General features: G+C 32.8%; 10 protein-coding genes across 14 annotated transcripts in view; 6 read left to right on the top strand and 4 right to left on the bottom strand.

The window, feature by feature from the left end:
• The first annotated feature begins 6,396 nt into the window (after positions 1 to 6,396).
• Positions 6,397 to 16,096, top strand: LOC117908995 (probable serine/threonine-protein kinase At1g54610). The gene is made up of 8 exons (XM_034822882.1): positions 6,397 to 7,334; positions 9,792 to 10,076; positions 10,370 to 10,687; positions 12,296 to 12,523; positions 12,639 to 12,739; positions 13,397 to 13,508; positions 14,690 to 15,169; positions 15,533 to 16,096. The coding sequence occupies exons 1-8, from the start codon at positions 6,924 to 6,926 to the stop codon at positions 15,737 to 15,739; spliced, it is 2,142 nt and encodes a 713-aa protein (XP_034678773.1). The 5' UTR covers positions 6,397 to 6,923; the 3' UTR covers positions 15,740 to 16,096.
• A 2,087-nt stretch (positions 16,097 to 18,183) lies between these two features.
• LOC117909553 (protein SPA1-RELATED 3) lies at positions 18,184 to 30,395 on the top strand. Of its 2 annotated transcripts, XM_034823592.1 has the most exons (8): positions 18,189 to 18,510; positions 19,042 to 20,090; positions 20,250 to 20,407; positions 26,241 to 27,207; positions 27,290 to 27,436; positions 27,568 to 27,879; positions 28,668 to 28,727; positions 29,901 to 30,395. In XM_034823592.1, exons 2-8 carry the CDS (start codon positions 19,161 to 19,163, stop codon positions 30,081 to 30,083), a joined length of 2,757 nt encoding a protein of 918 aa, XP_034679483.1. In that variant the 5' UTR covers positions 18,189 to 18,510; positions 19,042 to 19,160; the 3' UTR covers positions 30,084 to 30,395. The 2 variants fall into 2 exon arrangements, with proteins under 2 accessions (XP_034679484.1, XP_034679483.1); XM_034823593.1 differs by lacking the exons at positions 28,668 to 28,727; positions 29,901 to 30,395 and having other exon boundaries at positions 18,184 to 18,510; positions 27,290 to 27,482; positions 27,568 to 27,760.
• A 99-nt stretch (positions 30,396 to 30,494) lies between these two features.
• On the bottom strand, positions 30,495 to 34,469 carry LOC117909554 (beta-glucuronosyltransferase GlcAT14B). Of its 3 annotated transcripts, none has more exons than XM_034823595.1 (5): positions 34,299 to 34,469; positions 32,613 to 33,376; positions 32,446 to 32,521; positions 32,220 to 32,335; positions 30,495 to 31,345 (listed from the first exon to the last, which is right to left on the bottom strand). In XM_034823595.1, the coding sequence occupies exons 2-5, from the start codon at positions 33,187 to 33,189 to the stop codon at positions 30,846 to 30,848; spliced, it is 1,269 nt and encodes a 422-aa protein (XP_034679486.1). In that variant the 5' UTR covers positions 33,190 to 33,376; positions 34,299 to 34,469; the 3' UTR covers positions 30,495 to 30,845. The 3 variants fall into 3 exon arrangements, with proteins under 3 accessions (XP_034679486.1, XP_034679485.1, XP_034679487.1); XM_034823594.1 differs by having other exon boundaries at positions 34,354 to 34,469; XM_034823596.1 differs by lacking the exon at positions 34,299 to 34,469 and adding an exon at positions 34,218 to 34,298.
• Positions 34,470 to 42,610: 8,141 nt separating this feature from the next.
• On the top strand, positions 42,611 to 48,873 carry LOC117908759 (proton pump-interactor 1). Of its 2 annotated transcripts, none has more exons than XM_034822465.1 (8): positions 42,611 to 42,733; positions 43,756 to 44,153; positions 44,531 to 44,725; positions 44,820 to 44,999; positions 45,114 to 45,308; positions 47,393 to 47,491; positions 47,610 to 48,134; positions 48,243 to 48,873. In XM_034822465.1, the coding sequence occupies exons 2-8, from the start codon at positions 43,782 to 43,784 to the stop codon at positions 48,558 to 48,560; spliced, it is 1,884 nt and encodes a 627-aa protein (XP_034678356.1). In that variant the 5' UTR covers positions 42,611 to 42,733; positions 43,756 to 43,781; the 3' UTR covers positions 48,561 to 48,873. The 2 variants fall into 2 exon arrangements, with proteins under 2 accessions (XP_034678356.1, XP_034678357.1); XM_034822466.1 differs by lacking the exon at positions 42,611 to 42,733 and adding an exon at positions 42,777 to 42,873.
• A 388-nt stretch (positions 48,874 to 49,261) lies between these two features.
• On the bottom strand, positions 49,262 to 51,640 carry LOC117909069 (G-type lectin S-receptor-like serine/threonine-protein kinase At2g19130). Its single transcript, XM_034822972.1, has one exon. The coding sequence runs from the start codon at positions 51,638 to 51,640 to the stop codon at positions 49,262 to 49,264; it is 2,379 nt and encodes a 792-aa protein (XP_034678863.1).
• Positions 51,641 to 60,606: 8,966 nt separating this feature from the next.
• On the top strand, positions 60,607 to 66,238 carry LOC117908548 (putative RNA-binding protein YlmH). The gene is made up of 10 exons (XM_034822191.1): positions 60,607 to 60,754; positions 61,929 to 62,038; positions 62,323 to 62,454; positions 62,546 to 62,619; positions 62,718 to 62,823; positions 63,454 to 63,522; positions 64,065 to 64,129; positions 64,230 to 64,328; positions 65,663 to 65,762; positions 65,863 to 66,238. The coding sequence occupies exons 1-10, from the start codon at positions 60,607 to 60,609 to the stop codon at positions 65,923 to 65,925; spliced, it is 966 nt and encodes a 321-aa protein (XP_034678082.1). The 3' UTR covers positions 65,926 to 66,238.
• Positions 66,239 to 76,689: 10,451 nt separating this feature from the next.
• On the top strand, positions 76,690 to 79,004 carry LOC117909603 ((-)-germacrene D synthase-like). The gene is made up of 7 exons (XM_034823671.1): positions 76,690 to 76,824; positions 76,910 to 77,177; positions 77,282 to 77,654; positions 77,749 to 77,967; positions 78,071 to 78,209; positions 78,313 to 78,561; positions 78,641 to 79,004. Exons 1-7 carry the CDS (start codon positions 76,690 to 76,692, stop codon positions 78,932 to 78,934), a joined length of 1,677 nt encoding a protein of 558 aa, XP_034679562.1. The 3' UTR covers positions 78,935 to 79,004.
• A 5,898-nt stretch (positions 79,005 to 84,902) lies between these two features.
• Positions 84,903 to 88,780, top strand: LOC117909516 ((-)-germacrene D synthase-like). Its single transcript, XM_034823559.1, has 7 exons — positions 84,903 to 85,057; positions 85,145 to 85,418; positions 86,534 to 86,906; positions 86,996 to 87,232; positions 87,322 to 87,460; positions 87,880 to 88,128; positions 88,300 to 88,780. Exons 1-7 carry the CDS (start codon positions 84,938 to 84,940, stop codon positions 88,591 to 88,593), a joined length of 1,686 nt encoding a protein of 561 aa, XP_034679450.1. The 5' UTR covers positions 84,903 to 84,937; the 3' UTR covers positions 88,594 to 88,780.
• A 3,000-nt stretch (positions 88,781 to 91,780) lies between these two features.
• LOC117909642 (F-box/LRR-repeat protein At5g38396-like) lies at positions 91,781 to 93,560 on the bottom strand. The gene is made up of 4 exons (XM_034823733.1): positions 93,472 to 93,560; positions 92,411 to 93,373; positions 92,183 to 92,329; positions 91,781 to 92,084 (listed from the first exon to the last, which is right to left on the bottom strand). Exons 1-4 carry the CDS (start codon positions 93,526 to 93,528, stop codon positions 91,788 to 91,790), a joined length of 1,464 nt encoding a protein of 487 aa, XP_034679624.1. The 5' UTR covers positions 93,529 to 93,560; the 3' UTR covers positions 91,781 to 91,787.
• Positions 93,561 to 104,128: 10,568 nt separating this feature from the next.
• Positions 104,129 to 105,103, bottom strand: part of LOC117909669 — a 977-nt gene continuing 2 nt past the window's right edge. Inside the window, exons 1-2 of the mRNA XM_034823766.1 lie at positions 104,736 to 105,103; positions 104,129 to 104,634 (exon numbers count right to left, since the gene is read on the bottom strand). The exon at positions 104,736 to 105,103 is cut by the window's right edge and continues 2 nt beyond it. Of these exons, the coding sequence (XP_034679657.1) occupies positions 104,530 to 104,634; positions 104,736 to 105,092 (462 nt within the window). The 5' untranslated portion in view covers positions 105,093 to 105,103 and the 3' untranslated portion in view covers positions 104,129 to 104,529. The remainder of the gene's footprint in view (positions 104,635 to 104,735) is intronic.

Raw genomic sequence — 105,103 nt, 5'->3', positions numbered from 1 at the left:
TAAGTCCTTAGTCCTTACCAACTGAAATGCATGATAGAAGTACATGAAGGCGAATGATTCCATAATGTAGCATGGCCCCATCTATTTACCTTTTTATTGAACACAAAACAAGTGAAAACAAAAAGAAAGAAGCCATTCCTCATCTCTCCAGGGTCTAGGGAGCAAATAGGTACAGGCAGGGCCTCATATATCACTCAAACCTAATATTACCTTGTAGGTGATTCAGAAGTATTCCAAGATGAAGATTGGAGGTCATGCTTTTAGCTTGATTTGTAAATCAAAATCATGATATCTTGTTTTACTATCTGATTCTGTTGTTTCTTTAACTTATTCTCGACAACGTCCCAAGTGAATGTCAAAGATTTTTTTAGGCCAGAGTCATCTGAAGGATGGAAAGGGAGGATGAACAGTACATCTATTCTGGTTATTATTTTAATATATTTGGGTTTTTTCCCCCACTTTAATCTTCAATGCTTCATCCTTTCTGGCTTCCACAACTGTTGCAATGCTTCTCCTCCTCCTCCTCCACTTAAGTTACTGATCAAGACTTCATCCTTCTCTGGTTATAGCCTAGGATGACATGCTTTTCCTTTCTAGTAGAGGAAACCTGCTTGGAAGTTTCATTTGGTGTTCCCTTCACCCTTGGATTCCTGGGTTCCTTCTTCCTGAGTCATTTTAGAAGGTTTTGATTGGGCTTTGAGCCAAGAATACATTTTTTCGGCCTTGGGCACACATCCTTTTTCTTATACCTGATTTGGTTTAAGTGGAATTCGAAAACGTGCCCAAGTTCATTAGGCATGAAAGAGATATATGCCCCCATCTATATGCTCAAGTCCCTGTTGGCTTCAGATGGCCCCGTTGGTCTGGCATTGTTCCTATCCTTTCCGAGAGAGCGATTATTCAAGTTATTTACTTTTACTTGTCATCTAAAAATTATTCGATGTTCAATATTTGATTTTATTTTTAAAAACTATTTTTCAAAAAACAACGATGTTATAAAATTTTAAAATCAGTTTTTTTTTATTTTTAAAACATAAAACTATTTTTAAATCCTACGATCAAATAAACTCTTAATGTTAAAAAAATATCACGCTTTCTTTTGCTTGTATGATTAACCAAAATTTTCACAAATTTTTTACAACATGTTATAACTATATTAAAATAATAACCAGAATATATGATAATTATTAAAAAAAACTTTTATTACATTTCACGCCCAACCAGTGCTCCTACAACTTGAGGTTGTAAGCTATTACAAGTGTATAACTTTGCATTGTTCAAAATTGGGTCTCAATTAAAGTTGTGTAAAAGAAAAATTATTAGAAAATCTTTTACTACGTTTCTCGACTCAAAGGTGCTCCTACAACAACGGTATCAAATATCATACATTTACAAAATACTCTTAAATATATATCATATTTTCTTGTTTTTTTAACAAAATAACAAGTTTTTGATAATAAATGATGAATCTCATTGAATTGGTTTGTGTCATTCCATGAAGTGAATGCAAAATCATTCTATATAGTAGACATGGATGAAGATAAAGATGTGGTCATAGTCGAGGAAAAAAAATTTCAATACTATGGTGCTTACCATAATTATATCTCAAATTTTTCAAAAAATTAATATTACATCGCACCACCAAAAGTGGGTAAACCTATTGAAGATCACAAGAATAATTATTATAGGTGTGCATAAAAGGATATTGATTGTATACCTATCTTTTATCCGGACATTTGGTCAACCTTTATCAACTTTGAATAGAAGTAAAAACAAAAGAGATAGAAAAGAATTTTAACACGGATTGTATATTCTTGCCATGATGATTTCTTTGGAGGTCTTAGTAAAAAAATCTTACTTTTTAATCAATGGTGAAAATACTAACATTGACTCATGTTACTTTATATATTGTTATTAGATTCACTACGTCATTATTTACCTTTTGTCTTATAAACTTCTTCACTCAAATTTTAGTATATCAAAAATCCCTAAGTTATTAAGTTTCAAGGTATAAAAAAAAAAAACCGATGTGTATTGCAAACTATACAACCACGTACATAATTATTTGAGGTAAAAGATACTTCTTTAATTTTGACATTAGCAAAAGCTATTGTAAGTACTATATTAGATATTATAAACTTGATTTAAGGTTCTGAAAATAGAAATGGTTATCACATTGAAACTATGAATATATATATATATATATATATATATATATATATATATATATATATATATATATATATATATAAAAGCTTTTAACTTTCTCTCTTATGGATTGTATCATACAACCATAATGTCTATTGAATTATATGTTTAAGTGAATATGGAGTTTACATTTCCAAAGATATTTATGTTTTGATATGATCAATTAAGTCTACCGAGTTTTCAATGATGCATTAATTAATAAAACAATCATAAGAGCATCACTATTGAATATATATTACTTCATAAATATTCATGTATTGTTTGCTAACAAGATAGATTGATGGTTGGACCATCATCCACCAAAGTACATGTTTAATCATTAGACTTTTTAGAAAAAAAAAATACATGAATATGTAGGATTTGCCTACGCATCATCATCATGCATATCATTTCGTTATTTTATAATATTAATAGATGATTCTGTCAATGGTAAAAATAAATAATAAATCTGTCTAAGTTGATTTTAATTTATTTTTAATACATTTTTACACTTGTTTTGGAATTTTGATGACTAATTTATTGTTAGATGCATATTAAATGCAAGCTGATAACTTGTACATTTATCTAACATGCATTCAATTAAAGAAAGTTTTAGGATATTGACTCGATACATAACAAGATGTAAAGTAGATTGTTGAATAGTAAAATTTAAGCAATTAAATGAGGTTACAAATACAGAGAATTAAGGTACAAAAGAATGAAACCTTTGTACAAAATAACGAAATCGAGTTTGAATACAAAACAATGAAATCTACATTATATATGTGACAATTTCTAATTGATGTTACCCTAATTCATCCCTTGTTTATATGTATTGATACATATTGTAATGAGTTATTTAACCTTGCATCTAGTTAAGGAAAATTTTAGGATATTGAATCAATACTTAACAAGATGTAAAGTAGACGGTTGAAATTGTACAATGGAATTTAAGCAATTGAATGAAGTTACATATGCATAGAATCAAGGTACAAAAGAATGAGACTCATAGACAAAATAATGAAACCGAGTTTGAATATAAAACATTTAGATTTGTATCATAAACGTAACAATTTCTAATTGATGTCGTGATTCTGATTCATCCATTTTTATATGTATTGATTCGATATTGTAATGAGAACCTTTATTTAATAGTTTATTCGTTGTTAAATATATATAAAATTCATATATATATATATATAACCTAAACTCACTTAGCTCAATATTAGGAACCTTACCAACATTAGGTTTGTTGATAAAACAAAAAATACGAATTATTTGCTCATGTTTATCACATTTTTCACCACCTATTTTTTTTTCTTTCTAAAATTACATTTATTTTATTTCCATCACCTTCAACTCCTTTCAAGTGTAAACAGCCACATATCATTTCAATAATCCACGACAGAGATATTTTTTCTCTACATTATCAAATATATTATATGGTAAAGTTTAGGAAAAACATGTCTTTAATAATGTGAGTCAATCATAAAAAAAAGGCTAATATTATTTTGGAAATATCAATAAAGATTCTCCCAATGCTCAAAAACCTCAAGAAAAGCAAGTAATAATTGAAGAAAAAACCAAGTGGAAAAGGCCAAAACAATGGAGCAACAAGAGGAAGAAGAAGAGCACAACACAAAAAGGAGATTAAGCGGGGGCCGGCGGCATTGGCTGCTGTCCTCCTCTCTTCCCAATGTGTGATTATTATTAAAAAAAAGGAAAGGGAGAAGGTGGTAAAGTAGAAAGTGGAAGGGAAATGGCAGTGCTTGGGTGGATGGAAACATGGAGGGTGTAGGTGGGAGCAAACAAAAAGTATGGCTGAGTCAATGGACCCCATTCACTTGTTTTATTGTCTCAGTGAGACAGGGCATGCCATAAATTTCATACATCTATCATTATATGCATATCTCTCCATAATTAATTGGATATGGGACACCTTTTTCCTGCGCATTTTCCAAGTTTTATCTCTCTCTCTCTCCCTCTCCCTTCCCTCCCCCATCCCCCCCTCTCTCCCTCTCCCTCTCTCTCTCTCTCTCTCTCTCTCTCTCTCTCTCTCTCTCTCTATGGTGATTTTGGTCATCTTCATTGTTTAAAAGTTGGGCATTATACTTTGCTTTTGGGGTTTGGAATGGGACACTTTTTCCCGATCTAATAAGTATAAAGGTAGAAAAAACTAATTATATCATGATACACGTACAATTTATACCTCATCGTTTAATTTTATACCTTAATCTTATTATTTTTATTTCGAATATTTGTTACTTTTATTTTATTTTTTTAATTATATATTCTTTTTATTTCTATTTTTCTTTTATGTATATTATGAGTTTCGCTACAATATTAATTCAATATATTTAAATATAAAAAACATGAAACTAATTATAGCACCCTGTATATATAATTTATACTTTATATTTAAGTCTGTCATATTATTCTACACGTTGGTTAAATTTATTTATATTTGTCACGTTTATTTATACATTATTCAATGTCTTGTACTTTTTTATCATTAATTATGAAGGTCATAAATGAAATTACCTAATAAATTTAACAAAAAATAAATATAAATAAATATTCTTTGCTAGACAAAATGGGGAAGAATCTTACTATATTTTAGTTGGGTTAATTTTAATCAATTCTCCTCAACTAATTATTATTAGTTTCAAAATTTATGATTGGTGGAATGACCCTGACGCAAGTTAAAGATGGAAGATGTGCCGCATCTGATCATCTACCCTGACCAAGTTTGACTACCTATGTCCCCACACAGTGAATCTTGGCCGTCCATTAAGTAGAATCTTATCCGCTTATTTTTCGTCTCGATCTCAATTCAACCCAAATAATTTTTGTGGGTCCCATCACGTACTGATATCTGACACAAATCCATCAATCTAACGGCCGTGATTCTTTTTTCGGCGTCAGGTGAATCGCAACCGCAAGATTAGAGCATCTGCACCGAATCTGGATTAGGGCCCACCACATGGGATGATATTTTCCGTGTGAGTGAACAGTACCGTAATTCTCTCACCTAACCATATTAATGAACTGGACTCATAAAAGCCAAGGAAAACACAACGACCTCCTTTACCAAAAACCACCCAACTTTTTACTCAAGCCTCACACCCCTCTGCAAGCGCGTGAACCACGCGCAGCCTACAGGGAGTTTATAGGTTTTTTTTTTAATTTTTTTTTTAAATAATTCAACAAAAAGACATGCCATGTGGGGAGTTTGAATTGAAGCATGGTATCACTTAATGCAGGCATCCAAATTTTCATGGACAAATGTATTTTAAATTATATTTTTTCATTAAAAAAAAACTATTCAAGGGTATTTATTGATGCAAAAGTGAATTAATATAAGCTAATAACAAGATTATTTAAACATAAAATAATGTTACTTCCGAGTAAAAAATCGAGTTTCATCCGTTAAATTTTATTAAAAGTCATATATTTTAATCATTAAACATCGAGATCAATAACTAATCAGACTAAAAAAATATATATTTTAAGGAAATTAAATTTGTTCTTATTAGAATAAAACAAGCCCTCTCATCCAACAAAAATTTTTCCCTGTTAATGTAGGGTGAGTACTCTAACATTATTCATTTGAAAGAATAAATATCTTATCAAATTAAATTTTTACTTTGAATTGGGACATAGGACCCATATTGGTAGGTGCATGTCCTTTTATTTGTCAGAGTTCATTATTGACTCAATCCCTTGGTCACATATTATTATCATCATTATTAATATTGTTATTATTATTATATAGTTCTAAAAATAAAAAATATTTAAAAAAAGTAAAAAAATTAAGTATCCATGAAAGTATTTAATTATTATATAAAATATTCAAAATAAGTTAACTGAATTTAAAATATTATATAAAATAATTTATTAGATTTAAATTTATTTTATTTTTCTTTATTCATTATTTTCTCTCCGATTTCCTGACTATAACAAACAATAATAATTGGAAATCTGTCACCATAAAAAAAGAAAAAAAAAATGAGAATTTTAAAAATTAAAGAAAGTGTAACAACGCGTTTTCATGTGCGCCTGGTAGTTAAGAGCAGGGGAGAATGTCGCAATTACATTTTTCTCTTGCCTGAAAGCTGCCGCGACAGGCCGTCTTCCCAGTTTCCAACTATACATACGCGCTTGCGAGTAGTTAAATCCACATTTTCTCCCTTCTCCCCTCCAAACGAAAAAAAGCAAAAGGAAAAAAAAAGGGAAAAAAAAAAACCTTAACTTGTCTGCATTACTTGTCTGTCAAATCTCTCTCCCCTCTGCCTAGCCCTAGATCCATGTCTTTCTCTCTCCAAACCCTAACCCCAGGTCACTCTCTAGAGTTTCCAATGTCCTTCCTTCACTACTCTTGATTTGGTTTTGTTTTCTGCTCCAAAACCGTAATCATTCACAGGTTACTACCTCTATGTATTTTTTTCTGTATCATTGTTGCTGATTTTGGGGTTTAGATTCTTGAAAAATTAAGGGGTTTTGGGGTTTCATTAGTTGTGAATCAGCGGATTTCGAGGTGTTGAGCATTTTGGTTACTGAGTTGTGTGTAGTTGGGATGAGATGAGTGTGAGTTTGAATCTTGGGTTTTAGTTGATTAATTTTCTTGGATTGTTTTGGTAATAGAAGGCATGGAAGAGGATGAAAGCGTGAATGTGGAGGATTTGGGGGGTGATTTTTGTTTGTGAAAGAGGGTTTTGTTGAGGTTGATTTGGGGCATGATGGGTTGCATTTGTTGTAAGCCTTCTGCCATTGAGGATAGTAGGGAGAGTCCAAGAGAACGGTTGTCGAGTAAGGCATCATCAAACCTGCGGGTGGCAGGGGCAGCCTCCTCCCGGAGGGAGGAAGCTTATCGTGTAAAAGATAGGTTTGATAGTAATGATGGGAGGACAATGCTGATTGAAAAGCAAGCTAATGGTTCAGTTCGGTTGCATGGTGAGAACGTTGAGAGGAAGAGGGAGAGGGGTGAATATGTTGTTGCCCAACATCCGGGATTGGGGAGTATCCCGAAAGCAATGGAAGGAGAACAGGTTGCTGCCGGTTGGCCTGCTTGGTTATCTGCAGTGGCTGGAGAAGCTATAAGGGGATGGTTACCAAGGCGGGCCGATTCTTTTGAGAAACTAGATAAAGTATGCTTCTTTCTTGATTCAATTGCGAAATTACCTGCATTATGTATCATGAGAATGCTTACTATGAAAATGAAAATGAATTCTTTCAATTTGATCGATCTTTCTGCTTAGGATTATGCCATCACTTAATATAGTGGTCGGGTTTCAATTTCAGTAAATACTGTCCTATCTTAAACTCAACGTGGAAGAACTTATGTAGTTAGTTGAATTGTATCGAACACATGAAAAACATTTTTCTCCATTTTCTGCTAACTGGATAGTTGAAAAATGTGCTTATAGATCTATGGGTATTGTAAATGAGAGTTTTATGGAGGACTAAAACAGTAGGGTACTAAAACTTGGAAATTGAAATTTTCCTTAGTTGACTTACCAGCCATATATACCTCAATGTGATCACAATGCTTTAATTACTGTTAATGGGAAAAATATAATATGCTTAATAGTGCAAGAATCACTCCGATTCTTCTTGTTCCTTCTTTATTTTTTTTGAATTTTCAATATATAAGGTTAGTAAATAAAATGTTGAAATCAGGCAACCTTTAATGTTATGACCATCCAAATTTTTACCTTGTTATATCATAGGAGAGGTTTTTTTTTTGGGTCCAGTTAAATCAGCTGCTTTCCATGGTGGTGAATCCCATGTCACCCGGTGGGTGCCAACTGACGTAGATGATGGGTGATTAAAGTAGAAAGGGACTGTAAGGTTTTGTTAATTCAATAAAAGCTGGACATTCTGATTGAAGTCTACTTTAGAGGCAAGAAGCTCATAGTTCTTGAAGTTCTTTCTTTTTATTTCTACAAAATTTTCTCCATAATGTAAAGTAGAGCAGATTGATAAACTAGGATGTCTCAAGTCTCACCAATCAAAGTTGCCCTTGAGGCCTGGCTCAAGTGGTCAAGGGATAGGAAGGGTTTGTGGGAGGTTCTAGGTTCAAGTCCCAATGGGAACAAAAATTTACCTATAAAAAAAGTCTCACCAATCAAAGTTTGAATTTGTTAATTACAAAATTGCTCAACCTAGGTGAATGGAAAGATGATAAAAACCTCAAAGGGAGAAAATAATGAATTGCCTAACTTACAAGCAAATGAACAATGAATGAGGATAAGAAGCTGACTAAGAGTGCTTCCTTTATACATGTGACACATCTATATGGATTCTCAAATCACTTATCTGCTATGAATCAATCTGTCAAAGTTTGTTCTCATCACCTGTCTGAACAAAGAATTTGAATTTAAAGGGTAGGAAATTTTGCCTCTATTTTAAATCTTTCATCTGACCTAGGTTACAAATCCCAGAGAAAGATTGAATGGAGAATCTTGCACAAAGTGTTGTTTCTAATCCTGCTCACATTTATGGAGTGTAGCTCATTCAAAATGGAAGTTAATTGGAGTTTAAAGCTTCTTCCATCTTGCCACCCAACATAAGCCTCCACCAAAGCATGTCATCCCCTACAAACGTTGAATAGTTCTGGTTATTGAGACTTTAAAGAAGCATTTCTATATTATATTGGATTCTAAGAAGACATAAACTCCTTATCCAAGGAAAAGTATGTTGCCTTTTTAAAATCTCCTATTTACACTCTATGACACTCTCTTATAACTCTGCAAAATTAATCAGTTTAGTGCTTTTGAACTCCACAGCGTCTGCATCTGAAACATCCTCTATGGAACCTCTCTGTCTCATCCCATGGCACCCCTCTGAACTTTTCTCCATGTTCTGTGAGGGTTAGAATTTCTTCCATATTGTCCTTAAGTGGACATATGGTTTTCTAGTGAATGAGGTAGTGTTTGAACAACTCTTCAACCACCTATAAGAAGTGGCATTGGACTTGTTCGAACTTGTGCTCCGTTTACAGCTAAGTGACATAAAAATTTGTTGGAAGATTGCTTAGGTGTAATGCGAATGAGAGTTCAACTATCTCTTCCAAAAGTGTGATGCCCAGTACCTTTCTACCTCTTCTGTAAGGCTTGGTTAGCTGATTTCTTCATCACCTTTAAACTCAGAAGTAGAGCCCCAAAAATAACCAGATGATTAACAATATTAATATGAATCCTGAAATTTTACCACTTTGAGTCAAACCTTTGCCCACATGAATCCTGCAAGTTGCATTCTAATTGACAAAAAAAGATTCATTTACTTGTCCCCAAATTTTTGGGATATGGCTTCCTCAGCCATTCCCTGAGCAATGTCTCTTCAAACCTCGAGCTTTTGAATAAGTTAACGACCATGTCTAGCTTATGGTTGGAACTAGGTTTTGTGTTCATTGCTTCTTTATCCATCTCTTGTTTAGGTGGTATGGACCTCTAAGAATCTGATATATTATTTCACAGGATTAGACAAGGATTAGGTTGGTTGATATGATCATTCTTGTCTTGTTCCCCAGTGTTTCTCTTTATGTGGACGCTAATTATTGGTTGAATTTGGATTCCTTTTTATTGACATCTTCTTTTCTGCAGATTGGCCAGGGAACTTACAGTAATGTTTACAGGGCTCGTGATCTGGACCAACGGAAAATTGTTGCTTTGAAGAAAGTTAGGTTTGATAACCTGGAGCCAGAGAGTGTCCGCTTTATGGCAAGGGAAATTCATGTTCTGCGCAGGCTTGATCATCCAAATATAATAAAACTGGAAGGTCTAGTCACATCAAGGATGTCTTGCAGCTTGTATCTTGTTTTTGAGTACATGGAACATGATCTAGCAGGTCTCGCCTCACACCCTGGTCTCAAGTTTACAGAACCACAGGTATTTGTGCAAGCTTTGTCTCATTAAATAGTTGTAATTTACATTATGATTTATACTTCAAAGTTTCATTTATATAAGGCTACAACTGGAAATTCAATTTGATGTTTCTACAAGTTTGGTTTCTTAGTGTTAGCATCACTGCCATCACATGATTTTACATTAGCAAAATTTGAAAATAGCACTTATTTGTAAAGTGTTGTTCTTGATAAATCCAGTAATATTTTATATTAAGCTTAATCTATGTTTGTTTACTTTGATATGCAAGCTCTGAGGTTTTATTTATATATTGGCAGGTTAAATGTTATATGCAGCAACTTTTACGTGGACTTGATCATTGTCACAGCCGTGGTGTTTTGCATCGTGATATAAAGGGTTCCAACCTTCTAATTGACAACAGTGGCATCTTGAAGATAGCAGACTTTGGTTTGGCAAGTTTTTTTGATCCCCATCAAATCCAGCCACTGACAAGCCGTGTGGTAACACTTTGGTACCGGCCACCTGAGCTCTTACTTGGAGCCACTTACTATGGGACTGCTGTGGATTTATGGAGCACTGGTTGTATACTGGCTGAACTATATGCTGGCAAGCCTATAATGCCAGGAAGAACAGAGGTATCGTTTATGCTTATCTATTTTCCACAAGATGTGCAGATTACTGCCTGTTATTCATGGAATCATGATTGTGCAATCTACAGATTTTTTCTCTTTGGAAAAAATACCTAGCATTTGTTGTTATTAGAGTTCTGTTTTGAACATAATATTGGATGTAAAATACTAACAGTAATTGAGTCTGATTTTACCTGCTTGCTTTCAGGCATATGAAAAAAAAAAAAAAAAAACAAAAAATGGTGACATTCATCTCAGGATCATGACTAAAATGTTGGAAAAGAGGTTTACTCTTAATGGCTGTTTGATGGCAAACTAGTGCTGAACACTGAAACTTTCCATTTTAATTTGTGTTAGATAACATGTTATAATAATCACTAATTTTTTTTAGTCTCACTGAAAATGAGGCTCAACAATCCAGCTGAAGTTTGCTAACTTATGGCCGAACCCTGAATTTGCTACCTATGTGATTTTAAACGATAAAGTCCAAGCCCCAAACTTGCCCTCATTTACCCTGCTGGGTGATGAATTTCCCTTGCAACACCTTGAAGTTTCTAGTGCTACAAAATCTGCATAGAAGATTTTTTATATCACATTTATAAACTGTGAAACAGTGCCTCAATCATTATGAAAATTTCCGTTATAAATTTCAGATTGAAAGTGTGATTCTCATGTTGGAAAGGTTTCCAAAATGCAAAAATTGTGGCAGATTATGGTGCAAATTGGAGATAGTTTCCAAAGACTTGGCTTATCTTTGGGTTCATCACTTTACATTGAAGTTGCTTTGGAATTATTTCACATTGGACACTAGGAACGGATTTCAGTGTTTGGAGTTTACAATTTATTAGCATGAACATGCGGTTTTGTCAATTAATCCATGTTCTTGCTATAAAAAGGAAAAAGTTAAAAAAAAAAAAAGAAGAGAGAATTAGAGTCTATTATTTTGTACAAAACAATACCACTTGGCTTTCAATTAAAGTCAGAATTATTGATGGCAGTTAGAATTTATATCATTGTAAAATTAAGGAGGGGTTTGAAGTAGTTCTTGAAAAAAAACGGTTTAGATCTGGAATCAAATAATCCAGTTGAGTTTCACTTTGCAATTATAGGTTGTGAATGGTACATTGTAGGATTTTAACAACTAAGGTTGTGATGGTGTGTAGGTGGGAAGTGGGCTTAGAGGTAGTGCAATGTTGGTGGTGCTGGTAGTATGATGGTTGGTGGTGGTTGCCTGGTGGTGAAGGAAGTTCATGTTATGGGTTGACATGGTGGCAATACAGTGGCTGGTGGTTGATAATGGTAAGGATGCTTCTGTTAGTGGGGGTGCTATTATTGGTGGAGTTGGCAGCTGTGGACTCTATAGGATGTGGGCTGATTTAAATTATAGTCTAGCTCATTATAACTAACGAATTGAAGGGAAAAATTTTCATTCTTATATTCTATTGTGAGTCTGTTCATTCTATTTTTGCTTATCTTCATTGAAGAATTTTGAATCTATGCCCCCATTCTTTCTATTTAATTATTCCGTTGGGCCTGCCACTAATCGAGTAACATCTCCATCTACTTCTTCAACTTTAGCATGTCCTCACTAAGTTTGGTTCTTCTCCTTTGTAGGTGGAACAGTTGCATAAAATTTTCAAGCTTTGTGGCTCTCCATCTGAGGATTATTGGAGAAAATCAAAGTTGCCACATGCAACCATATTTAAGCCCCAACAGCCTTATAGGCGCTGTGTTGCAGAAACATTTAAAGACTTTCCTACACCTGCATTAGGGCTTATGGAAACACTTCTTTCCATAGATCCTGCTGATCGTGGATCTGCAGCCTTTGCTCTTAAAAGTGAGGTATGAAATTCTGGAGAAATTGGGTCCTTTGGGAGCCCTTTCCTTCTTTTTTAATTGATCTCTCCTCTCTCACTCTTGTAGTAGTTCTTGACTTGTTTTGATTTATGTTTCCCAGTTCTTTACAGTAAAGCCACTTCCTTGTGATCCTTCAAGCTTGCCTAAGTATCCTCCCAGCAAAGAGTTTGATGCAAAAGTACGAGATGAAGAAGCTAGAAGGTACTCTTATTGTTAGATGGTTTGAGTGCATATTGTGATGTTTAACAATTAAGTATACTTAAGGCACCCTGTTTTTCTACATAATATAATCCTGTTTGAAAGTGGAGCCATACTTTGGCTTCCCAAATGAATAATGCTTAAGTGGCATCTATGTGACATTTATAGAGGCGGCCTGTTTTTACATCTTCATTCTGACAGAATCAGGCTGTGGTAACTGTATTAAAACCACTTTGCCCAGTTATGATGATAATATTTGGCAGATAAGATAATGATGCTGTCATTTTGTGAAGCAGTCACTATAGAACTATGCATTATGTCAGATTGGATGCTCATTCTAGAGATGCGATTTACTTGTTACTACTGATATTTAGGATTTAAAATTTTTAGCTATTATGCCCCTTCAATTGCTGATACTACTTATCATTCCATTTGTTGGATTTTAGTGATTCTATTGGCTTCATTTTATAATGCATTATTAGGAAGATAATATGTTTGTTGCATTTGCTACTTCGACATGTTCTTTTTTATGCTCCAGCCACTGCTAAGGAAATAAATCATACATTTGCCTATCAAAAAAGAGAGAGGAAAAAAGGAAAAAAGAAAAAGAAAGAGTGGTGTATGTACTGATAAACTTGTTCTTGTTATTATCATTTGTAGACAAGGAGCAGCAGGAAAGGGCCAGAGACTTGACCATGAAAGGAAAGGAATAAGAGAGTCTCGAGCGGTTCCAGCACCTGATGCCAATGCTGAATTAGTCCTGTCAATGCAGGTAACTTGGACTGTTTCTAAATATTGGGTCATGTATGTTCTTTTACAAGGTACAAATGCCATTATCCATCCAAATTGTTTTCCCATTAACTCTCTTCCCGTGACATCAAACATTGCAAAAAACTTGGGCTGCATGTGCATAGAGAGGTTTTAATTTAGCATTACAGTTTGTACAAAAATTCTTTCAAAATTCTTTTTCATAATTTATTTCTAGCTAGACTGAAACAGTGGATTGTTTAAAAAAACTTGCTAATTTCATGAATCGATAAACTGAGGGGGTCTTCTAGGTTGCGAGAGGTATCAAGGTTTTTTGTAGAGCCATATTCATGTTGAGGATCAGACAGTTTCTGAGTAGAAATTGAGTTGCAACTTTTTGTTGGCGCCAAGTAGAAAAATTGATCTTGTAATCTGGTGAATATGTTCCTCTGTAAGAATTAGCATGAGCAAGAGAGAAAGATGGTGATGAGAACTACCAATTTCTAGTTGCTATATGACCAATCTTAAGCTAGTGCTACATGTCAATAATCTTTTGTTCTTTTATGCTCTATTTGAATGCGAAGAATATAGAGGGATGGAAAGAGGAAATGGATGCTGTATCTATATAGGGGTTTGCACCTCTGCTTTTATTAGATGTTTATATCGATATATTTATTCTATTTTTTGACTGTCAAAAAGAAAAAGGAAAAAAAAAGGAATGCAGTATCTGAGGTTGGAGTGGTTGTCAGAAAACTCCCAATTTCTTGTTTTTTATTATGATTTCATAATGACCATATAAAGAGCATATGTTACAACTTTTGTTAGTTAAAAAATACAGAGCATTTTGTTATAACTGGCAGGGTGATATTTCACCTAGAAATTTGGTCAAAATATTTGTATTCTTTTAATTAGGGACCATTCCTATTTTTATGGATTAGGTTGCTCTGTAAAGTGAATGAAGTTCTGTTTTCGTACTCAATAATTTTCATGTTTGGTAGATATAGCTATTTAGTAAGGTGAGATCACTGCCCTCATGATATTGTAGTTTCCTTAACATTTACCCAAGTCTTTTTGAGATTTCAACATAAATCAGCCACTCTTTCAATCTCTCATTGCTTTTTGTTTGTTAAATCTTTTTTTTTTTTTTTTTTTTTTCTTTTTGGTTTCTTTTTCACCTTTATGGTGGTGAAAATGGTCATCTTGCAGAAAAGACAAGGTCAGTCCAATTCGAAGAGCCGGAGTGAGAAGTTCAATCCTCATCCAGAAGAAGTTGCTTCTGGTTTTCCAATAGACCCTCCTAGGGCGTCTCAAGCTATAGAAGATGGAAGCATAGATACCCAAGGTCCTCTTCATAAGAGAGCCTCCCATTCAGGCCCACTGTCTCACCGGGCTGTGTGGGCAAAGGCTGGGAAAAACCTGGATGATGCTCCAAAGGTTTCGACTGGAGCCGACTTGTCAACCATGTCGAGTTTAGTAGCAGCCAGGAGGAGCTTGTTGTCTGAAGATCGCAGAGAAAAGTCTGGTTCATCACAACCAGATGTCTCAAAACTAATAGTCAGGTTTCCAGGATCCTTCAAGGAGGCCTCAGAATCCACAATACAGCAGGATCAGAAGCATCAAATGCAGGGTGCCGGCAGATGTACTCAGAAAGAAGATGGAAGAACGACCAGCAAAGATCCAGTTCTTGTAAGTAGTTGGACATATGCTGTCTTTTTAAATAAATTTTCTAATCAAACTTCTTGGGTCTTGGAAACATGCTTATCATTAACTAGCTGCATTCACACATCGTCAAGTAGCAATGTATTTTTACAATGTTTGGGTAAACATATACATTGTTTCTTGGTTTTATATGCTGCTATATTATGGGAAGTGGAAGAATCAACAATTCTGAATCCTGAAACCGAGTCGTGCATTTATTTACTTATTTATTTTTTCTCTTTTTCTTGTTTGCCAACCACTCTCTGCAAGAATAGAAGTGCTTAGTTCATTCTGATTCATGTGTTTTTTAGTGCCTGATACATGGTTCTTGACCTTAACATTTTTCTCCAGCTTGGGTATGGGTCAAAGGGTCACAAGATTCACTACTCTGGCCCACTACTTGTTCCCTCAGGCAAGGTGGATCAGATGCTAAAGGACCACGACCGCCAGATACAAGATGCTGAAAGACGAGCACGTCTAGACAGGGAAAAACTCAGAAAAGTTCAGGTTGAAGGGAACAAAATATCAGCCAATTCTTTATTTGTTTCTGGTCGTTGAGCTGGATTAACCCAGATGAAGATAAGCTTTTGTCAATGAAAGAGACCATTTCAGAAATATATAGCCGGTAAGTTCCCTTGCCAAATATGAGTAACTGGGTGTGTGGATGGCGAATGTTGGGTTGTATAGGGGGTGTTTGGTGAAATGTGGCTGGTGGCCATTCTTAGCTAAGGCCTAAGCAGACTTGGAAACCTCTCTCTGTCTGCAATTTATTACATGTATTCTATTTTCACTCTGCAACTGCAGTCTCTATAATGAGCCATTCTTGTAGAGCTAATCGTTAGCCATAAGCTCTTGAGAATATGTGAAATATGAAATTGATGAAGATAGTATTTTAGTTGCTCTCATCATTCTGAATGCATCAATCTTATTCTGTTTTTGGCACCTCTTACATGACTCCACTACTGAAACTAAGAATTCTTCTCATACCCAGAACCAGGTTTTGAATGGGATTTTATCCACTTCCTTTCGTTCCCCCTTTTGTAGAAAGTGAGAGTCGGCCTTGAAGTTTACCCTCAAATACTCAATTTTGATTCCTTTTGTTCCGGCTTCTGATAGGACAAGCAAAACTATAAATTACACTTGGCCATGCCGAATTCTTATCCGTTTCCAAACAGAGACTTACATTATATATGTGACCATGGTCTCTGACTCCCTGCCAGTCTCAGCTAATCTTTTCAAAGAAACACTTGATTGAGAATGAGTTAAAGCTCTGCCAAACTGACCCTAGCTCTGTTGGTACCCTTGTTTTGGTCGAGTCTTGGAGACATGTTGAAAAATCAAGGCTCTGTTTGGGAAGTGTTCTTGCAATAAAGTTCAATCCCGAAATTTAAAATATCAATCATACTGGGGTGTTATTCAATCGATTATAGTGAGTCTTACGATGACTCAATTCCATTTTCATGAAAAAAAAAAATTCCTTACATTAATTAAGAAAAATGCTTATATTGATAACTAAAATAAGAAATTTTAAAAATATATTTATACAAATTTTTATTAGCTCTTTTAAAAATATGTTGAAGAATAAAAAAATATGTTTGACAATTAAAAATTGTTTTTTTTTTTCACTTATTTTTAGGATGTTGTTTTAACAAATAATTATACAAAATGATTAAAAATAAAATATTAGATATAAAATTTATTTTTAAAATATATTTAAAAATAAATTAAAAACATTGTAAGTTTTCAAAGGAATATTTGTTCTACAAAATCCAGAAAATAGTTTTTAAAAATTATTCTTAAAAACTAGCTTTTATAATTATTTTTTAAAACCGTTATCAAATAGGTAGTAAAGGTTTTCATTTACTTGGAATTGTCTCATCATCATAAAAGACTATATATATATATATATTTGAAAGATATTAAGGAAATGAAGCTAAAAATATTAAAGAAAATGATTTTTTTCATATTTAATTTATAGTATTTTATACGACAAAAAATTAAATGTAATTAAAATTAATTAAAATTTTATGTGTTTTAATTTATTTAATCTTTTTATAAAAGATAAAATAAAAACATAAGTTTAAAAATAAATATAAAGATAATTTATTAACTTCAAATTTATTTATAGATATTTTTTCTTTACAATTTTCAAAAGAAAATTGTTAAGGTTTGTTTGGAAGGCTTTTGGAAGCAATTTTCTACAAATAATCATTGAAAATGTAAGCCATGTTTTCTACAATAAAATTATGTTTACAACTTGGAATATTTGTTTTATGTATTTACATGTATTTCTTAAAAATAAATTTTATTTATACTGTGACTCATAGGATAAGAGAGAGTTTCTAAAACCACGAAAGCTCCTTTAGGTTACGGGTTATACAAAATTTTATAAAATACTTTATTTATTTTAAATAAAAATAAAAATAAATGAAAATGATAAAAGAAAAATAAAAGATATTTGATAAAAATTTAAATTAATGATAATTAAGTGTATATTGGGAATGAAATTATCCCAATTCTTTGATCCAAACATGCATGTTTTCTAATGTTGTAGTTATCCCTACCCTACCAATTATATTATCTTATATAAGTGGCATTACTTTCAGAGAAAGTTATGTATTAAATAATCTGAAATTTATAAACTATATGTATATTGATTACTTTCATAAGTTTGGATGATTGGATGGGGATTAAATTAATCCCTTAATTGATATGGTTTGAATTTCTTGACCACTGTTTTTGACCCAAGTTGAACCTTTCCACTTTAGGAAATGATTGCTCTGCGTTTACAGCTTCGATGATAAATTTGTTTAATTTTATATTATTTCACACGAAAAGAGGCAATTTCCTTTTTGGGTCCACTGGTGTGCGAAATTCCCAGTTTGGTACCGATGTGAGACAAACTAGAGGAGACGGCTGCGCCACGTAGGCTACATGGAAAATAGGGGGAAGATAATGAAATAGGGGTGTGGTGTGTGGGAGGTTTTTGAAAAGAATCAATGGAATAAAGAGTGATTTTTGGTGGACATCGAGGGTTCATGGAAAGATGGAAAATGGGTTGGAGATTTCTGGGTAGAACCGTGGAAGATGAATTTTTTTTTTTTGTTTTTTGTTTTTTCTGATTTTCGGGGTTTGATTAGAAAAAAAAGGGGATGTGGGTTTTTTGTGGGTGAGATTTCTTTGTTTTTTGTCTTGAGAAAATAATGGGGAATATATGAGGCTGTGGAGTAAAGTTGTGGGATAAAATGTTTTTTCGTTTTTGGGTGTTCCCGTGTGCTTCTGTTCACATGTTGGGGGAGTGTGGAAACAGATGCTCTCTCTTGGCTACGGTACTGCTCTCTTCTCTCTTCTCTCTTCTCCTTCTCTATCTGTGTATGGGTATGTTATTTGATGGGTAATTTGATAATTCTGTTTTCAGTTTTCTAGATTATATGATTTTTTTTTTTTGGTGGGTTTTAAGCGGGTCACCGTGCTGGTGGTGATTCCTATTTTTTTTTCTCTTTTATCCCCTACGCACTATTCATAGGTTTATCTTAATTGTCTTTGGTGGGTTTCTGAGGATGATGATGGTGTTTGTGCTTGTGTTTTTTCTGCTAGTAATCTTTCTTTGGGTCTAAAACTGTACAGTTTTTTTACGGGGAAGTTTGATTTTTCATTTCTTTTTCCTCCATGTTTATGGTATATATGATTTTCTTTGATGGGCTTTTTCTTGGTGGCGGTGCTTTTGCTTATAATTTGATGGGTGGTTCAATGTTTTCTTAAGAATTGTTTAGTTTTTCTATCATTGTTGAATGAGCTGCTGTTTGTGGTGGAAATTGCTTGCTCAAAAGTTCATTTATCCATGTCTGTGTGCCCGGCAGGGAATTCTTCGATGGCGAAGCTGGTTTGTGGGTGCCGCTGAAATGTGTTTTTGATACAAAATGGTGATGGTGGAAGTGAGAGAGTGTGGTGGAAGTAGGAGGATTCCTCTATTTTTTAGATGTGTGTGCTCTGGATTGCATTCAGCTATAGGTGGATGACAATGGAGGGTTCTTCTGAGTCGGGTTGGCGTAATTCTGATATTTCTAGGGGATTGAATGTTTCTATAGTTTCGCACAGGAGAAATCCCAGGCAGCGTCATGCGAATAGAATTGGCTTGTCTGGAGGTGCATCACATGATTCTGGATTTATATCTGGGAGGAAGGAGAGAGATCATGTTCTGTCGTCTCATACTAAGAACCATAAAAACCAGGTCGGTATTTCTCAAGTTTGTGATGATGATGTAGCTTTGGACCCTTTTGTTCGGGCAATAGAATGGGGTGATGTTAGCTTGAGGCATTGGTTGGACAAACCAGAACGAAGAGTTGATGCGCTTGAATGTTTGCACATATTTACTCAAATTGCAGAAATTGTTAATGCAGCACATTCACAAGGAGTAGTTGTTAATAATGTGAGGCCTTCCTGTTTTGTCATGTCATCTTTCAACCATGTTTCCTTTATTGAGTCAGTATCCTGCTCAGATTCAGGTTCTGATTCTTTGGAGGATGGGTCGAACAGCCATACCGAGGAGGATAATGGATTATCTTCTTTGCCTGATGACTTGCATCTGCAGAAAAGCCGGTCAGGAAATGAAGATTTTTTACCCACGATAATGCCAACAAATGCTTCTCAGATTGTATCATCAGAAACCAGTTGCATGCAATCAAGTTCAGTTTCTGCAACACATGTGACATTAGTAGTAGAAGATAGAGAAGAATATAAAAGTACAGATAGAAGAAGTGTTGAACAATCAGAAGAAAAGAAGCAAACCTTTCCGATGAAGGAGATATTGCTCATGGAAACCAATTGGTACACGAGTCCAGAAGAGATTTCTGGTGCTCAGACTTCCTGTGCTTCTGATATTTACCAATTGGGCGTCCTCCTTTTTGAGGTCTGGAAATAGTTCAATTCGTGTTTGAATTTTTGGATTTTTTTTTTGTGTTTGTTTTATTTCCTTCTACCAGTGGTTAGAGCTGACTTCAAAGTCTTAGGACTTATGTCTATTTATTTTCTTTCTACAACCTGATGTGAGTGTTGTACTTGTGAGCAGTTATTCTGCACATTTAGCTCAAGAGAAGAAAAGAGCAGAACTATGTCTTGTTTGAGGCATCGAGTTCTTCCTCCTCAGTTGTTGTTGAAGTGGCCAAAGGAAGCTTCATTTTGCCTATGGTTGCTGCACCCTGAGCCAAGTAGTCGGCCAAAGATAAGGTAGTTTCTCCTTGCAGCAGATCTTTCCTGCATTGTTATCCTGGATATGGATCCCATCTTTTCCTATTTCTTGCTTCTCAGTTTTAGTCTTTTTTCTTAACACAGTGGTAAGGTTTGGATATCTAATATAGATTGTAGCACAATGGTATTAAATACAACTCTAAGATAGTTGTATCATCTACTTTCAGAAAGGTTGAAATTAGCTTTCCAGGCTAATCTGTATGTACATCTTTTCTCCCCCCAAAATCTGATGCCACCTCAGAATCTTGAAATTAGATTTTATTTGCTGGGAGCTGAATTTAAGTGACTGGTGTCTTGCTCTTCATGAGAGAAAGTTCATCCAGATCTATATATTTCCTTTTGCCACCATCAAACAAATTGTCACTGGGAACTCTTTCCAAGCTTGAGAATGGATATGGAATTTCCATCTAAACTTGAAGAAGATTGTGAAGAATTCACCTACTGCACAAAGGAATGTGTTAGCCCATATGGTGCAAATTCAATTAATCAAATATGTACTTTAGCAGTGGTCATATCTGTTCATCCTTTTCTAGGTGGTAACTTATAGGCCATAATGCTGTAGTTTATTCCGGAAAATTGTGTTCTTGTCTCCTTCTGGGCTACACTCATTCTGTTAGGAGTATAAAGAGTATCCTAATCAATATGTCAGGATGGTGTTAGTTTATGGGGCATATGTTGGGGTTTATATTGTTGGACAGTCAAAAGCACCTTGGTGCTCTCTATGCCTTAAAAGTAATATCTTTCTTAGAGTAATGGTGATGGGATTACTAACAAGCGATGATATATAATTGACATGAAACATTTCTCTGGACATGGGTGCTAATGCATTGTTTTTTATGGGATATGTGGGTAAGATATGGGTTTCTTGCATTGCAGTTTTTCAGAATTAATAGGCTGAATTTTTAATGTTTGCTTGTTTTAATAATGCTACTATTTCTTTGAATTGGATTAATCTAGTGTGAACAAAACAATACAATGCCACTATGCTTAAAAATAATATTGAGACCAGGGCAAACATGAAGATCCAACCGCTTTATTGATAGGAATGACATAAAATAGCATCAAACTTGAGGGGTTATCAATGTACTGCTTTTGTCTTTTCCAAAAGTGAAGAAGCTTTCTAGAGAGAGCCAAAAGATAGTAAAATTAAAAATTTTCCATTAGATTTGTGGTTTATAATAACCATGGAAATATATCATTGAGGATGCTAGATTAGCTTGTATCTTGCCCAATGTTTTAAAAGGCTAAAGGTGGTCTTGAGGCATTTTGCCCCAGTGAGGTGAGGCATAAGCTTTGAAGCAGAGCAAGGTGTAAGCCTCAATTTAAACAAATATATAAATAATGAAAAAAAGAGAAATCCCAAAAAATGGAAAAATGCTAATAAAATTACATGAAAATTGAATAATTAGAAAATTATACAATTCAGAATAATCAAATTAATTGTTTATCTTTATAGTTTCTAATTTAGTTCATTTTTCTCTCTTTTAAAATCCTACTCTTCCCATTGCCTTATCAAATAATCTACAATCCTATTATCACCATCACTAGTAGAATCCTTCGAGCCTATCCAAAAAATCACTAGTAGAATCCTTCAAGGCTATCCAAAAAATCACTAGTGGAATCCTTCAAGGAATCATGATTATATGCTCTACTATCCTCATTAGAGTTAATGTCCACTCATTCTCCTTCTTCTTCTTCTTCATTCATCAATTGTAGTGATTTTTTCCTTTGGTCAATTTGCCCTTTGTAAAACGTTTAGCCCTAGTCTTGGACCCAAAACAAAATTTATAGATCTACACTAGAACCCCACAAAAACACAACTCGTTAAAACCATTGAATATTGACGTTTAAACCTCTAAGAAAATATATACAAAAAGGCTGCAAAGACCCTAAACCTATTAGAAGCCTTTGTATATTTGAGGCTTAATGTCACAGGATGCTTCAAATAAGCCTCCTCATGGGTTTATATAGAGCCCAGGAAACTTCTGGAGACTCCTGGAACCATCTACACTAAGTCATTGGAGGGAAGAGTGTGGAAGGTTCTAGAGATGCCTAGAGATGTCCATACATCTCTACACTATGGTGGAAGGCATGAGAGGAGTCCAAGGCTTTCTAGAGAATTCTAGAGATCTCTTGTACATAGGGTTGTACATAGAATTGTGTAGGGTATTCTAGAATCTTCTTGATTTGTAAGGAACCCTCCAAGGTTCGAGAGAGTTTCATTGGTGCCTATAAATAGGTGAGGACCTCATTTGGCCAAGGCACCACCCAAATCACTTCCTAACCAAGCGAGTCCTCAAAACAATTGTAAAAGCTTCCTTGAGTAATAAGAACTTTTATTCTTTAAGAGTTGCCTACTGCGCCTTCTACAACTTTCGAGTCGCGAGTGTCTTAGCCTAGCAAGCTAAGCATTGGGAGTAAGGCTGACTTAGCAAGATCAAGCGTTTTGACTTGTCTAAGTGCCGCACAAGCTTAGGAGACGACTAAGTCCGTTACAAGTGGTATCAGAGCGTGACTACGAAGCGGGCATAGTAAAGGAAGCATGTCGGGCTCTAACGTGGAGGAGACTAGCGAGCAAACCCGTGGGAGGGAGACTGAGCCTACTGCACGGGGCAGGGGCAAGAAGGATAAATCTCGTGATGTCGTTGCCAACATGGAGGCAAGGTTAGCTAAGGTGGAGCTAGCCATGACGGACACTCGGGAGGGGTTGGACTTGATCAAGTAAGGCATGGAGAAGGGCTTAGAGGATCTAAGGGAGTAGATCCAAGACCTTCGTGAGAGGGTGCTAGTCTCACAGGTTCAGCCAATGTCGCACGAGGAGTTTGTGTCCTTCCAAGGAAAGGTCTTGAGCATGCTTGCTAGCATGGAGTCAAGGATAGAGGCCTTGGCCACTCGAATGGAGTCCCGAGACCAGAAGGTTAGGCAGGAGTTGGTCATCTACAAGGTTGCTGTGTCGGCATGGGTCATGGCCACACAGAAGGCATCTAGGGTGGAGGTGCCGAAGCCACATGGGTTTAGTGGCAAGCGGGATGCCAAGGAGTTGGATAACTTCTTATGGCATATGGAGCGATACTTCGAGGCTATCGCATTGACTGATGAGGCGACTAAGGTAAGAACTGCAACCCTCTACCTTACTGACACAACTACTCTATGGTGGCGTCGGAGGTTTGCCGATATGGAGAAAAGCATTTGCACCATAGAGACGTGGGAGGACTTCAAGAGGGAGATTAAGAGGCAATTCTACCCCGAGGACGTGGCTTACTTAGCTAGGAAAAACATGAGGTGTCTCAAGCACACAGGCTTGATACGCAACTATGTCAAGGAATTCTCTTCACTCATGCTTGAGATTCCTAGCATGATTGAGGAGGAGTTGCTATTCAACTTCATGGATAACCTGTAAGGGTGGGCCGAGCAGGAAGTAAGGCGTCGAGGCGTTTAAGACTTAGCCACTGCTATGGTAGTAGCAGAGTCTTTAACGGATTACAAGAGGGGAGACTCATCCAAGGTTGAGTCTTTGGAGGATGGCCACGCCACGGGTGGGGGAGACGAGGTCTCAAAGGACCACAATGCTCCTAAAATGGGATCAGGCAAGACGCCTAATGTACGAGAAGGAAGGGGTAAGGCGGAAAGGAAGGAGTTTACGCCTAAAATCAAATGCTTCCTATGTGATGGTCCACATTGGGCACGGAATTGTCCAAAAATGAAGGCGCTCAATGCCATGATCAAGGAGAGGGAACAGGAGGACGACACATATGGGCTTGATGCAGCTACTAGGTGCCCTCCAATTCAACCCAAATCCTAGTACGCCTAAGACCTCCTTACTATCAGGGGTGCAAGTAAAAGAGGCAAAAGGGGAGCGAGCTGAGGTAGCCCACACATACATCAACATGGTCACCAAGGGAAAGGTGAACTTGATGGGTAAGAGGAAGCAGCACTCCAAGCATCGAAAGTGCAGGGATCTGCATCCATCCGAGGCTTCACGAGAAAAGGAGGTGAAAAATATCCTGGTTGAACGGGTCATCAGGAGACAAGGGGTCCCTCCTGTGATTGAGTATCTAGTCCAATGGAAATGACTACCTAGGAGGCAGGTAAGCTGGGAACATGCGAATGCCTTGAGAAGGTTCTGGAAACACATCGAGAAATTTCAGAAAGAGGCAACGACGAGGATGTCGACGGCATAGGTGGGGGAGAGTGTCACAGGATGCTTCAAATGAGCCTCCTCATGGGTTAATATAGAGCCCAGGAAGCTTCTGGAGACTCCTGGAGCCATCTACACTAAGCCATTGGAGGGAAGAGTGTGGAAGGTTCTAGAGATGCCTAAAGATGTCCACACATCTCTACACTATGGTGGAAGGCATGAAAGGAGTCTAAGGCTTTTTAGAGAATTTTAGAGATCTCTTGTACATAGGGTTGTACATAGAATTATGTAGGGTATTCTAGAATCTTCTTGATTTGTAAGGAACCCTCCAAGGTTCCAGAAAGTTCCATTGGTTCCTATAAATAGGTGAGGGCCTCATTTGGTCAAGGCACCACCCAAATCACTTCCTAATCAAGCAAGTGAGTCCTCAAAGCACTTGTAAAAACTTCCTTGAGTAATAAGAGCTTCTATTCTTTAAGAGTTGCTTACTACGCCTTCTACAACTTCCGAGTCGCGAGTGTCTTAGCCTAGCAAGCTAAGCATTGGGAGTAAGGTTGACTTAGCAAGATCAAGCGTCTTGACTTGTCTAAGTGCCGCACAAGCTTAGGAGACGACTAAGTCCGTGACATTAAGCCTCAATAGCTTCAAGGTTATAGCCATAAGGTTATAGCTTCTAGGCTCTAACCCTCAATAGGTGTAAACCTTGATTACACTTTATTGAAGCCATATCATCAATGCTAATTTGTGTGGCCTAGCCTTAAGACAAGCCTCAATGGTCTTTTAAAACGATCTTGTTTTTCCTTGGTATGAATATATTTTACATATTAGATGTTTGAGAAATACAGAAGCCAGCTGTTGGTCTAGGTAGGGGAATGTTTTGTAACCCTTGGATATGGGCCTCTCATGGCCTTGTTTTGATTAATTAATAAAAGCAAAGAAAAAGAAAAAGAAAAGAATGGATAGTGGTTGCTTCAAGGAAAATTCTTTCAATAAGACTAACAGGAACAAACTTTCCTTGAGATAAAATCTCTCTTAATAATAGGACCACCTAAAAACTTACAAGTCAATTCACCAAAACCAAATTACTGCTTTTTCTCCTAAAAATAGCAACTACTGACACTGACACTAAATATCTAAATTTTTTCTTTGTATACAACATTATCTAGAGAGTCATATATCTCCAATAACTCATAATAGGGGAGCAATATTTTTTAAGACTCTGGCCCTCCTTTGATGAGATTAAATTGGTTTATATGAATCTTCCTGTTCAAAATTCAGGCTCATGCATGTTTCCCTATTCAATTTGAAAATTGGCATCAAAATTTGTGGTAATTCAGACTATTCAGTATGGTTTGTCCAAATTAGATTCAGAATATTATCATTCATGGAATGTTCTGACCAGGTCAGATTGGAAGGTGACTTTTAAGAATTCTATGTTCAACCCAAAACCAATAAAAAATAAAGTAGTAATTTATGAGAGATTGTGACTGTACTCTTGTTTCATCTACTCCAGTATTGGGCTGTAGGATATTTGCAGCATTTTGATCTGCTTTCTATTGATCTATTGCCATGGATGGTTAAGCAATTCAGTTTGCACATACAAGAAGCGTTTTTTAACCATTCTATCTTTTGGATTAAGTAAGATAATTTTTGTTTTTATGCCATGTATAACAGTGAATTGTTACAAAGCGAGTTTCTTACCGAACCAAGGGACAAAATGGAAGAACGTGAAGCAGCAATAGAGCTTAGAGAGAGAATAGAGGAGCAGGAATTGTTGCTGGAATTTCTTTTGTTGATGCAACAAAGAAAACAGGGAGCTGTGGATAAGTTGCAAGATACCATTTCTTTTCTATCTTCTGATATTGAAGAAGTCGGAAAACAGCAAGCTATTCTTAGGAAAAGGGGAGGCTCATACCAAGAACTGGTCAAGGATGATCAATCAACATCTGATCTTTCTCCAATGGATGTTGATGAAAATGAGGATTCCACTAGTGTCAGGTCTAGGAAAAGATTCAGACAAGGAGTTCATCACATAAAGGAATTGGATGATACTTTAAACAATGGCCAAAAGTTGGGCATGAATGCTGAAAATCCAGAAATTCTCATTTCCAAAAGTTCTCGATTAATGAAGAACTTTAAGAAACTAGAGTCAGCTTATCTTTTGACAAGACACAAGCCAACAAAGCCATCAGGGAAACCATCCAATAAAATCTCCCCCCCGAGTAGTAATGGTAGAGGATCTATTGTTGTAACTGAAAGAAGTTCAGTTAATAATTTGGCATCAAAAGACCAGTACAATGAGCACGGACAAAGTGGATGGATAAATCCATTTCTTGATGGTTTGTGCAAGTATCTATCTTTCAGTAAGTTAAAAGTTAAAGCAGACTTGAAGCAAGGGGATCTATTAAATTCTTCCAACCTAGTATGCTCTGTCAGTTTTGATCGGGATGGAGAACTTTTTGCTACAGCTGGTGTAAATAAGAAGATTAAAGTATTTGAATGTAATTCAATCCTAAATGAAGATCGTGATATCCACTATCCTGTAGTTGAAATGGCTTGTAGGTCAAAGCTAAGCAGTATATGTTGGAATAGTTATATCAAAAGCCAGATTGCTTCCAGTAACTTTGAAGGTGTAGTACAGGTAGGTCAAGCCTCATCCATCTCATTTTTACCTTTTAGCTGTCTATCATGTTATAGATGTTGCTTAATTGTAAAATGTCCAGGTATGGGATGTTACAAGAAGTCAAGTACTTACAGAAATGAGAGAGCATGAGAGGCGTGTATGGTCCATCGACTACTCATTAGCAGATCCAACAATGTTGGCTAGCGGCAGTGATGATGGTTCAGTTAAGCTATGGAGTATCAATCAGGCAATTCTATTTTTGCACTTGGTGGATGTCAGCTTTGAAACTAAACGTACTGCAGTCATCTAATTACAGTCGTGCATATGGAATTCTGGATGTATAATAAGTTGTTTTTCTTACATGGGTTGCTACTGCAGGGAGTAAGTGTTGGTACCATCAAAACGAAGGCCAATGTATGCTGTGTTCAGTTTACCCCAGACTCTGGCCGTTACCTTGCTTTTGGTTCAGCTGATCATAGAATTTATTACTATGATCTCCGTAACTCAAAAATACCTCTGTGCACATTACTTGGGCACAATAAGACTGTGAGTTACGTCAAGTTTGTAGATTCAACGCATCTTGTTTCTGCATCCACGGATAACACTCTGAAGCTCTGGGATTTGTCAATGTGCACGGCTCGGGTTCTTGAAGGTCCACTTCAATCATTCACTGGCCATCAGAATGTAAAGGTACATTTGCTCTCCATATTGTATCAATCATCTTTTAGCTTATATTGTGGTATTTAGTTTGTAAACCTGCTTGTTCTTCAAGATAATATGATTGCACTGTTAATTTTTATTTTCTTGATAAGATTACACTTTGCTCCATTCTTCCTGTGATTTACATCAATATTTTATGTGTTCATTTGAGTGAGTTAAAAAACATTTTTGGTGACACTGTGATCACAAACTATATTGATAGTGTTGGTAAAAAAATTGGCACATGGTAGGGGAAGCTAATATCAGACCTTCAGTAAGCACTGTCCCCTTTTAAAAGCACGAAAGATTGGATACGAATTGAGAAAGTCATTGCCTTTATTGTAGAACTTTGACGACGATACGCCCATGAGCTATATCTTCAATAAATTCTCTATCTAGAGATTCATCTCTGCATAATTTTTGTGGTAGCTGGAGACCCATCTCTGTATAATTCTGTTAAGAATCCATTTTTGGACTTTACTCAAGAAAATATTAAATAGTTAATGTTTGGAAAAGGAAGAAGATGAAGGAAAGAAGATTCTCAGATATGAAGAATTTCTTCTTTGTTGTGTCAGTTTATTATGGTAAGTTTTCCCTGTATTTGCATATTGTCACTATCAGACAGTCAAATATCATAACACAGTTTTTCATCTTATTTATGTAATTTATCTTCTAGAAATCAGTTCAAACGTGTGATTTTTTCATGTATTAATTCATTGTTGAAATATGCCTTTGGTTTATGTATGTTTTGTTGCTGATGTATGTTCTCCTTGTTGCAGAACTTTGTAGGTTTGTCTGTATCCGATGGTTACATTGCTACGGGCTCAGAAGCAAATGAGGTACTTCATATATCAACCCACCTAGTTTTTATTAGGAAAATGATTTTTGATACTTACTGTTTCTTTGGGTTCCTCACATTATCGTTGGGCCACTTCCTAAAAAAACCGATACCACATTTTTAAGAGTAGTACAAGTCAGCCGTTGCAACTGAAGTTTATTATAGAACTATTGAAGTTACATTGTCACTAAAGAGTGATTCTTTCCTTGAAGTTTCTTTTCCATGTACTTCATATAGGGTTTACCGACAAGTCTTGTGGCAAAATCGTCTTGTTTGGGGTATATGGTAAGTGGAAAAAATGACTAAATTACAATTTTTTGCCCCTACGGCCATTTTGATGGGTGCATACCAATTGGTAGTCTTCTTCCTTCATATGGAAGAACCCGGCTTGTCCATCCCTGCGTAGAGATAGCCATCCGAAAAGCAACTTTGTTTAGTTTCTTATTTATTTTATGTTTGAACTAAAAAATAAGCAAGTAGAGGCACTCAAGAATCAAAAGCCCAAGTAGGGGTTTTGTAAATTGGCGGATTATTTTGTCAATTCAATACCCTTGATTCTGGCTCTACATTCTATCAAAATCTACTTCTCAATCCGAGCACCAACTTGTCCATTGATTGTTTTTCTCTTTTGTTAATTATGTATCAAAGCTCAACTCTCCCAGCTATTTGGATTAGCTGCATCGGTTATCATTTGCCGTAAATTTTTAGACAGTAACTCAGTTTATAACCCTATTTGGGAAATATTCTTGAATGCGAAAAGTAGCTTTTAAGAGTCAAGTTTCCAAACATAAAATTCAACGGTATTATAGTAGTGATTACTTAATACTTTTTACTTATGGTACTCTTAAATGCAGAAATTAAATGTAATTCCAAACAGGACTTCCAAAATTTCTCAGATGTTGGTTCTCATGCATATTCTATCAAAGGATTGGGATTTTTGAATCTGCATTTATGCTTCTCTGTTTCTGATGGAAATAAAATGATGGTGGAAAGATTTAAGAAAGCATTTCAGAACTGTTCACACACAAAAGAGAAAGTCCTACTTGTAAAGAAACATTATGGGTGTGTTAGGTTAAGATTTCTCTTTTCGTTTTCTCTTTTAATACCATGTTAATGGATATTTTCAATAAATTTTCGTTCATTTCTAATGCTTTTCTTGTTCTGTGTTTATCAGGTTGTCATCTACCACAAGGCCTTCCCCATGCCAGCACTGACATTCAAATTCAACAGCATGGACTCTGACTATGAATCAGATGATTCTGCACAATTCATCTCTTCTGTATGTTGGCGCGGCCAATCATCCACCTTAGTTGCTGCAAACTCTGCTGGAAACATCAAGATTTTGGAGATGGTTTAGTTTGGTAGATCCCCACCAAAATTATCAAAGACCCCATCATCAAAAAGAAGGAAAATTTGGTGTTATAAATGGAGAAGAATAGATAGATAGAAAAAAAATTGAAAAAAAAAAAAAAATCAATCACAGCAATTTGTTTTGCTGAGGTTTCTTTTCAAAAGGAAGATATAGTAATTGATTATGACAAACTACATAACAAATTTTGTCATTCGATCATACCAGATGCAAGCAATGTGAAGATTGAGAACAGCCTTCTGATCAAATGCATTGTGTATATAAAAAAAATTTCGAAGAAAAAGAAGTGGAGAATTGCTACTTTTGTATATTTTTCTATAAATGCCAAGCCTACAGCTCGTTCTACATGGGTATTTGACAAAAGTATTCTCTCTTGTAGCCTGATGTAGCAGAATTGCCTTTAAAGAACTGATTGTTGACTAATGAATCTGAATATGATGAACAGAAAGAAAAAACAGAGAATTACCGAGCCTAAATTTTGAAATATGTAGAGAAACAAGAAAAGTTCAGGATATTAGAGCATGGTAAAAACATCGAAGCATATTCGTGTGACGGTTCTATTGAACAAGCCCTTCCAAAAGAATGTTGCACAAGCTCCATCTTTTGATCACACACTTGTGAAGCTATAGTTGCTGCTCTAGCCTTGATGTTCTATCCGTGGATACAGTTTTCTGATGAGATATCATTGGCTGGACTAATCTTCTACTTCCGTTTTCAATTTTATTTTGATCAAGAATGGCACCACCATATCTATTTACACTGATTTTGACCATACCTAGCTGATAGAAGTAATCTAGATACGAGAAGGCGAAGCCTTTGAGCTCCAGGACCTGGTTTTAGCTTGGTAGGATCACCAACCTTGGAACAAGGGGGGTTGCCGGAGCACCAGCCACCAGGGGTGAAGCCGCCTTTCTTCCTGCCTAGTAAATCCTTATCAATCTTATCCAAGGAAGGGTCATCTTGTCTGAATTTCCGGGCGAAGGCTGCACTGCTTCCAATCATCCTACTGGTGTCGTTGATGGTGAGGGTGTGGGGGTGCTGTTTTGGAGGATTGTCCCAAGAAATGAAGTGCAAATCGTGGTTTACAGTGGTCTTGGCATACTCTGGTGCATTGCATATCACAGTCTGAAAGTAGCCTTCTGGGGAGGACACAAAATTTGCATAGTACATGAGAAGGGTTCGAGGGAGGTTATCCCAACCCCATATGCAGTATTCTACAAACGATCGTGAGAGAACCATCCATGCTGAACCTGCAAACAAACAGGACATTGTTTAATGATACACCACCATTTTTATAAATTAAACGAGGCTTCAAATGAATCATAAATGTACAGGTGCAATGTTCTTTCTTTCTTTACTCTACTTGATACTATGATGTATTTGACAATTGAACTAAGCTCTTAAATGGGATGTTTCTGAAACCAACAGCCTTTATGAAACAATTAAACTAAGCTCCTAAATGCAAAGTTTCTGAAACCGACACGCTTATCGCATTGCAAGGAATGCAAAGTTTCTGAAACCAACCCACTTATCAGATTGCAGGGAAGGTATGAAACAATTAAACTAAGATCCTAAATGCAAAGTTTCCGAAACCAAACTGCTTAACAGATTGCAAGGAAAGTATGAAATAATTAAATAAGCTCCTAAATGCAAAGTCTCTGAAACCAAACTGCTTAACAGATTGCAGGGAAAGTATGAAACAATTAAATAAGCTCCTAAATGCAAAGTCTCTGAAACCAAACTGCTTAACAGATTGCAGGGAAGGTATGAAACAATTAAATAAGCTCCTAAATGCAAAGTCTCTGAAACCAACCCATTCATCAGATTGAGAGAAAGGTATGAAACAGTTAAACTAAGCTCCTAATGCGAGGTTTTTGAAACTGACACGTATCAGATTGCGAGGAAGGTATGAAACAATTAAACTAAGCTCCTAAATGCAAAGTTTCTGAAACCACCATGTTTATCAGATTGCAGGGGCAGTATAAAACAATTACACTAAGCTCCTTGGTGCAAAGTTTTGTGGTCAATCTTGTAATATTGTCTGGTAAATAATAAAACACTGGTAAAAACACTTTTAATTACAGCAGGGCTAAGAAAGGTAGAGGTGATTCCAGGAACACTAACCGGTGAATAGTTTAAAAGCCGTTGGCAAAGTTCTCCTAGGTGAGACCCAGAATATCTCCGACTTTGTTGTCATGTGGAGCCCGGGGTCTACAATCAAAGGCATTGCTCTTTGATTCCTGCACAACACAACCAAGTTTGGAATCATTTAATATGTAAATATCACCTATAGATTTTTAATTAAGAAGATTGTTTATGTGAGAGGGAGTGTATGGGGGAGAGAGCTCACTCTTTCCAACCTAGCCGACTGGTGTGCTCGATGAAATTCAGGTTCCGGTCCAAACCCAAAAATGTGTAAAGAAGATCTGCATATGACAAGCAAATGGTCTTTTGTTTCTCCAAAGGAAAATATCACAGTAGTCAAATAGACTGGAAAAGCAGTGAAAAAGGACTAACCATCTTGAGTCACGAGAGGATAATCTGAGGCACTGAGGTTGATAAACCAATCCCAATTCTTACTTCTCTTAAGAAGAATGGCACAGGCATGAAGAGTATTAGCAACCATAGTAGGTCCTCTATAAGTTACCATGTTCGCCTTTGTAATCATGTGAACATTCCCAACCTTAGAAAAAATCGGATCCTTTTCCACTCTAGCAGCTAGATCCAATCGTTCCTCTGCAGGCGATTCAAGGTCCAAATGAACAACATATTGGTTCAATGGATGATAAAGTACTTGAAGAGTTCTCCAAAGCTTCTCCAAATCCCCCCTTGAACCAGAAATTAAATAAGCAAACCGGGGAATGTTGGGAGTGGTAGGTGGTGGAGGGGATTGCCCAACCTTCTGTTCAGCAAACACAGGATTTGTCTGGTTTGTAGAAAGGCCAGGCGAGAAAATCGAGAAGATTGAGTTGATTGGGTGTAGTGAAGAAAGAAGACCCATGTTGAAGGAGGTAGCAAGAAGGAACATGCATATGAGAGAGCTTATAGCCAGAGGAAATACCCATTTCTTCTCCATATTGAAGGACCCCATCATCAAACCTTATCATGGGGTTCTAATTCATAATTTTCCAATGCCTAACCTCCTGAATTGCAGATTCAAAAGATGGGTTTTGAACCATAAAACTGGTATTGGGATCAAAACAGTAAGGAATTTCCCTAAACCCCTGAAAATTGAGCTAGACCTTCCTCACAGGAATTCTTTGGTTTGGATTTTGGATGTCCTGTTGAATCGAAAAACCCGAAAAAATAAATAAATAACTGAATCAAACCCTATTACATCAATATCAGTGATGAGGAATTGAAGCTTTCAGAAACAACCATCTGGGGTATTGAATTAAATAAGCCATAATTAAAAAAAAAAATCATAAACAAAGTATAGAGAGAAACAAGGGAACCAGAGAAATAGAATATAATCAAATATATAAGAAAAGACAGAAATCGATGCATATGAAGAATCGATAACAAAGAACAACAGACAAATAAAATAAACAACCACAGAAAACACAGTATTAAACCACATGGTTCAAAACAACATCATTCATAACTAAGCAAGGCCAAATCCAGGAATAATTTCAATGAACAATCCCCAATTATAAAAATAAAATAAAATAAATAAATAAATAAAAAAAACCCATAATTAATCCACAAATTCCACCTCTAGTAACAGATTCAAAGAAGAAAATTCAAAAGTTTTCTTATGTAGGAAACAAACGATCATACAAAAAGAAACAGGACCCATGTCAAAAAATTGAAATCTCCAAATCCTTTCAGATAAAAAAAAAAAAAAAAAAAAAAAAAGGAACGAAGGAATCATCGTCGCCTCCATGAACAACATCCCATCATAGAACTCGGTAAAAACCCACCCAAAAAAAAAAACCCAGAATTCGAAAAGAAGAACAGCACCTACAAATGAATAGAGAGAAGAACAAAAACCCAAAAATCAAATCACCATAACTTCCATCAACATCATATCACATCACACCTAATTAAAAAAAAAAATAGAACACCCAAAACCCCAGAATTAATTTAAAAAAAAAAGGGGGAGGGACAACATATACATACAAATCCAGAGCAGGGGCGTATGCATCCCACATACATTCATGCACACATTTGTAGATGTAAATAAGGTAAGTGGTTACGTACAAATTAAGGAAATGAAAGAAAACAGCTGTTGGGTAAGAAGAACAAGAAGACGGACCTTCGGATTTGGTGATGCTGCTGCATTTGAACAAGAGAGAGAAAGTGAGGAGAGAGAAGTGGGTTTTTTTTTTTGTTTTTGTTTTTGTTTTTCTGTGAATCTGCGTTTCTGTTATTTGACTCACCAACAAGACGGCAACCCCCCAAAACTACTAGAACAACGGTTTCTATACGCGTGTACTTCGAAAGGTTTTTCTCTTGATCTGGTGTGTCGCGCTCTACGGTTAGCTAAATTTCGGATCATCAAGTTTCTTGACTACTGGGAGTTTAGATGTACTGTGATGAGGTGAGAATGGGCCATTTGCACCTCCGATCTCATCTTTCGTGGGACCTACATGTAGCGCGTGTCTGCTACTTTCCGTTTTGAGAATGGAGATTGGTGCCTTGACCCAAAATAATATCATTTAAAATAAATTTCGTTTGAACCATATACATCCACGTGGATGATTTTTTTTTTTCAAAATAATATTTTAATTTTAAAAAAAAATTGTGGTGACGAAATTATTTTTTGGAAAAAATAATTTTCTTAGGTATTAAAATAGATATTTTAAGTAAATGAAAAAAAAAGTGATAATATTTTCTAAAATATAAAAATAATTTTTAAAAAATAAATGGTTTTTATAAGAGTATAACAACCATAGTGTGTTTCTAGAAGGGTATAATAATATTTCTATAAGTATATTTTAAAATTTTTTTAGATAACTATTTTTCCCTATTTCTTTGTCCGTTTTATCTATCCTTATCTGTTTTGATTTTTATTGCTTTTTCTATAATGGGTAATTTTCACATTTTTCTTAATATTTTTCATTCATTTATTATACATATGTTAATTTATTATATTAAATAAAAGAATTTATAATAAGAAATTATTAAATTTGTTCCTTTATTATGTTTATACCCTCAACAAAATGTCTGGATAATGTGTTGTAAAAACTTAACTTCAATCTATCAACTGACCCGATTTTACTTGGCTTCCCTCGAGAATGAATCGATAGTGTGTTATGAATAAGATTTAAAATATTTGAATCGATATCCAATATACAATTGATCCCAATACTAAATTCAAAAAGATATATCCATTAACCCATATTTTCAAGTATTTCAATCGATATTCCATTGATATTTATGGATATTTTATCTTATTTTTATACTATTAAATAATTTAATTCTAATTATTTTACTTTTACATTTAATTTAATTTATTATCAAAAATATAAAAACATAATTTTTTTAATAGTCATTTTTATATAATCTATATATTTATTAAATATAAATATTAAAAAAATTATACATATATTATTTTTATTTATTTAATATCATTAAATACATTTAAATTAAAATAGATCATAATTTTAATATTAAATATATTTTAAAATTAAATATGTTATCATAATATTATTATAAAATAATATTTAATGTAATTTAATAATAAATGTACACTTATAAACTTTATAGTTTTTTATCGACACAAATAATTTTATTATCAAATAAAATTATTAAAATTATTTATGTTATATTGATTTACTTTATGTTGTTTGGGCCCAAGAGCGTGTTGATCTTGGAAGGGGATTTTTTATAATTGTACGATAGTTTAAAAAAAACAATTTGTATTATATTACGATTTAAAAAAGAATCCCTTTATTTATATCTTGGGTTTCAAAATTTTGTCAGTTGGATGATAAGGCTAACATTAGTCAAGTTACAACTTAGATGAGTTAGTCAAATTGACAATTAACTTGAACGTAATTCGAATTGAGAAATAATCAATTCAAATCCGACCCAACCTCTAATATGAAGTAATTAACCCAAGGCCAATTCAACATTATGTTTCCAAACTTGACTTGAGTTCAAGTTGATAGATTAATCACATAAAACTCAAAATAATAGGGTTAATCGAGTTATATAATTCAAAATTTATGTATAATATTTTCTTAGAACTTTTTTTTTTTTATAAATTTTAACAATGTAAAAATATGTGATACAATTATAGTTTGATATTTTTCTTCAGGGTTAAAAATAAAATAAATATTATTATATAAGATAATATATATATATATATATATATATTATAAAAATATTAAATCCTATTTGCATTACAACTCAAATATTAAAAATATTTATGATATTGAATCAAGTGGATCGTCCAAATTGCATAATTAATTAACTGGTGATATTACCTTTGAGGGTAGGGAAAATGAATTTTAAAAAGTTATATAAAATAGTAATAGATGAAATAATGCTGAAAATATTTTTAGTAATACATTTTAATGTATTTTAAAATAAAAGTGACAACACGTGGAAATTATATTTACAGGGATTGAGAATCTGATTCTAATAAAAACATTTTTAGTTTAATAAATATTTCACTTTCTTGATAACTAAAGTCGTGTTTTCACGCTCTAAAGCAGCGAGTGACTTATGCATATTGTCACACGTATCATTCCAACCCGTATTCCTCACGTTCACCCACGTAAGACTCGATTCTTGACATGACCCAATTGAAATTTGATTTTTTTTTTAATTTTCATTTTAAAAAGGGTACTTTCGTAATTATAATTTAATTTTGAGATATTTTAATTTAAAACTATATTTTTCTTTAAAAAAAATTTAAATATATAAATCTTTTATACCCAAAATAATCTCTTGGGTATAAAATTAAATAACTTTAAAATATATAGATTAGTCACTAATTTTAATTTTATTTAATTTTTATAATAATTCAAATATGAAATTTTTTAAAAATATTTTATTGAAATCAACGTGGTGAAGACTGTGATAATTATGTAATTTGACATGCTTATTATCTTCTTAGTTTTTTTTTTTAAAAAAATGAAAAGGTGACCACTCGATCCCTAATGATTCAGAACCAGAGAGATCCGACGGCCAAACAGCTGAGGCAGAGTCATCGCCGGTCAGTTTCTTGACACGTAGCAACATCAGAGAACAGAAGGCGTCTCTTTTGCGTGTGCTCGAGAAGCACACTAGAATTTCCTCGCCGTGATTCAATATTCCACATAGACATTCTCCTTTTTGGCGGGGGGACCAAAGATTCGATCTGCCGATGACGTGATTCATTGCCCAATTATTACGCAAGCGCCAAATTGGTTTCCAACCGTTGGATCAGATTTAAAGCAAAGTCAACAGATTGAAAAGTACGACCCAAAAATTGTACGTCTGTGTAATGATTGGACCGACTGTATAATGGAGTTCACGTTTAAATTAGTATTAAAATATGAGCATTAACGACCAGAAATGAAGGTGTACAGTTAGGGGTTGACCATGAATATGATTAACAATGGATCACCGTTGAAAATGAGATGAGGTAGCTGTACAGATAGGGTCAGGATAGGGTGGGTGAGGTCGTAGGGCAACTATCCAACAATGGCACATTCGACTATAAATCATGCATTCATTGATTTTTTAGAATTTCAGAAACATATATTTTACCAAACTATTATTCTTCATGGTATAAATTGTATAGTAAATTTTGAATGATTAATCGAATCTTAAATATAAATACTATTAATTCAATTGGACTGCTATTAATCCAAAAAAATGGGATCAAATTCGAACTTAGTTCGAATTGATCAAATTAATTCAATTTTTAATCATAATTGAGATTCATTTAGTTTGAGAATCATGAAAACCAATTTAATCAGTTTGATTTCAATTTTTTAAGTTTAACTAATAAAAACCGAATCAAATCAACATTTTATAACTTTTTCTCTTATGATTTATAATTGTTTCATGTTAAGTAATATTTTTTATAATTATTATTATGTATATTTTGTATAAATTTTATTGAAGTAATTGGTTGTTGTTATGCTATAGTGAAATAAATTCTTAAATGTGTTAATTATATTATGAGTTATAAATTTTAAATGTGTTTTAAAGTTCAAATTCAAGTAGATTTTTAAAACAATTGAATTGAAGACTTCAATTAACTTTCATTGATTAATCATTTTGACCGAATTTTACTAACTAATGAGATTCCGTTTGATAATGATTTATAAATCGTTTTTAATATTTTTAATACTTAAAATATTTTATCATTCAAATGTTAAAGAGATTATAAATGTTTTCTAATTTCAGTATCAAACATACTTTGAATAAGCTTGGTTAGATTCAATATTTTCATCAATAAAAGTTTGATTTTGATTCAACCATGACTAATTTTTCTTTAAAATTTTGAAGGGAAAAAATAAAAAATTTAAAAATAAAAATAGATTTGATTCATAGAAAAATACTAAAAAAAAAAAATACTAAGAAAAATGTTTTTTTTTTTTTTTTTTCATATTTTCAAATTATTTTATTTTTACGAAAAATAAAAATAGATAAAATGAGTTAAAACATGACCACAGACATGATTTATTAAGGCTTACTCTATATTTAGCTTTTAAAAAATTTAAGGAAGGATGGAAGGAAAAGGAAATAGAGAAAAAATTAGAATAAAAAATAAAAAATATATTTAATATTAATAAATATTTTATATATTTTTTCAAACTTAATACGCTAATTTTTCCTTCTGTATCAAAATTAAATAATTTGAAAATATATACATTTTTAGTTAATTTTAGTATTTTCCATAGAAAACAAAACAAAAAATCATTTTTCTTAATATTGTTTTTCTTATCACTTCCTTACAACCAAACATAGTATAAAATTAGGGTATAATTTTTCATGAAATCGAGGGTATTTGTATGGATCGTCTATTTAGTAGGATTCATTTTGTTTGGGTTTGAGCAGTTGGCGGTATGGGTCTATGGGCTTGGTAGTATGGGCTTATGTCCAATGGTATAGATCATGGGCTTGAATTTTTTTAAGGCCTGGCCCATCTCTCTTCATTGACTTTAAGTATTTAAATAGATATTCGAAACAATAATTTTTAATTTTACATACCCATTCATTGATTCTCCGATTTGATCAAACATCTGCATATAAAAATGTCATTTATAAATAATATATTTAATCGCTTTTCCAAAAGTATGTTTCTACACACTCATCTAAAAATAATCATAAAATTGAAACCCTTTAAAAATAATTTAAGTTTCATACGCTCACTCACAAATAAAAGTTAATATTTAGGATAGTCAAATATATTATTTATGTTATTAAAATATAGCACTTTAATGGTCAAAGGTAATATGTTTGGTCAAAAAAGTGTATGAAATGCCAATTATGTTTAGGTACCGACTTAAAATTTGTATTTTATAAACTTAAGTTATTATTCTATCATATATGGAAAGTGGAAACACGCTTTCCCCTTACATTAATTTTAATTCATATTTATTGTGTTATATTAATGTTAATTTATTGAAAATTTTAATTTAATATATATATATCTTAATATTTTATCATTTATATAAAAAAATTCGCTGGGAAAATTTATATTTTGAATTAATTTACACAATTTTTTATTTTTACAAAAAATTTTACTTCTATCCATATTTTTCCAGAACCTATATTTTTATCATGTTAGGATTATAACGTCTTAATCCTATTTTATAAACCAATGCAAAAAGAAAAAAAAAAAAAGTTCGCTATGGAGAGTTACATCAACTTATAACCGCTGTCGCTTTTTATTATGATAAAAAAAAGTATAAGAGAATCCCAAAACATCTTCTCTATTTTCTCTTTACGTTTTTTTATTGCTTTCAATGCCCGCAAAAATAAAACTCTATCTCCAAAATGTAAATAGGTAACCACGTATATGTAAAATTCCCGAAATACCTTAACTTAGCATACTCTTACTATTATGATAATAATTACGCTCTACACATCTTACGACATCATTACACAAATATGAGCTAATCAAAAGGTTTAAATTCCGTTTTTGCCACAAATTATCCACTTTCTTCCCGGGGCCCATGTATGAGGGGCACTAAATGATATGAATTGTAATATCTGTATATTCGGTGGTGGGCCACATGTGAAACAGGCCATAAATTATTTTAATGTAAACCATTAAAAATCATATTAGAAGACAATTTTACACATTATCTTATATAAGAATTTGTCACCAAACTTTTATATTTGTATATAAGATGATTACGATATCTTTGATTAAGAGATAGAGGATCCATTCTTCCCTTTTCACATGTGGGGTGATTATAATATCCCGAATCTATTAATAAATTTGGATATGAGATTCTCTTAGATAAATTTTGGAAATAATATCCACATTGTTTTAAAAATAATCATTTATATCTTATATTATAAATAATTATATCATAACACATTTATTCAAAGTTTTAATTATCATTTTTTAATATCTTTTTTACTCTTAAAATTTGTACATATAATTCATATTTTCAACTTAATAGTGCTTGCATCCATTTTTTTAATATTTATTTTTTATAAACATGATTATTTTCATTTATTTTTTGGATATTATTTTAAAAAGAAAAGGCATATTTTTGAAAAATTTATCATTATTAAAATATTGTATTACATATTCGAATTAAAAAAAAATACATCCAACTTTTATTTATTATAAAAATAAATTACCTTTTCCATATATTTTTTTCCTACTTATAAATAAAATATCAAAGATATTATGAAGAAACTAGTCAAACACCCAAAAAAAATCATTGGTAAAATGTCTAAAATATCCTTACTAGTCCGAAGAAGTCACGACAGTGATAAAACAAAGCAACTGAGGCTAAATAAGACTTTCCATAGGGAACTCGGATACGTGTCTTTTGGGCGGCCTACGCCTCTTGGAAATGTCAAAAGCCAACACGTCAGCGTTCACACATTACACTTGCCAAAGTCGACAACCGAACCCATACGCTGTAATTTGTAGAAATTACAGGGGTAGTTAGGTATTTACACACTTAAACTGCCAAAGCGGTGCTCTCGTAATCATCGCTTGGGCGTGTCAGAATCAGGGCAGTGAGTAGATTCAAAAGGGCCACGTGGTTATTAAAAAACGACATCGTTTTCGTATCATTTTCCTTTTCTCGTACGAAAATAAAAATAAAATTTAATAAAAATAAAAAAATAAATTTTAATCAGAATTACTAATATTAAATCCAAACAATAAAAAATAAAAATAAAGTATAATATTTTTAAATTTGGTAGGGTTTGTATGAAAGATAAAAAAATTTCAAAAAGCATATTTATTTTTTTTAATTAAAAAATATTCATTTACCTTTTTTTTATATATATTTTATTTTAAAATTTTCAACTTTAAAGAAAAAATATTTTAAAATTAATATACCGGATGAAAATGATTCAATACGGTCTTAGATTGCTTGGTGAGTTGAAATAGTGACGTCATATATCTTTTGTCCAAGAAAGGAAAGAATCCAAGGATATTACCATATATATATATATATATATATATATATATATAAATAGAATTAAAATAATGACATTTTTTCCTGAAATTAAAATTAAAATTTCCCAATCCAATATTACTAAAAATGCAATTTATTTTTAAATATCCAATCATATGCTCAAAAAAAAAAAAAAAATTGCAAAGATTTATAGAACAAATATGATTTTTTTTGGAAATGTTTTCAAAATTAATATATTATTAATTATTTTTAAAAGTAAAATTATGTTTAAAAATCTAGATATAAAAAATATATTTTTTTAACTTATTACTTACTATATACAAAATTATCATTTTCACATTCAACGTACACTAAAAAAACAATTAAAAATACTTTTGATTTGTTTCTAATTCAAATTTTTTTATCCAAACAATATAAACTCTTTTCAAAAACCCTTTTCAAACATATCCAATATATTATTACACATAATAAAAAACATTTTTAAAATTTAAAATATTTTTAATAACTTACAATAAAAATAGAAAGTTGTGTTCACCGTCTCTTTCCAAATGAAAACATTTTTTAATAAAATATATAATAATTAATTTTAATTAAAAAAGTATATTTTTTAAATTTATTCTTAAAGAATCTTCTTTATGAAAATAATTTAAAGTGTTTTTAATTTTTTTGTAAAATATTTTAAAAATAAAAAGTATAAAATACTTTAGAGATTTATGGTACATTTAAATTTTAATATACTAATTGAAATGTGATTATAAAAATTATTTTTGAAAACTGTTTTTTAAAACACTCTTAATTATAAAACTCAAAATTTATGATAAAAAACATAAAAATAAAAATTCTAAAATAAGAATTATGAGAAAAAGAATTTTTACCCAAAAAAAAAAAAACTCTCTTGCCGGTTGATAAAAAAAAGAGACACATAAATAAGCTAGTCTTTCATATTTCTCTCGTGTCTCTAAATAGGAAAAGACTTTGATCGTGAAGAAAAGCGACGAGATCTGACCTTTTTCCTCTCTCGGACGGCCCTGTCTCCAAGGGTCCTCTCTCAAATATCTCTCCCTTAGATTTCTATTCCAGGTAACAATCAATCCCCCATTTTCCTCCTTTTGTTTCACTCTTGATTTTCGGTTATTTTGCTCCCTCGTCTTTGTTTTACATTTTCTCCCTCATTTTCTGTGCCTTTCTGCTGTGATCTGTTGCGATCTTGACCCGTCAAGGTAATTTAGGTGTTTTCGGATGTAATCTCCTTTATTTATTTCTTTAAATTTTGATTTTTGGTATCTGGGTTTCGTTTATTTGGTGTCAATATTTGAATTTTTTTTTTTGAAAAATGTGTTCTTTTGTTCCTGATGTTAGTGTTGTTGGAGAATTGTGGTTGGGATTCATGTTTCTATTTGGCTTATTTAGTGTAAATTTCTGATTATTTCATGCAGTTTCTTAGATTTATCTGTTTGTTGTGGTTTGATTGAAAGATCTGTGATGAATTATAGAAAATTTTGACCCTTATGAGATCAATTTCAACTAGAGAAACCTGCACAAATGGATGGGTTTGGTTCATCAACTGGGTTTGGTTATCTTGATTGATCAGGATTTGGTCTTGCAGATACTCGTGATTATCTCATCAAATGTTTTTTTTTCTAATTTCTGTCCTTTTTCATTTATAGATGTATACGTATGTCTGTTTTTTTGGTTGATTCATTGAATATTCTGGATTCACAAGCCTTTCAGGATAGTTCTATTTTTCTGTTTGGTTATTTCCAGTGATTCCCAAAACATTTTCTTTTAAATGCTAATGCACTGTATATGGCTTCAGATTTTTATCCATGTGCTTTTGGAGATTCAAGTATTTGGTTTCTGTTATTGAATGTTCTAAGATTCTAGCTCAAAAACTGGTAAAATTAGCATTCATTGTGTATCCGGTGTGACAGATAGAATTGCAAAATAAATGGGCTTTGCTACTATTCATCATTTGTCGGTATTGGGATTTCTCTATTAAATGTTTCTTTAATCGATTGAATGTTTTCTTTTCCCTTTTGATCTTCACTGAAAACAAAGAGATTGAACTAGTTATTAATTTTCTTTTTCTTTCCTTCTTTCAGCGTTTTCTATTTCATTTGGAGACACCATGGGTGTGGAGGTTGTGGGATTTGAAGCGGCCCCGGCACCTGTGGAGGCTGGAACTGAAGCAGAAAGTGCTTTGTTGCATGACAAGGAGAATGGGAAACTCGATCAAGGACCCGGAGTTACTGAGCCCATAAAATTTGGTTCTCATGGAGATGAGCCTGTTAAAGGGGAAGGAAATAATGTTTCTGATAACTTTCCAAAGGATGTGGTTGACGAGTGGCCTGCACCTAAGCAGATTCATTCATTTTATTTTGTCAAATATAGATCTTATGATGATCCGAAAATAAAAGCCAAACTTGATCAGGCTGATAAAGAGATTCAAAGGAGGAATCAGGCCCGATTTCAAATCACTGAAGGATTGAGGGCCAAAAAGGTAAATTAAAGGTTCTTAGTTTTGATTGCCTGTGCTAAATGTGATGAAGCTGCCTCTATAACAGCTATAAGTGAAGAGGGAGACAAATTTTATTCAAATATATTGGTTATAAGAAATTTTACTTGGTATGTTAAAAATCGCTTTATCTCCTCTTTTTGCAAATGTTATTTATCCCTTGCAAATATCAGTAATAAATTTTGAAAGGAAATGTGTTTAATGTTGGGAAAGCCCTAGATTTGAGGCACTAAAGACAATTGCTCATTCTTGATGGTAATCGAAAGAACTATTGCTCATGTAAAAGCTGTCAAATAAGAGTTAACCAAGTGCCACAACAAGCCCAATCAGACATCTGAATCTACTGAAATTTTTTCCTGCAGTCTGATCGAGCACAGATGCTTTCTCAGTTGAAGTCTCTGAAAGCTGAGGATGAGCAGTTCAGAATGATTGTGGATGGGAAGAGAAAGGAAATGGAACCTCTGCAGCATGCTCTGGGAAAGTTGCGCAGTACAAACAGTGCTAACCGAGAGAGGGGTGGTACTCTATGTTCATCTGAGGAAGAACTTAATGATCTTGTGAGCTTTGATGCCAAGAATTTTGACTTAAATTAATTAGTGTTGTGTTCTGTGTAGTGATTCCTTGCCTTTTATTTTCATTTTACTGAAACAGATTCAAAGCTTACATTACCATATGCAACATGAGAGCATCCCGTTGGCTGAAGAGAAGCAAATCCTTAGGGAAATCAAACAGCTTGAGGCAACAAGGGAAAAAGTTATTGCTGGTGCTGCTATGAGGGCAAAGATTCAGGACTCATTGGGTCAGAAAGAGGCCATCCAAGACCAGGTCAAAGTAAGGAATTTATTTCTATGGAATTTGAATTAAACCTTTTGTTAAACCTTCTGTCTTGAGTTTTTATTTCTTCAGTTTGTATTAATAAATTTGTGAATTCTTTTCTCGTTGTAGCTTATAGGTGTTGATTTGGATGGGGTGAGGAAGGAGAAGCAAGTTGTCATGGCCAAAATCAAGCAACTTAGGGATGATTTGAAGGGCATAGACAGTGAGATTGATTCTTTGATGGAGGAACTGAAGGCTGTGTCAGAAAAGAGGGACAAAGCATATGAAGGTCTTCAGGCACTGAGAAAACAGCGTGATGAGGGTGTATGTTTGTTTCCATTCCACTTTTAGAGAATTCCTTTTTTTTGGGTACTTAGGGTTGACTAGGCTGTCATTTGCATTGCTGGTTTCTACTCCTTCTGTTTTCATTGTGAATGGGATGAGTTACTCCATGGGACTACTCACATTGTCACTCAGGCATTGCCTAGGCCACCACTTCACCTAGAGGCTTTTTACGTTTTCATTGGGGCATATGCAGGGATATCTGAAATCAACTAGTTATCTTAGGCTCTAATGCAATTGGCAACTTACGGTTGATTTAATCTTTCCAGAACTTGTTTTCATGTTAATGAATACTTATACATTATCGGATGTAAGCTCTGGCGATGCTATTAAGTCATTTCACATTGTGAGATACATGAAGTCTAATTCCTATACCCTGAAGCTTTCCTGAGCATTTTTAAGTAAAAATATTTTGGATATTTATAGTATGACTGAAGAGAATTCTGTTTTCTCTTTGTCTGCATCATCATAACTGAAGCTTTCCCTTGGTTTGAGAGGTCTCATTGATTATGTATTGCCTAGAAGCACTGGCTGTAGAAGTTATCCATGCTAAATCTAGCTTGTGCTTTCTGATAGTTCTAGCCTTCTACCAGTTGGCGCTTTGTGATAATTCTTCATCTACCCTTGAGTATTTTTTGATTTGAGTGTTTTCTTGACTATGGAAAAATAATTTGTGTTTTCAACTTGACAATTTATTATTTTATTTTATATTTTTTACTATATGTTGAGTTTCGTAACCTGCTATTGGAAGTTGTCCACTTTATTATTTTATTTTATGTTTTTGACTATGTGTTGAGTTTCATAACCTCATATTGGAAATTTGCTAGGAACCCTTAATTCTATCTTTCATTTGCCTATGAAATAAAAAAACAACTGCTATTTGGAAGTTAATCCACTGGTTCTGTTGATAAATTTAAATTTATGGAAGGAATAAAAACGCACTCTCCTTTAAGAGGCAAGATGCAATCTGAGGAAATCCCTGCCTCCTGAAGGGTGAAAACTAATGTGGTTTTGGGAATTTCTGGAAGTGGACCAAGTCATCCCTGTTGAGTCACACTATCAAGCGTGCTTTACAACTTAATGTTCAGACTGGAAAAGGCCTTAACACATGATTTTCTGCTGAAAAAGTTAGCGTGTATATTGTGGATTGTTCCTTGTCGTTGATAGACTTTGTGGATTGGTTAGACTCTTTGTAGGGTGTGGTTGCTGGTTTTTGTGCCTTCTCGTCATTTTTTTGGCCTTTTGGCTGCTTTGTATGTGTTGTGCATACCTTCTTGTTTTTTTTCTTTTGTTTGATACAATCTTTACTTTCCTATATAAAAAAATGATTTTCTGCTGAAAAATTGGAGGATGAAATAAATGGTTGCACATGCTTACATAACAAAATGGTTCAGCTTTTCCTCCTGTACTCTGGTTTTTAGGTTTTGTTGGTTGCCCTTTGGTGATAATGACATATTAAGGTTATCTTCGGAGAAGACACATCAAGAAGAGGTTTCTAATTAATATGTATAAAAAAAGGGAAAAAATGAAGAAAGGTTGAAATTTCTCTGCCAGGGAAAAAAACCAAAAAACCCTCCCATTCCCTTCAGCTACTTGCATTGTGTTAGAATGGAATTTGCTATAGTCAACTAGGATAGAAATAACCACTCGTCCCTCTCCCCCACCCCCCAACTAAGATAACCAATAAGTTGGTCATCATGATATATTGGCACTCACCCACCTACACACACATGGGAAAGATTTTCAATTTGCAAGCCATTAGTAGAAATGGTCCACTACCATAATTGGTCCAGTCTTTCCAGTGTGTAAGAAGGGACTAGCCAACATAAGTCTTTTACATATGATAGTAGTCGGATGTTGTATCTTTAATTTGCCAATAAGGATTTACTTTTATAGTCATTCTATGATAATTTTCTGTCATGTTTGTTGCGCATTCATGTATACAACATAGTTGTGTTACAACGTGCACAAGCTGCTTTCATTGTAATCTCCTTACAAGCACACTTAATCAGAGTGATTTTCTACTATTGCAAAAATTTTGCTCTAACTAATATTTTCCTTTTCAGAATGCACATTTCTACCAAAACCGTGCTCTCTTGAACAATGCCAGAGAGCTTGCTGGGAAGAAGGATATAAAGGCCCTTGAGGAACTTTCACATTCTGAGGTTTTCTTTTAATTAATTAATTAGTTTTTTAAGTTAGTATTTATTTTTCATCAAGAACATCAGACAACTTTTCCAAAATGCTCTCCTTCTAATCTTTTCCTTGTATCTTCTCCTTTAGGTTGAGAAATTTATGTCATTGTGGAGCAGCAATAAAGCTTTTAGAGAAGATTATGAGAAAAGAATTTTGCCATCATTGGACAGTCGTCAATTGAGTAGGGATGGACGAATGAGGAACCCCGATGAGAAGCCATTGGTGGTATTGGAAGCACCAACACCCTCTGAAACAGAGACAGTGGCAAAAGCTCCTGTCAAACGATCTAAGGAAGATTCCAAGCCGCCTCCACAACATGATACTCTTCCCTCCCAGAAGGTCCAGAAAGAGGCAAATGATAGAGCTACAGATTCAGGAATTACTTTGGAACGTGGTGACAAAGAAGAGAAGGAGATCATTCCTGGGCTAGAAAAACATCAAAAGGGTCCTTCCTTGGACAATGAAGTTGATGCTGCAAAGTTGAAGGAAATGAAGAGAGAGGAGGAGATTGCAAAAGCTAAGTTGGCCTTGGAAAGGAAGAAGAAGCTGGCAGACAAATCTGCAGCCAAGGCAGCCATAAGAGCTCAGAAAGAGGCTGAAAAGAAGCTCAAGGAAATTATTACTTCACTTTTTATTTTTCTAGAATTTGCTAATTAGTAGTAGCTAGCTTTTTCTTGTGGTATGGCAAAACTGATTGTACTTTTATTGCACTTGTTACAGGAGAGAGAAAAGAAAGCAAAGAAGAAGGCTGCTTCATCTGCAACAGCTACCAATGAGGAACCAACTGAAGCAGCAGATGCAGAGGTGGTTGAAGTGGAAAAGACCAATGTGAATGTTGAACCTCCAGTCCCATCAAAGACCAAGGAACAAAAGGAGAACACTATCAGGCACAGGAATAAAAAAAGAGGCCCAGATTCTCTTCCAAGAGCCATCCTTAAGCGGAAAAAGACAACAAACTACTGGATATGGGCTGCTGCTGCTGCTGCTGTTTTGTTAGTACTGCTGCTTGTAGTGGTCGGATTCCATTATCTCCTCTGAAGATTGAAGCTAGAGTTAAATGAGTTATGGGCCAATTTTCTGCTTGATGAGCTTGTGAGTGCCTAGGTCTGTAGTCTTAAACTCCATTCCTTGTTCTTTACATCCTATTAGAGGGATGGACTCAAACTCATAATGTTGTTGAGTAGCTCAGTCAATCTGAAACATCTACTGATGGAGCAACTTTATACATTTGGTTTGGTTGTTGAATTTTCAAATTTTGACTTTGATCAGATATCATGGATGTTATCTTAAACATTTTGCTATTTACAGAAATGCAATGTTTATACAGGCAGATTAGTAGTTGGATGATGAATGTTGAAATACTTGTGATCATTTTATGTTTGCACGATTGGATCATTTTGTGTTGAAGGCGATGCTATACTAGTTGCTCAATCATTTATCAGTTTTGATCTTCTGCTCAACTCTGAAACCTTTTTCTGTGTACAAAAGATAATTTTCTTTAGAAAATATGGTGACTTGTCTGGAGGATTAGAATTTTGCTTGAATAATGAGAGTTTTTTGATGGTGAGTTGGGGAAAGTGGACTCTTATGCTGCTGCCATTTATTCACCAAACTCTGCTGATTACTTACATATATGCTTACACAGCCAGAAGCAACTTAAGAAGAAAACTAAGCTATTGGAATGACAGGAACTGCAAGTGCTACTATAGACTCCAAATTCATCTTGATTTGAAAGTTATTCAGAACCCAGGGGTGGGGCTGCCTTCCTCTGGATTTTCTGCAATGTTTTCGATAAATGATGGGATTGGTGGCATGATTACGTCCAGCGCTCCCTCGAGTATTTGAACAACAGATTTCATGGAGGGTCTGTCACCTTCATCATCCTGAATGCACCAACAAGCTACTTTGCAGACTCTGGTGAGCTCTTCTATGTCTGCATTCTGCTCCAACTTCTCATCCAGCAAGGTTAGAAGTTCCTCACCTGTGCTTAATTTCTTCATGACTTGTGCTGGAAAATAATCATTCATCCTGTCATCCTTTATCTCCCAGTTCCTCCTTCCTGATATAATCTCAAAAAGCATCATCCCATAGCTGAAGACATCAGCTTTTGCAGTGATAGCTATGCCTGAAATCCATTCTGGTGCAAGGTATCCTCTGGTTCCTTTTACGGTTGTTAGAACCCGGCTGAAGTCCCGGCCTAAGAGCTTTGCTAAGCCAAAGTCTGAAATCTGAGGATTATACCCAGCATCCAGTAGTATGTTTTCTGGCTTGATATCACAATGTATGATGCAGTCTCTGCACTTTTCGTGGAGATACTCTAAGCCTCGAGCGATCCCAAGTGCAATCTGGCACCTTGTTTTCCAGTCTAAGATCCTAGGGTTCTTCTGAAACAAATGGCTTTCTAGAGAGCCATTGGGCATGTATTCATAGACCAGAAACCTTTTTGTACCTTCAAGACAAAACCCTCGAAGGCGAATGAGATTTATGTGATGGATTGTCCCAATGGTGCTGACTTCTGTTCTGAACTGCTTCTCTCCCTGTCCATGGCATTTGAGTTTCTTCGCAGCTATTTCAGCCGAATTGGGCAGAGTCCCTTTGAACACTGAACCAAAGCCTCCTTCACCCAACTTCTCAGAAAAGTTCTTTGTTGCTTTCCTTAGATCACTGTACTTATAGAGGACCAATAAGTCCTCTGTTGGCTTCACTGCACTAGAAAACTGCCTTCTCCTGCACTTCCAAATGATGAACCCTAGGATAACGGTTAGGGTAGCAACCCCTGCAGCAGCACCCACAATGTCCCCATTGATCCTTCGCTTTGTCCGGCTTCTGTAAACTACCAGCTCCACCGCTGCCACTCGTAGATGTAGATCTTTTCCCAGATTATCACCGAACGAAAGATACTGAATATTCAACAAATTTTCTAGCCATATTGAACACTCACCATCAAAAGTATATGCAGTACAAGTACAGTTCTCTAAGCAAGCAGCCTCACATTCTTTAGAGCTCCTTACTGTTAAAGATACAGCATTTGCTGGTAATCTTATGTTTGGAATCATCCGGAAGCCATCTTTTCCTCCTTTCCTGCACTGCAATGGGGTTGTCCTCACACATCCATGGGAGTGATTTCCAGAGATCCATTCTGTGGGAAACCTTGGTTCAAATCCTTGCAGGCATTTACATGTGGGAACACTGAACTGATTGCAGCCACCATATTCCCCACATAAGGCATAGATCTCGCATTGCTGCTGGGGTCGAGACCAGATCAAGTCCCACTGTTGGGAGTCCTCCAACCATGTGAGCTGCCTGAGCTGCCCAGATGAATCCATCACAAATCTTGATAGAATGGAGGTTTTGGTCACTGAGTAGGTGAAATAGTTCTCTTCCTCATTCGACACATAGGTCATGTTGTTGTAGTTGTCATCTAACATATCAGGACCGAAGACCGAAACACGCCCTGGCCAGATCCCACAAGTCCAGTGCTTGTCTCCGTTCCACATGATAAAGTATTGCCTCGTTCCATTCGGGTCTAGCTTGAGCAAGAAGGGCCCTGGTGCAGGATCATCATAACTGCTCCATGAAGAGTAGATTTGCTGCTTCCTGGTAAGCTTATTTAATCCAAGCTTACCGCCAGGCAGCCATGTGTCTGTAGGGTGATCAAAGCTCTGCCATAATACAACGGAGGAATTTGACCGGCTTCTCAAAACCAGATTTCCACTGTCCTCAAGAACTGCGAAGGTAGAATTCAGGGTGCTTGAGATGATGCTAGTTGACCACACTTGGATTTTGGACTGGTTTTGGACGACAAGGTTTCCATTAACGGAGAGTTCTAGTTTTGACGAAAAAGGATCAGCAAGGGGTTTATATCTGTTTGCCACCCAAACAACTGTATGAACCGGGACTTTTTTGTACCAGATCCCTATGTAATAGTTCTGGGAGTTGTTTGGTTTGAAGAAACCCAGTTCAAATCTTTCATCCTGTGAGGTTATTGTCTGGTTTCCAGAGATAGGTTGGCCTGGAAAGATAGTATCTACCCCAATGGAGAGATGCATGTAGAAAGACAAAAAGAAGAGAACCAGAACATGAAGAAAAAAGAACCCAGGCTGGACTCTGATGCCCATCTCTGCAAAAGATTGGCACCCCAAATTCTTGGAATTGATCTGAAGAATAGAGAAATCTAGTTCTCTGAATGGAGTAGGCCTCTTATGTGATTCATTTCACTTCTTATACTGGCCAAGTTGAAGTTTTCAGACTCAAAATCTGATGAAAGTCAGACGAAAAATACACGAAATTGCTTAAAGAATACTTGTTTCTTTAGAGTTTAGACTTCACTTTTCTTGATGGCCTGGTTGTGTTTTTTCTTCAACCCCCACCAAAAGTCAAGAATAACATATTTTTCTTCTCTATGTTTGAATTCAGCTGCTAACACCCCAATAAACATTGTGATTTCTGAGCTAGTTGACAATCTGTCATGATAGTTACCCTGCTGTTTTTGAAATGTTGTTATAGATAATGGCCATTATCTGATCACTACTTGCTCTTTCCAAAGCTTCTATATTATTTTATGATCACTTAATTGTGAAGTCAAAACAAGATATTTCAGACATAAAATAATTTGATAGTGTGGTAAGTGTTGAATGAATTCTGCATCAACTGGTAAAATGATGCAAAATTGCGAAAAAACTACCTCCATTGTTACTCCGGTCTCACCCTTCTGTTCAAAATGGAGGGTCATTTTCTGAACAGTGTGGTCCTTTTCATGGTGGTTGGTCATATAAATGGTTGGTTCTCCTTGCCAATTAGCTGGCCTGGTCAAAAAAGATTGGCTCCAAGTGTTGGAAGGATTCGTGATTTTATGCTAGTGTTTGGCCTTATGTTCCAAGTCTTCCACTGAGCTTGAATCATGGCTCTTTTACTGGGTTTTCGTCTCTGGTTTATGGGGAAATTTATAGATTTCCACTCAAGTTCTAGCTGACCTGTTTGATCTAGAGGAACTGCTTTAGACTAATGAGGTCAGTCAGACATTATTTTCTGCTTAGAGGCTCCATATACATCATAGAAGAATCTAAGAAGTGTATATATATATATATATTTATTCTCTTACCAATCTTTGTCCTACTATAGACTTTAACAGATAAAACACATCAAATTAATAAGCAAGAAGGGAGGGAGTTATGCTTTGTTTAAAAAGTGTTTTCAAAAACAGTTTTGAAAAATAATTTTTGAGAATAATTTTTAAAAATCGTTTTTTAATGTTTTGTAAAACAAAAATTTGTTACTAACGAGTTTACAATATATCCACACATAATTGAGGAATTATGGACTTTAGGAGATCTAATATGAGTCTTAGCATTAAATTCTAGCTGTGCTGGCCCTAAGCAAGCTTCGAGTCATATTGCTAAGTCAACAAATTGTCCAAAAATTGATTCTAAGGAAATTGTTCAGTGAGCCAGTGTGAAAGCTTCCAATAAAAAGCATATTTAGATGTTAACTTCAATTCTAGCAAATACTGAAAAAAAAACAACAAAAACCCTTAAACGGTGGGTCCCAGCCCAAAACTTCCTTGGTGTCCAGGGAGACCAATCCTCATAAGTTTGAAATTTCATTGTGCACCTCCCTTGTTTTGAGTAAGACGAGATGTGAGTGAAATAAAAAAAAATAAAAAATGGGAGATATTTGATCAATTTCAAACCTATAAGAGCTAAATATATTAAATTGAAACCTTAGGAGAGGTGAATGAAATCAACTCTTTTATCTTTTAAAATTTACATGTAAATGATGAAAATCGTAAATGACATTTATGTAAAAATTGTTACTTTTTTAAGTTTGAAAGTGAAAGATGTTAGATTATAAATTTAAGAATTTTTTCATCTCTTTTAATCAATTAATTCTACTACCTTTTGTTTTACTTTGATTTGTTGAATTTCTTGTCGTCTACCTTAGATTTGAGCATTTGTAAATTGGGTTCATACATGAAATAGTGCTTTGTATCCTACCTTAGTTTGTCATCATCTAAACAAGACAGGGGCTTTGGATGATACTGAGAATTTGAAACAAACAATAACAAGTTCTAACAGACTACTGAAATACCAAAGCTCATAGGTGAACTTTGCAGCATTTCAACAATCATGACTCTTTGATTATCATGCACCAAACTCATTCAATTGAAGTATGCACCAAGCTCTCATGAATTAGAAGCCCAAAAGACATGCATGCTGTATGCAGTATGATTAACAGGACCAACTCATCAGTCATACTTTCTCTGCCACAATTTCTCATGCAATTTTACCCTATTTTGTAGTATGTTATCATTGCAAAGGCATACCCACCAACGTTGAGAGTAGTTGCAAATTGAGTAACTTACATTATGAAAATGTCTATTGGTTAACATTTTTGTTTGATTAATGGGATGAATGGTAGTGAAATTAATCTGTACTATGAATTTGAGGCATTGGAGGTAACTAAAAAGAACATGTATATTTATATATCGAAGTTTGATTCAATCAACAAAAGAACAGTTTTATGTTAGAAGAAGATACGTGGAAACAGTATTATATAAACCTGTTATTGAATTAGATATTTTTCTTGAAGATCCCTATTTTGACCAATTTTATTACGACTTTAAGAATTATTTTACCATTATTTATTTCTCATTTTATTAAATATCGAAAATTGGATGGTCGGGGAAGATAGGTGTTTTCAAGTTTTAGGAATGTACCTTACTTTTAAGTTTTTGATAAATATTTATTTGCATTATACTTTGTAAGAAACTATCCTATTATTATAAAAAAGTATGTCTCATATCTAAGTTTGTCTTTATATATTAGATAAAAAATGCACATGTATGCTGTTTTGAGTTAGTTTAACAGCATAAAAACCCTATCATTCATCACTCGCACTTTCTTTATAATGTAGATTTCACCTATCATTTTAAACTTTCTTCTATCAATAATACTATTTTTCATGTCATTTCACTCCATTTTGTAGTTTACCCTGCAAAGACATACCCACCTAGTAGTTGCAAATTTGTATCTTACATTTTAAAAATATGGTTTGATTAATATTTTTGTTTGAGTAATATTATGAGTAGTATTAGAAATAATTTGTATTATGAATTTTAGGTATTGATGGTAATTAAAAATAATATGTTTAATTATACTATATTATTTATAGTTATACTAAAGGTGAAATTTCCTTATCTCAAAAATAAGTTTTTCATGTCATAATAAAATATGGGGAGGTAAAATGAATTTCATTGAAATAGATAATACTATTTTTGAACATACTCGGGTATAAAAAATCTCAAAATAATACATGGAGGACGAGAGTCAATTAACCAAGATTTAGAAGTTGAAATTTCACCTCTACCATCAAAAGGTTTTGTTAGGGCATTTATAACATAACCCAAATAAGCATCACTCACAAACATTCCAACAATTCTTCCAATTGTTTTTATAGAATTTTCCTCTTATATCATCAAACCGTTACTCATTAATACAATACCAACATTATTTTATTCTATACACTAGAGAATGCATTTTATATGTTGATGAAAATTATTCCCATAAATAAGTTGAAATATTTTTGGACCATTATTTATTTTATTAAAGATAATGATAAGGTACATGATTACAAGATTAGAAAATTGAGTTTATTGTAATATATATTTTCTATTTATCTAATATTTTGTAAGAGACTTTATCATTATTACAAAAAAATATCTTCTAGTGTAAAAGAATAAAAATATTTTAATTAGAATGATATTTCATTTGGACATAATTTAGGATTTAAAGGTTTGAGCATTTTTAAAAGTATAACTACTCTTTTGAGTTGTGAATACCACCTTAATTATTATTTTTACTTATAATTAATTTTGTTTTATTATTTATTATTAACTTAATTCTCATTTGGATACATTTCCGATTCTGTGTTTTGAGAAACAAAAAATAATTATAACTTCTATATAAAATATAAATTTATCCTTTTGTTTTTAAAAATTTTAAATTTAAAATAGTAATTTTTTTTAAATCCTTAATTTTTTAAAACAATTTTGAAAAACAATAGGTGTACTCAAGCAATACCATGTAGCAATAGTGGGTGAAAGTAAAAGCAAGTCCATTTTTTGGAAGGAGGATTGTTAATTTAGAGATCTTGTACAAGAAGTCATTGAATATCTAGAATTGATTTTAACAAAATATTTCCAAAATTAGGTTATATAAACTTTGATAAAAGCATATTTACATGGTGCTTCCGATAATGTTAGTAATTTTAAACAAACAACATACTAAAACTTAAAATACATTGAACCAAACAATTGGGAACAAATAAAAAAAATGCAATATAGATTTAACACAATGCACAAGAATCACAACACCAGAATCTTCCATCAATAAAATTATTAAAATACAACAAGATACTACCTAAACTTTTCCACAAAGAACATCATATGCAAAGTATTTCACCAAAATTTAATAATAACAATAGAGAAAAGGGAAAAAAGAAATACAACTCAAATTAATAGGTACCTTACCCGTATGTTGCTAGAAAGAGATTCGCCATTGAATTATAATTTTTTAATTAAAAAGAAAACCAAAATTTATTAGATTCTTTGTATTTTGAATATATATATATATATATTTCTTAATAATAATAGGATGATGCATAGATATTGTGTGCAACTACTTTAATAGCACTACCATTAATCATGTGCATTTTACCTATCATGTTAAATTTGTTTGTTATTTTAAAAGTATTTGTCATGCAATTAACTTCATTTTCTAGTTATATAAGAGCTTTACAACACACTTTTAAGGGTCTGCAAATTTTTAGTTTGCATTTTGAAAAATGTCTTTGCTTAAATGTTTTTTAGTTTGATTTGATTAATAGGATGGATGCTATTGAAATTAACCTACATTGTGAATTTAAGATATTGGAGGTAATTAAAAAGAATATTAGTAATTATACTAAATTATATTATTATTCAACAATTCCTCAGCAATTGCAAAATTGTCATGGCTTCTTGGAGTTTCTCGGCAATTTCAGCATCAATGTATTATTGATCAATAAGTTTGCCTTCAAGAATGACGATACGCCGTGACGTTTTGTTTTCTGTCCTGTTGCAATATATCATTGTTTGACTTTTTTGTTACAAAAGCAAAAACAATACCTGATCGCCCTCAAATTCCTATATTTATTTTCTATAATTTTAGGATATTTGTTATTCATTTTTTTTATATAATTCATAATAATAGAATAAATTACTTCCATTGTACAATTATCCCACTCTTCAAATTGTAATTATTAGTTTTAATAAATAATCAACCTTATTTTAAGTTATATCTTAAATTGAAAACAAAATACAACTAAGCATAACTTGTTCAAAGTCATCTTCATTTCCCTTATCATTTGAATCTTATTTCTTGGCCTTCAAACACTCATTTCATTGCAATTATATATTTATGATAGTTCATAGGTTTCAAAATTTTATTTTAGGTTATTTATTTATTTATTTATGAAGATTACAACACATACAATCTTGCACTCTCCACTCTAATAATATTTAAATTTATTCTGATCGAGAGATATTAAGATATGGGAGCTTACTAAATATAAAACATACATAAAGAGTTTATATTTAATTTTAGGATATTTATTATTCCTTTCTTGGTATAATTCATAATTGATAAAACAAAGGTTATGAATTAATTAAGGAAAATACCCAAAAGGGGGGGTGAATTGGGTTTTTCAAAATTTTTTTCCACACAATAATCTATGCACAAAATAAATAAAGGAAAGAGATAAAGTTAGAGAATTCAAACTCGGGTTTATAGTGGTTCGACCCTTCCTTGCCTACGTCCACTCTCCTCAACCTCCTAACCGAGTGAGGGTTCCACTAACTGGAAGCTTCAATCAAGCTTTCAATCGTCTTACACTTGGATTCCGGCTCTAATGGGCTCTTACACAATCTCTTCAAGATTTGAACCACTTGAAGGCTTTCACACTTAGTTTACACAAGGATGAAACTCTCAACCTAGCTTAAGGATGACTCAAGTACAAGAGAAGGCTAGGATGAATTGCAAGAGTGCACTAAGAATATGCAAGTGATGGTTTGATGCACTTAGAAAGAAATGAAGAGCTTTTTGATCAAGAATAGGTAGGTAGGCTTTGAATGCAATAGTTCTCTTGCTCATAAATGAAGAGGAGCTCTCAATTTATAGGTTTCTAAGCTCGGGAGACAAAAATAGCAGAAAAGTAGCCTCGACTGGACGAGCAAAGGGTTGACCGGATCACTAGCCGTTGGTGCATTTAATGCATGACAGGTTACCGTTGCCTCGACCGGACCTCGACCGGACAAGGGGTGAGGCTCAACCGGGAAGAACAAGCTACTGGGAGAGAGAGAAAGTTTTTCTGCTCCCTCGACCGGACCTCGGTCGGACAAGGGTAACCGGTCGACCGGTTGAGCCGGTTGGCCATAGCCTCGACCGGTTGAGCCTTTTGGCCCCGAAAACCTATCCTTTTTTATTTCTTTCTTTTCCAATACTTAGGCAAAGTCTTTAGGTGAGTTAATATGCCAATTTTGAATCAATTTGCCTAAGGTATATTTGATAAAACTCGGGTTTTAAAGAAAAACAAGTTTTAGAGAATAAACTGAGTTTTCTAAGATGCATGAAAAGGTATGAACATCCTAAGTACACTCATGCTATCATCTTACATTCATTTCCTATGATTACAAGTCTTCCAAATGATCTCGATCCCGTGTTCGTTTGGTCCTTGATGAATTTTTGAGATTAAGCCTGAGATTCTTAACAATTTAAAACAATTAGTCACTTAACCATGGTTTGTTATCATCAAAACCTGATTAGGAGAACCCTTGGGCTAACAATAATAATAGAATAAACCAATTCTATTGGCAAATTATCCAACTCTTCAAATTATAATTAATAGTTTTAATAAATAATCAAACTTGTTTTAAGTTATATCTTAAATTGAAATCGAAATACATATAAGTATAACTATTGTCAAAATCATTTGAATCTTATTTCTTACTCTTATCATTTGAAACTGTTATTAAAGTCATTTAATTCTTATTTTTTATTTTTATCATTTGAATCTTATTGATGAAATAGATGTTCAAAAGTTGGACCATTGCTGAACCGCCTGGATTGGTGACATGTTACTAAAACTTGTTGGGTAACCTATTCATTTGGCTCAAGTTCATTTCTTCCAAGTCCACTTGCTTGCTACTAAGATGTGTAGTACCATATACGTAGTTTGTAAATTTCCGATGTGGTATAGGTTTTGGTTATAAAGACTTAAGTTCCTTTCTTCTAAGCTCACTTGCCTTTATTAAGATGTTGTAGATTTCCAATGTGAGATGAGTTTTGGTTAAATATGTGGTTTGTACATTGTTATCATATAAAACATTTAATGAACTAGTAGAATTAGAATCAATTTAGGTAGAGTATATATATATATATATATATATATATAAACTAGTAGAATTGGAATCGATTTAGAAATCATACTTTATTAAAAATAATTTAGAAACTTAAGAGTTTTAAAAAGATTTGGAAAGATTTTATATTTTAAATTGAATTAAAAAATATTTGAAAAAAATTTCTTTATAAAATTCTTAATTTTAAATCCTCAAATTTAAATCCTCAATTTAAAATTCCTTTACAAATTAGTTTTATTATTTGGAAGATTTTTCTTTTTAAATTTTAAATTCTTTCCAAATCAATTAAGACATTTTAAGTGAATTAAAACTTTTAATTCAATCCTACCTTATCAGAAAAATTAATTTGTCTTCATAATGAGAATGAATAAAATTACTAACAAACAAAGTACAACTTTGAAGAGTTTTTTTTATAGCTCATAAAATGGGGTACAAGTAATGTAGACAAAGGCATGAGACGAAAGGTTAGAGTTTGGTAAATATTTAAAGAAATTAAGAATAAAAAGTTACAACAAAATATGGATCATATAGGATAATGGTGTCATGAGAGATCCTTGAAAAGTAAAGTCAAAGTCAAAGTATAATACTACAGTATTATTGATATAATCTATTATTAGTACATGGTAGGTAGAATTCTAATTATGCTAATAAATTTTCTATTCTTCCAAACACTTCTTTTCCCAAAATCTTTTACCATTTATATAGAACTAAAACATAATGGAAATTTTATTAGGCAAAAATCTATCATTTTTCTTTTATAATCTCGAATCTATATAATATGTTATAATATATAAGAAAAAAAAGTCATAATCTACTATACTGATCCATGAGTTTGAAACAAATGTTAATGAGTCTAAAAAAGAAGTCATGATCTCTTAAAAAATATTTAAAAAATTTATAAAATATATATGATAATCTTGTCGTAATAAAAAAGTCAATTTCAAAATAAGACAATTTTCTAATTGTCTCATAACTTAGAATAAAAGTATATTTTTTTTGACTTGTTATGCTTATTAAATTATCTTATCATTTCTTTAGCTAGTATATTAGTTCTGGTTCAAAAAGAGAAAGAGATGAAATGATTAATAGGGTAGAAGAAATTTCAACTAAAACAAAAAAGGATTGACACTTGTTGAGTGCTATAATAATGATCATAATCTTCAAAGTGATTACGATAATATTCCTAAACGATCAAAAATCAATACTAAACAAAAAAATACATCAACAACAACTTCCTACCAATTAAGATTTTCCACAAGCTTTGATATTATGTGAAACTTGATGTATTTTGATAATCATCGAAAATACTTTATTAATCATATGCTACCATACGTATATTTTTAAGTTTGATTATTTGTGGCATAATTCTATTTGTTTACACCCGTACCATTCGTCTATACTCTCAATCGACCATCTAGATTTAATCGTACATATTCGATGGTCGTGGTCGGATTTTTTGTTTCTTTATGGAACCTTCGCATTTTCCCATAGAAGCCGTTGGACCGCGGCCCGCCGAGAGCAGCCCAGAAGGGCCAGCCCGGTCGGTAGCCTGGGCCTGGGCCGCCCAGCCCATTTTGAAAGTCTAAATTTGAGTCATGGAACAGGCACTCGAGCTCAGTCCTCATGCCTGCCATGGCTGCCACCGGCTTCACAACCCCTTCTGTTCTCAGAAAAGCGCTTCACTCTTTTTTACCTCTTCGCCTCACTCACATCAACAACACGCTCTTCTGCTATAAAAATCTTCGCTCTTTTCCTCTCTCAACCCATCTGAATTCTTCAGGTATAAATCATGTATCTCAGGGTAATACTCATTTACTTCAACGTCAGAAACATGTAAGTTTTGGTGTATTTAATACGTATTTGGTGTCAAACTTGTTGTCATTTTGTGTAATTTCAAATACCCATTTAGCAGAATCTTCAGAAACAAGTAATTTTTGCTATCTATAACATGGATTTTTGTTAAATTTTTAATTTTTGTGTTGCCTTCTGCATCCATTTAGTTGAATTTCAGAGACATTTAATTTATTATGGTGTATGTAACAAGTAACTATGTTGATTGAATCTGTAATACCCATTTGGTTGAAGTTCAGAAATATGTAATTATGGTTCATGTGTTGTGTATTTGTGTTAAATTTTTAGGCATTTTTTCCTAATCTCGAATTCCCGTTTAAGTGAAGTTCAGAAACATGTAAGTAATGGTATGTAATTGATTTGGTGAATGGAAATTACATTTTTTTCTTTTTCCTTTATTTTTGAAAATCTTGTTGGGAAATGTTGGATTCATTATGTGATTCACTCATTTGGGTAAAAATATACTTGGGGTCCTTGGCTTTGGGCTTTGTTTGGTAGATGATAAAATCTAGGAAAGTGGCATTTAAAATTTTAAAATTTTCATTATTTTGGCTGGGGAAGGACACATTTCACCCAAATGGGATTGGCACCACTAAGATTAGTACAGCTATCTTAGTTAAGGTACTTTCAGTTTTCTGGAAACCAAAACTATATATATTAGTATATCCAAACATTGCACCCTAATCAAATGAAACATTGGGAAAACTTTGAAGGAGAAATGACAAATTAGGTATGCAAGTCTTTCATGAAAGCTTGCTTACTTATTGTCAGTCACTAGTAATTTTATGTTGAGTACTTGGTGAGCTGGACAATGTTGCTATTCGTGCCAAAGCAGTTTGTGTTGCATTTAGGTACATGATTAGTATATGTTATTTGTTTCATAAGACACAGCTGCCATTCGGGTATGACCAACAGAAATTATGTATTGTATCCATGATAACAAAAGCCTGGGATGCCTGAGGATTTTCAGTGAGTTCACAGACGCCTGTTTCTTAAAACTGCTGCTCACCTATACAATTGCATGTGATCAATGGGTTTAGTAGATCTAATGTTTTATTTGATGAATGGTTAAGTAACTCTTTTTTGTTCTCTATACAACATAGCTTCAGGGATGTGTCACTTGGCACAAGCTATGAAGGGGGATGCTAATTCTTTACTCAAAGGAGTAGCAGACAGAAGCACTATTGAAGCTGTGAAACATATTCTTGAAATGGTATGTGCTTTGCTTGTTTGCAGATATTCACAAAGTACAATCTCATGAATCACATCTTATTTTGTCTTTTTTTCCCCTTCTGTTTGATAGAATGAAAGTGGTATGATTTTTGAACTCTCAACTCAAGCTAAGTACATTGTTTAGTTATGAAAGGAAAGTCCTGATTACTCATTGTCTTAACTCAAGGTTAAGCTTATTGTTTAGTCATGAAACAGTAATTCTGATTACTCAGTTTATCTTGAAACGGAATTCTGATTACTCAAATTTTATCTGCACTTCTCAAGGCAAAACGAGCATCAGCAAGGAGAGAAGTTCTCCACACTGATTTTCTTACTCCACCAGTACTGAAGGAATCAATGATAGTGTTGGAAAAGCTAGCTGACATGAAAGCTGTTGCACAGGGAGGATACCCTCAGGTTAAACTAAACTAATCAATACATTCTGGTTTGGGAGTGCTTAAATAGATTATCTATGTTTATTAAGTGATGTGTCTTCTGAATTCTCTAGGCTGAGCGTTGCCGACTTTCAGTTGGACATTCAGAGGTATTGACAACTGCTCCAGATATAGTTGCAGCATTGCGGTAAGTCATACTGATTAATCACCCATTTCAGACTTTAGTAGCATCACAGTAGGCAATCATACCTTTGTTTGTATTTGTTAAATGATTACTTTTTCCAGTATCACAGGAAACTTTGGGTTTCAATCTTGTTCTCATGGTGACTTCCTTGGCGCAATTCTTGGTACAGGGATTGCTAGGGAAAAGCTTGGGGATATCATCCTGCAGGTATTATCCATAATCAATTCATTTGCCCATTCTTCAATTATTTGAGGAAGGTTTGTCATGAATATTTCTTAACTTGAATTTCAGTTTTACCATAGAGGGGTTTGTTCCTTTTGAAGATATTCTACAACTGAATCAAAGGACCTTTGTACACACAATCTCTTAATTTTATGCATAGCTAGTAGGGATTCTGTTCCTTTGGAGAATTAGAGAATTTCCTGCTTGAGCATGGGGGATTCTTATTCAATTTATACTGATGATATTAGAGGTGAAACACGGGGATTAATCTTTTCATTGGTTCCAACTGGGAGAAAAACAGGTGGGGACTTCAACTATTTGATCTCCTCATTTATTGTGAGCAAAATAATTCATTGCTTGTAAGTCAGTTGTAACTGATGGATCGAGTTTATTTTTACTCCAGAAAGCTTTTAGTTGGGATTGGGATTCCGTAGTCTTGACCCTGTAGTTGCTGATTTTCAATTGAATCAGTATGGTGATTCATGGTATTCAGGCTGTACCTTGTTATCAGAAAAATTATTTAGTTTCATGTTTCATCTATACTGTAGGTACGCCAAGTAATGAGCTTGGCTTTTTTATTGGGTTGAGTTTAATCTTTCTTTATTTGATGTCCAGGGAGAAAAAGGGGCTCAAGTCCTGATTGTTCCAGAACTTGTTGACTTCCTTGTATCATCTCTAGAGAAGGTAAGGGTTTACTGTCTAATATATTGCTTCTTCGTAAATAATCAATTTTTTTTTTTTTTGATGAACATGAAAATTGAAAAATTGGATTCATTTCTACTTTATGGGTTTGAAGACAATAAAAATTAATAGAATTCATATTTTAATCTACTTTATGAGATTGGTACAACAAACCCCAATATAATTCATGTTTGTCGTATTTTATCATAGTAATAAACTTTCATCCTTTTCTGTTATTTTTCAATAAAAAAGTTTAAGGAATAATTAAAAATGTTCAAACTAATTAATTTTTTTGATGAGCGACATTTTGTTTTTGTTTATTGGGAATTGAACTTGAAACCTCCCACATCCCCACCACAACCACTTGCCACTTAAGTTTAGGCTTTGAGGGCCACTCAAAATAATCAAAGTTGTGGAGCGAAGTACAGAATTATATCAATTGAATTGGGATTGGAAAATAAGAAGGAAATGGAGATATGAATGCAGTTGGTATCTCACTAACAGATCCCCTACCATCTCTGATTGAAACTAATCTCCTCTGGCAGGTTGGCAATGTTTCAGTCTCTTGTACGAAGATGCCATTGCTTGCTCTTGAATATGAAGAGCCAAGGTCACAAGTCATGCTATTGATGGTCTTTCTAGTTTTATTTTTTTTGATATTATTTATCTATCATCAGCAAGCACTATACATAGTTGTTTACTCTTTGCAGGACTACAACATTCAAAACCATAGAACTATCACTAAGGGTTGATGCACTAGCTAGCGCAGGGTTCAAGCTTTCACGATCCAAACTAGTTGATTTGATCAGGTATAGCTATTCCACTTGGACTGAATCTGCTTCATGTATTCTTGTCAAATTTTAATCTCCTCAATTTCCTTCACAAGTTGGCATTTGTATGATTGTCTTCCACTAAATTTCCATAATGTCAGTTTCATTGCTAGATTGAACTGTTATTGTTCATTCAACAAATTGGTCTTTGTTTCACTTGACCAAACCACTGTATCTTCACTTCCTAACATCCTGTTCTCATTTGGTGCTACCTCTAAACCAGCACCTTTGCATTAAACAAGTCGATGATGTAAAAATATACAGCAGCAACAACATTTGATGGTATCAAAATTTATGCAAGTTTTAAGTGGCACTTACCAACAGATTGAGGATGGAGCATGTTTTGTATTGGGGTGTTTAGTTAATTCTTTTGCAGATATGCTCTTAGGGAACTTTTGCCCAAAAAAGTTTGAAATGACAACACTAAACTACACTTAGAGTTTCAGGTTTTTGGTTATGATTTTGTTTCATTGTGGTCTTGACGAAAAGGAAAAGTGATTCTGCGGGTTTTTTGAATTGTAAAATTATTTTGAAGAATTTCTTAGTAATTTTCTCTTATCTTTAGTGCAATCTACAACTTGGTTTTAATTGTGATATAGGATCTTTGATTATCTTGTATTTGATCCTGAACTATTTAGAAACTTTGGGGAGTTAGGCTTTTCATGTTCCTTTACCATCGTGAGATACTCATTTAGGCTAGTAGTGAATAGTGTGAGTGTTTAGCTAGGCTGACAATTTCGGACTAAAATTTTTAAGCGACTCCTAGCTCAGGTTTTTTTAATCTTTCCTTAACACCTATTCAAAACGAACCCTCCTTCCCCTCTAAATGTAGTCTATATAGAGATTCATCTTATAGTATTATATTAAAAAATGTGTTTGATATATATATATATATATAGTTTTCTGATAACACATTTTAATTGTTTTATGAGGTTTGTTTAAAAAATAATTGTATAATTATGAAGAATGATTAAAAATAAAGCATTATAAATAAAAGTTATTTTTAATAAGTATTTAGAAATATCGAAAATAGGTCGAGAATATTCCAAGTTTCCAAACAGATTTATGTTCTAGAAAACATTTAAATCTGTTTTTTGAAAACATTTCCAAACAGTTCCTATTGTTTCAGCGTTTTGATTTTACCCCATTGTTTTGATGATAGTTCATCTTTCTCTCGATACAATAAATTTCTGTATTTTAATTGAGTGACCAGTTTTGTTTTTTATAGAACTGTTCTATATAGTTAGGAAAAAAATTGCATAGCCTCACTTGAAAATGGAGATATAACCATTTGAAATTCCTTCTCCTTTTAGTAATGGGGATGTTCGTGTTAACTGGACCACCGTGACGAAAAACGGAACAACACTCAAGACTGGAGATGTTGTCTCAGTTAGTGGAAAGGGAAGACTAAAGGTGGGTCAAGAAATTTAGTACAACACTATTGCGCAAGAGAATCATTTTAGTTATGCTTTCATCCAAGTATTTCTCTAAGCTCTTGTTTTCTTTGGTTTAGATTGGAGAGATAAACTCGACAAAGAAGGGAAAGTACGCGGTTGAGCTCATTCGATTCCTATAAGCTTTTGCACCCACCTGGTGCTGGTTGTGATAGGCGCAGTTAACACCTGACGTTCGGTCCGGTTGGAGAGTGTGAAAGACTCCATCATGAAAGGTTCCTCGGTTATCAAAGGAACATGTAAAAAAGTCATTTTTCATATAGATGGATTACTTAGTTTCCCTCATAAATGGGGGTTTCTTTTCTTTGTTGGAAGCCGAATTGGTTCCATAGCTTATCAAGGCAAAAGTTGCAATTGACTAAACGATCATTTAGAAGCTTCAAACTGAGTTTCTCTTCTCTGGTAATAAATTTTGATGGTTCATTTTGGAAGTGATATTTGGGTTGTGTTACTATGAATTGTGATTATGCAGTACTTCTTAAGCTCGTAGTCTAAATTATCATAAAATTTAATTCTCGATTGGGTACATTTCATGTTTTTTGTATAATAAATTTTATATAAAATGTAGAATCTTCTATACAAAAAGTATAAATTTATCTTGTATTTTTAAGAATCATTTTTAAAAAATTTAAAATTTGAGGTATAATTTTTTTTTTGTTCATTGTTTTTGAAATCATTACTCTTTCAATATAAGTTTTTTTTTTTTTTTTTTTTTTTTTTTTTTTTTTCAGTAATCTCGTATAAAAGTTAGAGCTCTTTTTTAATTTTAAAATGAAAGACAAGAAGTATATCTAAATAGATACATAATTTTAGTGTCCATTATGATTTATTTTTTTAGTTTTTTGAAATATGGTTTATCATTTGAGGATTGTTGTATGGTATTGAAAATGTTTGTAATGTTAGAATGTTTCTTGGAATAGAGAATGAAAATGAAAAATAAATTTTATTTCCATTTAATAATCAATTTGATTTTTTAAAATGAAATAAGAATAAAAATTTCATTATTATGGAAATTAAATCTCACTTTTATTAGGATTTTGATTTTTCTCTTTTACATGATATCATGATTCATCTCGATAATCCATTATCATCATATTTTCATTCATATTCCCATGTATCAAACACACTTGAATGTAAAAAATACTAATGATACGTAAAAGTTTGGGTGCTTGTTGTAACCCATGATACGTGCATTTGACTCTAATAACCTTAACATTGCTTATACCTCTAATGCTCGTTTAAGAATGATTATGATAAAAGTGTTTTTAGTTCATAATGTTTTTGTTCGGTTGTTCTCTATCATAAACAATTTTACAAAGTATTAATTAGTTTAACTTTAGGCTAGCTTGAAAATTTTAAGGGAAAAATATGAGAAAAAATTAAAGAAAAAAAAGTGAAGGGAAATAAAAACAAATTAATAATTAATAATTTTTACATGTTTGTTCAAATTCATTTAATTTATTTTTCCATTTTTCTATATAAAGCTTGAATAATTTAAAAATACATAAATTTATAACTAATTTTAAACATATTTAATTTTCTTTGTATTTTTCATCAAAAACATAAAAAATATTTTTCTTCATTTTTTTTCTTCTATATTTAGCATTTTTCCATATACTTTTTATTTTCTTTTATGGTTGTAACTTGCAAGGTTAGGTTGAATTGAACTACGATCCGGTTTGATAGTAATTATGGAAAAGTGAAAAACATATTCTATGTCTATAAGCATTTTTTTTTCAATTAAAATCAAGAATTTGCCAAAGATTTTAAAAGTAGTTTTAAAACCTACATAAATACTTAATTTAAGATATTTAATAAAAAGGTTCAATTATAGTGTTTAAGAGGTGTCTATAAAAAGAATTTCATCGTTAAAGACGTTTACACATAAATTTAATTTCCATTACTTTGTGCCTTGGTCTCATTATTTATAGTTTTGTTCAATGGTTCAAAACTTTTTATGCACTTTTAATGGCGGGGATGGGAAGTTTGGTAAGAACCGAATCAATAACTTAAATTTTTTCTTTAACAAAAATACTATGAAAAATGATTTATAATTATATATAAATGTTAACTAATTCTTTATGAAAACATTTGAAATGTTTTTCAAATTAATTCTAATTGACAAAATAAAATTTGGATTGAAGTTACTATGATATCCTACATCGGATATGACAAAAAGTTCCTGATATTATATATGTAATATGTATGAGATTATTTTAATCTTATAATTGTGTTTTAAAATCGTGAAGTCTCTTAGACTTAGAGTTGACAAGACTCTATCTTTCTAACAAAGTGTAATAATAATATTTTTTTCTTACATTTAAAATATGTTAAATGAATAATCTAGGAAAGTATAATAATATTTTTTTCCTTAAAACATTAAAAACATGTTAAATAAATAATATTATTGTTTATGATAATAGGTTTATATTGCATAGATTCTCATCATAAACAAAATAATTTTACCCTTCACTCATTTAGTATGATTTATAGTGCATTTAATAGTGATTCTGAAAAATATTTTTAGTCTTTTTAATATTTGAAATTTTTTATTTTTCAAGTATTATAAAAATTATAAACACTTCTCAAAATCATTACTAAACACACTCTTAATCAAAGCTAATCACATGCCCAATTTGATTATGAAAATTAATGGTCTAAAGTTTGTGTGAAGATTGGATTGACTAACCTCACAAAGTTAACACCTCTAATTGTTCTTGCTCAATAAAATAAAATATTAACATTAATTTTTTATTGTTCTTTTATAAAATTAAGTTAAAATACCATAAAAATATAATGTTAAAAATTTATTTAGACATGATATACTATAATAAATTTAAAGTTTCATTTATTTCAAGAGTGTAGGGAATTTGGGAAACAATAATAAACTAAAATTCAAACCAATATTTTTAATTAACATATCAAATAAGGGTGTTAGATTTAAAACTAGGACAAGCTATTCCATTATACCTATTGGTTAGGGTTATTAGTAGGGTTGTAACTTGGGTGGATTGGTTTGGTTGATGAGTAACCTGAACCGAACTTAACCCATTTTTTTTTTTAAAAAGTCAACCTAAGTTTAATTCAACTTAACCTTTTAACTTAAAGGTATTTAGCCCAAGTAAAATCTAACATCATTTTTCTAACTCGGGTTGAATTTAAGTCGATCAAGTTAAATTTGAGTTGATCAGATTAAACTCGAGTTGATGGATTAGATTCAAGTTAGTCAATTCATTTTAGTAGTTTTTACAAACTTTTTTTTTCTTTATATATTTATGCCAAAATTTCAAGATAACAATAAAAATAAAAAACAAACTTATATATTTTTATTAAAAAAAATGATATAATTATAATTTGATGTTTTTTCTTTAAAATCTAAAAAAAAAATCGATATTATTATACAAGATATTAAACATTATAAATATTATAAAAATTAAATTGAATTCGGTTAGACTTGAGTTGTCAAAGTATTGCATCAAATCAAACAAGAATTGAGTTCGAATTGAGAAAACTTAATCTAAGTAAAACCCAAATATTGAAAATGTTTATCTAAGCTCATCCAAGTTAGGTTGGTCAAGCGATCCTGCCTAAGTTACACTCCTAAGTAGTAGTATCTTTTATTTGAATAATTTTAATCCTTTTATTCGCAATAACATTTGGATTTGCACCTACCCAATTTTCATGATAACATCAGATTTTTACTTGTTTACTCAAGTAACTTCATTTATAGGATTGATTTAAAAAGGTGATAACATCCCATTTTTACTTGTTTACTCAAGTAACTTCATTTATAGAATTGATTTAGTTCCCTCCAACATTTCAGGTAGTAAACAAATGTAGTTTCCTTTAATTAGAATATACTGTATTAACTATAGTTTTTTTTTAAGGGTGAATAAGCCTCTCATGTAAATAGTTGCGTTGTCATCCCAAAATGATGATCAATTGAAATGCATTGAATATATGAAACAAATTATGAATGAAAACAAATTATGAATGAAAGTGTTGTGATCACAAAATGCCTCTTATCTATTCATAGTTGACATTGATGTTCTATTATCTCTTTCTACTCGATGATTGGTTGGTACAAACAACTCATGAATACCTTAAATATCTCTAATGACTAATATCGACTTATTTCTTTGCCTTTATTGTAGGTTATGTTTAGAATATTAGAACAGAAAAAGAGAATTAGAAATAAATTTTGTTTCTCATTCATTGATGTATTTGAATTTATATCTTTAATGGCTAATATGAACTTATTTCTTTGCCTTCATCATCGTAGGTTATGTTTAAAATGTTAGAATAGAAAATGAGAATGAGAAATAAATTCTATTTTCCATTCATTGATATATTTGATTTTTTTTAAGCAAAATTTTGATTCTTTTATGATAATAATTAATGTTAGGAGGGTATTAAAACTTATTTCTCACATGCTTGAAAACTATATTGTAGCTATTCCGTAAACTTTAGTAACCTCAAATTAAAATGCATACATACTTCCCCAAGAAGTATGTCACATCATAATTACCAAGAAATGAAATAAAATTGTCAATTAAATCCAATATATATAAACATAATCCTCAATTTGCTAGGCTCTCCCAAAATATATTTACATTTTGTTTTAATATCAAAGCTCTAATTTTTATCATGCCATATTAGCAAAACACTTTTTTAGGAAAAAAAAAAAGAATCTAAAATCTTTTAAAAAAACTTAGAAAATAAAAAATAGGGACACTTCAGCATCTTCCATGGGGACACTTAGAAAATAAAAAATTCTATGTATACTTACTAGAGTCTTCAATTGTAGAGTCATCAAGTGTGTGTCCTAATGGAAGTTCAATGATTTGTGATAGTTATTTTCGAGGCAAAATTACATTCTAACTATCATATCAACATTTTTCATTTAATTTTGTTTGCTTTAAGTTCTACCTTTAACATACCCTTGACCATAAACATGATTTGATTTAAGTTTTATCATGTTGTGAACTAAAGGTGCTAAATTCTTTTCTCCCACATGGTAATGGCTGCAAGAAAACATAATCACTATGGAAAAAACCTACCTAAAATATTTTGGATAGGTGTAATTTGCTAATGAAGTAAATGATTTTGTTGTTTTAATAATGGGCCGGAAAAATATATAACCTCTTAATTCAATAAGTTTGACGTGATGTTTTTTCCATCTACAATTGGATTATTAAACATTATGTAAATATGTCAAATAGTAAATTTCAAATGGTTACTTTATTCTTGTAGAATAAATTTTCAAAATATTGTTTTGAATACAAAATTTTTCAAAAATATTTTTTAAATTAGAAAACTATTTTTTACATAGTTTACAAATAGATCCTTATCTTTTACTACTATCAAATTTTCATTTTTCTAATATTAGAGAAAATATATATTTTTAATTTTATAATTTTTAAATAGTTTGAGCAAACATTATTTTGTTAAAGGTAAATATATGAACCAAATTTGTTCTTATCCTTTGTTTATAAAGCAAGTGTATCTAAACAAGATAAATAGGGAGGTGGTCCATGGAGACGTAGACTAACCTAATTTCAATTTCAAATCAAGCTACCAATCAAGAGAAATATAGAGAGAGCATGTTGATATGGTTCCATAATTATGATAACTGAGGAGAGAAGTTGATACTTTTTGTTTCCCTTGATCTTGTATTATATAAGAGGCTTGTTAATTCATGTCTGCTTTCGACTAAGTTAGAGACTCGGAGTAAGGTCCAATAATGGGCTATAGTGATGTTTGAGAGTGCTAGATCGCGGATAAATGAAAATTTTATTGATAAGACCTTTCTAATTGTAGCTAATATCTTATTACGAATAATTCTAACAACTTCAGGAGAAAAAAAGACATTTACCTCTTACAGATATGGTGCAATTTGACTTTTTTATTAACTGCTCTTAGGAGAAAGACACATGATTTAGGATAGAAAGAAAAGGCACTATTGAAATAAATCTACACTTATTGAAGGTGAAGTTTGTAAATAAGACAATTCCTTTTGTCGTGTATCCCCGATTGATACAGAGGCATGCAGAAGGTTGCATGCTGAGGATGGTGGTAGATGATAAAAAAATGATTAGTATAATTGAGTTAGTAACTTTAACTTCAATATCATTCATTGTTCTCCCTCCATTTTCACTATGAATAAATTTGAAATTCAAATTTTTTTATTTTTAATTTCCGCCAACATTTCAATTATTCATTATATCAATTGATGTTTTAATTACTTTTAACTTTAATTTATTATTCATTATATCAATTGATTTTTTAATTACTTTTAACTTTAATTTTAATATGACTCATAAAAGTGAAAGATTACTATATCATAAATAGTTACATGTCATCCGAACATGATGAACATCATATATAAGAAATGAATTGATGGTTAGAAATTAGTTAATGAATGATCAAAGGAAGAAAGATAATGAATGACAAAGATTGTGTGATAATAGGTAAGAGATATTATCATTTTTCATGAGTCTTGACCTCTTTTTCATACCCAGCCTGCTTGTGGGAGACTGCAACCTTTATGAGGCTTAATACCTCAAATTAATTGAGTTTTCACTAAAAATAATTTATTTAAAAAAATTCCATAAATTAACTCCCGATAATTCTCAAACCAGTCCACCTGTAATCCAAGTTACAAAACTGTTGATGACTACTATTTTGATGTTTTTTTTTTCCTAAAAATAATTAAAAGCATAGTTACCAATTATAATTTTAAATTTAAGTTTAAAATCGAGTTGATGACTATGGTTTTATAGATAAAACTATTCTAATTTTTTTTGAAAACATTTTCAAACAAGCCTTATTGCTTGATAATTCATTGTTTTTTAAGATATAATAAATTTCTATCTGTTAATTGTGTGACCAATGACGTTTGTATTTTGTTATTTATAGAATTGTTCTTTACGGAGGAAAAAAATATTGCATAGCCCCACTTGAATTTTGGTGGCTCAGTTTTTCTGAAATGATACTTGAGTTGTGTTACTATGAATTGTAATAAGACAGTACTTCCTGAGTTTCAAATCTTTGTATTTTATATAAAATTTACAATTATTTTCTAATTTTTAAAAGCAAAAAAAGGTCTATCTTAATGGACACTAAATTTTACACTATCTTGATGATTTATTTCTTTAGTTTCCTTAAGCATAGTTGATTTGTCGTTTGACAAATGTTGTATTATATTGAACATGTTTGGGATGTTGGAATAAAAAATAAAAAATAAAAATGAGAAATAAATTCCATTCCCGAACACCTTTTTTTTTTATTTTTTTATTTTATTGTATTTAATTTTCTTATATTTTCCAAGATAAACAAAATATGAGAAAATAATTTTTCTTTAACTTTTTTTTTTCTTCTCTAGTACTTTTTTTTTTGGAAGAAAACAAAATATAAAACATAAAACAAAAATATATTTTTGATAGTATTTTGTATAACAAAATAAATAAATAAGTAAAAAGAGGTGGTTTGTCAAAAGCCCAAGTTTGATCAAAAATTCATTTTGAGTATTAGAAAGTACTTCTAACTTTTTTACTCACTCCTTCGTATAGATTAAAATAATCAGAATTTTGCAATATGCCAGAACACCTTTTCAGTATAACATATTTTATTTATTATTATTTTTTATTTTCTTCAAATTGTACCGACCGATAGTCATAAACAATTAATATCATTTGATTTGAAGCTAATTTCATCTTAAGAAATAAATAAATGACTATTTGATTTGATAAGAAGCCACTTAAATAGATTGAATGATTAAACATTATGTCTCTTGGGGTAATATATTTACTTAAAAGTTATTATTAAAAACACATGTCATTTAAGTTTTTTAAAGAAGAAAAAGGAAAAAAAATAAAGAATTAAAATGTAAATATGTGACTCAATTTAATGTTTTCTTTTGAGAGATTGCTAAGATCATAAGCTTTGGTTGTCAGTTAAATTTTGACATACTTTTTTTTATACCTAATTTGAGATGGAGATTATTTTTATTTTTAGTTTTAGTTTTATTTTGGGGCTATACTCAAAACTCATGGATGATAGTTGACTATTAGAAATTGATCTATTATATTTTTAGACTTATGAAGACTTCTTTTATTCATTTGCTATAAGGGCTTCTTTTTATTCCTTTGTTATGTAAGCTTCTTTTTATTCATCTATCTTTTCAGCATGTTATTCAATTATCTTTTTGGTTATGTTTGGTTCCCGGAAAATACTAAGGAAAGAAAAAAAATGCAAAAGAAAATGATTTTTTTATGTTTGGTTGTCCTATGAAAAATATCAAAGAAAATCAAATATGATTAAAACTAATTAAAAACTTATGTATTTTTAAATTATTTAACCTTTATATTGATGAGTTAAAATAAATAAAATGAGTTTGAAATAACAAAAAAAATAATTTATCAACTTTTAATCTATTTTTTTATTTTTCTTTACTTTTTCTTTTCCTCTGTTTTTCCTTTATATTTTCTTTCCCTTGCATTTTCCTTTAAATTTTCTGGGACCAAACATAGCCACTAGCTTTTCGGCATGGGAAATGGGTGAGTGGTGTAGATTTTTCCAGCCCATTTTGCCATTGGATTAGTGTAGTTTGTGATTGGATTAATGGCATCTTGTGGATTAATGCAGCATTGAGGGCATAGTGGATGTATATTCCTTTAGCAAGGTCTGTAGAGGTCCTATAGAAAGGGTAGAGACTCTGGTATGTTCAGATTTGTGGGCTCTGTTTGGCTTTATTTTTCATGGAGGACTCAAGGTTCACAAAAAAATTGGACTCTCTCTGGTTCTTTCTCTGTTTGGCTTTATTAGTCTAAACCGTTGCCATTCTTTGACTCCCAGCTCCTTTGACTTTGCAATGTGGTTCAAATGAGGCAAAACAAAGGGGGAAAAAAATATCATAATTTGACTGCTATTGCTTGCAAGAAAGCCTCAACATAGAAATGCTTATTTTCTAAAGAAGTAACTACAATGTATGATAAAAATTCTAAAAAGATCCATATGAAGTACATTGGTTTTTACTTTTCTTAGTTTAAAACCATGTACTGGTTTAGAACCAGGTGAGATGAAATATCTTGATTTTCGACAGATGATGATCCAAGCCACAGTAATAAGATTTGGGGGCGTACAACAATTTGATGCGCACAAGATTCACTCATGTGAAAAGGATTTGTACCAATTCCAATCAATTCATGTGGGTTATTTGGCAAAATGCTTGTATGGACTTGTATTCTCTTCCTTCTTAGTCCAACTGCTTACGCAATTTAGCAATCTCACACTGAATATGTCATGGTTGAACACAAAGCTCAATTGTGAAGCATGTAAACTCAAACTATGGGAATCTCAAGAGAGGCCAAAGCTTCGTTTCCGGTACATGGGGTGACTCTGTGATGGGCGTGTCAAGAAGTGGTGTCCAATGGTGGCGCGTGGTGGAGATACTGGTCTGTTATGACACGTGCAGGTGGGCATGGGTAGATCTGGGTAGCCGCTAGTGATGGTAGCAAAAGGGGACCTCGACCATGAGGGGGGAGGGAAGATGGAGAGGAAAAAGGAGCTGCTGTGAGACGGATGGGAGAAAGTGGGAAGGAATGGGTATAATCAGGAAAACAGAGCAGTGGGTGACAGGGATGAGAGAGAGGGAGTGAAGGAAGAGAAGGGTATGGTGTATTTGGAGAGAGATGGCCGTGAGGTATGGGTAGAAGAAAAAGATAAGAAAAAGGGGATTAGAAAAAGTGGGTTGTCAGAGGCTCACAAAAGTGGTATGGGATAGTTGGTTTTTGCTTTTCCTTTTACTAATACCTATAGATGTAGAGACATGGGATGAAATTTACCTCACCACTTCATCAATTGATTTTTTTTTCTTTTTTTATAAAAAAGTCTTTATGCTTTTTTATTTTTAAATATTTATTTATTCTCTAAAAATAATTTCTATTTCTTTATATTCTTAAAAATTAGAATATTGGTGCTATAAATTTTTTAAAAGAGATATTTTTAAATCAATAGCACTCTAAAATACATTCTTTTTTCTTATGGATAATTATTTTATGATCTCTTCTCGTAATACCTATACAACATGAAATTCCAATTTTAGGGTATATACATAGAAACAAACATATAGGATGAAATTAACTTGCTGTTGAAGAATAAGGCACCACTTTAATAATAAGAAAAATTTCATATTCAAATTTATGGGCATCATGGAAAGATTGAATATAGAAGGAAGAAAATGGAATCTTTGAAACATTTATGCTCCGTTCACAATCTTGAATAGCATTAAGTGAAAGAAGTGAATATTAAAAAGTAAAATGCTAAGTTATGGTAGTGATATTCATTGGATTGTTAATATGCATGATGAGATTTAAATTGTCAAATAATGAAATAAATGATGAGATTAAAGTATAAAAATATAAACAAATGATATTAGGGTATAAATAATGATACCTTTCTTGTGCATGCACTTGGGATATTTTTGTAAATTCAATCTAAACAATCATAAAAACAAGAAATATTTTGTTAAAAGGGATGAAATAATCCTCAAATTAAAAATCTAACTTTTCCCATGTTTTTTTTTGGAAAAGTAACTTATTTTTTATATAAATATAATTTTCTATTTTAAGTATTTACGTATAGATTTTAAAAGAAAATATTATTTTTACAAAAAAAATGATGAGGACATTTTTGTTCAAATAATGTAAAAAAAAAAAAGTGAAAGATTATATCTAAAAAATTAGGTTTTAAGATGCCCTTTTAATAAAAATAACCCTAGAAACAACTAGAAACAAAGGACGTTGTACTATAAATACACCATGTATCCCACCAAAACAACTACAACACTTCCTTGAGGTTCTCTTCTCCCAAAAAAAAAAAAAAATATGTCAGTTCCACTATCAGTCACTCCTATACTAAGCCAGAGGATTGATCCTGAGGTGGCTCGCCACAAAGCCACATATCATCCTAACGTCTGGGGTGATCGTTTCCTCCACTACAATCCTGATGATGATTTCTGTGTGAGTATCCAGTGGAATGTGCTTTGGGTTAAAAGTTTTTTTTTTTGTATATGTTTATGCTGTTGATGTGATTTGCTGGGTGCAGGGAACCCATGCTTGTAAAGAACAACAAATTCAAGAACTGAAAGAAGTGCGGAAGAGCCTGGAAGCTACTGCTGGGAACACTTCACAGCTGCCGAAGTTGATAGATTCCATCCAACGCTTGGGATTGGCTTACCACTTTGAAAGGGAGATCGAAGAAGCATTGAAGGCCATGTATCAAACTTACACTCTGGTTGATGATGATGATCACCTCACTACTGTTTCCCTTCTGTTCCGACTACTGAGACAGGAAAGTTACCACATTCCATCAGGTAATTAAAAGCCTCCGCCCCATATTTGCCAAAACATATATTTGTCATCTTGAATTACTTGCCGTTGATTTAACGTTTAACTTAATTGGTTGATGAATGAACAGATGTATTTAAGAAGTTCATGGATGAGGGAGGCAACTTCAAGGAATCATTGGTGGGTGACTTACCAGGCATGCTAGCTTTATATGAAGCTGCACATTTAATGGTGCATGGAGAAGACATACTAGATGAAGCCCTGGGTTTCACCACTCCTCATCTTCAGTCCATGGCAACTGATTCAGATAATCCTCTCACAAAACAAGTGATTCGTGCTCTAAAGCGCCCGATTCGCAAGGGCTTACCAAGGGTGGAGGCAAGGCATTACATTACCATCTACCAAGAAGATGATTCACATAATGAATCTTTACTCAAGCTTGCAAAGTTGGATTACAACATGTTGCAGTCACTCCACAGGAAAGAGCTAAGTGAGATCACTAAGTAAGTTTTTTAACCAATTGTTTGAAGAAAGCTAGCCATTTAACAATATTTTTCTACAGTCTGGTCATCACTTGTTGATGTATCTATCTTTTAGGTGGTGGAAAGGTTTAGACTTTGCGACAAAGCTACCTTTTGCGAGGGACAGGATAGTGGAGGGCTACTTTTGGATCTTGGGTGTGTACTTTGAACCCCAATATTACCTTGCTAGAAGGATCTTAATGAAAGTATTCGGGGTGCTATCCATTGTAGATGATATATATGATGCGTATGGGACATTTGAAGAACTCGAACTCTTTACAGAAGCAATTGAGAGGTAATTACTTGATGCATGCACATCAACATTGTTAACTTAATTTCTAAATTTCTGGTGTAATTTCAAAAGGTTCCAAGGATATGATCTGTTGCTTCACTTTCAGATGGGATGCCAGCAGCATAGATCAACTGCCAGATTATATGAAGGTGTGTTATCAGGCTCTCTTAGATGTCTATGAAGAAATGGAGGAAGAGATGACCAAGCAAGGAAAACTGTACCGTGTCCACTACGCACAAGCAGCGGTTTGGCACCAATATTATCCTTCTTCTTGATCCTTCAATGTTCCATGAGTTGTGTTTGGTATGGTCAAAATTAATATATATTCTGCATGATTATGTAACTCAGTTAAAAAGGCAAGTCCAAGCCTACCTTCTTGAAGCCAAATGGTTGAAGCTAGAATATATACCAACAATGGAGGAGTACATGAGCAACGCGCTAGTAAGCTCTGCCTGCTCTATGCTCACAACCACATCTTTCGTCGGTATGGGAGATATAGTAACCAAGGAGGCCTTCGATTGGGTTTTCAGTGACCCTAAGATGATTAGAGCTTCAAACGTCATTTGCAGGCTCATGGATGACATAGTTTCCCATGAGGTATATATCCATATTGGATAATGGATGCTGCTACTGTTTTGTGTATACTGAAATTCTTTTGATTTTCTTTCTTGTGCAGTTTGAGCAAAAAAGAGGGCATGTTGCCTCAGCCGTAGAATGCTACACGAAGCAATATGGGGTTTCAAAGGAAGAGGCTTATGATGAGTTCAAGAAGCAAGTAGAGAATGCATGGAAGGATATTAATGAGGAGTTCCTGCAACCTACAGCAGTGCCAGTTCCACTCCTCACCCGTGTTCTGAGTTTTAGCCGGATGATGGACGTCTTGTACAAGGACGAAGATGAGTACACGCTGGTTGGACCATTGATGAAAGATCTGGTTGCAGGGATGCTCATAGATCCTGTGCCAATGTAAATGGCCAGGAGATGGTTCTATATATATGTATGTACCATGTGAAAAGGATTAATAATGTTTGTATAACATGTATGATCGATATATCACCTTCCACCACAGTTTGTCATCATAATCTCTAGTGTTGTCAAATGTTAAATGTAATCTAGCATCGAGGCATGGTATTTTGGATATATATATATATATATATATATATATATATATATATATATATATATGTATGTATGTATGTATAAACCCTTCACATACTTTGTTCGTTATATCGACTTACATGGAGTTGTCTCCCAAGCCGCAATACGAAAGAGTTTTCTGGTAATTATTTTTTCTTTCCACAAATCAAATTTCCTTAAGCGTAGTGTTCAAAATTATTCATGGTGTTATGCAGAAATAGAGGAAAGGGCAGACCAAGCAAATGACCACTGGATGGATGAGAAACTCAAGGTCAGGTATATTCCCAGAAGAAGATTATATTCATGCCTAAAAATTATGGTAGCAAAGTAATTTTTGGTAACATCTATAAATGGAATCTTTCTAAAAGTTTTTTTGCCCTTTTTGTTATGGGGAGATGAGTCATTTATGGAGACCCACCGAGGAGGATAAGCAATAGTTGCAAATCTCAATTCCCAAGGAAGAAGCAAGAGCACACGAGAAATGAAATCTTTCTAAATTATTGAGTTATCTTGTGTGGATGCCACGTCAATTTGTCTCCGATCTAGATAAGGACCGGTTGTCAAGTCAATTGACAACTATTTTTAAAAGTATTTATATGTTATTTAAAATTAAAAATAAAAATATAAAACAAAAAATAGAAAATAAGATGTTTTAAAAAAAGGGAACTTGTGTTTTGATGGGGTGATTTGATAAATATATATTTTTTAGAACCCAATTTTATAAAATCTGGAAACTAGCTTTTAATGTGAAAATTATATTTTTTTTGTGCAAAGCGGCTCAATTTTTTTGTGCTGAGATTGCCCCTTTTTTTTTCTTTTTTTCCTTCCGCGCCTCTCCCTCCCTCTCCAGTGAAACTGGCCGGCCGGCGTCATCACCGACCGGCAGGCGAAGGTTGTGTTTTTCAACCTGGCTCAAAAATCGTGCATTTAGGGTTCGTGAAATTTAAATCCAAAGGCACAAAAGCAAAGAGACCCTAGAATAGATCCAGAAAACACAGGGAGTAAAAAAAAAAATCCAAATCGTGGATTTAGGGTTCGTGAAATTTAAATCCAATGGCACAAAAGCAAAGGGACCCCTAGAACAGATCCAGAAAACATAGGGAGCAAAAAAAAAAAACAATTTTTTTGGTTTTTCTTGGGGGTTTAGTATGGATTTTCTTAAAATCAAACGAAGATGAATTTTCCCCGAAATCATGGATTTAGGGTTCGTGAAATTTAAATCTAATGGCACAAAAGCAAAAAGACCCCTAGAACAGATTCAGAAAACACAGGGAGCAAAAAAAAAAAGCAATTTTTTTGGTTTTCCATGGGGGTTTTGCATGGATTTTCTCGGAAATCAAACGAGAATGAATTTTCCCGGAAATCGAATGGGGGTTGGATTTTCTTGGGGATCAAATGGGGATTTTTTTTTGCTTCCGCCGCCGCCGCCGTCAATGGCAACCAGCCGCGCCTTCTTCCCTCCGGCCCTGGTTCTCTACCATTGCCACCGCCTTCTTCTCTCTTAGTGATGTCGAAAGAGAAGGAAGAGAGAGAAAGAGGGAAGGGAAAAGGAGAGAGGGGGAGATTGCGCAGCCGATGATGATGCCGGCCGGCCGGTTTCACTGGAGAGGGAGGGAGAGGCGCGGAAGGAAAAAAAGAAATAAAAAGGGGCAATCTCGGCATAAAAAAATTGAGTCGGCTCAGAGTGCACAAAAAAATATAATTTTCACATTAAAAGCTAGTTTCCAGATTTTATAAAATTGGATTCTGAAAAATATATATTTACCAAATCACCCCATCAAAACACAAGTTTCCTTAAAAAAATATCTTTTATATTGTTTTTACTTTTTTTTTATAGTTGTTTTATATAATAATTAAATAAATATAAAAAATAAAATATTGAACATAAAATTTATTTTAAAAATATATTTAAAAAATAAAAAAATATATGTTAAGAACATTTCATATTCTTAAATAAATTTTTGTTCTACAAAATATTATAGAATAATTTAAAATTATTCTATGACCCTAAGATGATTGGGTTTTCAGTGACCCTAAGATTATTAGAGCTTCAAACGTCATTTTCAGGCTCAGGGATGACATAGTTTCCCATGAGGTACGTATCTATATATTAGATAATGGACGCTGCTATTGTGTTGTACTCTTCATGTACATATACATAAATTGTTTTGGGTTTCTTTTTGTGTAGTTTGAGGGGCATGTTGCCTCGGCCGTGGAATGCTATGTGAAGCAATTTGGGGTTTCAAAGGAAGAGGCGTATGATGAGTTCAAGAAGCAAGTAGAGAATGCATGGAAGGATATGAATGAGGAGTTCCAGCAACCTACAGCAGTGCCAGTTCCACTCCTCACCCGCGTTCTGAATTTGAGCCGAGTGATGGACGAAGATGAGTACACGCTGGTTGGACCATTGATGAAAGATCTGGTTGCGGGGATGCTCATAGATCCTGCGCCAATGTAAAGAGGATTAATAGTGTACGTTCAAGAAGTATGATATGTCACCTTCCACCATAGTTTGTCATCTAAATCAATAGTGTCCTAAAATGTTAATTACAATCTAGCATCAAGGCATAGTATTTTGGATATATCATACATATGCAAACCCTTTCACATATATACTTTGTTATACCAACTTATATGAAGAGTCGATTACCAATTTTCCATTTTTATTGCTTCCCAAGCTTCAACGTGAAAGAGTATTATCTGGCAATTATTTTTTAATTTCCTTAATCCCAATTCTTTTATTTTGACCTTATTGAATCCAAGATTAATAATAATAATAATGACTTGTCATGACATCCACTATCGGTGCTAAGATCAACTCCTAGACCATTATATGAAATGGTGTACTGCAGAAATGGAGGAAAAGGGAGACGAAGCCTACTTTGTTGAAGCCAAAGACCGACAATGGATCAATATACGTGGTTTATCATCGATGACAACAGGAAGAAAAAAAAATTTACTTTTTTTTTTTTTGTGGTTCTGAGCTATTGTCATATCCAGCCAATAAGCAACGTCCAAAAAGATCCAGAGCTATCCTGAAAATGCGCGGGTAACACAAGATTTTGATTCAAGTAACCCACCCAAATTAAAAGAAGAATGCAAGAAGGGTATATGGAGTAGTACAAGATTAACAGCCAGAGCTTTCATTTGCAGTCCAAAATGACCACTGGATGGATGAGAAACAAGCTCAGGCATATTTCCAGGACAAGATGTCCATTTTCTTCAAACAATCGAGAAAGGGATGTGACCCACATGTACTACAATTATAATAGGCACATGAGTAACACAAGCCATAATTTTCATTCACATAATTGAAGCGAATATTATCTTTGATATTCCACACCCCACCACACAATCATCAAATCACAAAAGAAACAAAGCTAAATCTTAGTAGGGTTTGGTTGATATATAAAAACTTGATCAATCATCTTCAAGTCTCATTATTTTGTATCAAATTCGGTCCTACTACTTTATATCTTGGTCCCATCATCTGTTTTTGATATTATTCTTTTACATCTTTATTATTTATATTATTATACATTGATTTAAATTTTATTATATATATTTTCGACAACCAAGATGAAAAATCCGACAAATACTTTTGCGGAAAGGGAAACTTTTGCCAACTAATTAGGGAGAGAGCCAACAAGCCAACTAAAATCTAAATAGTAGGCCTGGTATGGAAATTAGGATGTGGCACCAACCATGCTAGGCAATCTGCATAAGATTTCTTCCCTCAGAACAATCCAATTTATATAAGATTTTATTACCTCGGAACAATATTCCAATTTATGTCTTCCTCAAAAATCGAAAGAAAAAAATAGAAGAATACTACTACAAACCACACAATGAAAATGAAGGTATAGCATACGACATTTGACGTGAGGTCTGATGAGGATGATAAAGAAATAGGTCGGTACGTAGGCAGATAGAGATGAAAAACATGCTGAAAAGCTGACATGAATGGACATAATTATTCAAGTTGTTATCTCCGAAAAATTTATAAAATATAAGAAAGCATCTAAAAATAATTAATATTTTATATAAATTTTTATGTATTACACTCCATATCATAAATTATATAAAATTTGAATTATTTTAAAATTTTTATTATTTTATAATTATTTTTATATGAGTATGTGAAAATATGTTTTTTTTTCCAAAAAATAATGTATTAACTATATTTGAGCGCAATACAACAAATATAAAATGCTTAAGAATTAACATGAAATTGGGTTTTATTTATGTTATTTATTTGTTTTGATTACAGTTTGTTTTTCAAAAAAAACTTTATGTTTCCAATTGTATTTTATAGACTATTGTAAACTAATTAATATTTTTCTGAAAAATAAGTTAAAAATAATTCGGAACTAATAACATTTTCCAAAATGTTCTGAAATACGACTTTTAAAATGTTGATGATAATTATTTTTATACCACAAACAAAATTAAAGAGTCAATTTGATAAGATTTCTTCCCTCAGAACAATCCAATTTATATAAGATTTTGTTACCTCGGAACAATATTCCAATTTATGTCTTCCTCAAAAATCGAAAGAAAAAAATAGAAGAATACTACTACAAACCACACAATGAAAATGAAGATATAGCATACGACATCTGACGTGAGGTCTGATGAGGATGATAAAGAAATAGGTCGATACGTAGGCAGACAGAGATGGAAAACATGTTGAAAAGTTGACATGAATGAACATAATTATTCAGGTTGTTATCTCTGAAAAATTTATAAAATATAAGAAAACATCTAAAAATAATTAATATTTTATATAAATTTTTATGTATTACACTCCGTATCATAAATTATATAAAATTTGATAATTTTAAAAGTATTTTTAACTTAAAAAATATTTTTTTAAAAAAATTAAGTATTTGATAAATTAAATATTTTTTAAAAAGTGTTTTAACATAAATAAAAAAAAAAAAGGAAAATCACTTACAGTGATTTTTTTAAAAACACTTTAAGTGATTCTTTTAAAAATATTTTCTATCAAAAGCCTACTTTCTTCAACTCTAAAAGTTATTTTTAAAATTTTTTTAAATATTTTTAAAATTTTATCAAATATATAATTTTTTTTCAAAAACACTTTTTATACTTATAATCACTATCAAACATAATAAAAAACTTTTAATATAAATTTGATAATATAGTTTACGTGCTTTCTCTTTACATTTAATTGTTACAAAACTCAAAAGATCAACATCGATCATCACACTACGCCCCCAAACAAAAATCAATTCTAAAAATGCATATTCTAGTTCAATTTTTATTAATTTAAAATATTGATCATCCATTAATTGGGTCCACATATTTTATTTTGCCTCATCTTAACCCCAAAAAATTTAAAGTAAAAGAAAATTAATTAATTAATTAATTGAGTGTGACTGTGTTTGATTTTTTAGGAATCCTCGAATTTGCTGCTTTTTGCTCCACCCAAATAACAGGTGATATATATTTAACAAAAAAATATATTATTATTTTGAAATTTCTATACTTCAATATTATTATTATTATTTTAAAAAGGATTAAGCTCATTTGTGATCTTTTGTACAATCATTTTTTGATATAATAACATTTGTAGCATGAGCTTCCACCTTGTCATCTTTAATGTAGCTATTTCCATATATATATATATATATATATATATATATATATATATATATATATATATATATATATATATATATATATTCTATGAATCCAAACAGCCTAGAGAAACCAGGGCTTCCGTATAAATATATGAGTTCTACTTCCACATACCACCCACAAGGGCATAAGCAGCAACGACACTTTCCTAGGTTTCTTCTCTGGCCAAAGGATGTCTTCTTTCCCACTATCAATCACCCTGAAGGCTGATCCTAAGCTGGCTTGCAACACTGCAAACTTTCTTCCTAACTTCTGGGGTGACTGTTTCCTCACCTACACTCCTGATGATACGGTAAATACTTGGAGTTCTAAATAAATAAAAAAATTATTTTTTGTAGTATTAGATGTTTATGTTGTTTATATAATTTTTCTGGTCCAGGTAACACATGCCTGCAAAGAAAAAGAACTTGAAGGACTGAAAGAAGAAGTGAGAAAGGAGCTAAAAGCTACTGCTGGGAAGTCTTCACAACTGTTGAACTTCATAGATTCCATCCAACGCTTGGGCTTGGCTTACCACTTTGAAAGGGAGATAGAAGAAGCATTAAAAGTAATGTATGAAACATATAATTTGGTCGATGATGATAACGATGACCTTGCCAGTGCTGCTCTTCGATTCCGGTTACTAAGACAAGAAGGCTACCACATTCCATCCGGTAAAAGCTTTTGTCCCATATTTGCTGCGAGTATGTGTAATGATCTACTATTAACCATGTAAATACTATTGATTCTAGTTCAAAGGGCTCTCACGACTTAAAAACAAGTTTACATGATTAAGAAGGGTCTATATATATATGGTATCAAAAAGTTTTTCTCCTATTCGGCATAGAATATCACAATCATTCTTGTTATGTTTCATGGGATTGCGAGGCTAAATGAACTTTCACACCAGAGTCTGGATGGACTTTGATACTAATTATAATCACCTACTTACAAACATGTATGTTAGGACATTTAGTCTTATTTATATGTTGACAGATTTGTTCCTTTTAATATTTGATTATAGAAGTCTTTTTTTATAGTGACTTACTCTCCATTGAAGATTAAGGGTTGTTGTTCGTCCAACCAGGATGTCATGGGTAAGTCTAAAGAGGTTTGACATATGACATATTAGACTCCTTTGAAGTATAAAAATGTTCGGTATCATTTTTAGACTTAAAATGTTTTAAAATGATTTTTCAAAAGAAACAGGGGCTGCTTAAGCAACTAATTCCGCTCAAGTGGCATAAGTCCACTTAAGAGATCATGACAGTCCTACCAAAATTAGAAACAAATTTTGAATGAATTTCAATCAAAGTGATCTATTTTGGAAACTTAAGACACTGAAAATTTTTGTGGTATGCACCCATAAATACCTCCTTATAACTATTTTGTAAAAGAGATTTGAATTTCAAGAGACTGGAAAGAGATTATTGAGGGACCTTTCATTCCTTGGAAATGATCTTAGAGAGAAAGCCTAAAGTGTCACATCATTTCTAATCTCTCATTTAAGGATTAGATCTTTAAATCTTGGGTTGAAAATCATCATCCCTTCAGGTATTCCCTATTGAACTTTCGGTGGTTTTTCAATATAGATATTATCCGCTTTGGTCCAAGGGACCCTTTTTACTTTAAAATACATCTACATGATTAAAAAGAGCTCATAAATATGTATATGTCATCTTGAATAACCGATCTGATCTAAGAGGCTCTTACGACTTTAAAACAAGACTAGATGATTAAACTTATCTTTGATTTAATGGTTATATATTAACCCTTGATGATGAAATAGATGTATTTAAGAAGTTCAAGGACGAGGAAGGCAACTTCAAGGAATCATTGGTGGGTGACTTACCAGGCATGCTAGCTCTATATGAAGCTACACACTTAATGGTGCATGGAGAAGACATACTGGATGAAGCCCTGGCTTTCACCACTGCCCACCTTCAGTCCATGGCATCTGATTCAGATAATCCTCTCAAAAAACAAGTGATTCGTGCTCTAGAGCGGCCGATTCGCAAGAGCTTAATAAGGGTAGAGGCAAGGCATTACATTTCCATCTACCAAGAATATGATTCACATAATAAATCTTTACTTAAGCTTGCAAAGTTAGATTTCAACCTGTTGCAGTCACTCCACAGGAAAGAGCTGAGTGAGATCACTAAGTAAGTTTTTTAACCCCAATTGTTTGCAGAAAGCTAGCTGTTGAGCAACTCTCATGACTCTGATCATCTATTGATATATCTTTGATCAGGTGGTGGAAAGGTTTAGATTTTGCTACAAAGCTACCCTTTGCAAGGGACAGAATAGTGGAGGGATACTTTTGGGTATTGGGAGTGTACTTTGAGCCCCAATATTTCCTTGCTAGAAGGATCTTACTGAAAGTAATGGCCATGACATCGATTACAGATGATATATATGATGCACATGATATATATGATGCACATGGTACATTTGAAGAACTCAAACTCTTTGCCGAAGCGATTGAGAGGTTTGATATATACATGAACATCACCATCTTTACCTTAATTTCTAGTTTCTGGTAGAAAGTTCCAAAGATATCTGTTGCTTCACTTGCAGATGGGATGCCAGCAGCATAGATCAACTCCCAGATTATATGAAGTTGTGTTATCAGGCTCTCTTAGATGTCTTTGAAGAAATAGAGGAAGAGATGACCAAACAAGAAAAACCATACCGTGTTCACTATGCAAAACAAGCAGTTTGGCATCAATGTCCCTTCTTCTTCTAGATCCCTTAGGTTATATTTGGTTCTCGTAAGCATAAGGAAAAAAAAATGATAAGAAAAATTATTCTCATATTTGGTTGCAGAAAATAAAATAAAAAAATCAAATATAATTAAAATTAGTTAGAGAATTATGTATTTTCAAATTATTTAATTTTTATATTAAAGAGTTAAAATAAGTTAAACGAATTTAACAAAACATATAAAAATAATTTACGGCTTTAAATATATTTTTTATTTTTTTCATCATTTCTTTCCTTTTACTTTTCCTTTTTACATTCTCTCTTATATTTTTCCTCAAAATTTCCTAGCTACCAAACATAAATCTATTGTTCCATGAATTGTGTTTGGTATGGCCAAAATTAATGTATTTTTTGCATGATTATGTAACTCAGATGAAAAAGCAAGTCCAAGCCTACTTTGTTGAAGCCAAATGGTTGAAGCAGGAATATATACCAACAATTGAGGAGTACATGACCAACGCACTAGTAAGTTGTGGCTACTTTCTGCTCACAACCATATCTTTTGTTGGCATGGGAGATATATTAACCAAGAAGGCCTTCGATTGGGTTTTCAGTGACCCTAAGATGGTTAGAGCTTCAACAATCATTTGCAGGCTCATGAATGACATAGTTAACCATGAGGTACCCTATTTCACTTATTTAATTCTTTTATATAAAGATTAAATAATTTTAAAATATAGAAGTTTCTTATTAATTTTAATTAAATGTGACTAAATATAGTCTTAAGTAATCTATATAGGAAACTTAATACAATAGAAATTGTCTGATTTTCTCCTTTTTTTTGTTGGACAGTTTGAGCAAAAAAGAGGATATGTTGTCTCAGGAGTTCAATGCTACATGAAGCAATATGGTGTTACTGAGCAAGAGGCGTGTGAGGAGTTCAATAACGAAATAATGAATGCATGGAAGGATATGAATGAGGAGTGTCTCAAACCTACACAAGTGCCCATGCCTCTTCTCACACGTGTTGTTAATTTTGCCCGTGTGATAGATCTCTTATACAAGAATCAAGATGAGTACACACATGTGGGGAAGTTGATGAAAGATCTTATTGCATGGATGCTTATAGACCCTGTGCCAATGTAAATGCGGCGATGGTTCGATACTGTGCTTCATTCGTCGTATGAAAATATGATTGATATATAGTTTGGGTGTTGCATATACCATCCCTATTTCTACCATCGTTTGTTAGTTATCATAATCGTCTATGATGAGTTATCTATTAACTTCCATTTCTATCATCTCCCAAGTCCATCAATAAAAGAGTATGATTGTGACAATTGTTTGTTCTTTTAATTTTAAGGGACCAAAGAGTTTATCTTTTTGCCTTTTTTGTTACGTCTTGCCATAGGTAATAAAATCCTTGCTAAGCCAATGTCCATGATAAAAATCTAATATTCCTAAATTAATAATCACAAAATTATTATACTAAAATCTCCTTCACTTCAATAGGATGAGATTACATTAATGTATATCTTATCCTCAATTCAATTATTTGATAAAATGAAGCAAATCTCTATCATTTGCTCCCACATATATCATATTATGTGCTTCCAAATTGAAATTATTTTTGGATGGGGTATTTCAAAAAGACATAGAAGACCCAAATGTATGAACATCATTCATTTGGTCCCACGCAATATTGATAAATCTTTGGACATAAAACATGTGACATAAAGGACAAATAATAATAATTCATGAATCTGTGTGTCCATGAGGGCACTATAGAGTTTTGGTTCAAATATTATTTGAAATCGCATATAAATATTTTTAACATTCTTTTTCAATTAGATTAAAAGTACCCATCTCCAATTTTTTGTTTATATTGAGAGAGTGATTAAAATGGTTTTATTGAAAGTGTTCTTCTTGTACAAATCCAATGTTTAACAAAAAATTTTAATGCCATTTTCAAAAAATTTGAAAATCACTTTAATTAAAATACTAAAATCATTTTTTTCTCTTTCTTTTTTTATCCAAAAGTCACTTCAGATAATTATTTTATGATATTACTCATAAATTATACGACATATACTCCCAATTTTAGGATATACATATATAGGATTGGACTATGTTTTAAAATTGTTTTCAAAACTAAGTTTTAATTATTTTTAAGAACTGAAAAATATGAAAACATGTATGACGATCAATCATTTACAAAACACGTTTTTGAAAATTGTTTTAAAAACAAGTTGCCTTGCAGATGACATAATTTAATTGTTTTTACTTGTTCTTTGAGGTTTTTTTTTTTAAAAAATAATTGTATAAATATAAAAAATGATTAAAAATAAAGCATTACATGTATAAGTTATTTTAAAAAAATATTTGAAAATATAAAAAACATTTTGACAGCATTCCAAGTTCAAAAAATGGAGTTCTGTTCTTAAAAAAAAATATATGAGGATATGAAAGAAGTGTTTGAAAAATTAATGTTATGAAAACTACTTTTGAAAATGAACTTTAATGAAAAGGCGTGTCCTACCGTTGAAAAATATAAGGAAGAAGTGAATATTAAAACTTAAGGTTCATCTATGGTACCTAGCTAATGATATTTTTTTCAATACTTATTAAAAACACATCATCAATCAAGTAGTGTCATGTACAATTTTTTAAGTTTTATTGTTTATATCCTAATCTTATTTGTTTATATCCTTATGTTTTGGTCTCATTTTCTTGCACCCTTGTTCAATGCCTAAATCTCACCATACATATCCAATGGTCTAGATTTGGACTTGATAGGTACCTTACGATACATAGCATGTTCCTAAAACTTACTTTCATGTGCATGCAGTTAAGCTCAACCTAAACCCCCCCGTCCAAAACAAAGGTTGTAAATTCTGACTGAGGAAATGGCCGAAATTTTAGCAGTATTCGAACTTTGATAAAAGAAAATATGTAAAGAAGGAAGAATAGAAGAGGAAGAAAGATGAGGTTTGGTCCGTTTGGTATATTTTGCTTAAAATGATGATTAGTAGTTACGGTAAATGTTCATTCACTGAAATTTTAGCAGTATTTGAACTTTCATAAACCAAAAGAAGAAGATGCACAGAGGAGGAAGATGAGGTTTGGTCCGTTTGATAGATTCTGCCTAAAATGATGATCAGTAGTTACGGTGAAGTTCATTTTTTGTGGATTTGTTTGTCATTGAGCAACTCTTAAGCAGATTAATCCACCATTGACAAACAATTTTGAACAACAATCAAAGTGGTGTATGGAAGAATCATTACAAACCCAGGCATTATTGAAGAGGTGTGCCTTTGCACTGGACATGCATTGACTTAGGTCTTGACATGGCTTGGGCATGGACTTGACTTAAACACTGGTTTGACCTTAAATTTTTACTTGATTTGAGTATTGGCTTGAGTTTGGCCTTTGGTGTTACTTGAAATTTGACTACTCTTGACCTTCACATGGCTTTTGGTCACATTGACTTGGGTTTTAACTTGATTTGGGTCTTATTATGACTTGGCCTTCAGCATGATCTAGCCTTTGAATCGGCTTCACTTGAATTGAACAATGATAATCAAAGGGTGTGAATAAGCGGTTTTGGATTTTTCAGACTTGATTTTAAAGGGCCTCAAAACTCAATTTATGAATTCTTCAACTATTAATTCTTAGGTGGTGTTTGTTTTTTTACTTAATTCTAAATAGAACATTAATGCTTAATAGTGTTAAATATTAGATTGTTTGTTTTTGTAGTATTTTATTTCTATTAAATATTAAAAAGTAAAGAAAAATCAATATGTTATTTTTTCTATTTAAAAAAAGCTACATATTTTAGCTTTTTCTATTTAATAAAAAGTCTATAATAAGTCATGAAAAAATATAAAAACAAATAACCTAAATTCTGAAAACAAATTGCTTTCAGCAAAAAACCAAAAAAACAAACACCACCTTAATCTTTAAATCTTCAACATTTTTTAATCTTCTAGATGAACTCTTTCCTACTCCTCTCAAGTGCATGTGCTAGTATCAAAATGTACTTTTACCTATAAGATAAGACATGGTCTTCATATTGCAATTGAAAGAAGAAACAATGACGATATCTAGGGAATATGCAACTGGCTTATTATCGCAAGAGGGTTTTGGGAGTATGGAAGTCGTGAATCCCTCGATCCCCAAAATGCGTTAGGAGAATTTTTAAGTTTGTGCAGCTCTCTCATTCACAATTAAGCAAACCAAATAAGCATTAATTGAGACCATAAATTCTTAATATTAATACCAAACATCAGAAGTAGATACTAAAAAAAATTGAATTCCAAAACCATACACCTGCTTAAGATTTAAAGTACTATATATTCCAGGCTCGGAGGTACATGTGATTTCAATTGCTCAGCTCTTGTTCTTGCAGCTAGTTGTCTCTTCAACCATGGTCCCCTCCTCCTATGTCCTTGGCTTGTATCAATGATAATTTTCTCGAGTGCAATAGCATTTTCAATAATCTGCATGACTAGCTCACAAGCACTGCTACAATCATTAAAACCAACAATTTTCACCAGTTTCAGGTGTTGATGGGAATATTGGATCAATGCCTTGGCATATCTTTTTGCGACTGGTATGATTTGAGTTCGCCATTTTAACTGTAAAATAAAATGCCAGGGAGTCAAAATCATTTACACAAGCAAGGACTATAGCTAAGAATATACATTTTGATTGAATCACACAGAAGAACATCCACCTGCAACACAAAACTCTCTAAGTGAGGACACTTCTTCAGCATTGCAACAAATCCAAGGAGACAATTATCAGGGCACCCAACAAAGACAGTTAATTTTAATTGCTTGAGGTTTCTTAATTTTGGAAGCAAATAGGCTCTTGATCGTTCCTGAATCAAAACCAGCAATATGATCACTTTATAATTTCAAAAAAACAGAAAAGAAAGAAAATCAGATATACATAAACTAACCGGATGAAAATGATCGACTGTCAATTGAAGAATCTGCAGCTGATGAACACAAGATGAAAGCCTCAAAAGCATATTCTTTGCAGACCCTAATCTTCTAACACCAGCCAATACCTCAACGAGGAGAGGTGAATTCTTAATATGCATATTGTTTGGCAGCAGATCTCCCCCCCTTTCTCCCCAATAGGTAAAGGAAACGAGGTTTGTGTCACATATCTCAATGGTTTGGATAGAGGAACACTTGACTATCTCCAAGTGCCTCAGCATGATGGATGGGCCAGCAACCCTTAAATTAACCAAACTTTCGCTGCCATGCACAGATAGCCGTTCGAGAAGAGGGCAGTTTGATAAGAAATACTCAACAGCTTCGCTGCTCACATTTATGGACTTCAATGACAAAGTTTTAAGGGACTTAAAGCCAACAAACATACAATTAGGATCCCGTGCTTCCCTCACTCCCAAAATTCGATGCGGGAATTTATAGAAATTCTGAAAATAACTTAACATGACGAACCAGCGATCCCGATCCTGATTCCGAGAAGAACACCTTAAGAAGTCGAACTCAAGGTTTTTGACATTCTTTGACATTGCAAACTCAAACCATTTGTCGATATCAGAACGAGATCTCTTAGACAAATCAAAACAAACCCTGAATTCATCTAAGTTTCGGCCGCCTCTATACTTTGCCAAGACCTTGTGAACCCATTTAATATATTTGCGCCGCCGCCGCCGCCGCCGCCCTGCAGCAGTCGAAAGGGCGAAGGAATGCGACCGTCTGACAATTTTGTTAACTACTGAATCGAAGTTGAGACGTGAAGTATATGTCCACAAGTACCTCCATCGCTGTGAGAGAACACTGGTAGCCGCAGCTTCCCTTAGGGTTAGGCGAGATAGTATTGAAATAAGAATTTCATCCGGCAACTCGCTAAGCAGGTCCTCCCCATAATCACCGTCATCGGATATGTACTACGTAGCCAGAATTGAGAATGGACGTCAGAAAAATAATAATAATAAGAGTTAATCATCTACATTACACTCTAATAATTGAAATTAAATCCCTTTACCTCGTCTCCTGTACGTCTTCGTCTTGCCCTCTTCTTCTTCCTCTGTATGCCGGCCATTGGGGGAACTCAGTTTCTCTAAGAAATCAAAGAAAATTATAATATGGATTTTGCCGAATTTGACTGGTTCTTCCAAGTATATATAGACCTATACCTTCCATACCAGGGAAAGGAAAGAAAGAGACTAGTATACACCTATCCAAATTCCAAAATTACGATTTTCCCGTTGGTGAATTTTTCCTTTTTAGAATTCTTTTGGTGGTGCATAACAACTTGGACTATTGTGATCTTCATTATTAGAATAAATATATTTTTATTACATTCTTATCAAACACAAAATTTTAAAATAAATAATTTAATTTTAATTATTTTATATCCAAATTGAACTAAATATTAAAAATATAAAACTATCATCATAATTTTTAATGAGTTTGCTAATAAAAATTATATTATACAAATTATCTTTCTCCCTCAATTTCCATATGGATAAATTTAAAATTCAAAATTTTTAAAATTTTTATTTTTAATTTCCTCCAATATTTCAATTATTTTCTTTTAACTTTAATTTATTATTCATTATATCAATTGATTTTTTAATTACTTTTAACTTTAATTTTAATATGAGTGAAAGTTTACTATATCATAAATAGTTACATGTCATCCAAACATGATGAACATCATAAGAAATGAATTGATGGTTAGAAATTAGTTAATGAACCATAAAAAGAAGAAAGATAATGAATGACAAAAATTGTGTGATAATAGGTGAGAGATATTATTATTTTTCATGAGTCTTGACCTCTTTTTCATATCCAGCCTGTTTGTGGGAGACTGCACCCTCTTTTAGTCTTAATACCCCAAATTAATTGAGTTTTTAATAAAAATAATTTATTTTAAAAAAATTCCATAAATTAACTCCTCATAATTCTCAAACCAGTCCACATGCAATCCAAGTTACAAAATTGTCGATAACTATAATTTTAATATTTTTTTTTCTAAAAATAATTAAAAGTGCAGTTACCAATTATGATTTTAAATTTAAGTTTAAAATTGAGTTAATGACTATGATTTTATAGATAAAACTGACTATGATTTTATAGATAAACTATTCTTTTTTTTTTTTGTGAAAACATTTCCAAACAAGCCTTATTGCTTGATAATTCATTATTTTTTAAGATACAATAAATTTCTATCTGTTAATTGTGTGATCAATGACCATTTGTGTTTTGTTATTTATAGAACTGTTTTTTACAAAGGAAAAAATATTGCATAGCCCCACTTGAATTTTGGTGGCTCAGTTTTTCTAAAAAGGGTTGTGTTACTATGAATTGTAATAAGACTGTACTTCCTAAGTTTCAAATCTTTGTACCTTATGTAAAGTTTACAATTATTTTCTAATTTTTAAAAGCAAAAAAAAAAAAGGCCTATCTTAATTTTGATAGTATTTTTTTTGTAATGTATTGTATAACAAAATAAATAAATAAGGAAAAAGTGGTAGTTTGTCAAAAAGCCCAAGTACAAAATTCCAAACTCACACGCTCCAAAATTACGATTTTCCCCATTTTTGTGAATTTTTCCTTTATTTTTTACTGATATTTTAGGATTTTCCCCGATTTACATGGGTTTTTTCTTTTTAGAATTCTTTTGGTGGTCCATAACAACTATTGTGATCTTCATTATTAGAATAAATATATTTTTATTACATTCTTATCAAACACAAAATTTTAAAATAAATAATTTAATTTTAATTATTTTATATCCAAATTGAACTAAATATTAAAAATATAAAACTATTATCATAATTTTTAATGAGTTTGCTAATATTTATATTAATTAAATATAATAAAATTTAAATTTAAATTTAAAAATAAAATTGTAAACATTATAAGAATGAAAAATATATATCTAAATTAAATATTTTTAGAAAAATGTATTTTCTAGTTCTATATATCATTAATTTATTACCCAATAATACAAATTATATTATAAAAGTAGATGAAAAAAACTACTAACCCCTAAAATTATACAAATTATATTATACAAATTATCTTTCTCCCTCAATTTCCATTATGGATAAATTTAAAATTCAAAATTCAAAATTTTTTATTTTTAATTTCCTCCAATATTTCAATTATTTTCTTTTAACTTTAATTTATTATTCATTATATCAATTGATTTTTTAATTACTTTTAACTTTAATTTTAATATGAGTGAAAGTTTACTATATCATAAATAGTTACATGTCATCCAAACATGATGAACATCATAAAATGAATTGATGGTTAGAAATTAGTTAATGAACGATAAAAAGAAGAAAGATAATGAATGACAAAAATTGTGTGATAATAGGTGAGAGATATTATTATTTTTCATGAGTCTTGACCTCTTTTTCATATCCAGCCTGTTTGTGGGAGACTGCACCCTCTTTTAGTCTTAATACCCCAAATTAATTGAGTTTTTAATAAAAATAATTTATTTTAAAAAAATTCCATAAATTAACTCCTCATAATTCTCAAACCAGTCCACATGCAATCCAAGTTACAAAATTGTCGATGACTATAATTTTAATGTTTTTTTTTTCTAAAAATAATTAAAAGTGCAGTTACCAATTATGATTTTAAATTTAAGTTTAAAATCGAGTTAATGACTATGATTTTATAGATAAAACTATTCTTTTTTTTTTGTGAAAACATTTCCAAACAAGCCTTATTGCTTGATAATTCATTATTTTTTAAGATACAATAAATTTTTATCTGTTAATTGTGTGATCAATGACCGTTTGTGTTTTGTTATTTATAGAACTGTTTTTTACAAAGGAAAAAATATTGCATAGCCCCACTTGAATTTTGGTGGCTCAGTTTTTCTAAAAAGGGTTGTGTTACTATGAATTGTAATAAGACTGTACTTCCTAAGTTTCAAATCTTTGTACCTTATGTAAAATTTACAATTATTTTCTAATTTTTAAAAGCAAAAAAAAGGCCTATATTAATTTTGATAGTATTTTTTTGTAATGTATTGTAAAACAAAATAAATAAATAAGGAAAAAGTGGTAGTTTGTCAAAAAGCCCAAGTACAAAATTCCAAACTCACACGCTCCAAAATTACGATTTTCCCGATTTTTGTGAATTCTTCCTTTATTTTTTACCGATATTTTAGGATTTTCCTCCATTTACATGGGTTTTTTCTTTTTAGAATTCTTTTGATGGTCCATAACAACTATTGTGATCTTCATTATTAGAATAAATATATTTTTATTACATTCTTATCAAACACAAAATTTTAAAATAAATAATTTAATTTTAATTATTTTATATCCAAATTTGATTGAACTAAATATTAAAAATATAAAACCATTATTATAATTTTTAATGAGTTTGCTAATATTTATATTAATTAAATATAATAAAATTTAAATTTAAATTTAAAAATAAAATTGTAAACATTAAAAGAATGAAAACATATATATCTAAATTAAATATTTTTAGAAAAATGTATTTTCTAGTTCTATATATCATTAATTTATTCCCAATAATACAAATTATATTATAAAAGTAGATGAAAAAAACTACTAACCCCTTCCAGTAGAGGTTGTGAATCCGGAATTATGGTGGAAAGGAAGTTATTGAAGGATTTACATATATTGCTAAAAATATTTTAATCATTATTCCTTACAAAATGCTCTCCTTTCTTGGCTATGAAGATGAGAGCTGTTCTACTCTTATGACCCTTATGAGATGCTGCTGCTCATATTTCTGGTTCGTGAGAGGTCATAGTCCAGAAGGCTTTAAATAGGCTGACATTAAATGATTTTGGAATTAGGGAAATGCCTACTTACACATGGTGCTCTCTTCACAGTCGACTCTTGGGCATGGGAATGGAAGCAACTTCTGGAGTCAAAGCAACCAAAGCCTTTGAAGTTCCATATTTCTCTGCATATAGTTCTGTAAATTGTGAGTGAAGTCTTCAATGTTGGTATCTCATCAGGATACCCGTACAAGGTGTCCTCAATGTCACTTTCTAATATCTGCTGTTGCTTGCTTCCGATGATTAATTCTGAGGCAGAGGCAGTGGATTGATTGTCAAAGCAGGGTTTCCGTCCACTTGATTTGTTTTCATTTGTGCTCACTATACTTCTCTCTTCTAGCCCTGTTAGGGCAAGCCTTGCCTTGCATCCTAAGTTTGCTTATTAATAATCCAATTTGTCCACTTCCTTAGATTCACAAACATCATCCCAGTTTTGCTGGAACTAAGTATCCAAGTAATAATCTCGTATAAATTATATGAACAATTGAAAGATTGAGAGGCCTCAACTCTGTGCTCTGTTCGATAACCGCAAAAATGTAGATAATCAGAGAAATCAATGAAAGAAGAAGTCCAGAATTTGAAATTCAATTTGTAAATTATCGAAAACTCAAGAAACAACAAGCTGGTCTAAACCAAAAAAAAAAAACATAATTTCCTCAATTTTTCAGCTAGTCTAAACAAAAGTAAAACTAAAATAAAAATAATCTCCATCTCAAATTAGGCATAAAAAAAAGTAAGTCCAAATTTAACTGACAACCAAAGCTTACGCCTATCAATTGGACAAGCAAGAAAGGCTCGAGCTGCACTCACATCACCGATAAGAGCTTGATATGCTTTCATATGAGATACATCACTCACGCCTCCAATCTTAGCAATCTCTTCAAACAATTGCTCTTCTATATAATTTTGAAGGTTGCTTCTATCAAGAGCCGCAACAACTGCATCCATTCCAACTCTAATTGACCTTAATTCTTCACTTACAATGTCAGCATATTTTGTTTTTCACTTTTTTGTTTCTTTGTTTGACTTTGGTGCAGAAACAAATGCATCTGCAAATGAGAAAGATGTCTCAGTTGTTGCTTCATTTTCAACATAAGCAAATGTTTCATCTTTGATCCCATGTTGTGATGATCCTAATGGATTTGTGCCATCCAAATTTTGTTCCTGGGCCAAAGAAGTTGTCTTTCTTTTGCACCTGCAGCAAGACTTCTTGTTGCTCGATCTTTTCCAAGAAGAATGGACAACTTATCATAATTTCTAATAGGTTTGTATCTAAGCTGAGATGCTCCTAGGTGTGTCTTTTAACATCAGAAAAAACAAATATTAACAAAACTCGAGTTCAATTGTGATAATGTCTATTAGAAATTTATAGCTCTACATTACATGCAAAAAGTTTATTTCTAATAACTCAAAAATAATAATTAACTCACCTTAGTGTAAGTAGTCCATACTTTCATGGTAGCTTCCATCATTTGATTTGATTCATTGAAACCATATCCACTACCATTTTGTAAAACTTCTTGAGCAGTATAAAGGTTTTTTTTAAAAGTTTTCATTCTATTTTTTTTGTACTCAGAGTTACAACTCAATTCAAAATTTTCCCCAATTTCTCACACGACTATTGCATAAGTTGTCTTGGTGAAGACTCCTCCTATCTTTTGCCCTTTATACATTTGCTCCATTAATCGATCAACTAAAAAGTTATCCATTTCATCAATCCAAGTCAAGTTTCTTTTTTCACTTACACTTTTGTGTACTTCAAAGCCTTCACTATGTTCCATCTGAAATAATAATACATATATATATGTTTAAAATGAAAAGTCAAGAGGAGGAGATATAATAATAACTTCATTGTAACTCATTCAAAGTGTGATTTTAACTAGAGGAGTTATAGTTCTAAATACAATCATCGTACTTAATATGAAACACAAAAAACTATACAAGAAAAGAACCATAAAATAATATGTAGCTGCTCCTACCAGGTCCTCCTTTTAAGGGAACCAATACTAATTTATCCCTCTCTTCAAGAGCTTGATAGAACTTGGAAATCCAATCTCTCATTCACAAAATCTGCAAATTCCTCAGGTTTAAGACTTCCAAGAAACTCTGGAATTTCTACCATGATAGAAGACTCCTATCAAGAACATAATCGATCCTCTGCTGATTTCCAAACCTAGTAGCATAGAATTTATTCATTTCATAGTAAGTGCTAGAAGAATCATTTGTATTCACTGAGACACGTTCTGCTGGCATCAATGGACTTTATGAAGCTGTAGAAATGTTATTGTGCTGGTTTAACAACATCTCTAGTGTCCTGACCAAGTCATCCAACTGGGTATGAATTTGTGTATCAAGTGGCACAATCATAACTTGTCATCCTTCCTCCAACTAATGAACATAAATCTAAATGACAAAGCAGTACTTGAATACTGCTTGGTGTGGGAAACATCATGTGGTGAACCATTTCTTAAAGCTTGCATGTCAAAGTTCAAATGCATTAAGATGCTAGATTTATCATATTCGAACTTTGACACATTGCCAATTTTTATCAGTAATCTAAAGCATCTCAGACTTCTCAACCTCAGTTGGAATGAGAGGATAAAGAAACTTCCAAATTCAATATGCAAGTTGTTTCATTTGCAAAGGTTATTGCTTTTCAAATGTGCAGTCTCACATCCCTTGACAGACTTGTGATTAGAGAATGCCCTCAATTGACTAAAAGATGCAAGAAAACAACAGGGGAGGATTGGCATAAAATCTCTCATGTCTCAGAGATATATATTGATGGTGTCAAAACACCAAAAAATTAAGCAAGGTATAAAAATCTCTCATAAAAACCTTTCTAGATCCTGGTAAGCCGAACCTGTTTTCTTTCTTAATTAGTGTGTCACATTGCAGGGTGATGTTTCAAGCTACCCTTGCTAAAGTTGATCACCATCTGTTTAGGAGGGGATGATGGTAGTATGGCAGTAAGTAAACCTAAAAACAACAACCATCCCCTCTTCTCCCACTCAAACAAATCACAATCCCCACTTCCCATTTGAAAACACAACCCCAATTACAACATATCCCACCTTCAAGCCCCCCATAAACCAAAAGACAGGACAGGTTTATCCCTAGATACCAGAAAGGCTTGACAATAGAAGACAATTGAAATTGACAGAATATAGCATATCTAAGCATTTATCAAAAGCTTTAGACAATAAAACAGCAGTGCAAAAACAGTTTTCACAATCAAGAGAATAACTTGTCTTTATTTCAATAAAATAACAATAATACAGATGAATGGAAACTTCTAGTCAAGTTTCTCATTTAGTGTCATGTGATTAATTTCACATTTGAAGATATATGGAAGGGTCCCATCTCAACTCACTACCAAATTTAATGACTATTTTCAGTTCGTTTTATTATTTAATCTACTGGGTCTATAACGCAACAGGCATCTTAATTTTGTTTTTATGGTCACATTTCTAATCAGGAGAGTAGAAACTGATACTTCTAACAACCCAATGTTAAACCGTCCAAAAATTTATGCCACCAACAATGATACAAAACAATAACCAAGCACTCAGAGGCAACAACAACATACATATATGCAATACACAACTGCAGACCCATTCCCCCAACCAAATTATGAAAAACCCATCGGCCAGTAAACAATAGCAGAACATCAAGGGTAAAAATCAGACCAAATCTAGAAAGCAAGAAGCCATGAAAGTTTAGAAAAATTATGGCGAAATTTAAGAAACGGGAAAGGCAAAAGCAACCTAGAAACCCAAACAAAGAACCCAAGAGAGAGCGATTACTTTGGGTTCCGGGTTTTCATAGGATGAGGTGGATTGGAGTTCAATTCATACCTGATCTAAAGACATGGATCTTAATACATTCACTGGATTTGAAGAATTCATTTCATCCATGGGAACTTGATTTGAAGAACGCACTTCATCCACGGGAACTCGGGTGCCCTAAAAAGGGTAGGTTTTCGACACTAGAAGGTGGTCAGAGTGATAGTGGTGGTCGTTGAAAGAGTTGACGACGGTGAGAAGCCATAGCCACCAATGAAGAGGAAGTTAGAGGTGAAGCCTCGGTGAACAAGAGCCTGATAAAATCTTTCCCCCCCCCCCCCCCCCCCCTCTCCCATTTTCCCTTCTCTTTTTCTCTTATTTTCCTCATTATTTTTTAAGGAAAATATTACAATATTTTCTTTAATATTTTCCTTTATATTTTTTTCCATCATATTTTCCATGTCATCCAAACTAAAGAAAACCTTTTTCCTCTGCATTTTTTTTCCTTTCCTTAGCATTTTTCGGGAACCAAACATAGCTTTAAGAATGGTCTAAAAGTTGTATTCGGTTTTGATTTATGGAAACTTACAATACACTGTCTATGAATAATTCTTGAAACATTGCTTAGTTTGAGTTGTTTTCCTTCGTTGCCAGAGTACCATATCAACATAGATTCATCCTGAAACATGAGCCAGGAATGCAAATATATGGGAACAGAGAATGAAAGAACCAAATGTCTTATTTAATCCAGATAGGCATTTTGGATAATGAACAGAAAAGGCAGAGAATACTACTTTATTCTGGTGCATGTTAGTTCAAAGTTCCAACTTAATTGAATATTATAAGAAAATTATTCTTCATGTGCAATGCAGCATGGGAGAAGAAAAAAACAGAGATATCAAAGTAACTTAGATACAGCATAACAGTTTCATGTTTCCTAACACTCTTGTATATTGCTCTTTTTTATGGATAAAAAGGTGTATTACCATGACCTTCAAAATTATGCATTCAGTTATTGCTACAGAGAGATTTTTTTTCTTTTTTTTAATTTTTTTTGCAGACAAAAAATGCATTTATTTAAAAAGCGCCAAAGAGAGGGGATGCACTCTACGAACTAACTATGAACTAATTTAGAAAGGATTATCCTATTTGAGCTTTCTTTTCATATCAAGCACAATTTTGGCTCCAAAAATTCACATTGAAGTCCATTCTGTTGAGGCTGGCATGAGCAGATGCCTAACACACATGGCAGACATTACAATTGTGTAAGCATGCTACCTTGTTATGGTGCTTATTACTCATGTTATAACCCAAAAAATTAGAAAATTGTTCCATGAAGTTAAAAGTAACATATTGGTATCATTTATCATACTATCTGGTATGCATAATCTTGTTTTTCTCTTTACAGTCTGCACTTCTATGATGGAAACTCGATATCATCATCACTAAAGCTGAGCAGAAAATTTTGTAATTCTGTAACTATAAGAATCGAGAGGAAACATACCTGTAACTTGCTCCATTGCAACTGATAGTTGCAGCTTCTTCAAGATAAACCGCACACAATAAATACCTAGAAGCACATCTCAAAAACGAAAAAAAAATTAGTATTTGCTCATATTTTACCAGCCGCTTCAGTTGCTACTATTTTCTTTTTCAATCAAAATTCTATTAACATTTAAGAATCAATTAATGTAATATAAATTAGAAAAAGTACTTGGTCGATTTGTAATAGTATTTTTAGTTACATATTCTATGATTAATAAAGTGATTTTTAAAATAATTAATCATCAAGCATCATACCTAATTTTTATCCTTCCAAATTTAAGAGAGCTTGATGAAGGCAAATTAAGTTGCCTGCTTGTCTTCCCAGAATTTGTTTCTCTGTAACTTGGCCTGGATAGGGTTTCCTGTTAAAGATACATATATAGATACAGATATTTCATGTCACAAGTGAGAAATGATAGGCAGATTTGAGTGGCATGATGAATTAACAGCTCACATGCCCATCTTGGCTCATCTTATATGGTAATGGCTAGGCTGGTGTCACAATTAAATCTAGAGTTCTTCCTCCCTGCCCTGTTTTCTTTTGATGTGAGCTAATGTACTTCAATAGTAGTGTGTGAGTTATTCAATAAACTTTTGGGATTAAGACACCAAATTGACTTTACATCTGGAAGAGGTCAATTTCAGCATTAGAAATCTACATGGAAAAGGGTCACCAGTAAACTGATACTTGTCTCAGTTGAAAAGGGTCAATTTCACCAGTTCTTGACACTCGTCTTAGTTTCCAAACAAGAGAACATAAAAAAGTGGAATCAAAGCCAGAAAATCCAAGAAACTTGGTAACTTGCTAAAACAATGTCAACAAATTCTAGTAGCTACAGAAAAGGACAAAAGAACAGAGCAAAGAGCATCAGCATCCATAGGTGAGAAGCCAGTGCCTTAAACAATCTGTAAAAATGAGTTACAAACTTGAGATCCTGTTTTCTCACCTTATTTGGCAAAGAAATAGAAAAAATTTAAAAAGAGGTAAACAACGTAACACAAGAAACAAGCACAATAGAATGGGTTTCAGAAGGTTTCATGAAATTGCTTTCATATCTCATACCACTGAATAATGGTGGGGGGAAGAGGGAGTTAACCTATCATTCAGGGAAGAGAAAGCAAATTGAATCAGGGGATCAAGAAGCTTTTGTTTCTAACATTAGAACCACTGAATAATGGAAGTGATCCAAGCTTCCACGGGGTTGAGGAAGATAAAGAGTGAGGCTTCTGGTGAGTCACAGCTATAGAGGAGTCCAAATGAATGCAAAGAGAAAGACGAGACTGAGATCCACTTCAAAGGCTGAGTTGGTGAAAATCAATGCCTCCAAGATGGATGGGACTAGAGCTGTAGGCGCAAACCAAGCAGTAGAGCAGATTACTATGATGGTAACTACCATCAGGAGAGAGTTCGCTCATTCTTCACGGAATCTTGGAAAGTTGCTCAATGACAAACAAATCCACAAAAAAAAAATGAGAATTAAACTGTACAAATCAGAATATGCAACAAATCCACTACTGATCATCATTTTAAGCAGAATCTATCAAACGGACCAAACATCATCCTTCTCGTTTATTCTTCCTTCTTCCTCCTTCCTCCTCTGTACATCTTGTTTTGGTTTATCAAAAGTTCAAATAGTGAATGAACATTTACAGTAACTACTAAACATCATTTTAAGCAGAATCTACCAAACGGACCAAACCTCATCTATCTTCCTCTTTTATTCTTCCTTCTTTCTCCTCTGTACGTCTTCTTTTGTTTTATCAAAGTTCAAATGTAGCTAAAATTTGGCCATTTCCTCAATCTACAAAATCCACAAAGAGTGAACATTACAGTAACTTCTAATCAGGCAGAATCTACCAATCGGACCAAACGTCATCTTTTTATTCTTCCTTCTTCCTCCTTTGTACATCTTCTTCTTTTGGTTTATTACAGTTCAAATACTGCTAAAATTTCAGCCATTTTCTCAGTCATTGGTCTCTCGACATCGATGCGACCAGTCCAACCGCATCTCACTTTAAAATTCCTTGCTATCTGAAAATTGAACGTAAAAGATCAACGATGAACAGAAAGGTTAAATGAAGAAAATGCAAAATTAAAGATGAATCCAAATACATGATTAAACAAATCATTACCTTCGCGTCATCTTTAGAGCGGATCCGCATCGTGTCGCGGCGGAGTACTACAGACAGACTCTCAAGATTCGGCATCGGATTCCAGTTGTGCTCTTTAGAATTTAAATTCATCAATCTAGCTTTAATCATCAAATTTCCGCCTCCAATGCGCAGAAATTCGCCCGTGGCCTTGTGAGGCTTCATCTTCTTCCACAGATTGCCGAGCCTCCAAAATCCCATACCCCGTCGGTACATCTGCACGGCCAAGTCATTCCCCTCAAGCAACCCAAATGAACGACTCGGTGGAAGTGAGTTCACATCCACATTCATTCTCTCCAGTCGCTGTATCCTCTTCAAGAGTCTCTTCAGAATCTTCATCTCCCAGCGTG

This window comes from Vitis riparia, chromosome 19, assembly GCF_004353265.1.
Source record: "Vitis riparia cultivar Riparia Gloire de Montpellier isolate 1030 chromosome 19, EGFV_Vit.rip_1.0, whole genome shotgun sequence".
NCBI classification, from domain to species: domain Eukaryota; kingdom Viridiplantae; phylum Streptophyta; class Magnoliopsida; order Vitales; family Vitaceae; genus Vitis; species Vitis riparia.
The sequence above is the reverse complement of the archived record's forward strand: the minus strand, read 5'-3'. Positions and strand labels throughout refer to the sequence as shown.

Bases quoted from the DNA above. Each gene is read 5' to 3' on its own strand.
- LOC117909603 (XM_034823671.1), top strand. From the start codon at position 76,690: ATGTCAGTTCCACTATCAGTCACTCCTATACTAAGCCAGAGGATTGAT. The intron at 77,655-77,748 runs GTAAGTTTTTTA...TCTATCTTTTAG, and splicing joins GAGCTAAGTGAGATCACTAA to GTGGTGGAAAGGTTTAGACT. The intron at 78,562-78,640 runs GTATATATCCAT...TTTCTTGTGCAG, and splicing joins ATGACATAGTTTCCCATGAG to TTTGAGCAAAAAAGAGGGCA.
- LOC117908995 (XM_034822882.1), top strand. From the start codon at position 6,924: ATGATGGGTTGCATTTGTTGTAAGCCTTCTGCCATTGAGGATAGTAGG. The intron at 7,335-9,791 runs GTATGCTTCTTT...TCTTTTCTGCAG, and splicing joins CTTTTGAGAAACTAGATAAA to ATTGGCCAGGGAACTTACAG. The intron at 12,740-13,396 runs GTACTCTTATTG...TATCATTTGTAG, and splicing joins CGAGATGAAGAAGCTAGAAG to ACAAGGAGCAGCAGGAAAGG.
- LOC117908759 (XM_034822465.1), top strand. From the start codon at position 43,782: ATGGGTGTGGAGGTTGTGGGATTTGAAGCGGCCCCGGCACCTGTGGAG. The intron at 44,154-44,530 runs GTAAATTAAAGG...TTTTTCCTGCAG, and splicing joins AAGGATTGAGGGCCAAAAAG to TCTGATCGAGCACAGATGCT. The intron at 48,135-48,242 runs GAAATTATTACT...CACTTGTTACAG, and splicing joins AGGCTGAAAAGAAGCTCAAG to GAGAGAGAAAAGAAAGCAAA.
- LOC117908548 (XM_034822191.1), top strand. From the start codon at position 60,607: ATGGCTGCCACCGGCTTCACAACCCCTTCTGTTCTCAGAAAAGCGCTT. The intron at 62,039-62,322 runs GTATGTGCTTTG...GCACTTCTCAAG, and splicing joins TGAAACATATTCTTGAAATG to GCAAAACGAGCATCAGCAAG. The intron at 62,620-62,717 runs GTAAGTCATACT...TACTTTTTCCAG, and splicing joins GATATAGTTGCAGCATTGCG to TATCACAGGAAACTTTGGGT.
- LOC117909554 (XM_034823595.1), bottom strand. From the start codon at position 33,189: ATGATGGGGTCCTTCAATATGGAGAAGAAATGGGTATTTCCTCTGGCT. The intron at 32,336-32,445 runs GTGAGCTCTCTC...TGTGTTGTGCAG, and splicing joins AGTCGGCTAGGTTGGAAAGA to GAATCAAAGAGCAATGCCTT. The intron at 31,346-32,219 runs GTTAGTGTTCCT...GTTTGTTTGCAG, and splicing joins GGCTTTTAAACTATTCACCG to GTTCAGCATGGATGGTTCTC.
- LOC117909516 (XM_034823559.1), top strand. From the start codon at position 84,938: ATGTCTTCTTTCCCACTATCAATCACCCTGAAGGCTGATCCTAAGCTG. The intron at 85,419-86,533 runs GTAAAAGCTTTT...ATGATGAAATAG, and splicing joins AGGCTACCACATTCCATCCG to ATGTATTTAAGAAGTTCAAG. The intron at 87,233-87,321 runs GTTTGATATATA...CTTCACTTGCAG, and splicing joins TTTGCCGAAGCGATTGAGAG to ATGGGATGCCAGCAGCATAG.
- LOC117909069 (XM_034822972.1), bottom strand. From the start codon at position 51,640: ATGGGCATCAGAGTCCAGCCTGGGTTCTTTTTTCTTCATGTTCTGGTT.
- LOC117909553 (XM_034823592.1), top strand. From the start codon at position 19,161: ATGTGTGTGCTCTGGATTGCATTCAGCTATAGGTGGATGACAATGGAG. The intron at 20,408-26,240 runs GTAGTTTCTCCT...CATGTATAACAG, and splicing joins AGTAGTCGGCCAAAGATAAG to TGAATTGTTACAAAGCGAGT. The intron at 27,880-28,667 runs GTACATTTGCTC...TCCTTGTTGCAG, and splicing joins CTGGCCATCAGAATGTAAAG to AACTTTGTAGGTTTGTCTGT.
- LOC117909642 (XM_034823733.1), bottom strand. From the start codon at position 93,528: ATGGCCGGCATACAGAGGAAGAAGAAGAGGGCAAGACGAAGACGTACA. The intron at 92,330-92,410 runs GTTAGTTTATGT...GTTTTGATTCAG, and splicing joins CAGTCGATCATTTTCATCCG to GAACGATCAAGAGCCTATTT. The intron at 92,085-92,182 runs GTGGATGTTCTT...TTTATTTTACAG, and splicing joins TAGAGAGTTTTGTGTTGCAG to TTAAAATGGCGAACTCAAAT.